The 144,179-nt window shown below is 36.3% G+C and overlaps 4 protein-coding genes and 3 long non-coding RNA genes across 11 annotated transcripts; 3 read left to right on the plus strand and 4 right to left on the minus strand.

Moving 5' to 3' along the window:
* Positions 1-11,094: 11,094 nt before the first annotated feature.
* Positions 11,095-13,337, plus strand: LOC135074825 (uncharacterized). Its single transcript, XM_063969206.1, has 4 exons — positions 11,095-11,793; positions 11,952-12,026; positions 12,360-12,516; positions 13,168-13,337. Exons 1-4 carry the CDS (start codon positions 11,095-11,097, stop codon positions 13,335-13,337), a joined length of 1,101 nt encoding a protein of 366 aa, XP_063825276.1.
* Positions 13,338-37,418: 24,081 nt separating this feature from the next.
* Positions 37,419-38,400, minus strand: LOC135074945 (uncharacterized). Its single transcript, XR_010257925.1, has 2 exons — positions 37,837-38,400; positions 37,419-37,666 (listed from the first exon to the last, which is right to left on the minus strand). It is a non-coding gene; the product is annotated as an uncharacterized LOC135074945 (long non-coding RNA).
* Positions 38,401-40,154: 1,754 nt separating this feature from the next.
* LOC135074946 (uncharacterized) lies at positions 40,155-40,711 on the minus strand. The gene is made up of 2 exons (XR_010257926.1): positions 40,573-40,711; positions 40,155-40,402 (listed from the first exon to the last, which is right to left on the minus strand). It is a non-coding gene; the product is annotated as an uncharacterized LOC135074946 (long non-coding RNA).
* Positions 40,712-43,552: 2,841 nt separating this feature from the next.
* LOC135074947 (uncharacterized) lies at positions 43,553-94,359 on the minus strand. Its single transcript, XM_063969311.1, has 40 exons — positions 94,122-94,359; positions 93,885-93,988; positions 92,146-92,321; positions 91,255-91,324; positions 90,993-91,124; positions 87,136-87,277; positions 86,479-86,621; positions 83,714-83,887; positions 83,169-83,396; positions 81,756-81,857; positions 80,913-81,074; positions 77,009-77,110; positions 76,333-76,424; positions 75,895-76,012; positions 75,257-75,376; positions 75,014-75,112; positions 74,554-74,661; positions 72,843-72,938; positions 68,432-68,517; positions 67,444-67,567; positions 64,961-65,155; positions 64,786-64,845; positions 64,429-64,657; positions 63,796-63,849; positions 62,964-63,115; positions 62,317-62,436; positions 61,056-61,271; positions 59,288-59,362; positions 57,579-57,771; positions 55,588-55,665; positions 54,514-54,638; positions 53,559-53,711; positions 52,804-52,937; positions 48,802-48,919; positions 47,331-47,455; positions 46,722-46,987; positions 46,316-46,380; positions 45,555-45,714; positions 44,003-44,199; positions 43,553-43,715 (listed from the first exon to the last, which is right to left on the minus strand). The coding sequence occupies exons 1-40, from the start codon at positions 94,354-94,356 to the stop codon at positions 43,605-43,607; spliced, it is 5,439 nt and encodes a 1,812-aa protein (XP_063825381.1). The 5' UTR covers positions 94,357-94,359; the 3' UTR covers positions 43,553-43,604.
* Positions 94,360-108,039: 13,680 nt separating this feature from the next.
* Positions 108,040-109,502, plus strand: LOC135074948 (uncharacterized). Its single transcript, XR_010257927.1, has 2 exons — positions 108,040-108,391; positions 108,603-109,502. It is a non-coding gene; the product is annotated as an uncharacterized LOC135074948 (long non-coding RNA).
* An 8,663-nt stretch (positions 109,503-118,165) lies between these two features.
* LOC135074949 (ubiquitin carboxyl-terminal hydrolase 7-like) lies at positions 118,166-130,569 on the plus strand. 5 transcript variants are annotated; one of them, XM_063969314.1, is made up of 12 exons: positions 118,166-118,268; positions 118,638-118,714; positions 119,002-119,336; positions 120,703-120,866; positions 121,375-121,634; positions 122,175-122,349; positions 123,643-123,835; positions 125,310-125,463; positions 128,346-128,479; positions 129,233-129,339; positions 130,234-130,249; positions 130,341-130,569. In XM_063969314.1, exons 2-12 carry the CDS (start codon positions 118,655-118,657, stop codon positions 130,345-130,347), a joined length of 1,605 nt encoding a protein of 534 aa, XP_063825384.1. In that variant the 5' UTR covers positions 118,166-118,268; positions 118,638-118,654; the 3' UTR covers positions 130,348-130,569. The 5 variants fall into 5 exon arrangements, with proteins under 5 accessions (XP_063825384.1, XP_063825386.1, XP_063825382.1 ...); XM_063969316.1 differs by having other exon boundaries at positions 129,233-129,329; XM_063969312.1 differs by having other exon boundaries at positions 130,234-130,569.
* Positions 130,570-137,396: 6,827 nt separating this feature from the next.
* Positions 137,397-140,076, minus strand: LOC135074950 (kunitz-type U19-barytoxin-Tl1a-like). Its single transcript, XM_063969317.1, has 5 exons — positions 139,684-140,076; positions 139,364-139,442; positions 139,174-139,283; positions 138,927-139,017; positions 137,397-137,553 (listed from the first exon to the last, which is right to left on the minus strand). The coding sequence occupies exons 1-5, from the start codon at positions 139,895-139,897 to the stop codon at positions 137,433-137,435; spliced, it is 615 nt and encodes a 204-aa protein (XP_063825387.1). The 5' UTR covers positions 139,898-140,076; the 3' UTR covers positions 137,397-137,432.
* Positions 140,077-144,179: the final 4,103 nt, after the last annotated feature.

Consider the following 144,179-nt stretch of genomic DNA (forward strand, 5'->3'; position numbering starts at 1 on the left):
GTTGTAATAAAGGCACTACTTTACAACAAAATGTAAAACATAACTAGTTTGATGAACAGTCACCTTATAAGGGTTTAAAAAGTTAACCCTTAACCAGGCAGAGATGGAATAGAGACCAAATTAATTTGAACTTTATGAGGTAAAGATACGGCATTTTTTATATTTTTAATGAATATCTTCAGAATCTTATACCTAAACTAAACTGTAACACTGATTCATATAAAAGGTTCCCATTGTGCAGTCAATTAGGGAGTTGAACTCACTTCACTTAGATATTCTCGTTTCGATTCCGCTACACTTAGGTTTAGTAACTCAAATAAAATACAAATACAAATAATTTATTGAATTTAAAACATACATTAACATTTACACTTGTATACCTTAACTAACTCAGCAAGTCTTAAGTCTGTATTACTGTGGACGTATCAACTAACTGTATAACTAGCTTCGTATTACAATAGTTGGAAAGCAAGTTTCATCGAGAATCGGACGAAAATAAACTCCGTTTCAATCTTAGCTTGTACATAGTTCTTAGAACTCACGAAGGCGAGTGAGCTTTACTTTTGTGTGTACGTGTACTACATGCACATAACGATAAATTCAAATTATTTATTACTCCATGTTGGTATACAATGCAATGTAATGTAAGGTAATGTCTGTCAAAACTATTGAAAAACGAACAGTAGCGAGCCACCACACATGTAAAGCTCACTCCCCTTCGTGAATTGCAACAACCATAATCGAATCGAGTGACTTGTGCTTTCTGAAAATAATACGTGTCAATAAACATTTGTTATTTATTTTATAACAATGCGGCCGTTTCAATTTAAAATTATACGTCCTTCATGAGCCCGACCAATTCAAAAACACAATGTTCATTAGCGAACATCATTATCTGCTTTATTGGTGCATGTAGGGTAATTAATTAGAAGCTGCCATGCGTAATAATAATCGCGGTATCCGACTTACTGCAGAGCTTATGCTCGATTCTGCCAAAGTCAGGGAAAATCAGGCAGTTTGTTTAGGTACTTTATTATATTAACTTTTTTAAAGTTAATATTTGTATTGCACAAATTACTAAATAGTCCCGTTAACCACTAGTGGTAAGCTAAATGTTTGTGTTACGATTGGGTTTACCACAATAGTCCAGTGCGGCGGTTTTCGAACCCGCGTTCCTCGGATCTCGAGTCGGTCAGTCCGATACCCTCAAAGTTAGGCTACCGTTATCGTGGCATAAAAATATTTATAGTGTGTTAATGTGTTGTCATAAAATATTCAAAACATACTCACTCGTAGTTTAAACTAAATCGGTTATGAAGTTAAAATATATTTTAGTTTTAGTAAAAAAAGGTATCCTACGTTCCAGCAACCCTACCAATGATAGAAAGTTTTAATATTAAGATACAAGATATCCGAGTTAGAAGTAATATGAAAGCTCAGCAGACCTTGTTAAAATATGGCACGAATCAAATCGGTAGGACGAGCCCGACTGAATTTTATCTGTTCAATTTGAGCTGTGGTAAAATTTCGAGTTATAGTAGCCTGTTTTTCCTCTTCAATTTGAAATACAATATTAAAATTATTATTTAACTGTAAAGCTATCCTGAAATTATTGTTTCTTCTCATCTCGGTTTTGGTTACTTTGGTGCTTTAAGGGCGCTTTGGTGCTTTATCTTATTTATTGTTCACCTCTTGTTATACCCACATAGTATAGTTACCTTCACATTTATTGCATTTAGAATACATTTTGCACGTCAATAAATCGTCAGTCATGTATGATACCTACCATACTACCTACTTATCTAAGGTTTTTTGTTTTCTGCACCAACATTGAAGCATTTTTAATTACATTCCCATCCCATCTTCAAAGAACTTCCAGCCCGATGTCCCGGACTCCAGATTCTTAGCGAAAAAAACCGTTAAGTTCTATTTCATTTAATCAAAAAAAGAATGCGCCGCATTGTTCTGGGCGTAATTCGTCACAATCGGAATTGTGACAATTCCCTCGGGAAGGCTTTGAGAAAAATTGTCGCTAACGAGCTTGTTCTCCCTCCCACACCCCCTACTTTTAATCCATCCCCTCCTCTTCCCGTTATCCGTAGCACTTTAAAACCCTTTTGCGATTTTCCGCACGGAGGATTTATCAAGAAAAAGTGAAGGGAACGCTTACTCATTGTCTACCTTTTTAATTGTGAGCTACTATTAATATTAAGCTCAAATTTCTATTAGGGAAGTTAACAACTGATCTTTGTCATTAAGTTACATGAAAATTAATATCTTTGTTAAGTGCACTTTTAATTTACCTGAAAATAAAATACGTGTTGAGTACCTTTTGTGTGCAATAAGGTCTACGTAATTTTTTTGTAATATTAACTGTTATTTGTTTGAATTAATAAAATAAAAAATAAAACCTAACTAAAGCTACTTGTATCATTGAATTAACTACGTTTGATTTATCTTTGTTGGACACTGGCCAGCATAGCAGCCTCCTTAAGTTTAGAAGATTTGCTTTGATTTTATTTTTCTTTACTTAGGTAGTTGTCACTTTTCTATGCTACGGGTATTATACGGTTCTTCTGATTAACTCTAGTTTACAACAGCTCCGACTCTTTATACCTACACGTCGTAACAATCTTTTTAAGATCAATCACGAAGTAGCCATTTTATTCGATGCTCCATTTTATTAAAAAAGTAAATGACCTAATTGGACACAATCACGGTCCGCTATTTGCCATTGTTATTAAATCAGGTTGATGAAGTGTAAAATGGGAAAGAAAAATGTTCGGGTGACGGTTCGAAATAGGCAAATTTGTTCTACGAGTATGTCCTCATTAGCGATTTTGCACTCGAACGAGCCGCGAAAAGACGGGAACTCTTATTCTTATAATAAATATCGTGAAATGTCGAATTTACGGAACACAGTCATTTCTGGCTCGTTCACTTGGAAAATTACTGTCGTTTGTTTGAAAGAAACTGTTATTACAATACGCCCAATAAAGTACCTACCCCGGCCGTTCAGGGAAATGTTTCAATTGATTTCACTCATATTACTATGAGTACCATTTTGGGGATCGATTGTTTAATCTTTACGGATATATCGATAGTTTTTACAAACAAATGAACAATTAGATTGTATAATATACATATTGGGTATATGCGATTGAATGCCTCTATATTTTCAGTGTAAATACCTAATATGCGGTTCAAACGTTCAAATAAACATTCTAATTAGTCCAGTCAAATTAGACATGAACCCTGCATTAATTCGCATACAGCTGAAAATTGGTACGAATGTTCGGAGCACCATTATGAATTAACTGTGAAAAGTCCCCATCGATCCGACATGTGCTAAAAAAAAAATTCAAGGTCAAACTTAAAAAATACAGGTTTTTGAGATTTTCAGCCAAACGGTAAGTTTTATCACAAAAATATGTATGACAAGGTTTAAGACCATACAATTATCTATCAAAATTGTCTATACACTTTCTCCTAAGAGTCAGCGTTTCTGAGATTCGATGATCCGAAGAGTCAAAAAAGTGTTTTCTTCATAACGGTCTTACACATAAATCCAATGTGATATCGCCTCGTGCCTCGACTCAGCATTGTATCATGATGTGTTGTCGACGTCGAATATAAAATGATCAACCTCAATGTCGTCTGTTATCTTTAATTATCGAAAAATTGGTGCGACTTTGACGAAGGACTGCACCGTGAGTTTCTAAGATACGAAGTTTTCGTGTCTATTAGGTTTAAGAGCTCTTATATGCACACGTCACTACTCTACTTGTAACTCTATGGTCACTCTTTTAGCCCGGTCAAGTCAGAAAATCCAGGTTATAATAATTCGCATAGAGCTGAAAATTTGTGTGAATGTTGAGAACACCATCCTTAATGAAATGTCAAAAGTCCCCAACGATCAGTCATTTGAAATAAAAATTTACGAAGTCCAAGTTTTTTGCAATTTTCCGCCAAACAGTAAACTTATCATAAGAAATGATAAGAAATAGTAGTAGATCATAAAATTATCTATTAAAAGTGTCTTTGCCCCTTTTTCCTAAGAGTCCCCGTTTATGTGGTAACGATGCAAAAAGTTGAAGAATTCGCATTCTGTTAACTACTCCACAAGTCCACAACTTCAACTCTATTGAAATAGTTTTTAATTGAACAGGATAAAAGATACATCTTAAAAAAGGCCTACTGGGGAAACCTGGTGAAAAAAAATGCGCCAAATAACCATCATAGGTGTTGTGGAAACATGTGCATATAACGAGAACATCTTAACTAACTTTTTGATTCGTTCTACCTCATAATCGGTGACTCTTAGGAAAAAGGGGTAAAGATAATTTTAATAGATAATTTTATGATCTACTATTATTTTTTATCTATTTTTATGATAAGTTTACTACTTGGCCAAAAAATGCAAAAAACTTGGGACTTCGAAAACTTTTTTTTTAAATGACGGATCGTCGGGGACTTTTGACATTTCATTTAAGATGGTGTTCTCAACATTCACACAAATTTTTAGCTCTATGCGAATTATTATAACCTGGACTGTCTAACTTGGTCGGGCTAAAAGAGTGACCATAGAGTTACAAGTAGAGTAGTGACGTGTGCATATAAGAGCTCTTAAACCTAATAGACACGAAAACTTCGTATCTTAGAAACTCACGGTGCAGTCCTTCGTCAAAGTTGCACCAATTTTTCGATAATTAAAGATGACAGACGACATTGAGGTTGATCATTTTATATTCGACGTCGACAACACATCATGATACAATGCTGAGTCGAGGCACGAGGCGATATCACATTGGATTTATGTGTAAGACCGTTATGAAGAAAACACTTTTTTGACTCTTCGGATCATCGAATCTCAGAAACGCTGACTCTTAGGAGAAAGTGTATAGACAATTTTGATAGATAATTGTATGGTCTTAAACCTTGTCATACATATTTTTGTGATAAAACTTACCGTTTAGCTGAAAATCTCAAAAACCCGTATTTTTTAAGTGTAACCTTGAATTTTTTTTTAGCACATGTCGGATCGATGGGGACTTTTCACAGTTAATTCATAATGGTGCTCCGAACATTCGTACCAATTTTCAGCTGTATGCGAATTAATGCAGGGTTCATGTCTAATTTGACTGGACTAAATAGGCGCGATGTTGATTGTAGATCCGGAAAATTCACGTGAACATTCCCTTTGCCTTTTTGATCTTCATGATGTGGAATCAAAGGGTAGAATCAAAACATCCTGTCAATAGGGCCCACGCTCTGATGCACAGCATTCCTTTTAACATATCTAAATTGATGTAGGCTAGCATTTATATATTACTAACAAATTGACATTCTTGTGATAAAACAGATTATAAACATAATTTCTTGTTAGAAGTAAGTTTATCTTGCAAGATCGCTGACGAAATTTCTTATTGAAACATACTCGTTTTGTTTTTTATTTTTATATTACATCAAGATATTATTTTAAATATTAAGTTTTCACAGTGATGCATTTGCAGCACCTCTGACGAGTTAACTTTATGGTAAGTACTTCGTCATAATTATTGTTTATCATCATAATTATTTCAGCTACAAGGACGTCCACTGCTGAACATAGGCCTCCCCCAATAATTTCCAGATTGACCGGTTGGTAGCGGCCTGCATCCAGTTTATACGATATTTTTTCAGCTGCATACATGCTAATCTACGTATTACTTTGCATAGCCGTGCAATGACACCACTGAAAGGAGGCTGTAAATCTCTGACGACCCGCCTTTGCCTTTAATCCGCTCTTTAATGGTAATACCCGTAATACCCTGAGTTACACTGGCGGGAATTGGGTCAGATTTTTAACGGAGCCATGAGAGTCCTCGCCATCAGAGGGATTAATACGAGCTTCTGTGTGGACGTTCCTTGATCTGTAGCAGTCGAGTAGGGACGCTGGTACCTTTTTGAAATGAGCAATTTTTGAGGTTGGACGATCAATGAAATGATTCGACAATATGAGTGTCTGATTGAATAAAAACTGTCCCTATTAGTTTCACAATTCAAGGCTGAGTTGCACCAACTTACTTTAACCATAACTATAACAATAGCCAGATTCTAAATGGGAAATTATATTAAAAATATCTACAAACTTAGTTCAAACTAAACAAAGCTACGAAACTGAAGAAAACGAACACATTTTTAACATCAATCCTGTTAATCTATACTTCTATACTAATATTATATCTCTTTTACGCCTAAACCACTGAACCGATTTTGATGAAATTTGGCATAGAGATAGTTTGAGTCCCGGGAAAGGACATAGGATAGTTTTTATCCCGGTTTTTGAAACAGGGACGCATAAAGTTTTTTTGTGACAGACAAAATTCCACGCGGGCGAAGCCGCGGGCGGAAAGCTAGTCATGTTCATAATTAACATAATTATAACATGGCAAAGCACAGCAGCCTAAACAACGCACAATAAGCTTGCTGACCTCTTGTTGGTGTTTCCATCAATGCGCATAGACATTCCCATAATACCGGCTCGCTTTGTTGTTCCCGTGCATTTCTCGCTAATTAATAAGTACTCATGGGCCGGCTAACAACGTCCTGGCTTGTACGCTTAAACAATAAACTAAATGAACGACCGGTGCTTAGTGAAGTACAAAACAAATTAGGTTTCGAGCATTAGTTAGAATATGCAGTCGCTGCTGTCGTCTTACGGGTAACCTCTTAGTTTTGATGTAATTAAATTGCAAACTTAATTGGTCTTAACTTATTTTGATGGATTTTATCTTACTAGAGAAACGTCGTTAGATTCGTTTCAAAAAAAGTGACACTGGGTTATCAACATTATTTTTCAGTAGGTAGGTAGGTACTAGGTACTTAGTCATTCATTACCTTTGATTTTAAGTTTTCATTTTTCAGATTACGCAATCGGTTTTTTTTTAAAATAATTATGCACGCATTATCGCTGAATCTTGCTGGCTGTGTAAACGAATTTACAAAATTCGCGGCGTCGTAGCATTTTTATGTTTAACACTAACAGCCCTTACTCTTGCCAGTTTTGTAGCAGCACAAAACTATGCATACAGTCGTGAGTTATTCGACCAAACTAAACAGTCCTCTGCGGTTCAAACTGTGCAGTGTGCACGTAAATACTGCTGACGCGCGGACGCGTACATTATGCGGCGGCAGGCTCATTTGATTGCTCTAATGTGATGAGCGAGCGTTACACGCTACTGAAACGAGTAAACACGCAAGGCGAGGTTGTTTGTGCCATAACGTACACATTTTGTTCAACTTGATTCGGATGGTTTGCTAAGAGCCAAAGCACACGAAACGTTGCGGCGCCGCAAATATTTCGCCGTATCGCTACAAATATTTCTATGGAAGACGACGCAACGACACCGCTCCGGTGTCGCACTGCCGCGATGTCGCCGCAACGCATCATGTGCTTTTTTGACTCTGAAACCATGCGTCTTGCGATTTCGGAATTGCAAGAATTGAGTTCTGCCAGGAACTTCAACTACGTATTGTGACCGTTTATTTGACACTTTTATAGAATCTATTTTCTGTAATCTATTTTCTTGCAAAATCGCACAAACAACTATAAAATGCCAGTTTTTCACATACTGTGCTGTCATCGTCCAGAAAAGAGTTAATTCATTTTTTACAAGGCACCATTTTAATCTACTCAAACATTATTTATAACCGTTTTAAAAACATCTAAAGTAACATGGCTTCAAAAATAAGAAGACTCATAACCTGCTACGATTTGCGGCTACGATCTACGAAAGCGGAACCCTTGCTACGGCCGCTACGAACGTTACCTTCGCTACGAGGCGCGACGCACAGATGGTAGTCGTAGCGATATGAAACTGTGCGTGCCTAAATCTTGCTAAATGTAGGATCAGACGGGTCATTCGTATGAATGTTCACTCGGGTGAAAATGACTAATCTATATCGGATTAGAAATATTATTGAGTTCACAGAAATCTGAATTTGATTTATAGTATTTTTATGAGACCAATTCATATCTCCCCGTGACCATGCGGTCAATGTTTATATTTAAGCTCTTCATAAGTCTAATACCAGATTTAAAAAAAAATACTTTAGCAAAACAGGACTGGAATTTGCTATTATTAATAAGACCCGAAGGTATCAGATACAACCTATTTTATGACTATTTACGGACTACCTAAAAAGTATTTTTTTAGATGAAAGCAATTCGTTGGAACTCGACTAGCAACGGGCATATACAAATAACAAGCAGCACATTTGCCTCAATTCAATAGTACCCTTTGAATGTACAACCCATGTGTATAAATAAATACACAGTGGTTCTGCTGGCGTTTGTCTGGCCCGGATATGAAGCCGGTCACTGGCGGGCTATGGGTCCTATGAGATTACTATTTACTTCTATTTATAGCGATATATAGTGTACGTGACACGAACATAGCAAATATTCACACCACGCCAAAACATTTTTCTCATCACATATAAAAAAACAAATACTGGCTAGTTTCTGTTCGCGCATTTACCTATGATAGTTTCGCTCTGCGATTACTCGTACTATCAAAAACACACTTGTTCCTTACTTAAAGCATATGCATTTTCATATTTTATATCCTAAACACGAAGAACCTTCATTCTTTATGCTCAATACAATCTTGAAGATTTTTATTCGTTCATTCATTATGGTGAAGAGACAAACAGAGAAGCATGGCAAGCTCTAGCAAATAAAAAAAAACTTATTTTTAACGCAAGACATTTTAAGTAATCATTAAATAATTCTGCGCAAGCAACCTGAAAACCAAATGACCTCCAATTTTAGATTTAAAGAAAGAAAAAAGAAATAAATCTTCTTAAAGAGAAAAGTCTCCTAAGAGAATAAAAAAGCAAAAAAGTTTTATGGGAATATTTGAGAGTATTTCGTCATTTTTGAAGCCACAAATAAGAAATTCAAAGGCATATAATATTCCATGGGGATTCTGCTTGGAAATGGAATTTGAACTTTTTATAGGAAAATTGAGGAAAATGTCACATGCCACTTCTGGTTTTTTACAAAATAAGGAGATGTTTTTGATCTATTAAAAATGAACGATAACTCTTTATAACTCTTAATGATAAAGTCGTTGGGTTTATGATAAATTTATGATAAGATATTATAGCCTTCCTTATGTAGCTACTAGTGTTATATATAGTATTAAAAATTGTTCGTTCGTTTCTGCCTAATTCCGTCGACAAAGGCCCTCCACGGATTTCCTAAACGACCGATCCCGCGCTGCCGTATCGTATTACCTACATACCAGTATATTACATACTATAATTCAATTTATTTCAATATTAAGGTGTAATGGTGGACCGACGACATCATAGAGAGGTAGCAGGAAGGCCCTGGTCGCAGGCCGCTACCAATCGATCAACATGGAAATCATTTGGGGAGGCCTATGTTCAGCAGTGGACGTCTTATGGCTGAAAATTAAATGATGATTTAGTTGTAGTACCTACATAAAAATTCAAAATAATATTGACAGAGATAATTCAGTGAAAGTTCAAAGTACTTGGCCATTACCCGCGCCCTAATGGAGGGTAAGTGGGTGATTACAATTAGAGCCCGAGTGGTTGGTGGCCTTTATGGCACGCCCGTAATCCCGGGCCGCAGGACGTTAAAACATATTCAAGCTCACTACGTTATCTTTGTGATGGATTCGCGGTTTAGAAAAATTACGCAATACTGGGACAGCGAACTGAAAGTCACAATATTTATGATAAAGGACCCTAATGAGGCAATCACATGTAACAAATTAAGTGCGGCCTTTAATCTTGAGTCCTCTTAATTAAAATATTCAAGCTTACGACTCAAGCATTACAAAGGGTATGTTATTCACAAAAATAACACAATATTGGGCGGAGAGAATCCATTGCAACTCCTAAGTATTGACTGGTAAAGCGCGCTAATGCTCTGAACTGTTTTTTTTTTTTGGGATTTGGACTAAATAATTTTTTTCTTTCTTTCTGTCTGTCTTACATTAGACAGATTAAAATAGTGAATAGCCCAAGTCTTGTGCGGCCTAATAAAGCTTAAGTTGTAATGATTAAATGACATAGTACTAGAATATTTCTCATTTCCTTGTATTGCGAGTATGCTAGTATCTAGAAAAACTACATCGTAGTAACAAAATGCAAAAACAACAAAATGGAAAAGGAAAACAGTGTTAAACAAAAAGTAGCGTGGCAAGACACTTCAATATCCATTACCGCAGCACGGCCGATGTTGCAGTGCAGTGCAAACAGCCGCGCCGGCACATCGTCAGCTGGGCGACGCGTCCAAAGTAGAAGCTGAAGCGATTTTAATCACATGCTAAATCGATTTCAATGTTAATTTCAAGTCAGCGATATTTCCTTGAGAATAGAATATTGTCTTTGAAAAATATTGCGAGAATTTATTATACAGATAGACAACGCATCAGCACTGTCATTTTGCTATTGCAGATATTTATGCAGTTGTAGAAAATAAATGTTTTTATTATATGTTTATCATTTTATTTCAAAATCTACTGCTTAACTTGAAGGAGACCGCTCTTTCATCTTTGTATCATCATGATAAATCTGCGATTTGTCTTTATCAAACAATTATAATTAACAGTTTCCTTCGTTAGTTTTTGTTCCCTAGAAATCTATTCCAATGATCCGTTGTGTTTTTCCATTCACATTTTGAATGCATTTGTATTTATAAAATAATGTTTTACCAATTTTCTCTCATGACTTGAGACATCGCCTGGAATCTGATGAGCTCTCCAACTAGCTCTGTTAAAATAATTAATAATGTCCCGATCGCGGTTTTTATTTCATGACTCAACAAATTCGGAGGCATTTTTTGTTTCAGAGTTTTTTCATGAAACATTTTATTAATTGCAATTAAGATACATGCGAAAAGGGGTTAAAAGTAATTTAATAAACCGTTAATGTAATTAGTTTTGCCACCATATAAGTTATTCAGTGTGATGTTTCAATTCATTAAGCAATGGATTACATTTCGAAGCTGTTAGGAAATGTGTTGCACTATTTTAATTACACTCCTGTAATCCAGACGTGTTTCGCGTTTCAAATATGGGGATACGCATCCTAAAATTTACCAACTTCATAGAAAATGCACTGTGCATTTACCGGAACGTTTGCTTGTATAGTGTGTGGATGCAAGCTCTGATTTCATTGCGGGTGGTCACTGAGCTGGTGTTTATATTCGCTCATATCGTTACCCGCACTCAGTTCTTTTATTCACACCCGCAATGTAATTCTGACATCATGTATTTCTACTTGACGAGCGTCAATTCCATCGTGATCATTGTATTCGGTTTTTGTTACACCAAGAGCTATAGACATCTCATAATCCATTTGAATTCCGGTTGCAAATTCTTCGACAACGATAAGAATTATCTAAATAGTCTTAGAGCGAAGCATCTTATAGTGGTGGGCTGCGTGTTCGGGTTTTGTTTGATAAAAGTTGTGGTATTCGCTTATGCTCATTCCACTTGGGTGCTGATCCCCGATCTGCATCTAATTTGGTATCGGCTATTTCAAATTAACATGCTGATGTCTGATTTTCGGTATATATTCGAGTATTTGGTCCTGTACTGTGTTCTCCACGTGATAGCTGAACAGCTGAAGTCCGTCACTCGGTCCATTAACTGTGATAGTGAAACAGGCAATGATAGCAACACTTTGATCACGGAGGTCGACAGATGGTCTGTCATCTATAAGCACGCGAGAGAAAGTGCTAAACTGTTTAATTACATATTTGGTATACAGGTAATCATAATAATTTACTTCTCTATATTTTGGTACCTATTATTATGAACCAATTATGTTCTATTGTAGAGCGTGAAGAGTACAAGACTCCGGTTTCATTCTACTTACTTTTATCATTACAAAAAAAGTTGCAATAATTGTACATTTTCTATTTTCAGTTGACTATAATGTTGGCCACTGCGATGTTCTACTACATCATCTTTTTGTACACAATGGCATCGCAAAGTGTTGCTGTAAGTTTTTTTTTTTTGCTAAAGCTTATAGTCAAAAAAATATCGCACTTATCTTAATCGTTTTCCTAGCGTATCTACTCGGTAACTGTCTCGGATTTTTTACTCATGTGGTATCAACTGCTCGGATACAATATCAAAATTTTACAGCGTGGCCTGCATACTTAGAACACTTACAACTTTCTGAATTTGGGAACTATTTCATTGATAGTGTTTTATAAATTCCTTCGTAATGCATAATGTAGTCGTCTTTCTTCTACTATCTTCCTAGCAGGCAAAACGGACTCGCTACTAGCATTTACTAGTATGTTTTCAATAACCTTTTTGGTTTCCAAGGGCCGCTCTACACTAAAGGACACGATTGTGTACCTCACCACCCTGGCTCTGATGCTGTGCATACTGTACATGCTGTCCCGCGCTGCGCAACGCATGGAGAACAGCGCTGACGTGCTGCGGCGACGGCTGTGCAAACTGCTTGTACTGTCGCAGCCAAGTTAGTATAATTTACTCGTTGAATACCACGTGATACAGCGGTAACCACAGATCTTCATCATCATCAGTTCTTACTCGTTGAACATTGCTTAGGTGGAGACCACAGACAGGTCATTTGAGTTGCACCACCTAACTTTGACCGTAACTATAGGTAACGTTAACCGGTGTTTTTTGTATGGAGTTTGACAGATTTTTGACGTTTGTCAAAGTTAAAGGTGCAACCCAGACTTAGTCTCCACTGCAGCAGCAATTTATTAATTAACCAGAGGTAAATTGCCCTTTGACCTGTACTTCCCTGTCAGGTCAGAGAGGCCTGATGCTCGCATATTTTCACACACACCACAGATCACCCCTCTCAGTTACCTGGGGTAGAATAATTTTCTTCCATGTTTAAATTCTTGATTAGACTAAAGACTCACAAACATTACTATGAGTTCTCACAGTGCGCGTGGACGCACAAGGTGACCCACAGAGCTCTTTTCAACGCTGTGCGTTTGATTTGCTGCTTTACTTAAGCAAGCACCGTTTATGAATACGGGCGGAATTCATCGAGAGCATCGTGGAATGTCTTGGCATAGTCTTGGCTGCACAATGCACATCATCCATTGATTTCCCCTCAGCTAAATGATTGAAATTTGGTGTTTATTTTCAGGTGACGACTACCACAAGGCCACGAAGGATCTCCTGCGCATGATGTCCACGCGACCGATCCGCGCGCGCGCATTCGGCTGCATCAACGTTGACATGACTCTGCTACCCGCATGCGTGTCTTTCTTCACCTCGTATACTGTCATTGCTTTGCAGTTTAACAATGTTGTGTAGACTATTTTAATCTAAATACTCAAAGTATTTCTGTATACTTATTAGGTCAGCACAATGTTGTTTTTCCATGCAAGTCACACATGCACATATTTGTTCTGGTAACACCGGTGCTAGGCCATGGTCTATGGATGCAGCCTAGCAACGGTGTTAGCCATCTTGTTTTTGCTATACTGTTACCTGGCTTTATAAATATGATCTAGAATATAGTTTTATTTAAACTCGTCACATTTTCCATTTCTGTAGCTAACAGTTTGCTTAGCACGTATACAAATAAATCATTTCCATGGTATGCATAACTATTTTTTCTTACAATTGTCCATTAAAAGGCTATTGCAACCATAGTTGCAGAAATTAGTTTGCAGTTTAACAAGTGCATGAAATATCACTACTCGTACCTACCCAAATTAATCTGGCTAGGCTCAACTATCTACACTGAAATCTGAGAAATCTATTGAATGTTGCTAGGTAACCAAAGTTTTAAGCTTCGATAATATATACAGGGTGGAAACGTTAAGTGATCTCACTCAATTATTTCTAAACTATACAAGATATTGAAAAACTGGTAACTGATCCTGAAAGTGCTTCATGAGCTCTTTCAAACGGTACCAATAATAGGGTAAAGAATAAACTGGATCTATCTCAAAATTCAATGTTTCCAGCTTTCATACTAAATGTATGCCAGCCACACAATATTAGAAGTGTATTTTTTTTATTTAATAATAAACTCTTAAAATAAACTCCTAAATTGTATTCTTATTTAAAATTATTCATGGAAAACATTGGTTTTAGGCTTTACTTGCAATAATATTGTCAAGAGATGAGTGTCATGGCTGTGGTAGTACTAAATGTATGGAAGAAGGAAACATTGAATTTTTGGATAGATCCAGTTTATTCTGTAACCTATTATTGATACCATTTGATAGAGCTTGTGAAGCACTTTTAGGATCAGTAATCAGTTTTACGATATCATTTGTAGTTTTTAAAATAATGTGACTTTGCCAAATGTATGGAAGCTGGAAACATTGAATTTTCGGATAGATCCAGGTTTTTCTGTAACCTATTATTAATACCGTTTGATAGAGCTCATGAAGCACTTTCAGGATCAGTAACTAGTTTATTGATATCTTGTATAGTTTAGAAATAATCGAGTGAGATCACTTATCGTTTCCACCCTGTATACGAACCCCGATTCCACATCTTCAATTCTTCGCAAGGTTTCTTTCCAGTGAGATCATTAGTAAGTAAACATCTCAAACAGTTGCCGCCTCTAAAAATACCCTGAGAGCTAAAACTGTAAGAATGTGTCAACAATTGGTTCCGCAGAAACGTCCAAATCCCCGTCTCAGTTCAGTCGACAAATACGGGCAGTCTCTATAGGGTTGCCCTAAAACGAATTAGAATACTTCAGGGAAATGTATGTTGTACATAAACATAGATGTGGTTGACTAATTTTAATATAGACGTCTAAAGCTTTTATTTAAATCAAATTATGGTTATAAAGGTAAAATTTACGTGTACACACTTTGATGTGAATAAAAAAGTAGCGGAATGAGGTTATTTACTAGTGAGACGAATAAACCTTATTGCTATAACTGTAACTGAAATCATAACCCTTCTTTTGACTTCGCCGTAGTCGGGTAAAAAGGTTCAACCCTGTTCCTCGCTGAGCATTTCGCTCATCTTGTTCAACGCGTCAGCACTCCACGATCCCTATTATTTTTCCACCCATATTTTCTGAATCGATAACTTCGATCATCCAACGTTGAAGAAAATGACATTGTTAAGATTCCCCGAGGTGTTTTTGCTTCGAATATTTGAATAATTTTCGAAGAAAAGTGTGCCGTATATCATCTAGGCATCATATGGCTGAGATAATGTGTTTTCTGTGCGGGCTTAGTTTCGTTACACAGAAAAAAAGCAGAAAATTCTGTATTCATAGTTGACACAACGATCGATACTACGAGTATTTACCCCGCTATATAAACCGATAAACTAGGCCCAATAAATAAACCTTTAATATAAACTAAGCAGAGGCGCCTAAATGTGGTGTCTATATTATAGACTAGACCACTAGGATGTAACTAGTGGTAGGTACGCAAACTACCAGTCTGACGACCGAAAAATAAAAGAAGCAATGTTGACGAGGATTCGCCGACGCGCGACATTCGTATCCAGATTCAGCATTAAAATGAGAAACCTCATGATGGGCCGCAAAAGAAAAACTTTAAGTAGAAGCTAAGGGGTGAGGCGACGATAAAATGAAAATGAGCGGGTGGGGCCTCGTTAGCGAGCGGTCTTCTCGCGCGATTGTCGCCAGCTCAATATTTACAATTACCACACCAACAAAATGAGCTTTAAGCTGTGCACGGTAAGGTCAAATGTGCACCAGCAGTGTACTCATAAAAATGCCGACGGAACAAAGAACGCATAAAATTCTGCAATACAAAGGATTTTCAGAAATGTTACAGACGTAATGTCTAATTAGATGATTCGTTCCGTGCTTTCGGAACGGGATCGGAACATCACAAAGCACCTTCCAAGCTGGTACTCGTCTATCAGTCATAAATAATATGCCATTTGCCTTTGTTGCTTTTTGCCTGATGTGAACGAACCTTTACTAATTGGTGAAGAACAATAATCAAATTGATTACCAAGAATAATATTCCCGTATCTTGTGTAGGAAAATATTAAAATTTCTTTATTTTCCATTCATAATAATAAATATCTATGCTTTTTTATTTTACTTTTTATTATAAGCTCCTTCATATCTTTAGGCACAGCACTTTGAAAAGTAAGCAATTTATTTAAATCACGCCATATAAATAATTTTTGATGTTGGTAGAGTCAGTCAGTAACAAATCAAAACTTTGGTTCTATTAAAAATAAGCTTAATTAATCGATCTATAGAAAGAGCTTAATAAATAAATAGATATAATTATTGCCATTACCTGCATCTAAAAGGGTGTTTCTGCATTCCCTTTTGATAAATCGTCATTCATTCACACTTCACCAAACCACTGCCCTAACCACCTGAATGTGCAGCCAGCTATCTAATGTTTGGAATCTCCCTTTCACCGCATATCAAAGCGAGGCATATCTACAAACAGTCATTAAAGTCCCAGCTGTGGACTTAGTAAGGGTAAAAGTCCACTAAAACTGTGCGATGTAGGTACTTCCTATGCGTGGCTATTTGGAAAAGTAATGTATCAACGAAGTCTATCTTTATTTAAACAAACACACGTTTAACTTTTCTTCATCACCTTCATGTGGTCATTTAGCATTGTGATCTAAATAACTCAATAATATGTAATAACCGTCTCTCAATACAGTTTAGGTACTTAATAAAAGTAGTTGCAAAAAGAACGAAGATATCAATTTAGGATCAATTATTAAGTCAGCAAAAGAACTGGGACTAGAATAGACCAAAACAAATATGCAACTTTATTTTATTTGTGCGGGATTGATCATCATCATCAATTACCAGACAAGTAAATAGACAAGGCCAGCACAGGACTGGTTGTGGAAATCCTTAGGGAATGCTTTTGTCCAGCCGTGGACGTCATATGACTAAAACAAACTTACCATACAACTATTATTTATTCTGTGCCATAAGGTGAGATACAGGCCAAGAGCTTCCTCGTTGTGGATAAAAAAAACGAAAAGAGGATTAATAAAACGACGCATTTTTATCGCACAGTATCCGTAGAGAACTAACCTTAGGGGTGAATCTCTGCAATTGAATCGCGCGAACGACGCTATCTCTATGCTATCTGAAGTGAAAGCAGCAAGCGGCGGCGAGGTGTCGCGCACTCACACACACCACTGCGCCTATCAACATGCGTACGTGAAACTACGAAAATCATGAAGATTTCAAACTTTTCAAATGGTTTTATGCTTTTTTACGGTAGGTATACATAACGTCACAACTTTTAAGACGTGGTTCAGATAGATTTTTTTCTGCTTAGACCGAAGGTAAACTGCCAGAGAATGTCTTAATGGCATTAATTTACCCTTATGTACCAAAAAAAATGGCATTAAAGTTTATATCAATAATTTAGACGTCAGTTAAAACGTCAAGTGGACTGCTACAATGCTACGAAATTCGTAGCCATTTCGTAGCAATCACGCGTTGAAGCTGTAAGTAGCTGCTTAGGGGTCATCCATAAAGTACGTCACACGTAAAGAGGGGGGGAGGGGGTTGACAAAGTGTGACATAGTGTGACAAGGGGTGGGAGGGGTCCTAAGTTTCGTGACATCACATTTCAATTGTTTCAAATATTTGATATAATGTTGATTTCATAAAAAAAAGTACTTAAGTAATTTAAATGGAATTAAAAGTAATTTCGGAACTGCTGTTAATTTAATAATTTTTCGATGTGAAATTGCAAAACATGTGACGTCACACTAGGGAGGGGGGGGGGGGGTCTCAGAAATGTGACCACCTGTGACAAGGACGGAGGGGGGGTCAAAAAATCATGAAATTCGTGTGACGTACTTTATGGATGGCCCCTTATTTATGAGACACAGTTACGGCAAAAGCTAGTAAATAATTTTAAGCACTTTTTACTTATCGACCGACACAGCTCTGCTCTGACCTCTGACTATGCCTCTGAGCACCGTTGACATTGGTAAACACGTAGACTAATATAAATTTTACGCTGTATGCCTGCATCGTTTCATAAATGCAAGGTAGGTTTAATTTTATATTCTTACAGCAATTTGTTACATTTGTAACAACTTGTTACATTTGTAATATTTGTTACATTTGTAATATTTATTAAACACCCAATTCAGATTTAATGAAGGCTACTGACAACGCCATTTTTGTGGCGGAGTTTTGGGCCGACGCTGTGTAGGTTTGTTGTCGACACGACAAGAAGAAAGTATTTTGCATTAGTAAAATTAATATTAATAACTATTGTATGATTACCACTATACCCGGCTAAAGTATGAAAGTTGCATTATTTATCGGAATGCCTGTCGAACCCAACTTAATTTGTCAATGCTATGAAGATTTGATTAGTTCAGTCGTCGGCCGGACCGCTCGGAAGTACCAACTGTAATTTAGACGTCAATTAAGGCGATTAGAGTCCTCAATCCGCGTCAAATGGTCATTTTGTAAAGCCTACTCCTCTTTTACTGCTGGACAGAAATAGTTGAAAAAAATATATGTTATACAACAGTTCAAGGACTACATTTGTGACGTTTGAATTTTTGCTACGTCTCTTTGTTTTGGATTAAAAAAATAAATACGGGACATCGATTTTTTACTTAAATTCCCTACTCCTCCGAAACGGCTATGTTAATTTAAAAGATTTTTGCACGAATAGATTAGGAATTCTTTAATCTTTAAATGACACGTTGCGTTTTTCAATCGAACATTACTTTAATTCATAAATTTTACTTTTGATAAATTCCGAACGTTTTGCTGTTGAGGGGGCCTTCGCGGGGTGCGGGCGGCAGTCGGCCGCTGGCCTTCAGACGGGGAGGTTGTGTCACTCGCTGCAAACTGACATTAGCGATCAAAATGAATTTTTTCTTTGACTGAGTTGCACCACCTGACGTGACCTAACTTTGACCGTAGCTTTGGCGATAACCGGTGTTTTTTTGTATGGAGTTTGACAGATTTTTGACTTTTGTCAAATTTAAAATAAGATGGTGCAACCTAGTCTTTGTTTGACAATAGTTTTTATGTCAGAGTTGTTCATAGAGCACATTCAGTCAGACGATACGATTGAATTAAGGCATGCTCGGACGCTATTATCTACCTAAATAGAATCTATTAGTGTAAAAAAATCGACTCCAAAAAAAACGGCACTAGATAAGTAAAAGTTGAAAATATTTTCCGTTATTTATTTACTAGGCCTTTGCAATCAGTATCCAAATTAGGAGCGAGTCAGAATCAGTAACTTAATCGATTTACGTGAAGAAAACAATATCATTTTCATACTTAGGCTCGTTGCAAATGGGCCATTTAGAATTAGATTTTCAATAATGTTTCTTCGCGAAAATATCACAGTTAAAAAAAAATAAGATAAAGTGGTATTGATAAATTGTTCTATAGAGCTTATTAAGAAATGTGGGTACTGATTACAAATGCCCGTATATCATGATTGATATTTTCGGAGTCGGTGACAGCCTACCTTTTGGTGATTCGTTTTGGAGTTGGTTTTAATTTTTGGTGAAAATTAATTTATTTCATGCCTTTAGTAGACTATAGGTACTTAATAGACCTTGTTATTGCCACTGAAGGTGCATAGGTACACAGTACATTGATACCATATTTTTCATGTTAAGTGCAAATAAACTTCCCTAAATTACCTAACCATGAAACGTACCTATAGGCTATAATAATTAAAAAGTTTCGTCGATAAAAACTGAAATCCTCTTATAAGATGATGAATTTTGGGAGCATGTCATGAAACTAAAATTATTAGCATACAAAAACTTGTTTTAAAAAAAAAGGTTTTTTCTTTTAATTTTTTTTTTATTTATAATGCGGAATTTGCTGCGGTGTAGTAGCAAAGATTTTTTCGTTATGTAGCTCGTAATAATTTCGAAGAATAGGGATGTTTCCTGGGTAAAGCAAGAGTTTGAATTAGTCCGACGGTCAACTTACCAAAAAAATACTTTAAATGTATTTTTCACTTTTTTAAACTTATGAAAATTTAAAGAGATAAAGCGCGCCAAAGTTCAGAAGAGGTCCATGACGTTAAGGCGTGCTTAAAATTGTTGCGATTTGTGACGTCACGCGGAATTTCATCGCATCATAACTTCGTAATTACTTGTTTGTTGACAAATAAAAATATCCAGTGTCCAATATTTTTTGATAGTGTAATTGACGGACAAAGTGTTTCTTTAAGAAACTAGCCTATTCCTACGGCCACATTCCAGCTCCATCATCAGACCCTGTTTGCCTTTGAGAATTGAAGTAGGTAGGTAGATACTCGTTATTTTTAAAGTAGCTTACTTACATAATATTACTTACTTATATTTATATAAATAAATAAATACAAATCAAACAAGCCTAAACTCGATGGAATCGTTTAATCCCGGTGTTGCTATGGGGCCACTGGCATTCCAGCTCTATCATCAGATCGACTCCATGTCATCACAATATTGCATTGTCATCCGAATTACATGTATATCCAAAATTTTAACTCAATCAGTTGTTGAAGGATTTCTAATAAAAAGACGAGATTAAACACATTTTCAGTTCATTCTTCATAAGTGACACAAAGGGAATGACAATAGACAAAGGAAGAAACATTTGCTTTTTTAAACCATAGACAATACTACTATGTGTTCCAATACCTACAGTAGGCTAGTTTCCTAAAAAAATGTATTTAGTCCGTCATGTTTAATATCAAAAAATATTGGACACATAATATTTTTATTTGTCAATCTAACAAATAATTACATAGTTATGGTGCGTTGAAGTTCCGCACGACGTCACAACGTGCGGCACTTTTATGCACGCATTGACGTCACGGGCCTCTTCTTATGAACTTTGGCGCGCTTTATCTCTTTAAATTTTCATTAGTTTGTAAAAGTGAAAAATACGTGTAGAGTATTTCTTGATAAGTTAACTGACGGACTAATTAAAACTCTTGCTTTTTGACCCAGGAAACATCCCTGTTGTCGTCAGGAAGTTGGTCTAACAAATTCAGCTTGCAAGATTCCACCCGAAGTTAAATGACACCGACATCAAGGTTCATCAATTCAAGTTTAAAATAATATAGGCAGTAATGTCATGAAAAAAGAGCTTCTATTCTGTATCTACCTATGCCCGTGTAATTTTGATCGGTGTCAAATCGGAGTTTTCGTGCGGGGTGCGCGGGTGTTTCGCGCGGCGTGAAGGTCAAACGCCCAAGGTCATTGAGGACTCTAATCGCCTTAAGTTCGCTACCGTCGGAAGTAAGGTATATAAATGTTGCTTCATCGTCTTTTGTTTGTTCCGAAGAAAACGTCGTGATATTTTTTTCTTTTAATAGTGGAAACGTTTTAGTTATTACTTTTTGTAACGGCAAGGTGCTTTTCAACATTTAATTCATTAATGATTTGGCTTTAATTTTTTCGTTCTATTCATATTTTTTATGAACAAACGAAAGTTTAAAATTCTATAAATGATCTGGTCGCGTTTATTCACGGTTTATTCACTAATACCAACTCCCAAAACGTTCAAATATTACGATTAATAGCTGTACCTAACTAACAGCACAAAATAAGTAATAGCTAACAGTTAGCAACTTAACATTTTCGTATATCCTTGTTGCATGTCACACACGGTCAATAAAAGAGGTCTAGGCAGGCAAACGTTGGACGTTTCATAACTGCTGCATTTTGGAATGAAAAACAACAACTACATAGTTTGTAGCTTCGTCGCTACATAGCTATCTACTCGTAGCTTGTAGTAATGTTTGACCTACTTATGAGGCTTGATCAACATTTCAAGATGTTTTTTCAGAGCTATTAATATAGGTCACTGGTAAAATTGACCTTTTCCCATCTTCTTTCATTCCTAGTATTCCAAATAAGCGACTTTTATAATATTTTACATTCTTACACAGTACTTGCACACCCATCGACTTTCGATAATGATGACTTATACGAATAGAATAGAATAGAATAGGTTTATTGATATACGAGTATGATACAGGGTGGCCCAGAAGAAAGTTCACTTTTGAAAATTCAAGGAAACGAAAACTGTACGTTTTTATAGAACTTTAACTATTGCAATTCAAAGGAAATTTAATGCAATTTATTTTTAAATTTACCTTTATTAAATTACATCGCCCAGGAGATTTCCTTGGCGCTTACAACATTCGATCAACATACATCAAAATCTTGAAATGCGTTCGTTAGAATTACCTCGAAACCTATTTTCAATTTTTTGCCGAATGTTCAGCTTTAGTTGCTGCATGGTTGTTGGATTATAAAAGTATACTCTATTCTTAATGTAACACCACAAAAAGAATTTTCTGGAGTGAGATCAGGGCTTCCTGGTGGCCAGGAGATGTCACCCCTGTCTGAAAAAATTTTTTTGTGGGAACATGTCTCTTACCATCTAAATGCTCTCATTTGAAGTGTGACACGTAGCCCCATCTTGATGAAACCAAGTGCTCCGGTCATAGCCTTGCGAATTTTGCAGAATTGATATCAAAAAGCTTTTCAGCCTACCAGTATAGCGCTCTCAAAAATTAATCATCCTTTCAATGCAACAAACCAATTAAGCAGGGGTGAAATCTCACTGCCTCTAAGAAGCGCTAATCTCATTCCAGCAGACTTCTCTTTGTGGAGTTACCTTATGAGCAGAGCTTTACTCTCATAATCCAAAAACTCTGCAGCATTCATTCATCCTGAATCCATTTCGAGGTAACTCTAACGAAAGTTTTCCAAAATTTTTATGTAGGTATGTTGACCGAATGTTGTAAACGTCAAGGGAATCACATGTACGATAAAATTTATAAAAGAAAGTAAATTTAAAAAAATTGCACAAAATTTCCTTTATATTGCAATAGTTAAAGTTCTACAAAAATTTACAGTTTTCGTTTCCTTGAATTTTCAAAAGTGAATTTTCTTCTGGGCCAACCTGTACATTAGCTAAGAAAGTAATGAAGGTCTTATTTCAACCAGTACTAGAATCTGCAGTTAGTTTTTACTCTTAAAACTATCCAACAGTTCCAATTAACTACTAAAATGTAAAAGTGAAAATCCTTGTAAAACTCCACCATTCCCTTACCTAATTTAGAGGTCGACTGTGCAAATTACCTCTTGCCCCTATATTCAAAGGGGTGGTCAAAAAGTCTACGATAATAGATTACCTCTGTAAGTGAATGAAATCGCCTGTCCGCTTTATTGAAATACCTACTCGATTTCACACTACTTAAGTATTCTATTGCATGATCATATAGATTTTTTAGGTATTAAACTTGGGTAGATACCGTTTTCGGAAATATACAAAAGCTTAAACATATGTTTTAATCAGACATTGCAACATGGCATGAAACATGTGACGTACGATACCAAGTTGCTGCACTTAAAAATAAATTTTCGTAACAACATCCAGCCAAAGACAACATTACAACATCTAGTCAGCTCATCCAATTGGCTTTCAAACGTCACCTTAACTCCGAGTTACATCTATGTATAACTCCTGCGTATGACGAGTGCGGGCGACATAAGGCATTACTTTCTATGTTACTGCACATAAAAATAAATTCGCGTAGTACAACGTCCAACCAAAGATAACATTATTATCAAGTCAGCTCACCCAATTGGCTTTAAAGCTCTGAGTTACATCTCTGAATCATCATAATCATCATCATTATTTCAGCCATAGGACGTCCACTACTAAACATATGCCATTTCCATATCACCCGGTTGGTAGCGGCCTGCATCCAGCGCCTTCCTTTATGAGGTCGTCGTCCCACGCTGCGTTTTCTGATACCTGGAATCCACTCCAGAACTTTCCTGCCCCATCGGCCATCTCTCAGTAACTCCTGCGTATGACGAGTGGGCGACATAACGCGTTACTTTATAGGTTTTAATTTGGGCGTTTTATGTCGCGATAACATCTGCGGCATAATGGCGCCGCCAGCCGCTGGTTTACGGCGCTCTTTATGGCCAGTGCGTCGCTCGTTACCGGAACTATGTTGATTTTTTAAAAATGTATTTCGGATTTTATTATTATGAAAATAAGAATTCATTTCGGTTGTTATTTAGTTATATGCTAATGGGCGTAATGGACCGTATCTTATGTGAAAAAAAGTCAACACAGTACACGTTTCACTTGGATTTGGATTAAGTAAGAAGTGTGATACGTCTACGTTGACACTAAACGAATTATACATAGGTACCATAGAACTCAATTGAAAACTTTACAATATTTATTATAAATATTAATAAAACGGAGAAGTGATTACAAAACCACGTATCCTGCATTATTCAGACAAAGTTATAAATTGTAGTTTACATATCGCAACCTGACCTAATTTAAAAGTTTGCAAACCAAAACAACTAGCTTTAGTTTAGGCGGGTAGACGTGGAATATTTCATCAAAATGCAAACCACCCGCGCCGCGCGCGTGCTACAGAAAGAAGAGTTAACTGGACTCGATAATTTGATCTACATAACTGGAACTGACTACATTCGCTATGACGGGTTAATTCATCTGAGAAATGCAGTAGTAAGTAGTTGGAATTTTTGCATTCCTAGTGCTCAACACAGCAATCTGGCACGCTGTTAATGTTTGTGTTATTCATAACCCTGTGGTCTTAGTGATAAGACAATTTATCTCAGACTTAGAAGGCCCGGTTTCGATTCCTACTCATAGTGCGGGCAAAATGTTGTGCTTGTTTTAGCTGATTTTAGGATTTCTTCTAAGTCTAACTTTATAGCTACCACCATCTTATCTAAATATGTTACCTACTATCAATCTATTTATCCAAGATGTTTGAGATTTATTAAAATTACCGTTTTAGGTATGTCATATTCTTTTTCAACACTATTTATTGGAAGAACTCAAGCCATTTGTTCTGAAAACGATACTGATTGTATTGATGACTCTGCAATTAATATCGGTCTCCAATTAGCGGCTAGCGGGAAATGTCCACTGCCGATAGCTATTCAGTCACAAATAACATGGCGGCGCCGATTGAGCTCTATCTTGTTCCTCAAAATACATTCTACTATTAAATTAATAGGGATTTTCTATGTTAATAAAATATCGTTTGACCAATAATCATAGTAAAATTGGAAAGCCGTGTACACATTGACCATTTGAGGAAATTATTGAGGAAAGTCGTACAGACAATTTTCTTTTAACAACAACTTTCAATTAATTGTATAATTTGATTTTTATCACAGTTTTATACACTGCTGATTTACTATTTTTTAAAGCGAATTGATAGATAATGTATAAATTAACTACTTACATAAAAAATTTAAAATAATTTTGGATATTCGTAATGATAAAGGAAACTTAAATGATTTATTTCTGCCAGTTGACTTTTGCACCATGAGAAAAATATTTTGCGGCTGGCTGAATGTGACTACTAGACTTTTTGTACCAGCAAAAGTTATACACAAGCTGAGAAATCGCCGGAAAAAAATCGCTAGTAGGTATGAAAAAGCTCTAAAAGCACAGTTAATAAAAATGTCTAACGTAGAGTCGCATCTCAGTGAAAACTACATTTTTCATATTATTTTAAAAAATCTAAAAGCATACAGATAAAATTCGTGATTCGTAAATTATTTATGACGATTTTTTCATAAATAATTCATGTATTGTGTCGTCAAAGATGAAAATCGGATAAAGGTCAAAGAGAAGTGGCCGTTGGGCGGCAGATAACTCGATCTGCATAACTGGCGCGCGCTAACCTAATTTCCCCTGACGGGTTAACACGACTGAAAAATACTTGTTTGTTGTTTTTTCGCACCAATTAATCCGAAAGCTGGGCCTTTCGACGCAAATATTATAACAAAACAAGTGTTAAGCAAATAAACATTTTTGTTTGCGATTGGGACGAGTATTAACTGTTGCTTTTCCGGGTTTGTATTTTAAATAATCTTTGAAATGTTCAACGTTATTTCTTTGTTTTCTTTTGATTGGCCTCCCGTTGTACGTTTGTTTATACTTACATTTGTAAATATTGTCAATAGCGCTCAACGGTAATTAAAAAGTACACAGTGGGGCGTTCAAGCAGTCTAATACAGGAATAAGTAGGATGGATCTTGTATTAGTCCGTCAATATTCGTCGAGAAAATACAGTATTGTACAGAATAGAGTAATAAAAGTAAAATCCGATAGTATCCATTGAAATGATCGCGCTGAAAGTGGGACTCTACTCTTCAGAGCGATTTCCATTTTATCGTCTCTCTGTCTCCCTCAGCAATAAAATGAGCGAAAGAGACGTATAGAGCTGAAATAGTCGACTGGAGTATTTGGGTTCACGTTCAAATCCGCATTATCCAAATAAGCGGTTTATAGCGAGCTGCTAATTTCACAGAGTGCACGCGCTCGAATCTTTTCCCCGAAATGTGGGATTTAACCAGAAGTATCGGGTTGTTTATACAGGGTGTTTCTTGTAAGGTGTCAAGCCGAAGGCAGGTGATAGGTGAGGGCTAGACCTATCGATTTCACCCCCATGTATGTTCTACGATTTTTTGTAGTTTAGAAGTTATCGTTAATTTTGTGATTTTTTCAAATTTTATGACCAAGTAGGCTTTCAATTTTTTTATCTTTTTTTTGGGTTGACTTTTCTCAGATTTCTTTTTTTTGACAGATTCCCTATTAATTGCAAATGTTTGAAAAAAATAATCACCTTCCTATCCTTGATGCAAGATACAAAATTTTTGCTAGAAACATAAAAAATATGCTTTTAGCAGAACATTCTAAAATTTTCAACTTAAAAGTTTGAAAAAAAAAAGAACTTCCATAGGTCCAAAATAATTTTAAAAACTGCGCAGTTTTCTGAACTTTCATAATAACACAAAAAAACATGTACTTAATAGGCCATTTTTTTCTGTAATCGCTCTACTAAAGTGGTAAGTCGGAAATTCCGTTACATGGTTTTGTTTTTCTTAGGACTAACTGATGTTTGCAATCCCTAAGTTTACGTTATGTAGAACACATTTAGAGACAATAACTGAACAGAACATTTTTTTATCCACAACGAGGAAGCTCTTGCCCTTCATCTGACCTGATGGAAACTGATGGATGATAGCGAGCTTCACCCGGAATCTTAAGCCACAGAGGAATTGGCTGTCCTAAATAGGTGGCCTTACCACTAGACCACAGTGGTGATTGTTACTTTACGATTAAATTTGATATACCTACCTATTAAAGTGTGAGAGAAAGGGAAAGAGTTTGTGTGTGTGTGTGTGTGTGTTGTCCGCCGTTGACCTGAATGCACATTCGACAACGACGCAAAAAAATTCTTCGTAAATTTACAAAAGCTTCTTCTTGCATTCTAATGTGGTTTTGTGCTTCAGTCAGCTTTGTCCGCAGTTCATCAATATTTTCATATTCCCTGTTGTATACCAAATGAAGGGCAAGAGCTTCCTCGTTTTGGATAAAAAAATGTTCTTTTCAGTTATTGTCTCTAAATGTGTTCTACATAACGTAAACTTAGGGATTGCAAACATCAGTTAGTCCTAAGAAAAACAAAACCATGTAACGGAATCTCCGACTTACCACTTTAGTGGAGCGATTACAGAAAATAATGGCCTATTAAGTACATGTTTTTTTGTGTTATTATGAAAGTTCAGAAAACTGCGCAGTTTTTAAAATTATTTTGGACCTATGGAAGTTCTTTTTTTTTCAAACTTTTAAGTTGAAAATTTTAGAATGTTCTGCTAAAAGCATATTTTTTATGTTTCTAGCAAAAATTATGTATCTTGCATCAAAGATGAGAAGGTGATTATTTTTTTCAAACATCTGCAATTACTAGGGAATCTGTCAAAAAAAAGAAATCTGAGAAAAGTCAACCCAAAAAAAAGAAAAAAAAATTTAAAGCCTACTTGGTCATAAAATTTGAAAAAATCACAAAATTAACGATAACTTCTAAACTACGAAAAATCGTAGAACATACATGGGGGTGAAATCGATAGGTCTAGCCCTCACCTATCACCTGCCTTCGGCTTGACACCTTACAAGAAACACCCTGTATAAATTTAGAAATGTTTTACTTAAATCTACTATTTTGTCGAAAAGTTTTATGTGTAAAACTATGTTTAATTTATTTATTTACTTTTTCTAAAGTTACACAAGAATGAAATACTAATGTGTTCCATCTAAAGCAGTTAACCTCTGGGCAAAACTGAAAATAATAATAGGCATGATTGCATAGCGCATTTTATTAATTACTTTTAAAGTACTAATAACAATTATACCTATCCAAAGTCTTGAAATTTAGCTTAAAAGTAAAAACAGAATTTTTATTTTTGTTCAAAGTAATTACAGTATTTTTTGCTTAACTTCAATTTACTTTTTGGCCATTTGAATTAGTAAGCAAGAAAAGTTTCCATTTCACTAATAGGCGGTTTGGATTAAAACTGCTAATTTCACTAAGTGAAACCGAGTCCGAGTGCCCGATTGCGAAACTTCTCCCGCAAAGACAGCTTTAGCGGAGAAACTCCCAAGTTGCTGGAAACATTAGAAAAAAACGAACTAAAAATGTACAGTTTATATCTCAGTAACGGAAAGAAATCTTCTAGGTATCCATTAGTCATTAATATTTGACATGAAAACCACTTAAAAACAATGTTTTCAGTTTAAAGTTATCATAGTTTTTTTATGCATAAGTGCCTTTTGTACTTACTTACTTAATGATAAGACTAATGTTATAAATGCGATTTGAGTAATTGTTTACATCACATCATGCCTAAACTAATGCATCTTTGAATAATAGACAAACCAAATCTCTCTTATTTGGTACGCCGTGGCTGGATAAGAAAAACAATTTTGCCATTAGCAAAAAATACATTGTGTTTATAAATGCGATATTATACTTTTGGTGACTGAAATCCACGAGGGCAATATCGCGAACAAAAACTACTTTAATAACATGTGTTGAACCTTCGAAACCCATCTCCCTAATGTGTGTTGTTGAACTGAATTTCACCTCACATTTCCCAAGCGGGACCCAAAAATAGAACACTTCATAACTTTTATCAAGTGTGATATTATGAAAATTTTCACACCCATTTTAATAAATATGACGAACTTAGCGTAGCGAGCTGAGTATTAAAAATTCATAGTTCCACGCAAACGCGCCAGAGAGCGCGTTAGCTAACTTTCGGACTTACCAAATAGAATTTTAAACAAAATCGCAAAAACAATGCCCGTATATGAATAGCCTATTTAATTAATGTACAAAAGGCTTTATAATGTGTGAATTATTTAAACGTAGCTGTTGAAAATGTGCGAAGCTTTTTATCGAGATGCTTTATATTTTAATGGACGTGTTTGAATAAACCTTTTGTAAAGGTAGCTTTATTTTAAGTAAATAAGCCTGTAATAAATAGAATACGTGACTTTACGTTACGGCTTGCCAACAAAATACATCAAATTATTTATTTGTAACATACAAATTGTTACATAAAATCAGCAAATTTTGAGAACATTCCAGCCTTCATATATGAAACAGAACGTTCTTAGTGCCTGAATACAAGTAAACATCTAAGAAATAAATGACAATAAGATTTAATTTAATTACTTATTAATGAAAAAAAAAATAAGCTACTCTTAATAAGTACTTATTTAAAAATACCATTCACTTGATTTTACGATTGTTACAATTTTTTCTAAATTTTTTCAAACTTAGAATCTTTAAAAAGTTTCTAATTCTTTATAAGTGCCAGTATTCATAAAATGTATTCTTTAAAAAGTGGGCAGCCATGACGGCGTTGAAGCACATTTCCAGCGGTCGCAGCGCTCGGCCGCGTGAAGCGCTGAATAGTTGATGGCAGCGAACGAAGCACGCGGGACATTTCATAAATGTCCAATGTTCCCATCTGCCAATTTCAGTGGGAATTTTCCGTGGCAGTAGAACTTTAAATTTTTCGCTCATAAATGGTTATTCTTTATTGTGAATTATGGAAAAAATGATCCTTTGGATTTCACATAAGGAAGTGGAAAGGAAAATTACTAAAACCACTTCAATTTTAAGGTATTCTAAGCCCATTTTTGAAGATTAACGGCATCAAGACATGTATTGTTCATATCCATTTCCCTCATCAACACGAATTTCGTAATGGTATTCCTTAAAAATAATAATTTACTAAGTAATTAAGTACCCTTATTATAAATGAGAAACTGATTTTAATTTTTCACTATACCAATCTTATAACCACTAATTCTGCTTATAAAAATATACAGTAGAGAAACTAAATTTCCAAAAATCCAGGAAAACTTTTTCTATAATAAATCCAAAAGTTTTCTCCATACTTTAATATACTGACGTTTTGACAACAACATAGTAAGTTTCTAAGTATAAACGTCCGCAAACTTGGTGTGGCACACACCAACCGCCTTCCTTCGAGCCACCAGAGTTCGAAAACTTGTCTTGTCACTGCCGTCTTAACTCAAGTGGGCAACTAACAACTTATTAGATGGGGTCATGCCGTAGCATGGAGCACTTCGACTGTAGTTATATGTATACGAGTAGGTACAAAATATTAAATAAACAACTTGAAAAAGTTTGAGAAGCGACTCTTATCGCTAAGAAATGTTAATGACGAGTAGTTACAAACTTACATAATTAAATCTTAAAAACACCTCCTATGCTTTTTACATATCAAGGGAAAGCCTTTCCCAAACGTTACACGCTCCTTCTTATTATTTCAAGACAATAATTTTCAATTTTATAAATTAAAGAGTTACTTATACATTCTTCTTATGTCTAAACCTTCCTTTAGTCACCTTCATTCGTCAATTTTCCATAATTATATTTCTTCTTTGTATGTGTAATAAATAATAAATTTTCGTTAGCTTAACTTCATATTGCGCTAAGTAAGCCAATATAGCGTTGGTAATTTTACCCTTCTGAACTGGGTTCGTCATTATGGGGCATTCGCCCGATAAAATGGGTAAATTGAGCCACCCAGCGGGCAAATTCCTACGTATGTACACTAATCTGCCCACCCAATAACATACAGTGGGCCAGCCCTCATTAGGAAACCTCGCAGCCGTAAGAGAATTGGATTGTTGCTAAATGCTCAATACATGTACATGTAGGTATGCTGTTGCGGAAAGTCGAATCCTTTACTAATTCTGTAAATAAGATTTAATTGTAGCACAATGACTTAACAACATAGGCTGGGTTGCACCATATTACTACGGTTAGGTACTTATAGTTCAAGTTACAATTAAAGTGGTGCAACTCAGCCTTAACGTAGCTTCTTTTCTCTGTTTTATATTTTTATTTTTTGTACCTTTATAAAGTCGTATTAATGCCGTAACCACATTAAGACCTAGCAATCGAATAATCTAAGTAACAATATCTTGGTAAGGTCTGAAAATATGTTCAAAGTTTTATAACTTTAGCGTCAACTATTTTTCCAATATCCAATCCAATTCATTTATTAAATCTAAACAACAATATGATTTTGAGTCGCAGTCCGATATTCCTTTTATATCACGCTGGCCATAACTCGCCAACACATCTTGGAGAGACATAAACCACGTGATTTTATGGGGTGTTCTGTAATGTAACTGTTCATTTCATTAGTGCTTTTACGACTTAGTTTGTTGTGTCAACTACATATTTGCAATACTATGCTATTACTATTAACAGCCAAGTACTCGTATATTTCATAAATTCGGCCGGCTCATCTCCATTAGCACCTACTATCAGTTTATTACATAAAAAAATTTATATCAGAAAATGGGTGCCGATTTTACTATAAAAACAATTGTTTTATTTGTTATTTCATTTGCTTTAAGAACCTGCAATCCTATTACTCACCTCTGATGCATTTTAAGGTACTATTTTTGTTGTGGAAATTGTTTATTTGCATTGGGAAATGTTTAATATTAAATGTAAAATCTATTTAACGCTTACGGGAAAAAATATTCGCACTCTTTTCAAAAATATTTATCGTGTAAACTGAAAACGTTTTATTTGATACTCCTGCCATGAATAAATAGAAACGTGAAATAAAATTGTTTTAGTTTTGATTTCAAACATTTGTAGGTGTCTGTTTTGTCGTTTCTTTGTCTACGTTGATTTTGCTATCTTGTATGGACTGATATTGTATTTTTAGGTTCAGTTAAACTTATTACGAGTATAATATGACTTTTGATGGCTCGTCTGCAGTCAGCGTCAAATAGTTCGCAACGTCGTCGTTGTTACCGTTGCGGTTTGCGGGTTCAAATCATATGGGACACGAATATTAATGAGCTGAGCACTAGTATTTACATTTAATTACTCATTTCACAATATTTACTAATGATTTAATTTTGTGTGTTTGCAAACTTCCAATTCTTATTGACAGAAGCTGACTTTTACGTCAGTCACAGAGCGTGAGATAAATGAAGTTCTTATTTTCTGTCTATTCCTTTTACACCATTTGGCACCTATTACAAAACCGTCAGTCAGTGTTCGTAATATTTTCGGGCAATATTCGTGATATCTGACGACTTCTGACGATTTTTCACTCCCGCTTAGCAAGTTATTTCAATCCAGCCTAAATTAATTTTCATCTACCGCCACAGCCCGAAGGGCACAGAATATAAGCCTCAAATTCCCTTTAGATTTTATTGATACTTAACTTATGACGACTGGATTTGGATATTGGGAAAGTTATCAGAATTATTGGACTGGTGTGTTAAAAGTTTAATAGATTGGGAGAGAAGAATTTAACTTTTTTCGTCTGTGTGTATAACTATGTGTAACTTAGTACATACTAATAGGTACATACCTATTACACATATTATTAATAGTATGATTGAAAATGACTGTAAAGCATCGCAAAGTCACATAGTAGGTACTTAAAAGGTAATACTGAACAATTAAAGCAAAAGTTATGGAAACGTCGCAGTTATGTGCCAGTTGCCTTTTTGTTGTCTTCATAATTCAAAAGACAAGGTTTGGTAAAAAATAACTCAAGCTAGCTTTAGTCAAAATGTTAATTTTGTAGACAACTCATCAGGTTTTTATGTTCAGCGATCTCAACAACTCTCTTTTATATGTGTTACGGGCACATTTCATCAACATATATCGCACGTCCTCTTATAAGAAACTTCACAGTTGAGCATTTAACTTGAGCTTGCGGTATGCAAAGTTGAGTGGCACGTGTCCAGAAAGCAACCGATATTTGCAACGAAGAACAAATAGTGGTTAAAACTTCAAGGAAACCTCTGGAATATGAAGTACTTTTTTCATACACTTGAGTTCCAAAACTCTATGTATAAGAAGTATTTTTGACCTTGTTATGTTTTAGTTAGATGCTTCCTATCTACCTTCCTTAAAATAATATCAATTTACTAATAGCATGTAAACCCACCCATAATGTAATTGAAATACTTAGTTAGGTACTCCTGCAAACATTAAGAACATCAAATTAACGCTGGCAAATAACTTCACATCGCAAATGCATCGCTGGCACGAATTAAAATTTTCCACAAAGCAATTTGCGCTGGCTGACTAATGAGTGGCGATTGCAATGAGCTACTTGAATGAACGTTGATTTAATTTCACCGGAGAGCTGGCGTCGCGAGCTTGATATAATGCTCAACTAAATAACGCGGACATCTACACCCCACCCCCCTCCGTCTCGCCTTACCCCCTCCCCAGCCATTCTCCCCCCAGAATTAATCTTCCACATGCCTCAATGTCATCTACCGTTGCAAATGACGCAAAAAATAATGATAAATATAGCGGAAATGCGAAATTCTCAGTTTGAAAAATCCTCTCATTACCAAGGGAGTCTTTTTGGCTTTTGGTGGCGGTTTTACTTACTTTCTCTGAATGAGCAATGACTTACTTCTTTAATATGATACACCTGTAATTTATTTTTGCGCCTCCAGGCTTTAAAAAGAAAATATTTGCTTTAATTTTAAAATGAATAAGCTTTCATCGCTCCAAAATTATTATGAAATCTCAGACTGTTGACTGTTTACCTTTTTAAATTGAACTTTACAGCGTTAGCATAGTAATAAAGTAAATAAGTTAGTTAAAGGACATTGTCAGAAACCGCCTTAGATTCCTGGGCACAGCAGTAAAGTATCAAAATTAATCTCTTACTTTTTGAATACTTAAATATTAATTAGATTGTAACGGACACTTGAGGATTAAAAAATGAAATAATAAAAGTATTTTATATGTATTCCATAATACTATGACGACATCCGGACATTTTAGGGCGTGGCCTGCTCCATATCCTATGAAGTTCCATAATTTGTGTCGATAAAATCTATGTAAAATCGGCACAAGGCAATGCCGTACTTCATTGTTAGGAATCCATGTAATAGTGATGTTGACTGCGGTCATCATAGACAATAAGATACCGATCTTGTAAATAAAATAAATCGTCCAAATTGCTACAGTATGACTAGATTTTAATTAAAAGTTAAAAATATATTGCACGATACTACAAGAAGCTATCTAATGTGTCCAACTGGTCGAAGGTCATGAATAAAATAAAAAGAATTGTGATCATAACACTGATAATATAGACAATGACAACAATATGGGATCATCTTTAATATATCTGTTACAGTTTCAAAATTCGATGAAAAATCCAATGCCGCTTAAAGTGAGAGAAATGTCTAAAGTTCTAATAGAATTGAAAGTTTTATTCGCTCAAAATGCTTATAACAATAATTGGTAATACATTTCAAATATTAAGTACCTTTATAATGTATCGATAGAACCAAAATGATATCCTCTCAGCTTGGAAAGGGAAAACCCAGGATTGGGGGAGCGCTCCAGGCAATTTTTAGAACATTTCATAGGTGGTAGTAAATAATATTTATTTTATTATTAAAATTGAATATTTTGATATTGATAAAATTGAATATATCTTTCGATTCAAATACCGAATATTTTTCAATCGATAATAATTATCGAGAATTGTTAATAATATTCAATTAAAAGTTGTTCAATCCCTAGTCATGCATAGACTAAGACGGTAACCATGGAGATAGTTAGTTTGGTAAGTCACGTGTTAAATGTCAAAAGTGGAAAGTAAACATAGGATTCATGTTATTTATTTACGTGCAAAATGTAAGTAAGTAAATCATAAAAGTGGAACGCCGAGCTATTTCCAAAACCCGTCCAATATTATAATACAATTTGGCTGCGACAACTACAATACAGAACATCTCCCAAATCGATGTGCATAAAATAATATAATACAATACTAGTAAGTAAGAGGTTATGATAACAATATTGCTATCAATAAGTTTATAGAATTGGTCCGCCAGGAATAATTGTTCTTACATAAAGATTTGTGTCATTTAGAACCTAGAAAGTATTATTTCGGCACTGTTGATCTAACGGCGAACAATGTATGGAGAACGAACATTGTCCTTTGAACTTAAATAGAATACATAAATGCATAAATTGGATAAGTTTGAATATTTTTATGAATGTTTTTAGGGTTCCGTACCTCAAAAGGAAAAAACGGAACCCTTATAGGATCACTTTGTTGTCCGTCTGTCCGTCCGTCTGTCAAGACCCTTTATCTCAAGAACGCGTGAACGTATCAAGCTGAAATTCACATAAAATACTCAGGTCTATTGTCCCTTTAAGCTGTGAAAATATCAAACTTCTAAGCCAAGCCAATCAAAAGATACAGCCGATTATGTCGATATTTTCAACAAATTTTCGACACTCGCAAAGGAATCAAAACCTACAGGATACTTCCCGTAAACTCGGAATCTTGAAATTTGGCATAAAGCATTGTCATATAATGCAAATATAGGAAAAATTGCGAAAATTTCATTTTTTTAGTTATATAATATAATAAAAATATTTTAATAAAATGAAACTTACTACCTTATTTCTCACGAACGAATAAAGGTATCAAATTGAAATTTATACCAAATACCTAGATCTATTGTCCCTTTAAGAAGTAAAAAAATGAAACTTCTAAGTTAACGCGATCAAAAGATACAGCAGTTTATACCGACACCTTAGACGAATTTCCGTCACACGCTAGGGAATCAAAACCTACAAGGTACTTCCTGTGAACTCAGAATCTTGAAATTCGGCACGAAGCAACGTTATATAGTACAGATAAAGGAAAAATTGCGAAAATGATAAATTTGAAGTTATATAAAATTTAAAATATTATTTTTGCTTACATGACATAAAATATTTTTTTAATAATTATAAACTTACTACCTACCCTTTTTCACATGAACGCGTAGAGATATTAAAGTTGAAATTCATATCAAACACTTCTTAAATCTAATTGCCTCTAAACTGTGAGAGAAATTCTAAATGAACGCAAAAATTCAAAACGCTGAGGTAGGTACCTACCTATAATGCAAATATATGAAAAATAAATAAATAAAAAATAATCATACCGCATATTTTGAAATTCGCCACTACTCGCAACGGAATCAAGTAAGTAATTTGATTTAATACGTCATAAATTGTAAACCGCTACGTTTGTACGGCGGAACCCTCGGTGTGCGAGCCCGACTCGCACTTGGCCGGTTTTTTTCCAACTGACTCAATTGACTAATGGATTTAAATCAACATAAAATCGAATTTTTCATTTACTTGCAAATAAACTGGAAACTAATTCAGTTTTCAGGGCTTAATGACGTGTTCTTCCTGAAATACCTATAACTTCCAAATCAAAACATTGCTTCGTCTAATACCGAACACCTTGGTGGCCAATAAGACCAAAATCATCCAGCCAATAACGAAACCTCGCCCGAGCGGAATCGAAATGAATGTAAGCTATTTTGTTCGGGGAATTAAGCCGCTGGATATTCCAGTCGCTGCGATTTGAGTCGACGCCACCATATCCAGTGGAGCGACAAATCAGCACACCGATATTGCCTCGATTTGGGCACCCACCTCAATATACGGAAAATAAGATTTTTCATTGCCCCTGCAAATGGTACGGCTCTGTGCATAGGTGGCGGAGATTGGGCGAATCGAATTGCTGAAATGGTTTAGCTAATGCCTTGCTAGTTAAGGGAAAGTTGGTTTTAAACCTACTTACTAGCCTTTATTTAATGATGATCACATTTTTTTTTGCAAAATCTCTACTATTATTAACGACATAAGAGGCTACCGTGTTAAGCTTGATGTGCCGTCGTCTCTACCTATACGAAGACAGCGCAGCGATCCCAAACCAATTAGGTACTCGAACAGTTCTAACTTTTTAATAGATCATTTATCGAGTTACTGGCGACACCGAAAGACTTATCGATTCCCAATTAGTGATATTATGATGTTGTAATTGTTATTGAAATAATATTATTAAGAGAGTTTTGGTAAATCGTACAAATCGTATCTCGTAAATTGAGTCTAGGGCCTAGAATATACGCATTTGTTGTGACATCCGGCTAGCCAGTCACTATCACAGAAGTAGGTCGTGAGTAAAAAGAGTGTATAAGATTACAAGATGTTTATTCTGTCTTATTCCTGGCACATAGCTGACCGAGAGATAGTCTAATGTGAGGGAGGACACTGGCCTGAGGATGATCCGCGAAGCTTCCGAGGGTCACAGCAGAGATACTATGTCGGGTAGTGTCTGAGGGTAGTTCTTGACAGCAGGGGTAGGTAGGTAACACGTTACTTCCCGTAGGTCTTCAGTCTTCTGAACTGGTAACGGTTGGGGTCAATCAGGTAGCTCTGATCCTGGAATCCGTAAGACAAGCGTTAGCGAGCTTGACTTGACATCTGCCTTGGCGAGCCCTAGGCCACGTCCAATACCTCACAACTATTACAATTTACGCGAAGCAGGTTTCGGTTAGGCAGCACTAAAAACTATAAAAACACTACAAATAAGCATGGTAATAAGAACTCACCCTAGCGGGATCCAAAAGTTATATAGATTATAGTGTTTAACTTCCAACGTATTTAAACGAGACGCGGAGTGCGCGTACGTAACGGTTTCGCTTAGGAGAACGGCACAGGTGTTGCGTAGTATAGCAAATTGCGGTCTGGCGCGGAGAAAACCGAGCGACTGCCAGTTCGTGTGATCGGCTGTTGTCGGAACCCATCGGCTCGTCGCGCGGGTTAGACACTCCCACCTTAGGGATGCGTGTGCGCTCCGCGCAGATTTAAAAACCAATTATGTGTGAGATTAAATTTAGGGTTCATTATATTAGTTAATTTAATTCTCTTGTAGCATTAAGATTTAGTTTTAAGTAAATTAGTATTAAGAGTTATTGTTAAGTTTTATATTATTAAATTAAGTATATTTTTAATTTATTACGTAGTTTTATTTTATTATGCTAATTTTATTTCTAATTTAAGATTAACGTTAGGACACGTCTCTGCGTAGTCCATAACGTTACAATACTCCGCCGCAAACGGTAGGATTTTGCGTATCTGACGAAAAATCCGTCTACTAAATCTAAACTAAGGTTGGTCTTAATCTGTTTCATTAACTAACTATTGTGCATAATTTATCAACTTTAAGTCTTTTATGTGCCAACATCCTATATTATTACCCACTTCATCAGACAGTTCATAGACGAGGGGGGATCTTTTACTAATAACTTTACATTTTATAAATTTTGGTGCTAGTTTCTTACTAAATCGTTTGTCTTTATCACTTTGATAAAACGTCCTCTTCCATACTACATCCCCTACATTAAACTCAGCAGGCAATCGTCGTAAATTATATGTTGTACTATTTCTGGAATGTGCCTGCAATAACAGAGACTGGACTTTGTTAAATATCCCCGAGAGGCAACCCAAATTTTCTGCGTAAGAATCGCGCGGCTGAAAAACTATATCGTCGCACTCGGCGTCAATGTAGTGTGACCCGCATGTGACTAGTTCACGCCCGTGCACGAGGAATGAAGGAGTGTAACCGGTTACTTCGTTCACCGAACTATTTATTGCGAATTGAATTTGGGGTATCAACTGATCCCAACTACGATGGTCATTGTTTTCAACAAACGTTGATACAGCAGTCATAATAGTTTTATTGTATCGTTCTACAGTGTTGACGTGAGGTGAATATTTTGGAGTAAAATGTAAGTTAGGTATATTATATTTATTAAGCATGTTTTTAAGAGTAACACTAACAAATTGTTTGCCATTATCTGAAATAACGGTAGACGGAATTCCGTGGACTAAAAATACACGTTCTTCTAGTAACTTAGTGACGATTTCAGCTGAAGCGCGTCTAATAGGAAATATTAGGCAGTACTTGCTAAAACAGCATGTCACCACAAATATGTGAGTGTTTTGCATTCTTGTAGGAGACAAGGGTCCAACGAGGTCAATACTTATGGTTTGAAATGGTCTAGAACATACCTTAGGTCTACCCATTTCTCCTAAAGTGGCATGATTTTGATGCTTATGTGAAATACAGGTGTCGCAAGACGAAACATACTTAACGACATCCGAATGCATCCCTGGCCAAAAGTATCGTAGTGTTAGTCGTTTGTAAGTTTTATATATTCCTAAATGACCTGCTATTGGCTCAGCATGATTTTTGTCAATCACTAAGAGTCTATCTTCTTCCGGAACTACTTCCTTCCACTCAAATTCTTTACGAAGGGAGCATTTGCTTTTCATTAGTCTATAAAGGGTGTTATTTTTTATAGTATAATTTGGAAATGATGAAGGAGACGTTTGGCAATTTTTGTAAATGTTGAGATACCATTCATCAGTTGTATTTAGGGGATTGGTAACGTTAGAGTTGTTACCAATTGCAGAAATCAGACAAGCCCTAGATAATGCATCAGGAACTACATTATCCTTACCACGGCGATGTTTAATTTCGAAGTTGTAGCCTGATAGACGGACACCCCAACGAGCTAGACGTCCGGTAGGATTATTTAAATTCAAAAACCACTTTAAGGCAGAGTGATCTGTATGGACAGTGAACTTAAGGCCGTTGTCTAAGTAGCATCGCCAATGCTCGATAGCGACCAAAACAGCTAAAGCTTCTCTCTCCGTTATACTATAATTTCTTTCAGCTGCAGACAAGGACTTACTCATGTACGCTATAGGACGTTCAACACTATCAACGGTTTGAGTGAGCAGGGCTCCTATACCATAGTCACTCGCATCAGTGTGAACCTCAAATGGCTTTCACGACCTACTACTGTGACATCCGGCTAGCCAGTCACTATCACAGAAGTAGGTCGTGAGTAAAAAGAGTGTATAAGATTACAAGATGTTTATTCTGTCTTATTCCTGGCACATAGCTGACCGAGAGATAGTCTAATGTGAGGGAGGACACTGGCCTGAGGATGATCCGCGAAGCTTCCGAGGGTCACAGCAGAGATACTATGTCGGGTAGTGTCTGAGGGTAGTTCTTGACAGCAGGGGTAGGTAGGTAACACGTTACTTCCCGTAGGTCTTCAGTCTTCTGAACTGGTAACGGTTGGGGTCAATCAGGTAGCTCTGATCCTGGAATCCGTAAGACAAGCGTTAGCGAGCTTGACTTGACATCTGCCTTGGCGAGCCCTAGGCCACGTCCAATACCTCACAACTATTACAATTTACGCGAAGCAGGTTTCGGTTAGGCAGCACTAAAAACTATAAAAACACTACAAATAAGCATGGTAATAAGAACTCACCCTAGCGGGATCCAAAAGTTATATAGATTATAGTGTTTAACTTCCAACGTATTTAAACGAGACGCGGAGTGCGCGTACGTAACGGTTTCGCTTAGGAGAACGGCACAGGTGTTGCGTAGTATAGCAAATTGCGGTCTGGCGCGGAGTGGCGCGGAGAAAACCGAGCGACTGCCAGTTCGTGTGATCGGCTGTTGTCGGAACCCATCGGCTCGTCGCGCGGGTTAGACACTCCCACCTTAGGGATGCGTGTGCGCTCCGCGCAGATTTAAAAACCAATTATGTGTGAGATTAAATTTAGGGTTCATTATATTAGTTAATTTAATTCTCTTGTAGCATTAAGATTTAGTTTTAAGTAAATTAGTATTAAGAGTTATTGTTAAGTTTTATATTATTAAATTAAGTATATTTTTAATTTATTACGTAGTTTTATTTTATTATGCTAATTTTATTTCTAATTTAAGATTAACGTTAGGACACGTCTCTGCGTAGTCCATAACGTTACATTGTATTTCTAATGCCCCAAATACGCGTATACAGTGTTATTCTCACCTGTTTGTATGCTCACACATGATACACATAAAGCACAATATACACAGTGTATGTTGAGATCAGCCGAGGAGAATTCCGATGTAGTGTATCCGCCTTTGTCTTGTCATACTGTGATTACAACATCCAGTTGAGGTGAAATTAACCTTTAACCGACGACGTGATTTTTTTGTCACGCCGTCTGCGACGTGCGGTCTGTGGGACCGCTATACTGTTTACTCAAAAAGTAATATTTTTTTTTATAAAAGTATATTGGTTTTATATTTTGTGAGAACATTATAGTATTACAAATAAACATACGTATAATTTGCGAGGAATTAATGTATATTTTTTATTTAAATATCGCTAAAACTTTTTTGACCCTTAATTTCATTGAAATTACACTAGAGCTCAATAATACCTATATAACTTGTAAATTTTAATCAAAGCAAGAAAAACTATACTCCTTTCTAAATATAGTAAACATAATGAATAAATGACAAGTACATTACATGCACAAAAAAATTTGACATAGGGTAAACATCAGGCAAAATCAGGACATTTTTTTTACTGCATGCCAAGCATTTTCGGAATGCATAGGTAACACCTGTAAGATAATTTCGTTTTGAATTTAGATGTACTAAAATGTACGTCTTTTTTGCAGCTGGTGCAATGACATCAGGCTGATTTGGCATGTCAGAGCTTAGAATACAGTCACTGTTTGCTTTACCACCCGTTTCGCGGTATTTTTTTACAGACTACCATCTTTTACATAATATTATGTTCAAATATCAATATATCATTAGGAAATGTCTTTTCCTAGGTTGTAGTTGCCCAGGATCCATCATTTTTACGAAAAATTAGTCGTCTAAAACAAAAACGCCATTTTCAGTATGGTACAAAAATGTCACGTAGTCTGCGACGTGCGGTCCCACAGACCGCTGTTGAACTTTAAATCGAATTATCTTATTAAAACTGCCTTCGTCGATGTAACCACTACCTGTAATGGCGTTTGGGCAACTAAACTCGAAGGTACTGAGACGCTCGGAACTCGGGAGTAAGTAGAACATTGCAATCCAGAAATTTCAAAAACCGGAGCGGTCTGTGAGAACGCACCTCGTCGGTTAAAGGTTAATATTATGCTAGTAAACTACACAGTGATGGAATATTGTCAACATTAATTTGAAAATAATGGGAGATCCATAGTGTTTTGACTAACTTAGAATCAGGTTATACGAGTATGTGTGCATTCATATTTTTTTATGAATGCACAAATAGGACACTTTGTACTTAGTAAAAATGTGTACGTGATGATGTTTCAAGCTCCAGAATAATGAAAAACCATTTAAATTTTCGCTGCGCGGAAAATCCATGATTTTAAAAGAAAATTTTAGTATAATAAGATACATAGATTGCATTTCCTGTGTACCTATGTTAAAATAGATTACAATACATATAAATAAATAAGCATACCTTATTCCAAAAGCAACAAAACATCAAAAAAATTGTACCATATTACCTAAATAGATATATGAATAATTTTCTTTGTAAAGTTTTACAAAAAGCTTGTATAAAAAAACAAAATCGAAAGTACCTACCTATCGTTTTTGTTTGTTTTAATATTCATTATCTAATCACTTAACAAATTGCTTACTCACTTCATTATAATCACACCCCATCGCCTAGGATTACTGTAGTACAGGTCCGTATCTCGCACGGCGCGTCTATGCAGCGATTCGGTTCCATCCGATTGCCTCATCAAGCAGAACACGAATATCGAAACTGTCATAAGCGGCTTAAAGTGGCTTCCAATCCAGAGTGAAGTGCTATTGATTGGGACCTGTATGCGACTATACCGCTATAGGGACCGATATGCGACTGTTATACAGCTCTAGGAACGCTAGGATTCGATGTAGGACTGAACACGTGCTCAAATTTCAATTATAGTAGATATGATCGTAGAGTTCAATATATTGAATTGAGAACTGTACTGGATGGATAATATCCACTGGATATTCATTACTCATTTATGTGGGTATAACGTGGTTTTAAAATACATAATAATATGTGCCACTGCCACCGACAGGTATAACGTCGTATATCAAATTCCTTGTGTGCGATATTGCATCTGTGTCCAAGACATTGCATCTCATATTAAATTAGTTAACCCCCAGGCTACCTCAGGCAAATGGCTGTTGTCAGTCTCCATTTGAGAACTTTACGGTAAACGATAGAATATGGCTAATTCAACATAGGCTAATTACTACTCCCACCTACTAATCCAATGTGTGTATATTAATTATGTTAATTAAATTACAATTACCTTCAATATAGTTTATATCACCATTGATGTGGTGGTGGGGTCAGCTATAATGGGACGTTTAAAGTGCCCTGAAAAGGGCTAACATACTAAAAATAATTTGAACTTAAAAACTACTACAAGTAAAAGAGTGTGTGCTTATAAGTTATTTTTATTAATAGCTAAGTTAAAATGTATCTTATGAGTGTTAAATCTGAGCAAACAAAACCTCAGACCGATCCATGATAGACTTTTTAGATTCCGGGAAAAACTGTATAATGTTTAACCACGTATCCAGGCTGAGCGTGAGTATACTGACCTGAAACGAAATGAAATGATATTTACCTACTCATAACCTAAATAGATTGCACGCACAAATTAGTGTTCGATTTGAAAGAATTATTTTTTTATTTATACATATCTAGAGGCTGTCCGTTTAGCCCCCCGGATAAACTAAGTTTACCTACTGAAATGACTGCAATAAAATAATTGACAGTTTCGTACAAAAATTGTTTTTGTTGCGAAATATCGTTATCGTCTAAAAATTTTTGTGTTTTAAATCTAAAACATGAATATCGAACTACATAAATGAATATTAAAATGTACCTTTGTTTCAGCCCTGTATGAGAAACAATGAGCGACTCCTTTATTCATTCCCTGCAGGATCCCAAAGACGTCTCCAGGACCGAGCAGCTCGTGGGTCGTCTCAGTCAAGTCCGGACGCACGGACACCACGGAAACCACCCCGGACACCACCCAGTACATACTGGCGTTACAGTCACCGGCTACGACTATGTAGTTACCTAAAATAAATAATAATAAATATGCTTAGACATTTCACACTGCGCTATCCAGTCCCAAACTAAGCAAAGCTTATACTATGGTCACCAGGATAGGACTGGAAAAGGTATTTTCCAAGTATTTCCACAGCGACCAGACAACAGAGATTTGGAGTGTTGTTCATAGCCAATAAAACTTTCATTTGTCTAATAAGTTCTTAAGAAGGATAAATGGTATACAGGGTGTTAGGTAAATGGGTATATGAGCCGACACCAGCCCATGTTAACATGGTCATATAAATGGTATGGTGAAGTCAGAAATTTGATATTATCATTTTATTTATTTTTTATTTTCATACAAAATAAATTTTATAAAATCCGATTTGTATGAAAATTAAAATAATTAAAATGAAGATATCAATTTTCTGACTTCACCATACCATTTATATGACCATGTTAACATGGGCTAGTGTCGGCTCATATACCCATTTACCTAACACCCTGTATAAATCAAAGACATCTGCTTGCATACCACTGATGATGAATAGTGTTTCATTAAAATTACAAAGGACATCATCCACGTTTCATATATTTTTGGTCCAAAATCAAAAGTGCCGGCCAACAAAAAAAAGTGCTGTATTCTGACAGAATACGTCTGCCTTAGCATTTGTTACTATGGCACCAAAGTCGTAGCTCCACTGTGCGTCGAGCATTTGAGATCTAAAAGTCATCGATTATTCATACATTTTTTGTTCAAAATCAAAAGTGTCGGCCAATAAAAAAAAAAGTGCTGTGTTCTGATAGAATACGTCCGCCTTAGCATTTGTTACTATGGCACCAAAGCTGTAGCACCACTATGCGTCGAGTATTTGAGATCTAAAATTCATCGACGATTCATACATTTTTTGTTCAAAATCAAAAGTGTCGGCCAATAACAAAAAGTGCTGTCTTCTGACAGAATACGTCCGCCTTAGCATTTGTTACTATGGCACCAAAGCTGTAGCACCACTGTGCGTCGAGTATTTGAGATCTAAAATTCATCGACGATTCATACATTTTTTGTTCAAAATCAAAAATGTCGGCCAATTAAAAAAAAAGTGCTGTATTCTGACAGAATACGTCCGCCTTAGTATTTGTTACTATGACACCAAAGCTGTAGCACCACTGTGCATCGTAGTATTTGAGATCAAAGTCAGTCGTTTCATATATTTTTAGAGCTCAAATACTACGATGCACAGTGGTGCTACAGCTTTGGTGCCATAGTAATAAATGCTAAGGCGGATGTATTCTATCAGAATACAGCACTTTTATTTTTTGGCCGGCACTTTTGATTTTGGACCAAAATGGATGATGTCCTTTTTGTAAGCTATGTGACTTACCGGGAAAGAATACAGTGTAGTTTAGTACACCAGCCAGTTGTCGCAAGAACTGCTCTCCAGTATCTTGGAAGATGTAGCAGTTCCTCAGATGGTGTCCAAACATAGCTGACATCAGGTCACAGCGCCTGACGTAGGGCGTTTGTTCCAGAAGTACTGGCAGCTGGTAAATATTAATTGAAATAAATCACTTTTAAAAATGCTAACTTTAAACGAGTATTATTGACTGAATGACTACTAATTAACATGTAACAGTACCTACTTATTTAGTAGGTAGTTAGATTCAAGTGCAAAAATGATCATTTTTAAAAAGGAATGTTCGACTTTTGGCTGCAATATTGACAGTTTCTATTGGCACAGACTATAATTATGTTGGTAGGTAGCTAAAGTGGTCATTAAAGTAAAAGTTCTCGAATGAAATCAGCTAAATAATTTGCAGTGATGCCATGCTGTTACAATTTTAATCGTTACAACACTGCATAATATAAGTCACTATCCATTGTTATGACTATTAAACTTCAGTACGACGATAAAATAAAAATAAACAAAAATACAGTGTTCTTGCCAAAACTGCCATGCCATTGCCACGCATATCTGAACCATTAATAATAGTGGGAATGGAGCAGAAATGTACAACTACATTCATGTAATGTTTCCATCTATCAAAATCTGAGTTCAGACAGAATCATCGTGTTGCCATATAGGAATTTCACATTTAGAGCTTTTTACGAAAAAACGTTAGAATGTAACTTAGTCGTATTTACCTGACGGCCGCGTTCGGTCACCCAAAGCTGTTTTATGTATTGCCAGAACTTTTTCAACTGGTACCCTAAAAATGTTATACAGTATTATAAAATTGTAAGTGTAATAAATTCTGAGACTAAAAGGATACGTGCACGTGCAAGATAAGTATTGCCACAATTGGTAAACGATAAGTCGCATTAAACATCGTTTAAGGAATTTGGCCATCGATTTTGCATTAGGGCTTACCGATAAATCTTTACCAAGTTAAAATTACCTTTGTATAAAGATACTAAAACATAATATAACATACTTAACAAACTTTGTTGAGATTTTGCGGAAAAAGAAATGCATCACTCACTGCAAACAGATTTCCATACAGGTAGTGTATAATAAAGTGCCTTATTTACTTCACAAAAACGTATTTACTTGACAATCCCTGGTTCTTCAGCATATCAATGAGCTCCCGAGTGGCGACCTCGTAAGCCGTCAGGGCATACTTCGAGGAGTACGCGACCTGGATAGCCGTAGCCACCACCGTTCCAGCCAGCATTTTGCCGCAGAGCAAGCAGATGGACATTATTGCTATTGGCAGAAAATCGTCCACCACAAACTCATCTCCACCAGTCATGGTCAGCTGGGAGATTATCACGTATATGGACGTGACGTAGTCCCAGTTCCGTTGAGGCGTTTCTCTATAAGGATACATGTTATTAATAATGGAATTTTGTATGCATTTAAGTTTCTGTCTTCTTCAAATAACAAATTGGACCCGGTATACCTACATATAGAGAGCACCCTAGGGTTCCAGAAATTTTTAACGTCTAGGCAGCGCCCACTTCCACCGGTTTTGTCAGTATTTAATAAGACTCATGAAGACCACGTCTCGGGAATTATAATGTGCGAGTAGGACGCCATTACTCGATAGGCCGACGACCTCAAGTAATTGGTAGCAGCTAGATAAAAATAAAACCGAAAAACGTGCTCTCTGATGATGATGACTGGAAACTCCAAAATTAATACAATTTTGAGACTTACTCATCAATGAGATGCATCTTGAGCGTGCGTATGATGCACACCGGTGACGTTGCGATCAGAGTCAGCAACCAAATGCATGTGAACGTATGGATGAGCAAGACTACCACTATGGCCGTCATAGCTACCTAAACATGAAAGAGTTATTTTATTGTTTTAATTACACAGGTTTTAGGCCTTATTATAATTAAATAATTCATTGTCAATAAATCAGCTAAGGGATAACTACTTTCACCAAGTAGGTACAGACCGCTAGTTGATCTAGAACTTTAGGTTTCTTTGGATTGTGAGGTAAAAATCAATGAAGTTTGATGAAAATTATTTGTGGGAGGTTAATCGTACTGATATAATATGATCTTCAGATTTTATCTCGAACCAGTGTGCTTACCATGAGTTTACGTTAGGTGAGCTCGCTAGCGAATACGTCAAAAAATTCTATGAACATTTTATTTCTTGAAAGTAGCCGCTAGGGGCGCTGCACAATATGTCATACATTTAAATGACATTTTTTTACGCAGTCGCTAGCGAGCACACCTAACGTAAACTCATGGTAAGCACACAGGAATTCAGCTTGGAAACTGTAATAACACGTACAGTTGTACCAAGGTTACAGAACATAGCAGGCTTGAATCAATCCGATCCGTTCATTTTGATAAGATGTGACTTGTTGTTACAGGCTTTCTCGAACTCCCCAAAATAAGGAAGAATGTTGCAATATTTTAAACTTAAAGTAACCCTTAGGCATGTATATTCCTTAGGAGGTTATAAAAGAAACTAGGTCTCCCTAAAGCCTTTAGTCCTAAAACTCCATACAAAAGCTAACTCCCTATTTTTCTGGTGTAACAACTCCACTGAGCAAATCCAATCTCCGAGCTCATCAGAAATCGTTTATCCCAAGAAAATAAAGTATCTGTCCTTAAATATTGCTTTTATTGTACAGTCGATAGCACATCAGACAACATTTTTGTTACATAATCGCTTTTATCACAACTACACAGATGACACAGTGTTTATCTTGATGCGCGTCGGCTGTACGCGTATCATCAATACTTATTATCATAAGAGCTGTTACATCAGGAACGCTACGTTATTATTTAACGGTTATAGAAAGAAAAGCTGGCCAAAAATTTACAATAACTTCCAGGTATAACTCGCGGTTGAACTCAAACTTAAGTCAATTTCCCAGAAATTGAATCCGAACGTATTCATTCCTACTTCTTTAAACTCTTCAATAACAATATTGTACTGCTTCCATTGAACGATACTTTATTTTCAGTTTGGCCCTAAGGTTGACTGGCAGAAAATGTCCGAAAGGCATTAAGTCCGCCTTATGTACACCGTTCTATGTGCATATAAGTTTTAAATAAATAATAAATAAACGATTTATATTCAGTTTTGCTTTGTTTATTGGTTCTACATTTTTAAATTACAAACATAGGTAATGTACCTAATGTAAAATATCAGCAGTACTTACTTGCAGTGTTGTTAAATTGTTCGTAAGTTCGGCAGATGTTTTCCGGTAAAACTCTATTAGATATTTCAGCCTGAACAGCTTGTTGGCTCGAAAGTAATGCATTGCTGACAACTTGTATCTACAATAATAATTTTACAGTCCATAAAATAAATAATAATAAATAATAATAATAATAAATATCCGCCCCGCAGGGCAGCTTTGTGGCGAGCTGTTGGTGAGTAGCGACACCACGGGGCCAGTTGTTAATCCGAGTGCTCCCGAGAGTCGGTCAAGACCCTCGTCTTCGGCTTGCCGAAGTGGAATCCGAGAGGGTCTGCAGGACTTTCACCTCTGGCTTGCCTTAACCGGCCGGCCAGAGTGGAGTCGCTAGAGCTATATGCTCCAGGGGTGGAAGTGTTAAAGGGCATAACGCCGCGAGTAACTTCGGAGAAAGCGCAGCACACCTCTCTACACCCCTGAGCTGGCAGACGCCAATGTTGCCCCTCAGTCCGGTCTATACGACCCATGACGCCAGGAGGGGCCCATTTAGTCGCTGGCTAGTCACCGCCTGCCATTTTTTCAGTCCGAGACTATGAACCAGGCAGGTGTCCCGTAGTCTCCATCCATAGCCCAGTAACCAGTCCATCCATCCTTCATCCATAACCCTAGTCCATTCTCCAATAACTGCAATAGCTCCTGTGCACAGGCTGGGGATGGTCTCTGGCTACATCCCATGATATAGTCAGAGACTAGATCCAGCATGTGCACCACTTTCACTTTTGTCGATTATTTTGCGCTTAGAACGGCCTCTACGTGTTGGATCTGTATCCCCACGCAAGCCTTATAAAGGACCGGGCCACTTTTGACCCGTGAGCTCCAAAGCGTACAAACATAAATATCCTTAGACATATCACACTGAGCTTCTAGTCCCAAACTAATAAAAAATAGTAACCCTTTAGTCCGTTATACAGGTTGACATTGAGGTCGATGGAATCCTTTTAAATTAAGACTCTAGGGGAGACTGGGGCTGGTTTTAACAGGGGTAAATACTTACAGCGTAATTACATAGAACCTATTCGACTTACCACGCTAATTCCAACGCACTTTGTGCCTACGAATAAGCGCGAACGTGTCTCGACCTGTCAGTTGCCGGCCAAGCATCACGGGAGCAGGTTGCGTCAGACGCCTCCAATTTCACAGGAAAATGAACTTTTTTACGTGTTTAATTTTTTGCATTACTCTTTAAATATGTATCGTAGAAAATTGGCTTTGGTATTGCATAAATCCGAATTTATTGTATTTTTCATTAATTTCAAAGTTTTAATCGAAAATATAACCGGTAAAAGAAAAACAATAATTTTGTGCAAAATGAGGTCGTGGGGTTGGTTTTAACAAAATGCACGGGGTAGGTTCTAACGCGTTAATATTTGCCTCGAACATTGAGTAAGACTGACTTTTATAACCAAAGTTGTATGTTGATTTATTAGAGGAGTATTTTTTTTGTTATTTTATTTGATAAAGATAGATTTAGTAAGTTTTAAGTTTATTACACATGTTTAAACGGTAAGGAGCCGAATTTCAATGATCATATTTTGATGATCAAAAATTATTTTTTGTTCTTTGATTTGAGTAATGCTGATTGAGTGAGTCAGTTTATTTAACTAATAAAATTTAAGTTTTCTGTTTATTTTATGAACGGTAAGGAACCGCATTTAATTTTATTAGTGTTTCTAATAAACATTGATTTATTATTTTGTTGTTTATCTTAGCCAAAATCCCATTCCCAACTATAAATCATTTCTTACCCCCGCTGTTAAAACTTTCCCCAGCGATGTTAAAACCAACCCCAAACCGGGGGTAAGATCTAAAAAGTGACTTGTTTGGCAAAACTCGATTTTTCTCAGATATGGTAATTATTATACAGGCTGTTAGGTAAATGGGTATATGAGCCGACACTAGCCCATGTTAACATGGTCATATAAATGGTATGGTGAAGTCAGAAATTTGATATCATCATTTTATTTTTTTTAATTTTCATACAAAATAAATGTTATAAAATCCGATTTGTATGAAAATTAAAATAATTAAAATGAAGATATCAATTTTCTGACTTCACCATACCATTTATATGCCCATGTTAACATGGACTAGTGTCGGCTCATATACCCATTTACCTAACACCCTGTATACATTTTGTTGTACTTTACGTAAAGCTCATTAAATTTGACATCACGTACCAAAAAACCATGTTTCTTGCTAAAGCAGTTTAGAAAATATTACGCTCAAATCAAAATTTGTTAGGACCAGCCCCAGTCTCCCCTACTCATAATACATAGTACCTACATTCCCTGAATATGAGACAAATCCAATGAGTTTTTTGTCATAATTTTACTATTTACTTGTATTAGTGTGCTCTTAAAAAGAGTTCAAAACGATTTACAGCATATCAGACTACACATTTTTGTTGCAGAATAACACCTAGGTACTACATCGAAATAAGATGCCGCAGTGTTAAGTTTGATGTGCTGTCGTCTGTACAAGTTTTAATTTGGACTTATTGGATTTGTCTCATATTCAGGGAATGTACTATGTACCATTAGTAGAGTCTTAGTTTAAAAGGATGCCAACGATTTAAAAGTCACCCTGTATACAATCGAAGTAACTGACTGTTTATCTTATATGTAGTTTCATTTAAAATAACGATAGACTACAAATAGTAGCCCTTATGAAACCATATCTGCTGTGCTCACTGAATGCGCATGACTGATAACATTATTCTGATGATGTCTGCTCGGGGCTACCAAAACATGGCTAGTGTTGTCATAGCAAATGGAAACGTCGATAATTCACTATCGATATAATGTGCGGAAATATCAGACATCTTTAGAGATACTACGGTTGATGGTAAACGTTTCAAAACAATACAATATTGTTTAACCGTCTTAGACTGCATCTCACTTAACATTGTGATTGCGGTCAATTACCTGCTTTTGGCTACGTAAAAATAAGAATGAATAATAACCCAGTGGGTTTTTGGAGATCTTTTATACAATATTATCTTTCGTCAATATTAATATAACTATTGTAGGAAAAAAGATGTCGGATCTTTCCTTCTTCCCTCTTTGGATTGACTGATTTATTGTAACCAATCATTGCAAATTCTTCTTGGTAGCCATATCATCGATATCAGTTCGTCGATAGTCGACTCGTCACAACACTAAATTCATCGTATTCCACCCCGTATTGTGAAATTAGAAAATGACAAATTGAATTTGGATGTAATGAGTGTTGACGTGATAATATGTGTTCGGTTACGCTTCTATTTCTGTGGTAACGGAATGCACTGTGGAAGCCATTAATATAATTAAAACGTAATTATAAAGCGCCAACGGTGATAAAACGCCACATATGGAATGAGGGTAAAAAAAACTAAAAAAACTCATTTATTTATCTCAAAATTTAATATAGCTTGCTCTTATTCATCACTTCGGGACAACATATTATTGTAGACTGGTGCTGAGAAGAAGTGGCGAAAGAAATTCAGTCGCTTTTGTCAACCTCTTTTTCAATTAATACTTAGTTACAGAAAATACATCAAACAAGATAAGTAAAAGGTAACCGGTCACCTTATTTATCTGTTAAACGTCTCTATCTGAGACCTGTGAAATCTAAAGCTTTAGTTTAGACTATCAGGAACTATATCAGGTGGTTAACCAAGCCCTTAATTAAGCTATTCATGGCGTCTCTATTTATAAATCACGTGGCTTCTGCCATAGTCAGAAAATGGAAATGTTATTAAATCTACTAACTGTGTATTATGTAAGCTTTAATTCGGTTCTCGTTAATACCAAGATGTTCATAAAATTAGTATTTTTTTTAAACTTTAGAATTTTGCAAAACTTTGTAAGTGAGTTGGATTAATAAAGTTCGTTAACAATGTTTAGAAATACTTTTCAGTAATACACATTGGGAAAATATAAATAATTTAGGTATAAATATAGGTAATCAAGAATATTTTCCTACCGAAAACAAAATCCGAATAGCTCTAGAGGAAAATTGACGAATATATCCGACCAGACCCACACTTTATGCTTGAAATATCGTTTCCTGCACTTCGAGGCGTTGACGATAAGGTCTCCATGCTTGTTGACGAAACCCTAAAAGTAAATTTAAATTGCAATGATCAATGACTTATACTGGGATCATCTAATCTCCAATGCAAAAGCATGACTCTGTAATTAATCAGAGGAAAATGGAGGATTTAGCTTACAACCCCACGCTGATACATCAGAGATGTAATGGATTTTTTTCCGAAGTGTGTTAATTGTATTTAACCCAAGAGCTAAGTAAGGTACTGAGTACAGTACAGTACAAATTCTATACTAAACCTAAGTACATTAAATATATTATTTGTATTTTAGGAACAATACAAACAAAAACAAACGAGGTTTCGTTTAAATTAACATGATGCTAATATAATAATTGTAATCTTTACACAACAACACAAAGGCGTTGTTTTATCAAAGTAAATTTACACTGAGTAACTCAAATATTACGCCTAAACATATTACTTCTTATCTTTCAATATTAAACAGACGTCTGTCTCATAACTTCTAACAAGAATGGCTTAAGACAAAGCCCTCGTGATTAATATCATAAAGCTGAAATGAAAAAATAAATTTGCGAACATTTTTATGAACTAATCCTATTACTTTGAGAAATACAGTTTCACTTTTCACTTGGATTATTAATTCTCTTTAAAATTATTTGATACTGACCTGATGCATCGTTAGAAAGACTTTAACATAAAAGAATACGTCGAAAATGGACTGCAGCCAAAATATAACGTAACAATCGTTCAGAGTGGTCAATTCGTAAAGTGCTATCACATAGTCTATTGTCGCCATCAGGCATGTGAAGTAGCCGAATAACTGAAAATTAAAACAATATTTTTAAAATACCTAATGCAATTTCTTGATAAAATTTCAAGAACTTCCACAATTTTTCCGAGTATGAAAATACCTGTATCTAATGTTAAAGGTAGCATGTCAAGGCAGTTCTGAACAGAAAGGTCACGCGTGTAATTAGATCCGTCCAGGAACGAGAAGGTAATCGTATAGAGAGTAGAGACTGCCCACTGGTGATGTTCACTCGTAACAGTAATTTGTACCAACCAGACAATTACATTACAGACCGCTCGCCTTACACAGCGACCGCGTTTCTGGTAAATCTAATACGTAATCGAGGTGACGTCACCTGATTCTCAAATCAGGACTAATCCTTAGGGGCAGATGCACTCTTCCATGATACGTAGTGTAAAGCTAGTTTGTATATTTTGTTCCCAATTTGACGGGGATAAACTTACGTCATGTTCGGTTGATTCAGGCATGCTGATTGTACGAAAAAAATGATTTTGCATCTCGAAAGGACCTATAAGCCGTTGATTGGTCTAATTAAGCTACGACAGCTCAAAAATCTGCCCACAAAATTTGACCGAACTGATTGTAACCTTAATGTTACAACGAATACCTTAAAAGATTATGGTCTATTAGCGCTAAACATTATTTAACTTATTACGGCTGCATTACTATAATCAATGAGGGCTGGACGAACACATCCCGTTCCCTTACTCCTTGTAATTCCCTCGCACAATCCCATGTAGGTAAGTTTTCATCTTATTATTGAGTAACACTAATACCTCCACATCTTCCTCGTTATAGGTATTTATCTTACCTGAAATATCCATGTGCCAGGACGCTGCAAATTACTGATACTCGCGTAGCTATGGTACGTCATCACGCTGGTGGTTGACTTGGCCTGGCTGATGTTTGACTGCGACACACGGGCATTGAGGTTACCTGCGTTAAAGAAATCACATGAGCATAGCTACTCCATGCTAATTAACCGATCAGCTCAGACCAGATTAATGAAGTTTTCGAAGTTGGATCCCATATCAAAATAATGTCAAAAACCAGAAATTAACGCCTTCATGGAATACTCGTTAAATAGTTAAGCTTTTACAATCGAAACTTCTGGGTTCGTTTACCAGATGATAATAAATAGAGTAAAATCACTTCATGCAACTTTTAGTGAAGTTATAGAAAACTGAAATGTCGAAAGTAATATGATTTCAGGCACAAGCACTAGCATCAAGAACACTATAGATAGTTTCTGATTTCGTATATTGTCTGCAGCATTTCTATCGACGTGGACCACACAAAGTCCTACATCTGACCTAAGTACGAAACTAAACGAGCCCAGAACTCGGTAGTTGGATTACAGCCTTCTGTAGTAACGAGTTAGTTAGCGGTGGCAACTCATTTTATCGAGTTACCAACACGTCCGACGCGCTTCAAAGTCAACACATGAACTTGGTCATTTATTTCTTTGTATAAACTTGTGTTATTTCATTTTCTCAGAGTTTTTGTTGTTGTGCGAAATTGTATTAGCAAAAGAAATGTTGATCAGTTCTGACTTAAGTGTACAAAAAATAGTAAAGACCTGACCGAAATGGATAAAGACCTGTACAATATTGGACCTCGACTTATAGGTTTACATACACTTCGCGATATTCGCTGAGACTGTGCTCAAATAAGTACCACTAGTGAAACAAAACAAACTTAAGTGCTGCATAAGCTGCACTCTACTATTTATTCTATGGCTGCACTTAGATTGAAACCTGTTCTAAGTATAACAAAAGTAACTACTAAACTATAGAATACAATAAAGATCAGATTTTGTGCTTTAGTATTTCTAGTCAAAATACTTTTTACAAAGAAAAGGGCTTTAAACAATCATATTACATACCTGGAACTTCGAATCTACTGTCACCGCTTCTCGAATCCACACCTGACTCCAGGGACATTAGGTCTACTTCAGAGTCTTCTGTAAATAAGACAACAATTTAACGTTTGTTTTTATTTGTATAGAGAACAATAGCGTCTAGACAAACCTAAAGAGGATTTAGGACGCTATTTGGATCAAATATGTAATTGCTCAATAATGAATAATAAATAAAAAATAAAAAAAATTAAATATATGTACATTATGTGATATGGTGGTCATCACATTATAATATTAAGTAGGTATAACGTCTCAATAAGTAAACGCATTCATGGTATGAAAATTGTAGCTGACACAGAAATTAAATCAACTGTTAACTGTTCTACAACATACAATAAAATTCCAGCGAAAACTTTAAATACGAGTATAGTCACCCTGTCTCACTGCAGTTAACTATCTTTTTAATTTGAACACAGACTCTTACAAAAGAATTCCATGATTAAACTAGTGACGACTATTGAATTCCTGTTAAACGGATCGGAAACGCTAATTCTACAATTGGGTCACATGCAAATTCGTTCACAACGAACTAGAAATTGATGGGGTAAAGCGAATAGAGATCCTTTTTACTAAACTGTTGCATTTTAGGTACAATAAAAACAAAGTGCTTTTTAGAACAGAAATACTTTTAAATATCTCTTTTATGCATTTTTTTCCAGAATGGTTTCCCGAATAAGCCCATTTGAATAAAATACCAACATATAGTTTTGTTATCAGAGGACAATACTAGTTTTTCACTATAAATTGAACCTATTAAAATCGATCGAAACACGCTTTTGGAGTCCATGCAAATAAAATAGCCATCCATTTGGCTACACAATCGAAGTAAAGTTTTTCCCACACACTTTCCAACACTAACACAACTAAAGCTGAATATTCAGATTCATGCATTTTAATGTTTGTTACGTCTTCATGCTGAACACATTTTTTTTCTTTTCTATTTTAAAACCGATTTAACGATGCAAGATAACTTTTTGTTCCCAAAAACAAGTAATAGTGATCATATAATTTAACGTGCTCTAGTAGGTATGGCTTTGTATTTTATGTTCAATAAAGATTTTCCAGTGTTTTCTTTTTCAATATTATGCAAAAGCACTTGAAAGTATAAAATATCGATTGTAAGATGAAGCTCATCCACTTTTCGGTTCCCGGGATACTTAAATATAACTAAAACATATTTTCCCGAATCGAAGCCGTAGCTACTTGTTGTCCCATAGGCAAAAGATTTATTGATTTCATAAATCAAAAAGAAGGTTATCCCAAGAAACCTTTTAAAGTTTAATATTTTATGATTACGAAATTCCCAAGCTTCTTTCGTGCATTTATAAAGCTCAAGGGCTAATATCAGGAAGAATGAATTAATACCCCAACAATGACAGCTCGCCAATATCGTAAGAGTCTGAGCCTCTTTGTCGGATTAAGAGCTTAGCTTTTGCCAATTAATCCACCTTTATTGTCACGAGGTTCAGACCACTAGTAGTACTAATAGATGCCGCGTGAGGCCATTCGACCCTGAAGTCAAGAAGAAGCGTACGAGTATAACGGTCTTCCACTGAAGTCAAAGCAAAGCATAACGGACTTCGCCAACTTATTTCTTTAAATTCATATCGAGGAAATAACGTTACAAATAACAAGGGATAAAAACATTCTGAAATATGTTTTGGTACAGAATCCAATGTGTGCTTTTCTTATATTCCACAGAATACTTCTGGATGACTTCATTTTTTTTACACTACTACATGGATGACCTAAATTTTTTTGCACACAAATGTTTGTGATGAGTGTGATTGGGTAAATGACTGAGTCATCAAACACTCTTTTAAATTTATTTAAATTGGAAAAGGTGAGTAAACGCGACAGGGTTTCTGCTTCATAGTTCATAAGTAACAGGGGAGTTTGATTATTTCAAAATGGACAGCGGTATCTATTCAATGGTATTATCTACGCCAGCTTACCTGAAGAGGTGTCGTCGGCAATATCCATAGTTATAGGCATGATATAATCTTTGGACACTTCAAAGGCTTTGTACAACGGGTCCTGGATTTTGGGATAGTATTTAACGAGGTTGAAGAACGTTTGACTAGGTATCACCAGGAGATCTAGACTCCGGCTGGCGTATATCGCTACTGCTGAGCAAGATACTGGTTGCTAAAAGTGAAATTAACAGAAATGTATTAAATTGTACATTAGGACAGTCGTCAAAATATACACCTGATCTAAAATAACGTGAACGTCAGAATGGCGGGTGTATGGTCACAGAATTGAATAATATAAAAATGAATTTTTAATACCTGAGATGTACCTTGGTGTACCTTTAGTTATTAATTTTGTACCTCCCTAAAACGGGAACAATTACAATTACAAAATGAGCCGCCAACCTGATATCAGGTTGGCGGGTGTATGCTGAAATTGGACGAAACAGGTAAGTTATGGTTTTCTTATATTTATCATTATTTAGTACCTCAGATGTACCTCACAAATATATTATTATAAACCAAATGCGACGAATAATTACCGAGAAAATTGATACGAAAAATTTGATGTCCACCATTTTTTTGATGGCCACCATTTCTTATAACAAGTTAGAAAGTTGATACTGACACAGATAATACATACCGTAGTATTTTTTAAGTCTGTTTTTTATGGCACGCACACTTTTGAAAAGAAGAAAACAATAATAATAGAAGAAGAAGACTATGTCCCGATTATTAGTTCCGATTGTTGCCACGTTGGACAACCTTATTTATGACATTTACAGGAGGGCGCCTCTCTATCAATACTAACTTTTTGATTTTAGCAAATTAATGGCGTTGGCAAATGCAAAAGTGTGCGTGCCATAAAAACAGACTTTAAAAATACTACGGTATGTATTAACTGTGTCGGTATCAACTTTCTAACTTCTTATAAAAAATGGTGGCCATCAAAAAAAAGGTGGACATCAAATTTTTCGTATCGATTTTCTCCTTAATTATTCGTCGCATTTGGTTCATATTTATTATTTGTGAGGTACATCTCAGGTACTAAATAATGATCAATATTAGAAAACCATAACTTACCTGTTTCGTCCAATTTCAGCATACACCCGCCAACCTGATATCAGGTTGGCGGCTCATTTTGCAATCGTAATTGCTCCCATCTTAGAGAAGTACAAAATAAATAACTAAAGGTACATCAAGGTACACCTCAGGTATTAATTAATCGTATTTATTTTGTTAATTTCTATGATCATACACCCGCCATTCTGACGTTCACAAAATAACAGATTTCCTTTATTAATTCTGAACCTTGTTCTAAAGGTATACAGTTCAAAATCTAATGTGGAAAGTCATAGTGTGGTGGTCAACTTTATCTGTGAAAGATTAATTGGATGTTTTGGACGCACTAAGTATAATTTCTGCTCGGGTATATACTCTGTAGCAAACCTCGCATAGTTGAGCAAAGTTATAATATTTTAAGTAATTTAAGACCCTTAGAGAATTCTTACAAATCAGTTCGTTGCGTAGGTACTTTATTTTGCTTAAACAAATGACCTTTCGTTATGGCATCGTTTTTATTTTGACCACATCCATCGGTGCAGGGATTAATGATATTTTATTTTAAAACGAGATTCATGAGAAACATAAAACAATGTGACAATTTATTCATACGTTGCAATAACACTCACGCCGGTGAAATTGCCGAACATTCCGCCCGGGCCCATGCACGTTATCATTTCATTGTACGAGGTCAGCACATCCACCTAAAATTAAATATTTATCAAATACATTAACCTATTAAACTTTAAAATATTATACAGATTCATAACTGAAAAACGGGTAGTATTTAAACGAGTGACTGGAAATTTATGTTGTAAGTGTCAAAAATAATTAATGTGGGCTAAAGAATTACTAAGTGAGCGACTGAGTGCGAGTGACGAAAAATCAAAAGAATAGCAACTTACAAAAAAAAATTGAGTTCATTAAAATACAAAATGAGAAGCTTCATAATATTTGAGAGACCTAATATTTGATTGAGTGTCAACGTTAGGTCCTGCATTTTTTTCAGTATTTGGCAAATGCTTTTTTTATACTGAGCGGTATTTTGAACTTTAATGAAGTGTTTCGAATGCAAAAACTACTTTGAAAAATACTATTATGAGCAGCGTATTATGAGCTCACATTTAAATAAAATATGATCTTATGAAATAAATATTTGACGGAACACTATTCTAGTAGCGAAAAAAATAAATCATTAAAATTTAAGGGTAGGTAATCAAATGAAACAATGTATTACGAAAAATGAAATAAATTTGTATTTTCTTAAATCGAATCAATAATCGAATAAAATAAGTCGCTTCTGTCGACCCAAAAAAAAGTAATCTTATTAATAAGGTTCATTGGTACCTATGAGGATTGAGGAGCTCTACCTACTCATCGTCACTGTATGATAAGTGCTGGCTTGGACTTAGCGGGCCGGCCTCGTTTTCTTTTTTGTCCAATAGGTATCAGTTTTGCTTCCAGTGGCGGTGTTGTTAGTTTGAGCCGAATTGCTAGACCCAAAACGTGTTTGCATACATATTTTGTTAAAAATTCGGGACAGTCGCCCCGCCCCCATTCGAATTCGCGCGCTGTAACAATCTGTAGTTTTCATTAATAAAGCGTATCAAAATAAAAAACATAAGACCTCAAATATAATATCAGTAACCAATAATCATTAATAAAGCAGCTCACAAAACTTTGCTTAGAATTAACTTTTTTGTAGTTCGTTCAGTAAAACCTCAATTAGAAAAATCTAATGTATCTTCATATTAAAGTTGCCCTCTCTGTATTTCTAGTCGCTCACTTAGTAATTTAGTCGCCCGGATAGTATTTTTATGTCTGAAATGTAATAATCAAAACCCACATTTTGTAAGCTCGTTCTCACATTCGTCGTTAGTTTGGTAAATTTTTCGCTTACTCAAATTCATACCGCTCAAGGTATTAAAACAGTATGCCATCATCAGTCGCAAAGTTTTTTTTTAGTCGCTCGTTTTATAATTCCCCCTGAAAAACTGCTACGAAAGTTCGTAGTCTCGTAGCGTTCATAACAAATAGCAGGGTGAAAACTACAAGTCCACCGAAAACATCATATTTATAACATCAAAGTAAACAAGCACAAAAGGAGCTCTTAATTTAATAACCAGAAACGAAAATGTTCTACTCATGAATGACAACAATAAAATATTATTTAACAGCTACGAATCGTAGTCTCGTAGCGTTCGTAGCAAATAGGATTTCGTATTGCAGTGTAAGAACTAAGAACCGCATACTCCTAACTAACCAACGGGTTTTATTAGCTAAAAATAATTATACGAAATATTGTAGATTCGTAATATCATGTGCATATGCAATTGAAAGTTACCTCAATTTTTTTACTTGCTTAAATATAGGAGAAAAATAAAAAACATACTATACCTTGCCTCGGTAAATAATATAAATATAGGGCTGCACGTCTCTGCACTGTATCACCGTCTCGCCCTTCAGGAAGTACATCTCGTGGAGGTGCTGTGTGATGACCCTGATGAAGGACCTCTCGACCTTCCCGAAGAGGGGCACTTCTCGAAGGGCTCTCTCGTACATGAATACTAAGGTGTCTTCCATTAGCGCTGTGTTGAGGCACCGGCATATTTCCTAAGAAACACCCAAATAAATAATAAATAATAATAAATAAATATCCTTGGACATTTTACACTGCGCTTCTAGTCCCAAACTAAGCAAAGCTTGTACTATGGGTACTAGACAACGGATATAAACATACTTAAATACTTTTTTTCTGTAAATACTACTTATACATAGAAAACACCCAGTCCAATACAAATAAATATGTTCATGCACACAAATGTTTGTACTGTGCGGGAATCGAACCCGCTACCTCCGGAATAGTAGTCCGTTTCGAACCACTACACCAAACGGCCGAAATACAACTAAGTAACTACTTACAGAAGGTTTATTTTCGGACTATGCATTGTCATATAAATCCATAAAAATACACCTCCGTGTCATTTACAGGCCAGGCCAATCACTAAATAAAATAATCGCCAAAGAGAGTTGTTTGTTTTGTCATTGTTTGTTGTTACAAAATTAATTTAAAATACTCATTCACTCGTCTAACAAAAGTAAACCCTTAAGTCTTTAATAAAGTCATCCCAAGGGCCTGATAAACCTATTTTGTTCTTTACTATTCTAACCCTCCATTGTAAAGTTAGAACCGAACCCGACAACAAAAATTCCAAACAATGGCTACCTTATTAAAAGTTGGGCGATACCAGCAGGTGGAAAGTATTCAAAAGGGAATGCCGGCAACTTTCTGACCGCAGATTCCATAATGGCTTAAATATGAAATGGGAACAAAGACAACCTAGCTTTGTAGATACCGGTCAGTTTTCAGTTTTTTAGTAGTGACACTTTTTTCCATTATTACTTAAGATGTCAGCTGTCTACTTCTACGAGGTTGTTAGTGTTTTACAAATAACCCTGTATAAATAGGGTGATGAGGTATGTGGTTATTGCATGACACACTACTGCTTCTCTATCTAAAAAGTTTCTCATTACTAGTCCATGACATGTCAGGTGAAGTCGTGTGACGTCACCAGATATCTTAACCTCTAGCTAGACAATAAAATTTATTACGGATGCGATTTCTATAACTTTAAATGGTCTTTTAGTGAAAACAAACTTGAGGGTTGCTCCCGTTGGTCCGCTTCCAGACATACTCAAAATACTTCACCGTTTTCGCAGTGAGCATCAGATCGACGTTCTCTTGATATAGAAAGTTGGCCAGGTCCCTTGTTTTTTCCTGAAACGTATGGAAGTTCTCATTAAAACTAATCTAATTACAAAGCTGGTAATATTTTTAATGGTTAAAGTTTCTCCATTAACCGCACAGGTGTTACGGACGTTAGTTATTATTTAGCATACTTTTATAAATTAGCGGAAAACTGGCTTGTGCTGTGCTGTTTTTGGTTTTAAATAAAAAGTATAAAAAGTGTCATCATAAATGACATTTTCCGAGCACCTTTGCTTATAACACGACTATGGTGATCGCACACCTGTGCGCATTAATCGAACCGATTTAATCCTTTAATAAATTAATTACCTAATTAATGCGATGCGCATTCTCTAAGTTTGCATCACTAATATGATGAACACCTAGTTGCGTTAACTTTAATTAGAAAATTTTATTTGAAGCTAGTCAGCTATTCATTTCGGATTTTTCCGACTTTAGTTAGTATATCGATGAGTTTCTTTCAAATAAGCCTACATTTTCCTAAAAACTGCACTGGTATACTGACAAGCTAAAATAGAACTACAGAACAAACTCACATTATGTTCGAGCAAAGCATGCGTTTCCGTAGACCTTGACGCAGCGACGTAGCCAAACATAAAAGCGAAGTAGAGGAAGCCGGTGATCTTTAGAGCCATGTTCAACCACACGTCTACAATGTTCGACACGCCCGCTGGAGTGCAGCCGCACCCTAAAGCGAGAAGATTTTGAAATAGTTATCATTCTAAGGCCCAGAACAGACGGTGAAACGCAACTGCAACGAAACTGCAACTGCTAGTTACTTTTGAGTTGCATCTAAGTTTCTGCCATAGCGTCCGATGAAAGACCACACATGACGCGATCAGTTTGAAACTATCAGATTCAGTTTCATTCATCAGAATCATCCGAAAGTTGCAGTTTCGTTGCATTTGCGATTCACCGTCTGTTCTGGGCCTAACCCTCCATTTTAAAGTTGGAATATCATGATGGTCAATGGGATCCCCATTGTGAAAAAGTTGTCAGATCTCACGTAGAGCAAAGCTTCTAACTCTGCTCTGTACCTACGCCCCAACTCTACAAGCCTTCTATAAATGTTCTAGTTGCATGTCAAACCAAACAGCTTGAAGTTTGTCTTATGTTACCAAAATATAAAAAAGTTATAATTATAAATGACTAAAGATACACAATATACAGTTTAGCTTAATATGCCGCCCGTCTATCCAACCTATAAGCCACATTTATAGGAATTCCGTATTTGTCGATAAATCCTATTATCCTGTACTATTAAAGCCTTTACTATAATAATAAAATTAACTAATGTAGCTGTTCAATAAGCTAATGTTATTATTACTTCCACTAATAGAGTATTGGATAACAAAACACAATATTTACCCACAAATATTTCGAAAACCCAGTAAAATGTGTTCGCGTATTCAGAAGCCGCATCTGTAATCGTATATGAGTGGTAAATGTGTTTCTATGGCAACAAAGCGTATAAAGATTATATTTTGGTAAAATGCTGTATAGAGCTATAGTCCTGAGCCCTTAATAAAAAAGGCAAGGAATTACGTAATGCCGTAATACCATTATTAATATTACAGTGGATGGGAATACATTTTTTTTAGATAGGCTAAAGAAAAAATAAGATGCTTATAATAAATATGCCTGTCAACCATGAAATATGAAGCAATTTTATAATAATCGACATGAATTGTTCTTGGGACATTTTCTGAGCACAGTTCGATTTTATGCCAACAAAACTTGGATAATATGTTTACTATTTCGCTCCAAAGGTTCTGGGTTTGATTCCCGGTAATCACTACACATTTGCACTAAAGCATTCTCGCCCAGTTTTACCTTTGGGTTGAATTATCAGTTTTTGTATGAAATTGTTTCCAGTAGATCTTTGATTTTGTTACATTATTAAGCTGATGTCCACGAAATTTGACACTAGTGTAATAGAAACCGGTTTTAAATAACGAAAAAATTCAATGAAATAAAATTATGGTACTTCTGGATACTTACACTTAATATCCACTTTATTAGTAGTCACAGTCAGGGCTCTGGTACAGTTGACCAAAATATAGTATGTGTCGGGGGGCAGATACGGCGTGCAGGTGTTGATGAAAATGACAGTCGAGGCGAAGTTCACGATAGTGACTGTCACAGGCAAGTATTTGAGAAGCACGATGATCGGGTTCACTTGCATTATGTCACTCTCCCAATATGAAAAGGATTGCATTACTCTACTGACCTGCAATAATATTCTATAGTAAATTAAGATTTAATTTGTTTTTAAAACCGTCCAAAGAGAGTCGAAAGCTCTTAAAAAACTTAAACTCCATTAGAGAATCTAAATAAAAATTAGGTAATCGCACTTACTAAAAGCATCCGATTCATCCGATAAAAATCCATGTCTGTATTGTCGTTGACAATTCGTAACTGAAAAACACGAGTGTGATTAAGTTAAAAATAATTTCACCATATGAATAAATAAACTCTTTTGACAATAATATCTTTTGAAAAGTAGGCTTAATACCAAATCGTTACTCCTTACCACTTGTTCAATCGGAAATACAGAGATAGCATCGATGAAAAATGATGTTTTCAAATATCTTGACACAGACAACAAGGGATGGGTGACCAGCAGCGACCTCTCGTTATAGTACGCTACGTATGCCATGACCACTATGTCCACGTACAGTAGAATGTCTGTCCAGGGATACGCGCCCATATGTCTGTGTTGCTTAGTCTGAAAATAAATTAATAAGTCTGAAGAAAAAATAATTTAATGAATGCAGTCCTCCTCTCAGGACATCATTCCATTCTGACAACGTTAATACAGAGACAAGCGACTGAGACAAGAGATCGAAACAGGATCGCAAGTCTTGTTCGCATTAAGTTTCAACCACCAACGCGTGCAGTGTACCTAACATGAGTTTACGTTAGGTGTGCTCGCTAGCGAAAACGTCAAAAATCTCTATGGAGATTTTGTTTCTTGAAAGTAGCCGCTAGGGGCGCTGCACAATATGTCATACAATTAATGTCATTTTTTTACGCAGTCGCTAGCGAGCACACGTAACGTAAACTCATGGTAAGCACACTGATCGCCATCGCGCGATCAAAGGCCGATGACAGGTCGCGCGACCTATGACAGTTCACGCGACCTGTCATGGGCCTTTGATCGCGCCGTGATCGCGCCGGGGATGGCGATCTGCACGCGTTGGTGTGGTTGATGCATTAGTCGAGTAATTTAGTAGGGCCTTTGGACAATAAAGCATCAGTTCGCGAGCGAGGTTGGTCGACCTGTCAGGTTACGATTTCGGTCTCCCGTCTCGGTCTCTTGTCTCGGTCACTTGACCCAATAGCGGCGACAACTGCCATCTTACGATAATTTTTTGAAAATACATACGGGTGTGTTTTTTCGATCGCCTGTGCGGCTGAACACGTCTTAATGCGTTTTCTTGATTTTCGATACAACCGTACGGGCTCACACGTAAAGCGCCTGTTGCCTATTGTATCGCCTATGCGGATTCACCAGTAAAGCTCAACCTGCTATTATTTACTTGTTATATTTGTCTTCCGTCTGATAATAAATGTTAATAAGCTGAAGGAGTGGAAACCGCGTCTTGGCAAGTACAGCGTTGGCTCCCAGACAAATTAGCGACAATATTATTATACTCAAGATGGCTGGTGGAGAGCGTTTAGAAGTGGTTAGATTAGTAAGAGCGGTTTCGTAACTGTGCATTGTGATGTCACATTGTAATAAATGTTTCTGTAATATTATATAATGTATAACAAATTGTATAATATTTATTTAAGGAAAACCTATCCAATATAGCCAAATAACACTCACATTACCATGGTTCCTAAAACTGCTCTTTTGTAATACGTATAATACATGGTAGTGAATAGTAATATTACCAATGAAAGACCCGGTTACCAAGGAGAAGAGGAAAATGATTTTATTAAGACTCTTTAATCCGATAAGTAACTTTGTATCAACAATACAATGTGAGCACTATTCACTTCGATACTCTCATTCGAAGAGTTTTTATATTCATAAAAATGTAACCAATACTTTTAGAAAAGCAGTATAGGTAATAGCATATGTCCTAGAATGCTTTTTTAGATTCGAGAAACAATATTACCATCATAGCGAATTGCCAATAATGAGACTATTATGTTTACATAAAACGGAATTTAAAACATAGCAATATCGGTAATGTGACATTTACAACACATACCTAATTTTTTATTTAGCTCTTAAGACTAGCTATTTTCAGCAAATGCTGTGAAAGCTCACTGTACAAATGAGACTAGAAAGGGACACACGATCTAACGGAATAACTAAACAGCATCATGATGCTGTACATGTACAGCGCTTTGTTCTGATTCCGAAGACACGTTAATGGAATTACTTTGAACATATAAATACATACATATTTTATTTAAATACTTTTATCTCGCAATCTTTGTATACGTTAATTATATTGCAGTTGTTTATCTTTTGATTAAAAATTTGGCATCTTAACTTAAAGGATAGATGTTATTTCCCATAATATGCACATTTTCTCTCTTTCATTTTACATTTTCTACATCTAAAGGTAGGTATTTAAACAATTAAAGCTTCATAGTCGCGATTACTTACCATCCGTGACAGTTAATTGTAATAAGCATGAAGTTTGAAACAACACATAGTACTAATTCAAAAAACAGTTTTGAACTGGAGTTGAACTCTTATGAATTTAAATTAAGTTCGTTTCTTTTGTTCTTCAAAACATTGTAGCCAACGATTTGAAGCAGTTAAGTTATAGTGCTTTTTTTTTACTAACATTAAAGTAGCAGAGACCTTTTAACAAGGAACAAAGGAATGAAAAGATGCGTCTGAAATCTAGACTGCAGTATCAAAGAACGGAATCTTAAACCTGATCCTTTTTTATACATAACCATTTCCAAGTTGTCATCATTATTGAACCATAACAAAAGGCAGTAAGATTCAAAATGATGGGAAGTATATTCCCATTAAATTATACTTACAGCAATATTGTAAGGGATCATCATAATGTAATACAAAGCCAACACGAATCGCACGCCGCACCAGAACTTCAAAAATATGCCATGAGGAGTAATGCAGCCTGGCAAGAACAGGTAACGAATATATCTGGAAAAAAAACCATATTTAATAATAATTTTAACGAATGTAACTTTAACCCTTACATAAAACGAAATATAAACTGCTAGCTTTTATCCCACAGTTTCAACCGCATGGAATTCGATCTTTCGAGCGTCCTGCATCTAAAATTTAAATCATTACCAGTACTTTCGGAGACTATTCCCTCCAAACAAACAATTAAATCTTTCCTCTTTATAATATTGGTATAGACAAGTATATTTATAAATGTTGTATCATGAATTTCCACATTGTTCATCTAACTTAATTATTTCGTTTTGAATTGATATTGAAATGGTAATGAACTGAATAAAGAAATATCTTTAGAAAAATTACATTCATTATTTAGCATTGTATGAATACAATACATCACGATTAAACAAATTAGGGCTCCAAATGAATACGTAATGCCAAGATCCAACTTTTTCTTTTGTTTTTAATATTATACCTACATAATTCCCGGCATACAGGGTGGACAGATTTGCAAAAAGTTCAACAGTGGATATAGAACATGTTTCATGTTCTTTTTTTTCAATTCTGTTTGATTTATGTAGTAGACTATCATGACGTACTAGGAAGGTACCCCATAATATACACCATAATCAGTCTAAAATAAACATTATTTAACTTGTTAATCTAAATATCTAATGTAGGTATCCAGGCTCTGCAAAAACAAATCTCTGAAATCTCGTCTCGAAAAAAAAGAGTAATGACATACTTAGGTAAATTAGCTTTCTTGACATAAACTTAAACGGTTTATATTTATTTTTTGTGTAACCAGTGACAAAGTTAAGTAGGCGTTAAACATTTTTGGATAATAAGTTTCAACAGTTTCCTGAAACAACTGACACTCACCTCATAACGCCCAACTTGTCGAAAGTCTTCACATACTCAACTCTGTTGCGGCCTGTGAGCACCACGAAACTCTCCTTTATTTCTTGCTGCAATAAAACAGTTTTTCGATTAGCAAATAATATATCAAGAGTTTATAATACCTGTTGGTATTATGTTCATATTTTCCAAAAATAAACTCGGATATTGGATTAATTTAATTACAACTAAAAATATTGTTAAAACCAACATAGTAATGTTCAGTGATGAGTTAGGCAAAAATATGGGCCAATTGATTAATAGTTACTTGGGACAAAGTGTAATCAACCATTGTTTACCGGGTGCTTCCTATTTAGAAATTATGAGAAAAATAACTAATTATTCGTTCGCAATAAATACCACATTAGTAATTTTAATGGGAAATAGGGGCAATGTAGGCAAAAAAGACCTACCAAACATTTTTGATAGCTTATGTTTACTTAATGTAGATAAAATAATTTTGTTCACATTCCCCTACAGTAGAAGCTTGCCACAGGAGGAAAATAATTTAAGATATAAATTGAATTTGACATTGAATACACTGACATATAATCAATGCAAATTCCATGTAATTGACATTAACAATTATTTAAAAAATAAAGGTTTACTGACAATAGATAAATATAATTATCTAAATAAATATTGCAAAAGACAAATAGCGAACTCGCTAGCATATTTTATTAAATATATAGCCATTAATTTGGCTAGCCAAACTGCTTTTATTGAGCAGAACATGGATGTTCGACCCTTGGAATCTGTTCCAAATCATAATTTAAATTACATCACAAGACAATAGAGGACAACTCTGGCATACAAAATTCGGGTGCAAAGAAATTTAACGGTTTTAATTTAGTGCATCAAAATGTACAAGGCTTCTCCGGGAAAGACTTGGAAATTGAGTTATTTATCCAAGAATTGAATATTCATGTCTTATGTTTAACGGAACATTGGCTCAGGCAATATGAATTAATGCTGAGCATTAATAGTTATAAGCTCATTAGTTCATTCACTAGAGAGTTAGCTATTCGTGGAGGGTCACTAATATTAATCAATGATAAATTAAAATGTAAAGAGCGTAAAGATATTGTATCTCTCTCTGTCGAGCGAACTATTGAGCTGTCATGTGCAGAACTGGACGACTATGTTATTGTATGTGTATATAGACCCCCATCTAGTAACTATGAGTTATTTGAAACCACAATGGAAGAGGTACTTAGAAGAGTTTGTAATAGTTCAATGAAAGTAGTTGTATGTGGAGACTTTAATATTAATATAATAGAAGATTCCTCTCTTTCAATACGGTTTTTAAATTTATTCAAATCTTTTAACTTGTTAAATCTTTTCTCTGAACCAACTAGGGTGACTCCAACATCAGCTACTTGCTTAGACAATATATTTTGTAACTGCTTAGTGCTAGAGAAATCAATGATAGATTTTGTTAATTCTGATCATTGCGGTCAAATAGCGTCATTTCAACACCATTTTGTGCCATCGAGCAAGGAAATAGAATATAGACCAGTCACTGCATCCCAGAAAGACAAATTTAAATCTCAAATATCTTATAAGGTCCCACTTTTGCATTCTTTTAACTGTAGTATTAATATTTTATATGAGCAATTATTTGAATTAATCAAAAATGAGTTCAACAAAACATTTCCTAAGAAAAAAATTAGTATTAAAAACAATAAAACTAAATTCAGTGACTGGGCTACAGTAGGTATTTATATTAGTAGGAAAAAAATGTTTGAATTATATGGTAGAAAAGCCTATAGTAGTGACCCGGACTTTATAGAATATGTAAAAAGATACTCAAAAGTTTTTAAACAAGTTTGTACTATGGCAAAATCTATTTACATACGTGACAAAATCAAAAACTCTGGCAACAAAATTAAAGCTACTTGGAATTGTATTAATAAAGAAACTTGTAGAATTATATCTCGGGATGATACATTCGCATTAAAAATTGATAACAAGTATATTAAATGCAAAGATAAGGTAGCAAGCGCATTCGAAAGTTACTTCTCAAATGTACCAATCATAACAACAAGCAATCTTAATTCATGTTCATATCATGCAATGTCTCTTCTCGAAGGTTGTGTTGATGTTTGCAATAGCCCATTAAAATTTAGACAAATAGACCCCATAGTTATTATAAAAACTTTCAAAGAACTAAATATAAAAAAAACAGAGGATATATGGGGCATATCAACAGACATAATAAAACCCATCATTCCTCTTATAGCTCCCCATTTAGCTCATATCTTTAATGAATGTATTAACGAAGGTCAGTTCCCCACCCTGATGAAACATAGTAAAATTATACCATTATTTAAAGCAGGAGACAAAAGTGACCCATCCAACTTTAGACCTATATCGATACTACCTGCGCTCAGTAAAATATTCGAAAAAAATATTTTCAATCAACTACTGTCTCATTTTAACTTAAATAAACTGTTTCATGAAAAACAATATGGGTTCACAAAAGGGAAAAGTAGGACCGATGCAGGGGTTGCTCTTATCAAACACATTTTCGATGCTTGGCAGGAGAAAAAAGATGCTATTGGTGTATTTTGTGACTTATCGAAGGCGTTTGACTGTGTTGATCATCAAACTCTGTTATTTAAGCTAGAGCATTATGGCATATCAGGCAAAGCCTTAAGCCTATTACACTCTTACCTCTCAGACAGATTACAAAAAGTAAATATTCACGGAACTAACTCTTCAGGCGCCCCTCTAAAAATGGGAGTGCCCCAAGGCTCAATACTGGGACCATTGCTCTTTCTGATTTATATAAATGATCTACCTTTTTATTCAAAGGACCTTTGTGAGATAGTATTATTTGCTGATGACACTTCTTTAATTTTTAAAACTAACAGGCGTCAGGAAATATTTGACGACGTGAATAATGCTCTTTCCAAAGTATTAGACTGGTTTACAACTAATAATTTGCTATTAAACGCAAAAAAAAACTAAATGTTTAAAATTCACTATGCCTAATGTCAAACAAGTTAACACAAATATTACAGTAAATAATGAACGTATTGAACTGATAAACTCTACTGTTTTTCTAGGTATTACTCTAGATTGTAAATTACAATGGGGCCCCCATATTGCTGCCTTGGCGGGAAGACTTAGTTCAGCTGCCTTTGCGGTGAGAAAGATCAGAAACTTGACTGATGTTGAAACAGCAAGGCTTGTATATTTTAGTTATTTTCATAGTATTATGTCTTATGGTCTTTTACTGTGGGGCTCAGCAGCAGACATAGAATCAATTTTCATTTTACAGAAAAGAGCTGTTCGGGCAATATACGGTCTTAAATCACGTGACTCGCTTAGAGAAGTTTTTAAAGAAATCAATATATTGACTGTGGCTTCGCAATATATATTTGATAACATTATGTATGTCCGTAAACATCTACATTTATTTACTAAGAAAAGCGACGTCCACTCATTTAACACGAGACATAAGAATAAACTTGCTGTTCCATCTTTTAGGTTGCATAAAATAGGTAATTCATTCTTGGGGAAATGTATTACCATATTTAACAAAATACCACACAACCTTGTCGAATTACCAATAAACAAATTTAAGATACATATAAAAAATACCCTTATGTCCAAAGGGTACTACAAGGTTCGAGACTATATTGATGACAAGGATGCGTGGTCAGTTCAGTCTGCACATATTTGATGTACTCCAATTTGGTTATTCTTAGCGTTAGATATTTCCCGGCAATTAGTGGTGACTGAGTTTGTTCCGGCGTTTCTTCTCAGCACTTGCCATATGTTTGTCTCGAAGCGCTGGTAGGGCCCAAAAGATAAGGAGACATGTAAAGTGCCCATAAGGGCTAACTTTTCTTTTTTATTATTTTCTATAATAATTTTGACGTTCATAAGTGCCACTTGTGGTCTAAACTGAATAAATACTTTTGATTTTGATTTTGATTTTGATTTTTACACGTTAGCGTTACGTTACATAATTATATATTATTATCACAGAACAATAAGTAGGTAGTCTACGAAAATATTTATTAGTATGTAACGAGTTGCACGATTCCTCTATTGTCATGCCAGGAAACAAATCAAATCAAATCGACGTCCACTGGTGGAAATCTTTGAGGGAGGCCCTTTCCCTCCAAGATTTCCATAAGGACCGGTGTACTTCCTGCGACCTTCACCAGATCGTCAGTCCACCTGCCCACGCTACGTCTCCCGGACCGTGGACACGTTTTAAACTCGTATTAGGTACCTACTAACATACTAGTAACTGGTAATAGTTCGATGTCAATTTTAGTCAAGTTTTTTTTGTTTTATAAATACCATTGTCTTGACATGGAATAACAGACTCGTGGTTAGTCCGTCTATCATAAAATTAAAACTTGATCTCGTTTCTTACCGCTATCCTGTTAGTTTTCGCGTCCAATCGACCTGTCAACGGCTTCGCTTCTTCATAAAATTTCGCCTTGTTTCTAAGCTCGGGGTCGTCCAAAGCCTATTATCATAATTTTAAAGTTATCTACTTATTTACACAGCAAAACTACTTTGAAGTTTTTTACAAAGCCCTGTATAACAGCTCTAGATAATAATATGAAGGGATTAAGAAACTCTAAAGTAAATAATTTTGGTTAGATAGAAAGCAAGACAGACAGAGTTACTTTCGCATTTTTAATAATAGTATTAGTATAGTAAATACAAGTATTGCAATTATCTATTTATGTATAAAGTTTTTATTTGGAAATTTAAATAAGAAAAAAAAACAAGTTTGATATGAATAAATCCGAAAGTAACTTTATTTGAATAGTTCTAAGATGAATAGTTAATTGACGAAGTATCGATTTAGTGAATTGTTCTTAGGCGAAATATCTAATGACGAACTGTGCTGTCGACGAATCGTACGCTGGTGAAAGGTTCAGTACCTCTAGTACGAAAAACTTTCGAGTTCGTTTCGTTGCGTATTCAAAGTGTCATCGAAAAATTTTGTATGAAAAATTAAACAGCGCCCCCTAGGGCGGCTATAATATAGGGGGCGCTGTTTAATTTTTCATACAAAATTTTTCGATGACACTTTGAAAACGCAACGAAACGAACTCGAAAGTTTTTCGTACTAGAGGTACTGTTGGCGAAGCGGCGACATACGAAATGTTGAGTCGGCGGGCAGTCATGTGAAGAAACGAATGTCGGCGACCAGTTCCAGACTCATAGATAAAAGGTTTATTTACAAACAGGTTACTAGCAACTACAATAACAAAGTATTTACTATCCTCATAAAGTTTGCGAGCTTTATTGATATTTTGTACGCAGACAATAGAAAATCAATCGCTTGAATAAAATACTCGTAACATTGTGTAATGTAGAACATTATACAATGTACGAGTATTTTATTACAAAATTTGTATGCTCGAGTTACTGCCACCGGTTTATTAAATTGAACGCTAAAATAGAAAATAGCTGCTATGCTGTTCCGAGCGTCATGTTACTTTGATAAATTTATTGTTACTACAATTTTGTTTGAATAACAAGGAAATATTAGTAATGCATTTGTTTACGAACTTTCTACATCACAAAATAAGCGTAATTTTTTATGGAATTAAAAGAAAAGATTACACAGAACTCGGAAGTGTACAAAGTAATTGTGAACTATCTTAGCTGATTTTTGTTTCAGATTCGCACGTCACGCTCACAGCTAGGGTGACGTCCAGATAAGGCTCTCTTTTGCAATGTAATCTGTGTCCAAATAAATAAATTCTAATAATAAATAAACTAAATAAATGAATTCCATTCTAATTTAATTAATAAATAATTATTTTAGTATGAGCTACACTGAACATTGACAGGGGGCGTCCCGTCAACACCGGATCGCTGGTTCCGATTTTTGCCACTTTGGACAACCATATTACCGCAGCTGCGGAGGGCGCTAATATCAATACTGGGTTTGGTTTTTTATTTTTTCTTGAAACGTCAAGCGTTTCAGAATTGTGGGACTATACGTCAGCGCACGCCCGCTATATGTCACAAATGTCACACAACAGGACAATATACGTAACAGCTAGACTCCCTACTCGACTTTGAACTGGTCACCCTACTCGCAGATATAATGCATGAATCACCGTGATAATGGGGTGACTGATGTCCGGGAACGTGCCCCAGCTCTGCACGAGTGACGTGTATTCCACGTGCAGCAGGATGCAGTTTGTTGACGTCAGCACCGTGTACACCTGGGGGGTGATTAGGGGGTGTTAAAGGAGAATGAGCCTTATTGCATCCAGACATAAAGGTATGAAAATTAGCGCTGTTTTGGTAGCAATTTTCACAGGTAAGCCCTTTCACACACATTCTTTACATGCAAAACCATTTAGTAGGTAAGATACTAATACTAATAAAATAAGTAAGTACTTAAGTTACCGCATAACTTACTAATCTAAAGATTCGAAGATTACATAATTCACCGAGACAAAGTAAATAGGTATTTAGATGTGGTGCCAAGTACGTAAGCGCAAACTTAATTTTATTTAATTTACTTAATCAATCCATAAAAGTTATAAAACTGATTGAATAAGTTAAACTAACCTTTGGCAATCCAAAGAGCATTTCCACAACTCCAAAATGGTTGCTGGGTCCGATAGATTTATCTATTTTACCGTGATGATTCAGTAGATTACAATGACCCTGTAATAGACCTAAATAATTTAAAAGAAATAAAATTTCGCTATGAGAACTGTGCGCAAAAAGCTTTTATTATTGATAATCTAATTTCAACCTTTTATACTAACAGTTATGAGTTAAGATTTAAAATTACTATCTAGCTCTGACCTTTTGTATGATGTACATATCGCGGCCGATGTCACCCCCATGCTGGACTATCTCGTTGTCCGGCAGAACAATGGTCCTGCTGTTGGCAGCTACCGTCTGCAGAAAGTCGCGATTGCAGCCCTGGAGACGAAAATAGTCTTAGTTGTTTTAGGTCTAAATGTGGTGTTACATTCTGCTTCGAAGTTTGCGGGTGCCAGTCGCATAGTCGCGACAGCAATAATATAATTACGCGCGAGCGATAAGGATGGGCAGCTAGGGGTCATTGGACAAAATTCTACGTGCGCACAGACCGGGCTTAGATAATTTAGGTACACAATAATTATTTACAAAATAGAGACGTGGAAATTGTATTGCGTGAAAATTCGAGAGCCTAGAGCGCGAAAAAGAAAACAAAAGAATATTAATATTGGTCGTCGAAGAAGAATGTAGTTTTTTTAGTGGCCAGTGTGCGTGAAAATTCGTGAGATGAGAGCGAAAAAAAACAAAAGAGTAACAATATTGTTCGTCGAAGAAGAATGTAGTTTTCTTAGTGGCCAGTGTCGCGCGACCAAGGAGGTGATCGTGTGCGGCCGCAACACTTGTAAAACGTCGTTTCAATATGTAACCAATGTTTACTAAATAAAAGCACCATGTCCTACCTGAAATATGGGACAATGTATAAGAGTTTCCACCATTTCTATTGCCAGAACTTCTTGTTGGATGTTTGTGGACATATCTCTGAAAATTTCCTCCGTTGATACAGCATTGTTGTAATACCTAAAAATAATGTTATAAGTAGGTTCATTTTACTAAACAGCGGCGTAAAGAATTGACTCCAATTTTAATAGCGCTAAATAACTAGAAAAGACTGATAAATTATACCGAAATCAGGTTTCGGTCCTACAATTATTCTAAAACAACAAACAAGCATATTAATATTCAACCAGAAAGATATTTTCCTTCGAACCACTTAATTAAGTATTATTAGTGTTCGATGAAACAAGAAACTAAGTTAATATAACCAACAACTCCGCATCAATTAATCGGTATAAGATTATCGGATAATATTTTCCTTGTTTTGGAGGAACAAACTTTACCATTGGACGGAGAAAAACTTCTTCACGCGCGCTTTGATCTTGCCGCTTACGTGATTCACCGTCAGGAAGTAGAATAGTTCCCGCATCGATTCCTGGCCACAAAATAAACTTTTGCACAAAGGGTAAGTTTAAGTATCCATTACTATCCATCCGCAGTATCCATACTAATCCTTACTTACTTTATATCTACTTAATACAATGTCATTCGAGGAACTCTAGCCCGAACGATACACATTCGTAAAGAATGTACTTGACAGAAACTCCCAAAAAAACAAAAAACGGTCATCCACTCCAAATATCATTCCAAAGCTACATAGAACCCTCAGCGCTCCTGCACACGACGCCGCTACCGCGTCGCCGCCGCGCCGTCGTAGCGCCTTTGCACTGTTCAGTGTTCATAGTTTCATACGCACCGAGTAAAACCGCAGTAAACCGGCGCGGCGGCGGCGTGGTAGCGGCGTCGTGTGCAGGAGCGCTATTACATGAAACAGTATTGGATTATTTTAATATTATGATCAGAAATGACATCTATGTATATACTTTGGAACATTGGACCCCGATGGTAAGCCGCAACAGAAAATCATTGGGTTACAACCGCAAATCACGACCGCATGCACTATTATCTGCAATTTTAGCTTCGATGTAGGTATATTTGTGGGTTGATACGATTACACACCTTAAATTTAAGCTTCCTTTGTGTACTTAACAGGAACCAGCTGCAAATCTTCGCTGTGTACAAGCAGCTGACATACGAGCCCAATACAATTATTAGCATTACCTGCAAAATTAATTACGTATTTAAGTATACAGTATATAAGCCTTTGTAGCCTATCGAACATGAGGTCCTGCCATCAGGAAGTCAAAAGTAATTTATTTTTGAGCTTAAAATAATTTCAACCTGGACAAAATAACAAATCATCATGATTATCATTGGGTCTTTGAGACTAATCTCAATGCAGAAAAAAGATCGTCTCTAATTAACCAGAGGCAAAGGGTATTTTTACCACCACCAAACAATTCTGTACCCCCAGTGAAAAGGGATCTAACTCGACTTAGATCAAAATCGACTTTATAACATAATGTGAATCTCTGAAAAATTAGCTATTTTTGTATCTAATCGGTATGTTTCTACGACGTATAGAAAAGAAAATAATTTTGTGCCAAATGATACAAGTAAGGCTTTGTGAACTTTTCTTTCGTGTATATTGATACATGTCTACTTTTAACAAAGTGTACCGGAGGCTTCTTTCACTTTTTTGTTGTGTCAAGAGGTATGACTCGTGTTACTACTTTTTACACGATTGAAGTTGTGCAGATTGAATTTGTGATTAACAATATAAGATGACGTGTAAAATGTTGTAAGTTACTTAGATCAAAAACATTTGAAAATCGCAACTAATAATTTGGTTAATTATTTGGTGTAAAATGATACAACTTAGCCCAAACGTCAGATTAAAGGAAAAAATAATGTCGTAGTTTATAAATCAAAGAACTTTAGTTAATAGTTTTAATAAATCTACTAGTAAAACATATAATTGAATTCATAGTGCCTAACGTTGTCAATAAAAGTACTTAATAAGTGCATTATCGAATTTACAAGAGCTCCAACTACCAGAAATCTTTATAAACAAAACTCATCACCTTTGACAACAAATTGAACTGGGCGAGTCATGTCGAGAACAAAATAAAAATGGCCTGTATAGCATTCCATCAGTGCAAGAGACTCATTGTATGGCCCTCTGACACATATTATTATGGATCACTTGTGTGGTGGCACAGAACACAACTATCCACAGCAAGATCAAAACTCCAAAACCTGCAACGCCTAGTAAGCATAGCGGGCACTAGTTGTATGAGAACCACTCTATCGACATCACTTGAGTACCTTCTGAATCTTAGATCTTTAGACCTCTTTATTCAGGAGGAAGCGCAAGCAGCCGCCCTAAGACTTAAAGGTAAGAACGGCATATAAAAGCAAAACAAGGAGACAGGACATTCCACGATCCTGCACAAAACCCTAATAAAAGAAATATCTCTCACCGAGGCACCTATCGACAGAATTCCCTGTGTTCACATCTTCGACTGGAGATAATAATATAATATCCAGCTTACAACGGAAACGCAAGATTGCTCTGGAATCAATGAAGTTAGGATATACACTGACGGCTCCAAAACCCAAAAAAGTACGGGAGCTGGTGTCTTCTCGAATTACCTAAATATACTAAGAATATCTACAACACTAGATACATACAATACAATTTTCCAAGCAGAATGCAATCAGAGCAGCACAGGCGATTGCAACCATAGACATCCGAGGTCTGAATATAAAAATAATCTCAGATAGTGCAAGCAATACAAAGCAACCTAATATACTACATTATAATACTTATATTGGAATGCCATGACGCACTCCTAAGTTATTGCAGACGCAAATGGCGTTACCGTGCACTCCTGAAGTGGATCAAAGGGCACAGTAACTCCTTGAGCAACGACGCAGCAGATGAACTGGCCAGAAGGGGATCGTACAGGACGGTATTTGGTCCGGAACAATTATAATGCCGATACCATAAGCACAGATCAAGACCTGGCTGCGCTCCAAAATAGAAAAATAACACCACACAGAATGGAAAGATTGTGAAAGATGCAGGCAAACAAAAGATGCAGATATATCGAAAAAGTTTTCCCGCAGCCTCATAAAACTAAACATGGACAACATCCGCAAGGTCCTAAGTGTAATAACAGGTATGTTAAACAAACACCTACACAATATAGCTGTTACAGACAGCCTACTGTGCAGAAGATGCATGGAGGCAGAAGAAAAACCGCAGCACGTGCACAAGGAGTGCACAAGCGTAGCAATCAACAGGCTCAAATTCTCCAATCACCAGGGTTGCTGCAGAAGGCCTGTAGCGACCTAGATAGGCTGCTGCTACCTGGAGGGATCTGGAGCGGTTGGAATAGGAAGATAAACTACAAATAGCGCACAATGGTCTAATCAAGAGGCTAAGTGCAATATTCGATTGCCCTGAAAAACTAACTACGAAAGTCCTTATGAATGGATACTATGTATAAAGTAAATAATTATGTAAATGGCATGTGTTGCTGGACTTTATCTGCTTAGTTCGCAAGTATAACATGTCTTGTTAATTCATGACTCTATTGATTTAAGAAGATTCCCGCCGTAGGCAGTTCGATATTTTCAAGTTATTTATGATTTAAGAATAGGCTGACAAGGGTGGCTAAATTTAAACAATTGTAGGGTTCAAGTTATACTAGGACGTGTTAAAGGGCTTTTTAAAAGCCTCTTTGTTGAAAACAAATGCATTTTATGACTTTACTTTTATATTATCCTTCTGTAGCCAAAAGGCAATCAATATTGCTTGACATCACCATCTCTGGTCCAGGGTTTGATTCTTATTAGGGTAATTGTAGAAAACAAACTTTTCTCTGTCTCCTGTCTAATTAGTTGATGTGAAACCATTGTTGTTTCTGGTCTTTACTACACAATTGCTTCAGCTATACTTACTTTAAAATAGGAGATAATGTATGTGATTTAGGCCGATATCATTCATGGTATATGGTGTAATAATTAATAAAATAGTAGTTTCAGATCAGAATAAACATTTAAGGAGTAAATAATTAGAATTCAGTCTCAAATTCTAGCCTTATTCCTTTACAGTCGCCACTTATATCACTTTACACAAAATTATTAGGATACTTAGATCGCTATTATGTAAGTTAGATCAGTTTACACATTTTATTTCTCACCACAAAATTGGTGTTTATTGATATAAGTAATTTTTTTTGGACTATTTACCCTAAATGACCTGAAATAATGATTCCTCATAGTGTAATTACTTATGTTTGTTTTACAACTTTTTCTAAAATTGAAGAAACAAAAAAATATCAACAGAAATGGCGTAAAATGTATCACTTTACACTTGTTAGCGAGTGGTCAATTCAGTGTGGTGTAAAATGATTTATGTTTCATTATATCACTTTACACGAATGTAAAGTTGTCGTGCATGGTGATATAACTAGGTTTTTATTTAATTACGAAAAAACCACATGCTATATGTCCCAAACTGGCACACTGCCTAATCATATCTAATATTACCTTTCACCTAAAAAATATTTCACCCAGTTATCTCTAATAGCGACGAAGCAGGATTTTTTTTAACTTCAAATGCGATTTCCCAAAAATCACCATTTTCGACTTAGCTCCCTTTTCACTGGGGGTACAGAATTGACGTACTTTTTGAAACAGTCAAAACGAGACTCTCACATAGATTTTGTTCCTATGGCAATAATAACCAGTGACGTCACTATTTTGTCAACTCAAATTACTTTTTTCAATTGCAATGCAACCAAAAGTCTTAATTTACAGATAAATTAAAATTAATTAAGTTTTTAAAATTACAATGAAGTGCCTTTTTAAAAAAGTTGTGCTTTAGAATTATTCGGGAGCGGTGCGTACAATCCCTACTCTGGCCAGTCAACTTGGGAACACTAGATGTTCACATATTAATTTGTCACCTTCGTAATAGTGATTCGCCTTCTACAAGATTAATACAACTTACTACAAATAAGTCTCCAGGTCCAGGTCCCATGTCAGAAGTGCCAGTGCCAGTGAAGGCCGAAGTGCCAAACAGCAGCGAGGACACAAGCGGCTTCTCGTGCTTGGCTTCGTTGGTCATGAACACCTTCGTCTCCCAGTAGATGAGCTGAGCCATCCAGGAGTTCTGGAGGTTTAATTTGACTACGTGAATCATCATCAGCATCATCATTTAGATGGCCACTGCTGAACATAGGCCTCCCCCAATGATTTCCATATCGCCCGGTTTGTAGCGGCCTGCATCCAACGCCTTCCTGCTACCTCAACGTGACTAATAAATTAATAAAAATGTTTTAGCGTATTCTTCACTCATAATATTATGATGTCATAAAAAAAGTTACTTTAAATTTCATTTCATAAAACGGGTTCAGCTCATAAAATATGAAATTACTTCCTATGACACAAACCGAAATAAAATTTTCATTTAAAAGTCAACATACTGATGTGAGCCGACATAACGTTAAAAATGAATAAAAGATGCTACTTTACAGTTTTAGGGACTGCGCACATTACGAAAAGGTATTTTGGGATTTTTGGGTGACGAATGAGAATTTATCTTTATACCTATATGTCAAAATCCCTTGCTGTGCCCGCGATAATGTGCGCACTGCGCAGTTCCTTATACGTCTAGAAAATATTTTTTTTTTTAATTCAGTTTAGACCACAAGTGGCACTTATGAACGTCAATAGAAAATAATAAAAAAAGAAAAGGTAGCCCTTATGGGGCACTTTACATGTCTCCTTATCTTTTGGGCCCTACCAGCGCTTCGAGACAAACATATATCACTGAAAGGTAGAATTAATTTACCTCACGGCACAGTTTCCTAGGACACGCGAACAGGTAAAGGAAGCAGCCTGACCAATAGCAGACAATGATGACGAGAATAGTGTACTTGATAAGGCACAGCAGCTGAAAACAATACAGTTCAATAAAACATACATTTATTATTGACGTGATCCATTGAGGTTATCATGATCAGGTCATTTAGTCTACACTGCAGGAGCACAATCCTCTCTATTAATTTACCAGAGGCAAATGGAGGATTTGGCCTGTAGCCTTATTCACGTAACAAAACTTGAACGACAACAAAACACTGAGTTGCGGTAATCGTTCTATCAAAATGACCCTTGTGAAAACCTGCGTATTTAGAACAGTTTTTCAATGGGACGACTTCTGAACGTCAGCGAGATCTTGACTGTCAAAATACGTGAATTAGGCCACTGCTCTCCCCACGCTGACCAGACGGGTTTGTTAGGCTTAAGTTCGCATATTTGTTCCTCAGTCGCCTTTTACAAGAAGAGTGGAGACCACCTAACTTTGACCGTAACTATAACGTTAACCGGTGTTTTTTGTATGGATTTTGACAGATTTTTAACGTTTGTCAAAGTTAAAGTAAGATTGTGCAACCCAGCCTAAGAGATAAATATTGTCCTGGGAGAGTGGGAGTGATCCTATTCTATCTGCCTATTTGTTAGGAACAAAATCCGCGCAACTAATTTAAAATTACGAATAATGGTAATATAGACTGTTATTGCGGGAAAATGGTACCTATTAATTAATCAAAAGCATTAATTAATAATCAACAATTTAATAGCACGAATTAAATATAAAATTAACTATCAAATAAAACTCGGATCAAAATTAAATTATTCGTCAGAATATTAACAGTTCTGAGAACAGACTCGAATTAATTAAACTTACGTTTCATCGCTATTAAATGTTTAAGTAAATACTTTATACAGAATTGTTCAACAATTAATTTCTCTGAATCTCTCTTTACACATATTTTTGTAAGAGTAATATTCATTCAATACCGTATCTCCGTATTAAATACTCTTTTGATTACCTACTTTAGGTAGGTACTGAATGTAGGTAGATGAATTTAAATAGCTTTTCTATTGGTGTACCTACTTCGTAATTGCTAAATACACGTTGGATGGGTACTTAGGTAGGTACCTACACACCGGTTTATTGTCATGCTATCATAAGGTTACATTTAAAAAAGTTATAAGCAAGTTAAAGTTTACATTTTAATAGGTAGGTATATTTTATTTGTTAAGTTATCTCAGCCCATAGAAATCCACTGGATTTAATGTAGCTAAATGCAATAAACACATTTTGACTTTGTATATCGCGATCTCTTGTTTCATCCAGCCATTTCTTTAACTAAAATTCTTTTATAAATCATAATAAACCTACATTACGACTGATGTCAATTACCTTAGCATTACTATTGAAGCTCAATTTCCACTTGTCAATATATTCCCACAAATGCCACACTTGCAAAATCGGGAGCAGTTTGACCACCTGTCCAGCAATCGACTCCCCGTGAGGATCCAGGGTGTCAGTGAATATGTACACGGGAAACACAGAGAGAATATCTAGGTAGAAACCTACAGTCGCCATTTTCACTTCTGCTATCTCTTTCACTGTTTCTTTTCGAATATTCTGGAAAAAAACACGTAATTTGTGAAGAGTCCTTACAAGTACGATTGGATCGATCGATGGAATTTGTGGAATTTTCCGTGCTTAAGTTATGTATTTACTTATCTATGTATTTATAGATAGATGCCTACTTATCATATCCATATTTTAACAGCTTGCAAACACCTCTGCCGCTTTTTGTCTAAAGTAATACAGGCGGTTAAACAAAGAAAGTGGTTAACGCAAATAATAAATGAGCTGAAATAGGTCCGTATTTCGCCTCTACATTTACGAGAAGTGCGTTATAACTAATTCACATTATTATAATTTACAGACATTACCTTTTCCACAATGGCCGTAGTTAGTTGTATGTAAATGTTGAGTAAGAGCCCGGCGGTAACAATGGTTGTGAAAATTAACTCCAAATCGGTCTGCTCGGTTTGTATAGCGTAATGTGGGGACATCACACATAGGTACAGGACCATTGCGAAGTGGCCCATGTCGAACATGTGAGTCTGAGGAGAAAAGAGAGGTCAAAAATATTCAAATTTGTAAAATTTTTAGTTGTTTTTGACATAAAGCTTAAAGAAAAGATATTTAATAAGTAGTTACGAACGTTGTAAAGCAAAGTTTTAAGCTTTAAGCGCCTTCATCCGAACTTTCGTAAAATGCCCCGTATTGAGCATGCGGGCCTGCAAAGTGATGGGCAAACATAGCACTCGGATTGTAAATATTCTGCTGCCGGAACGATTGGTAGGCGTATAGAAATAGTTTTTACCAAAATACGGGTCCGGCATCTGGATAGATTTGATGAAAAATTGAACTGAGGTATGCAACTTTTATTATTATTTTGGACTAAGCCGAACAAAGTTTTAGGACGACTTTCAAAATATTATTTCATAAAGGACGCCCACTGTGTCTTTATATCGGGAAAATTCTGTAAATTCCTTTCATACAATACAGCTTTAATAAAAAAATATTAATTAATTTCAATATTACAATAATATTTTGTAATGCCAACTAGTTAATTAATTTCTTAATTCAATTCATACAAAAAGACACGCACTTAAAACAAGATTACGAGTGAAATCCAAAATCAATTTGCGCATGAAATATGTAATTTAATGACGCTCTGTTGCACTTTAATAGAAAATTGATTGGACGCCATAATTAATTGCAGAGCTACAATGAATGATTACGCCAATTTACATAATATGGCTGCTAAATTATATTTATTACTTGTTGCAGGACACTCGGGTCAATGGCTATTCGAGAATTCGAAAGATTTAAAAGGATTAGACTCTGAGTGCATTGGGGAGGCCTATGTCACCTATGTTCAGGAGTGGACGTCCTATGGATGAGAAAATGATTAAGAGACTCTGATTGCAAAAAGATAGGAACATCTGAAAATTGTATTTTCTGACCTGCGGGAAAATAATTTCAGAAGCCTTATGCCCTCTTACTACTACCTACTAACCTTAATGTTTAAGCCAGAACGCATTTCAATACGGGAACAAAGCAGACAATTTACATACATACATAAATGAATACCGATCTTTATAACTTTTTTGCTTGAGGGACTTACTCAAGATCCCCTGCTTTTTTCATTCAGCCAATCCAGACAAGACGTGAACTGTGGGCCTACTCGCCTACTAACTCGTGAACTAATCGTAGTAACTAATCGTGTAAATGTAACTACATCGGCATCCTAGGCTATTACCCCCTAATTCATAGAAAATTCAACAAAGTAACTGTAGCTACAAGAACTTCCTCGTCTATTAAAGTAGTTAGCTAATACGGATTAAACTAAAGGACACTAAATACTGTTTCCCCGTTCGCTAGAAATCCCTTAACACTTTGAAGGATTGATGGCTTTAGTTCGAGAAAAACAAGACTTACGTTCCGTTCTGGAGAAGTAAAATAAAATAATGGCACTCTACTTAGCTTTAAGCTGGGCTTTTGCAAGTGTGTTTGTTCTATAAAATAGAAATATCTACTGAAAACCTAAACACGCAAAATAAACTTCCTTTTGCTTTTCTTCGTAACACTTCAGAATAACAAAACTTTACACGTTATCTACAGAAAAAACTCCAATAAATAAAAACATCAGACCGCACCAGTTCAAAAAATATTTTTAAGCTATCAAAAAATTTAAGCATCAAAACTGAAAAATAAAGCATAAAGCGCCCACCTACACTTTCAAGCGTGTAATAGAACTCGGGTTTCAAAATTCATCAAATCGGTCCAGCTGTTGAAGAAAAAAATATACAGGGTGAACTTGAAATCATTGGCATGCATCCTTTTAAAATAAGACTATTCATAATTAGATTCCTCAAATATGAGACAAATCAGATGTTTTACTACAGAGTTACTTTCTTAAATTGTATATTATACAGTCGTATACACTCCGCCTTTGTAGCTTACAGTCAATTAATGGACGGTGAGGGATCTTCCCTAATAGTTCCCCGCTAAATATCTGGAGGATGGGCCCGAATTAACGAAGTAGAAGAGGCGTATCAAGGTCGAGTCAATCTGCTAAGCCCTATAGCTATTATCGATGTGTGGACGACTTAGATAATGGAATCGACAAACAAGCTTTTGCCCGTGACTTCATCTGCCTAGATTTCAATAAAACTCACTTATATGCAATTATGTGATAATTACATTGCAAGACCTCATCATAACGCCAATCCTCCGCTCCAGTAGTTTGCCTCCTACGTGAAGTAGTAAATAACAGAAACATCCAGCCATCGGACTTTTTTTTTAATTTATTTTCTTCCAAAATACAAAATGACGCGTCCCTATTGTGTACCCAATTGCAAAATAATATAATGTTGGGACCTTTCACAGCGACAGCCCAATACGTTTCAGTCTCTCAGTACAGTTCGTTCTTCGTTTCAGCCAAGTGATGTCTACTGCTGGACAAAGGCCTCCCCTAAAGATTTCCTGCACTGCCCGCATCCAGATACTTCCCGCGACTTTCACCAGATCGTCTGTCCACCTAGTGCTGCACCTCAGTACAGTTACCTTATATCATTTCCAAATTATGTAACGAAGAAGCAAGTATTACTTGTCATATTGTATCTAAAATACATATTAAACATACGAAATCAGTGTTCGGCTCCAGTATCCAAGGGAAACTGGCCCTCAGACAGACCCGCGGGGCATCTATAGTCGTCACGTTGGTCGATATCTGATACAATTCCAAGTACTCTGGCGTAAACCTCGCCTGCCGAACATTGTTGACGTCTGCAACAAGTTATTTGACACTTTAGCTCACCCTGTATTTTACACGCCCTATTGTTTTACTAGAGTGTGTCATATTTTGTGGACTTTGAATGTGTTAAGGCCCTGTTGCACACAACATTTTTTCAGGCGACGTTAACGCGCATTTTATGATCCTTCTTAATTGAGCTGCTAAGCCTGTAAATGAAGTGTATGGCTCCTAAACGTCACTCAGAGTCTCAGAATGTAGGCCAAAGATTTTGCACAAAGTACGAAATACCTACCAATATACCCAATTCTACTATAGCGCGTAGGTAAGTGTTACCTTTTTTGTTCCTTTGCTGTAATTGTGTCAACCTTTTGAATTGGCATTCAGTTCCGAGAATATTCCGGAAAAAAAGTTACAAAGAAATTAGGTCCAGTTGCTCTAGAAATTACCCTCCTTACACATTATTATCGATTTCTCAACACTAGTAAAAGAGTAAAATAGTTCGTCCACTATTAAAGCAATAATTTATACAAATTCACACTCTATCACCTTTGTAATACATGTGAGAATCGTCCACGAATGTTGGGTCGTCCTCCTCTACGCCGGATAAATTGTCTTTGAGCACTTTCATAGGTCGGTAACGAGTTCGAATTAGTCTGGAATCGCCTTTGTCGTATTGAGTTATCGCTTCCTGAAATGAACAATGGCTCTTTGAAACATTTAGAGCGACATTCATCAAATAAGCAAAGTTTCATTCTATTGCTATGTCCTAGATAATGTTATAATTTATTAATAGGTACTTATTTGAATTAATAGACAAACCTGATATTACAGCTGATAATTATGATTGTGGCATGGCATGGTATGGATGACATGGCATGGCATAGCAAGGCGTGGTATGTCGTTGTATGGCGTAGACAATGGTTTTATTCAAAGACTTAACGTCAGGTAGGCCTAGGATGCGCATCACGATAAACTTTGTCAAAGATTCAAAGATTATTATTTATTCGCGGCACTTTATCGATTTTACACGATAAGCCCATACATTTGTCGCCTGAAATCATCGATAAGATCTTGTAACGGCGCGCATCCTAGCCTGGCTGATCACTATAGTGGAGGTTTTCTTCACAACATCAGAAAAATCCAAGCAGATTTCTTGACAAATAGCTTCGATTTCCAAGCGAATATTCTAAGGTGCAGTAATCTAAATATGAAACTAGTGCTTTAAATAACCTGTCTCTCCCTGGTCGACCGCAGCCTGGTCCCTATTTTGTCCCGAATGTGCTGCAGCATGGAGGGATGCTCGGATATCACTCGCATGAAATCCGTGCGCCGTAATACCTGTTCCAGATAACAGCTGTTACAGCCATTTAGCTGTTGCACTATTGATGATATTTCAGAGTAGACGTACGTACTCTACATTCACATTTTGTGTTATAATACCGTGCAGCTCAAACTTTTCTCTCTAATTATGTTTTTAAAGTTACATAAATAAGTTTAAAACATTTATTGATACTGCAGTCAAACTGCGGGTGCAAATCTCTTTTTTTTATTACACAGTAGTACCTACTTATATTTTACTTTTAAATAATAAGATAGGACAGCTATCTTATAACGTAAAAATAATATAACATCATTCCCTCCAAAAGTACGAGTATCATTTCAATAATTATGAACTTCCGTTGCCTTAAGTGTCACATAAACTAATACTCTTATGACAAATATTACTCTAATATCGGAATTTAATACACCTAATAAACTTGCCTGAAGTTCCACGTAAGTAGCCGCCTTGACGGTGACTTTGGCTGGGATTGAATAAAATAAACTCAGCTCCCCTAATACCTGGAAAAAAGTTTCATCTTAATCTTGATTTGTTGGAGAGCTTTTATATGGAGCGCTTATTTTCTGAAATCAACTTGGACATTTACAAATTAAGCCTGAAGTCTTTTGAATCGCTTTACATGCAATGCCTTTGATTCTGAGTCTTAAAATATAAACAAGTAGAGCGATTTCCAGCAATTGATATGATCTAAACATAAAGCATGCGTTTACAGAAATAGAAGAAGAAAATTATGGATCTGAAAGGTCTTAAATTTAAATCTTTAGAGATTCAACACTTGGATTCAACATGATAAAAGAACCATGTGAATCTTGCCCATGAGTTTATTCATAGCAAAAATACTCGATTTTTATTTGGATTTCTTTGATATTACCAAAAATCATAAATAACTAAATCCTACCGTTTTTTCAAACTACTTACTGTTCCTTCCTTGAAAGCTATCATCGGGCTCTCATCATCTTCATCAGACAGCATCTCCACGACGCCTCTCTTGATGCAGATCATGCCGTTCTTCACCACTCCTTGGCTCCAAATGTGCTGGCCAGCGAGGTACAGCTCATGCTTCATCAGTAAGGAGATTTGACGCATGAAGGCTTCATCTATTAAAAAAAGCATCAGCTAGTGGGAAAGACGTTTAAAAATAAATAAAGTAGCTGTTTAGAGATAAACATCAGGTAAAATCATTTTTTATTTTAGCTAATTTACGATGTAGAGTCGCATTAGAAAGAGCTTTAGACTGAGGTGTCTCCGATAATTTGGCACTCAGGGCAATTGTCCTACTTTGCCCGCAACTGATGTCGACCCTGGTAATGGAAAAGAGTGGAGCTGTAAAAGCAAGTGCTTCTAATAAAGTAGGGCAATCGCACACCCGGGAAAGAGCGACTGCTATGTTGCATTATAATATCGATGATGCAGCGGTACTACGTCACGTGACTTACTGCACTACTGGATATTTTGTCTCGACTGCTCTCTACTATGAAAGTACGAGTAAATACATCATAACCACACTAATATATCACGTATCTCATTATTTTAACCTACACACACTGTTAACTGTTACTGTTTTCTTCATCATCATCATTTCTGCCACAGGATGTCCACTGCTGAACATAGGCCTCCGCCAATAAATCATATCGCCCCGTTGACCCATCAACAAAAGCTGTATTTTCCAAACCTGTATCTCTAAACAGCAAAGAGTTGTGGAAGTGTCCCACATTAACATCAAATATCAGCTCCATTTGTAAAGGCAGCGGTAGCTTCTGCAGCTGGCTCGAGGATAGGATGCCATCCTTCATCTGCCACACCTGCTGCTTGTATTTGGCCGCTTGCTCCATCAGCCAGGAGGGGGCGCCACGGAACTTCAAGTAACTTACCATGTGGTGGTACTGAAAGTAATGGTACAAAATAGGGGGTCAAAATGATCACAGAGACCTCAAGGATGCACGTCACAGATGCTTGCTCAATCAGACAGCCATATTAAACACTAGCGGCCGCCTGCGACTTCGTACGCGTGGATCCCGTTTTACCCCCTTAGGTGTGGAGTTTCGTAAAATTCTTAGTGACCACCTACGTTCTAAAAGGAACCCTCATGCAAAATTAGAGACTCCTAGCACTTGTAGTTTCTGAAATTTCGTGATGAGTGAGTCAGTCAATCAGTGACCTTTCGCTTTTATAGATATAGATTTATTTACTAACATATTATAATAAGTATTAATAAGTAACTAGCTGACCCGGCGAACTCTGTTCCGCCTTAAAGGCAATAAATAAGCCATCGCAATTTTTCCTTATTTGCTCACCGTTTAAACCTACCCTGGACTACGACAAACATTTTAAAACCAAAATCAGCTCAATCGGCCCAGCCGTTCTCGAGTTTTAATCAGACTAACGAACAGCAATTCATTTTTATTTATATAGATAGATAGATTACACGAAAAGATAACATCGTGTCATTCAACGTTCATGCAAGCCGTCTCGTGAACTCTCGTGGGTCTTTGAAGGTGCTCTGAGAAAGAAATACCTAAAATTGACTAATTTCATTTATATTCCTGAAATTCTGACGTTAAACACTTTCCCTGCACTCACTTCAGTTACCTATAACGATGCTTCAAAGAAAACATTTATTTCCAAAACTTACTTACTGCAGCTTCTACGCAGTCACTGTGCCGTTCCCACTCACTTAAATGGAAGCATCCTTTGTTCTTTAAGAGAATTTACTAGGTATTATACTCCTAACGTTCGCGGAACTACTTTTAAGACTATGTTTATATTAGCTCAGTAATGTGATAGATTTTTTTACAGTAAAGGTGCTTAGATTAATCAAGGACTCACAAAGTCTGTCATCTAACACTATAAAAACATAGTCGAATATTATTTTAATCCATATTTTATTATGCCTAACTACCCCCTTTATGGACTAGCTGTTGACCGATTTAAGAGGACTAATCTTATTTAATGTATTTTAGATTTGTTTCATATAGATACTTATACCTAGTTGTAATAATAAAATCTGTCTTCTCAATTTCCAAAAGCATATATTATATATGATTTTTAATATCGATTAACTTACCCGATCAATAAACATAGCTCGTCGCGCGTTCTCGAGAACCAACTCCCACGTGAGGAGTCCGACGAACTGGTAACGGAAGAACACATAGCCTATTAACATCAGCAATGACGTCAACCACTTTTCCAAGACTCGCTGTAAAGAGAAAAAGAGAATAATATTTTCAAAGGATCCAAGACCTACGTTAGACGTTTAATCTGTTGGTTTGTCTTTTGTTCTCACAAAGTTCAAAATCAAACTACGATTGTTAACTGAAATCACATACCAAAGGAAAAACATCGCCAAATATAACATTGCAGAACCGGCAAGCACAATAATACCAGCAGGATATGTAGCTGGAAAACAAAAGAATTGATCAATTGATTTTCAATTGTCTTTCCACGAATGCTGAAGGACCTATTGCTACAGCTTCACAATACGGCAAATATCGATGATCGTAATTCATTTGTTTTACAAGTTGAATAAAAATGAACTAGGTAATATTTTTTTGTAAATGAAACGTTTTACCTCCTATTCTTTATTATACTCGTATGGTATTATTTATTTTAATTAGAGAATTTATGGCTTGTGGCTAACCACCAACGACATATTTTAAATACATTTTCAAAAGCATTCAGTATAATATTACTGCTTGTAATATTACTGCTTCACCTTCATATTAGAGAGAGCCTTGGTACCCATAACACAAGTTAAATCTTAGCTTGGGTGCCAGGATTCACTCAACATACTGTTTTGTGTACCTATCTGGATTGTCGTAATCTACATTAATTACTGTGTTGTATGTTTTAGTGTAACACTTTATGTCAATAAAGAATTTATTATTATTATTATTCATTTTATTTCTTATTTTTAATATTTTTTTTACAATGTAAATTATAAAAAAAACTAAAAATACATTATAAAAAAAAACTTAAAAATAGTTAATCCGCTGGTAGCGGAGCAGGGCCCAAGCTACCGGTGGTCAGGGTCATTATTATTATTATTATTAATGTGGTACACAGACAATACAGACATCCTGAAAATACTGAACATTTTACGTGATGTACGATTTCATCAATTATTTGTTATTTCGATGCCTCAATTAATCAAAACTGCTGTTCAATAAATTTTTGAAAGTTGTTAATACTTAATCGAGGACTTCTATTATGACCCTTACTTGTCAAACTTCAGTTTCCACGAGTTGACGTGCGGTGGGTATCCCAGGTTGTACCATTTCTTGCTTACGGTCGGCAAGCGATGCAAGGCGTACCAAAGACAAGTACTGGCGTGAAGAATTAGCATACCAAAAACTACGTGCTCGGTTATGTAGAATGCCTTGCGAGATTTGTGGATCTGGAATATTAGATTCAGATTATGCTATTGTTATATTGGAGGTTATATTGAAATGCGACTGTTAAAAGAAACTGCATCCATGCAAGTCATCTGAGTATCTACCAGATCTTCTAATCTTTATGTCATCATGCTGCTGCAGACTAAGTAGCAACAGTAAAAAGCTTTTAACGGTTTCAAATTTGAATCCCGCCAGAGACAAGCACCATTTAAAGTTCTCTAGCATTTATAACAGAACTCCCGGAGTCATTCATTCAAAATAGTCATTACAATAACATTAATGACTATATTATAATACAGTGTGAGTCACGTTAAAGTGTACATATGAAAATAGATGAAACTGGACCTATTTTTATCGACAAAAAAGAGATCAAAAAATTTTTGAGATTTTTTTTAAATTTTTTATAGAATTTTTTTTCTTCCATTTACTTATTGTAAAGGAAACGTAATAACTTTTAAACTAAGCGGTATATCCTGATAAAATAAAAACAGTAATAATATTAAATAACAGGCGATACTAAAAAATACATAAAATACACAAAAAATGCCAACAAATAATAAAAAATGATACTTTTTGAAAAAAATCTGCTTATAAATTTCTATTTTTTTTGTTATTTGATAAATTTCTCCAAAAAATGCCCCTATAACAAAAGGTTTTTATTACGTTTTATTATTCTCTATCGTATTATCTTTGTTTAACCAAAAATAAAATTGCATGTCTCTATCCTTATCACAACATTTGCTATGATCGTTTGAACAAAGGCCTGCCACAACATTATTCTCCGCTTCAGGTAGAGACAATTTTAATTTTAACTAAAATGCTTATTTCACTTCGAAATCTTTTGTTTTTATTTGAAATCTAACTTGTCTTTATCAAAATTACAAATCTAGAGCCATTTTCAGTTTCGTTGTTATCGAAGCGTTGAATGGCGCGCCCGGAGAGGCTTAGTTCAAACGATCATTGCAAACGTTGTGATAGGGATGGAGACATGCGATTTTTGGTTTTACAAAGGTAATACGATAGAGAATAATACAAAGTAATAAAAACCACCGGTTATAGGGGCATTTTTTGGAGAAATTTATCAAATAACCAAAAAAACACGAATTTCAAAGCAGATTTATTTTCAAAAAGTATCTTTTTTTATTATTTGTTGGCCTTTTTCGTGTATTTTATGTATTTTTTTAGTATTGCCTGTTATTTAGCATTATTACTGTTTTTATTCTATCAGGATATACCGCTTAGTTTAAAAGTTATTACGTTTTCTTTACAATAAGTAATTAGAAGAAAAAAAAATTCTATAAAAAATTAAAAAAAAAACTCAAAAATGTGTTGACCTCTTTTTTGTCGATAAAAAATAGGTCTAGTTTCATCTATTTTCATATGTACACTTTAACGTGACTCACAAACCATTGAGTTATTCCCGCCTAACGAGAGTAAAGGTTGGTCACATTCAGGGAGGCACATTCCCTTTTGATGAAGTCAAGAACATAAAAGGTTACGTCATTTGTTACAATACAAAAAACAAAACTATTTTTAAGAATACTAGTAGATATAGGTATACACACAGATTCATTAACGCTCCGGAAAAACGTGAACAGTCTATAGATGCGGCCAATTCCTAACCATCGGCCAACCAATACGATATCCCGGCTATCTGCTCGGTTGCTAACTGAAATTAAGAAGAATGACCATCAAATAAAATAATTAACTCTTGTTTTATATTAAAAAACAGTCAGGAACAACTATTGATTCCGCTAAAACCAAAATAGACAAAACTAAGTTCCAATTAAAAGTATACTTACAAATCATAGTTAATGGCACCAGGCTGATAATATCATAAGCTAGGAAGAGATAATTTCTTCTGAGAGTTCTTATTTGCAGTCGAACTATGGGCCAGAAGGTATGCAGCAAGTGAACTATTATGTCCGCTAGGAAGAACACTTCTCCGAGGGCCAGGGTCATGTCCAGGAAGAACCAGGATTTGTCCAGGTAATACCCAAGGAGCAGATGGATAATAAACTTGTAGAGAATGGTCATCAAGACGAGAGACTGCAACATTTTTTTGAAAATTAACATTAGGTTATTTAGTCTCTCCACAGGAGCACGACCCTCTAATTTTACCAGAGGAGTGGAGGATTTGGAATACACTCCCCACACTGGTAGAACGAATTTTTTAAATAAGATGATAAGATATATCCACTTTCTCTTTACTGGGCCCACTTTTTATGCTTGCATCTTCAAACTGTGCAAAGAAAATTTTCGGCAGCCTAAATATGCGACCGACATAAAAACTTTAGTGATTGTAGTAAAAAATATGCGGGATAAAAAACCACTATGCTAAGTAGGTAAGAAACTTTTCCTGGAAGAATCTTGACCGACAACATACAGGATCGAAGAAAGTAAAGTTTTATTTTAATATCGGATTCAAAGGCTCGAAATAAATTAGAAAGTTATATTACGGTTATTAACGAATAATTGGCTTCAACACTGGACCGCAAACGAAAAGGGTCGGTTAGAAAATCTTCAGTATCTTCAAAAGTACCTGATCTAGCTTTATGAAATAAAACATGTGGAAAAACTACGCATTTTTATTTTTTGCATTAATTTATCAAAATTAAAAACCTTTAATTACTCTAATCGTTATTTCATAAAGCTAGATCAGGTACTTTTGAAAATACTGAAGATTTTCAACCGACACTTTTTCTGTCCAGTGTATCTTCTATTGTCGTCATTCTTTACCTGAAACCACAAATTCCACGGGGTGAGCATGACGGCCATGGTGATCTTCCTCAAGCGGCCTTCCCACAGGAACCTCCCTCGCTGCTGGACCCGGGTGGCGAGCTTCAGATTCATCTGGCTCACGCAACTCGTCGCCGTCGTGGCTATTGTCCTGGAGGAAGCTAATACCATGAATACGTAGTAATATGTAACTTCTAACTTGAGTGTTAAGTCCCATTTAAACAGTAACTATAATTCTTAAACTTTCTCATCACCAGCCAAAACTATGTGATCCAACGCTACGAGAGTGAGACTCTCTCGACTTGGAGGTTCGGGTTCGGTTCTCAGGTGGGGAAATCTATGGTGGAAATTCACTTCGCGCATTTGTTTAAAGTTTCTTTAGGATATTGCAGGCTTAAATCAAGTTGTTTTTTTTTTTCTAAAAAAGATAATCTCAAGATTTATATAAGATAAATTGTAGTCGACAAACTAACACTCTTTCAGATAATGAGACCAATAGAAATAGTTGACATTATTTAGATACGTGCACATTTTGTTTGACGTGGTTTCAATTTATGTTCACACCCACGCTACTCGTATGCTACAATTTATATTCACAACAGCCTCTCTAATACTCGTAGTAGTAGGTATATCGTACTTACAAACTAAGTCTTTGAATAACTCATACTAATAAACAGACCGAAAACTAATTGATCAAAGGTGTTCAGAAACTAATCAAAATTATTATACCCGGTTCCAACGGTTCCTATAGAAGGTTCACTGTAACTCCGCATTATGAAGGAAGATTATTATCAACGTAGTCTTACGATCTTCTGAATGTTAATTGTAATTTTTTGTTAGCATAGCCTACTTGATTACCATAATCAAACATTTACCAACGTAAAAAAACAATAATAACTATTTTGTATGTATAGTAGGTACCAACGGTGTGCTGAAATCAATACTAAAACCACAACTTACATGAATATCATTATTTAAAGCTGATTCTCATTAACCATGTACATTTTAAACAAGCCATATGACGAAATGATGATGCAAAACGAAGTCCATATCTCTGAAACATAAATTTAACCAAACGAGATTTTAATCTCAAACTCAATTTACAAAATGTAATCCCTTTTTTGTGTCTGAATAAAAACACAACCCTTTATAAAAACGAATACTACGGCTTAATTCATTCTTATTTGTTTGTGACGAATTTTTGATATCAAAGTGGTACAAGTAATAGACTAGCTAAATTGAAAAATATTTTGTATCATGCAAAACAAAGGTAGGCTTTGAATCGGTATAATTCGATCCTTTACAATTCGAATAAGCCCTTCGGACCGTTTAACCAAAGTGAAACCGTTTATTTCGGTATTCGAACAGAAGATTTGAAATTGAAATATCTACCTAATTTGCTAATAATGGCAAATCCCGTTATACAACGAAAAGTTGAGTAATAATTTTCTGCGCGCGGCAGCAGATGTGTACACAAAAGTTGGGCGCTCACAAATAGTACAGTTGCGTAACTTTTTTATTCCCCATTTAAGTAAGCGGGTGAAGTGCAGTGCCATATTTTTAGGAATATTGAAAATTTTACAACCGGGTCCTCGGCTGCGGTCGTAAAGTGGAGGAAGCGGAAACGAGAGCGGGAGCGGGGGCGGGAGCGCGATGATACACATAAAATGAGACCCGCACTCCGAACACACTGAAACTTTAGCACTCTGAATAATTAATGAGCTGTCGACCAAATATTTTTACAGCTAAGTGTACGGCTGTCAGCTGTATAATGCTCAGGGAAATAGCTGAGTAAACTTTTTATCGCTATTTGAACTCGCCTAATTTAATATTCACATCATATTTTCTTTCTCCAAAGTAGGTAAATTCAAATTGCACAAAAGCCTCAGCTAAACCTCTATGAATAACTTTTGAAAGAGCACATAAAAAAACTGCCAAAAGGCATCCGCGGTACTGCAAAAGTGCTTACCCGGCGAAATGGGCACGTACACCGTAGGGCACTCATATAAAATGTAAATATGCGTCCAAACTGTAGCTACGAAAGAATAATTCATATTCAGGAGGGGCGCGGGAGGGACGGCCATCCATTTTGCATGGTTATTTTGGCTGAATCCCGTGTATTCCGCTCTCATGTAATTAAGAGATTAAAAGATCAGCGAGCAGTGGTGCGGACTCGCCGGGGTTTTTATGAATACATTTTTCTTCGCAGCAATACAGTGATTCTACAGAGTATACAGACAGAGTGACTGTAAAATTTTAAGATTCTTTAAGAAATTTAAAAAAAACTTTACGAGATCTACATCAGAATTAAGTAAAGATATGCAAAGGCTTAAATAATCATATCTTTTTTTGTGAAGGAAGATTTCCTTTTCCTTCGCGATGTGGCTTTTCAAGATGCACGTAACATTGCCGTTTAATCATAGATTAAGAACGAAGGAAGGAAGGAAAGATATACAAATCAACAGGTTGATTTGCACAGGAGAAACCCTGACCTTCAGGTGTCTGGAGACGCCTCCTAGTTCACCCGTAATTACGACGCAAAACTTTACTTCGTATTTTGATGAACGTCGTATTATTTATGTAACATAGCAATATTTACTCACAAAATTAGATTCAAGTCTCGATTTGAAAACAAGTTTCAGCTTACACCTCGACGTTTCATGACTGTGTCTGACAAGACTAGATATTTAAACTCTTCGATGCGAGGATTTATCCGCCTAGTTTAAAATTACGATGATCAATTTACAATCATCATAATTATAATGTATATCGAACATCACACACATTATGTACAAGCAGTAATGCAGCCTCACTACCGTCATTCATAATGTACCTCTATAAGAATAGTTTAGAATAGGTTGGGCGTAATAAAGAAACTGCCTACGCGAATTACTTAGGTACTGCTTGTTCAGCCGCCATTTTTTCCTTCTGATTATCCCCCGTGGAAATCCTAGGCCAGCTCTCTTTGCCCTGACTTTCATTAAGAGCTGCAATATTTTTTTATTATATCCACAATTCCTTTTGTATAATAATAAGAAGCTGCCGCAGAAATTAACGAAACCTTTGAAGTACCTATCTTTTGGGAGATTCATGACGAATAAACAAAATATTTCGCTTTATTATGTAAAATTAATCGATACATTTGTTGAGAACCAAAGATGCCAGTACAGGGCAAACACACTGACACACAAGGTGCTTTTTGTAGAAAGACACGTGAAACTTATCATTATCACACCTCTATTATCGCGTTTTCAGGAGTATCAGAGGGCTGAGTGTGAGTTTTTTTCAAACGCGCTCACTAGTGAGCGCGTCAAAAAATGACATTAAATGTATGACGGATTGTACAGCGCCCCTAGCGGGAAACTATGAAAAACTAAAAATTTCATACAATTTTTAAACGCGCTCACTATTGACCGCGTTTGATGTAAACTCACACTCAGCCCACTGAATACATTATTTCACTACGGTCCTTTTGCATTGCCCAAAAATTATCACACCTCTATTTATTTCTATTATTTATCGAGTTTTTCAGAAGTCTCAAAATACATTATTTCACACCGAGCCTTTTGCGTTAAGAACCGTAACGCGTAGTACTAAAGGGCGCTATTAATATCTACGAGCTCGCTAACTTCACCTTTGCAAAACTGCAGCAAGGGAAAAATTTCAGTTGATAGCCGACAAGAAATACCGATCACAAAGAAGTTTATTACCGGGAACATTGTGTTCAGTGCCAGAGTTAATAGGTGCACGTGGAAAAGGCCACCTATATGGAAATGAGCGGGTAACGAAGTGCGCGCGGCTACACACGGGTCGGGTGTTCGAGTTATGTTCTAACGTAAATTCTGAAGCCATTGTAAGCAAGCCTACTTTAGAATTTAGTTTTGTATTCCTCTTTAATCTGCTGTAGGCAGGGGCGTAGCTACTAAGGGGCAAAGCAGGGCAGTGCCCCGGGGCCCCCAAGCTTAGGGGGCCCCCGATCCTTACCAGAAAATCTAATTGAACTGAACTTTTAAAAATTTCTCTCATTTTCAAAATAAATAGAGATATTCGAAAGTTATACCTAGTGAATTCCCATAAATTCTTTCTGTGGGTTGGCAGTGTTGTAAATAGCAATATGTGCGTTTTATTATGAAGACAAGAGAACGGTTAAAAAAATTAATGCTGAATCAGGCTTAAGCTTGATGTCAATTTTGATAAAACATAACTAGTTTAGATTGCAGTGGGGCCCCTTTTTTATTTGCCCCAGGGCCTATGGTTACCTAGCTACGTCACTGGCTGTAGGTATCTGTTGTCCTTGCTCATAGTTCCTTGCCTCCTTCTACAGTTAAGTATTTAAACCAGAAAATACAGAAATTTATTATCACTATTAAATAGGACAACTTCGCACTAAGATTTACTATTGGAGAAAATGTATGGCAGACTTACATATGGCTTGCGCAAGTTAAACTCACACAGACAAATGTAGTTATTCTCATTTTAATAATTAAGAAGTGTAACTGAACTACATCCTATGTTATACCCTTCTGCTAAACTTACGAAGCTTAAATAAGATGATCAAAAAATTGAATTTACCTTACCAGCCCAGTGCCCGTGTCTCCACTTATCAAGTGCGAACAAAAAAGGTGAAAAACGCAGTCGTTGCTCGGCTGCAGCGGAGAACGTTGCAAAGAGCAGTGCAGTGGGAGTGCGAGTTGCAACTTTGTGCGGCGCTGCAACTCCTTGCTTCTAATTAGCTACGTGTTTGCGGCTCAAAACTCACATTTTGTTACGAAATTATTTCTCTTTCACCATGGAGCTAAATATGATCTTAACTGCTGTGTGTCCACATAACAAGCGCGAACAAAAAAGGTGAAAAACGCAGGCGTTGCTCGGCTGCAGCGGAGAACGTTGCAAAGAGCAGCGCAGTGGGAGTGCGAGTTGCAGCTTTGTGCGGCGCTGCAACTCCTTGCTTCTAATTAGCTACGTGTTTGCGGCTTAAAAATACGATCTTAACTGCCGTGTGTCCACAGAACAAGCGCGAACAAAAAAGGTGAAAAACGCAGGCGTCGCACGGCTGCAACGGAGAATGATGCAAAGAGCAGCGCAGTGGGAGTGCGAGTTGCAACTTTGTGCGGCGCTGCAACTCCTTGCTTCTAATTAGCTACGTGTTTGCGGCTCAAAACTCACTGGTAACGTAATTATTTGCTGTTAGTCGTGCGGAATGAGCGGTCTGGAGTTAGTTTCGTGAGATTATTTGAATCATGCCTTATGTGCCGGTATGCACAATACTTAATCTCTTCATATCTTATCTTGATCACGTTCACAGTGTCAGCACATTTATCACGTATAGTGCTGATGCTGTGACGTCATTTACCTTTGATCTATATCGTATAAATAGTCACGCAGTTCACATTAATAAACAGATTAATATCAGAGACTAACTACAACCCGTGTATCATTTATACGGTCCCCCAACATGGCACAAATTGGTGACCCCGACGAAGAAGATGAACCTGACGGAGATGGCACAAATTGCTGACCCCAACGAAGTCGAAGAAGCCGACGGAGCCGACGATGAACCCAACGACGAAGCCGACGTACGCCGACGAAGAAGATGAACCAAACGAAGATTACACAAAAGAACCCGACAAAGGTGAACCTGATGATCCCGACGTGAAGAAGATTAATCTGGCGATCCCGACGAAGTTGACACAAATTGGTGACGACGAAGATAAACGTACCAAGCCAACGTGATGTGAGACGTAACCTCCATCACCCACCACCATCTTCAGCATCAGCCTCCGCCAGCTTTCATCTGACATGGAATCAAATTGGCTACTCCGATTGAGCAGAGCAAATCCGTGACGTCACTTCAACATCAATCATCGTCATCATGTCAACTCCGTGCAAGTCGTGCAACTCAACACTACGAGAAGTCGCTGCCAGTACCCCTGTCACATCCGTATTCCCAATTTCTAAAAGGACCAACCTCGTCTGTGTAGCTGGAATCAGTCTTGGAACTTCAAAAGAATCAAATCGCTAATAAAAATTAGAGAATGCAAAAATAATGAAGTCTCAGCAGTTCAACAGTCAACTACAACATCAGCAAAATTCAAGACCAAACAATGGAAAATGTGCTAACACAGCTATAACATGTGCAATTGAAATAATGATTGTGCCATGACCGTGAAAATTTGCGACGCAGCAGTTACAGGCCAAGGTCGCCTAGTCAAGTAAGAAGATTTTGTTATTATAATATGTATCAACGTATGCAGAAAAATGTGAAAAATGTAAAAAATCATGTGATTGGAAACAAACGAAACAAGGAAACTAAAAATCGCACAGCCAGCATGGCCTTTGTGCTATCTACCCGTCTAACCGCCTTATTTTTACCGACTGAAAAAGTGGTATGAGGTTTTTAATCGTTACGGGAGCAACATATCAGTGATAATAATCAACAATGCCAAATGAGCAATATGTTATATACCACGAATGGTTCAAAGATAAACACTTATGATGAGAAAACGCTGACTCTTAACTTGGGATTTCAATCATTAAGAAAAATGTGAGTCCCTCCAGAGCGAATAATTTCTTAGGTTATCCGATAACGAGCCAAGGAATCGCCCAACAGAGCAGAAATACAAAGCAATTAATGAATTGAAACACAGTCAAGGAATTGAGAAAATTACGCAGCCGCGTATCGAAGTTGAATACTTTGAATATTTCAAGAATGATAATTCGCCTATCCTTTGGTCTTCAGAAGCCGATAACGCTTATGAAATGTGCAAGGACACAAGGCATGAACGCTGTGACTACAGCGCACCCATCGCGTAAAGCCGAGCTTGCGCGAGGGCAACCCACGACTGTGAAAACGCCAGCTAAGGAAGAAGCCAGTGGTTATGTTTTGTTATAATCTAATTTTTATAAACGTTTCCCCATTTTTCACCACATGATTTGTATAACGTAGATAGTTATTGTAATTTGTATTATGTAATTAGCACATTATTTTTATTTCTTGTATGTAAGTATGTAGAGATTGAACATTGAACCTGTATTAACGTAGATAATTTATGTATGTTATTGTAATTAGCGCATTATTTTATTTTTTCTTATTTAAAGGGGGGGAGTACTGTGCCGGTATGCACAATACTTAATCTCTTCATATCTTATCTTGATCACGTTCACAGTGTCAGCACATTTATCACGTATAGTGCTGATGCTGTGACGTCATTTACCTTTGATCTATATCGTATAAATAGTCACGCAGTTCACATTAATAAACAGATTAATATCAGAGACTAACTACAACCCGTGTATCATTTATACGGTCCCCCAACATGGCACACCTTACATCTATTGTATTTCTATATGTCATAGTCAAAGGTCGATATGCAGTCTCTTCGCGGAATGACTGGTCTATCCTAGGTTTGACCAAAGCCTTCGGGCCAACCCCGAAGTGAATTCTTATTTCGGCCTTTGACTAAGTCAAACCTAGAAGTGCCTAAACTGTTCAGTCAAACGTCGAAACTAAAATAATATGTTTCGGGCTTTGCCTAGTCAATCCTAGAAACGACTGGCAGACTCGGTCAAAAGTAGACGCAGCGTTACAGAGGCCGGCAGCAATTATAGAAAACTGACCAAGTTCGAATCGGATTCACGTACGAAGGGTTCCGTACGACTCTTTTATTGTATGGCGAATGGGGATGATTTTTAAAGTGACTATAAAACTAAATATTTTGGGAAAGGCATGAGATACAGCCTGGTGACAGACAAACAGCGAAGTCATAGTAATAGGGTTCCGTTTTTACCCTTAATCCTTTAAGGTACAGAACCCTAAAAATAATAATTTCAAGATCGGTTTAGAAACACTGATAAACTACCGCAGTAAACAAGTTTAGTTATTCGTACTCGTACCTTCACCTAAAGAAAGAACCGGTCGGTAAAGTCTATGTAATAATTTCAATATCAAAATGAAGTGTAGTTTAGTTTAAAGTTATAATTGAGGTTTGACTAGTCAAACCCCGATTTCATTAAATTCAGTTTCGACGTTTGACTGACCAAATTAGTCTATCCTAGGTTTGACTAACATTCTTTAGTCAAAGGCCGAAATGTTTGGGCTTTGACTAAGACTTCTAGTCAGACCTGAGGATTGACTAGTCAAACCTAGGAGCGCCTGAGCTTCGAGGTTTGACTATAACATATATATGATAGATAAGCCATTTCAATTCAAACCCCAGGGAAAAGTTTAGTAATATTCACTACATATTCCAATTTCCAATAGCTGGTTTGACTCTAGTAGTATCTTTTACACGTAGGTACCTACCTACTAAACATTCGTATTAGAGTGGAAATAGACCTAATAGGTACTTTACCTGTAGTTAATTGTACCTACCTCAATTACGCGGTAAATCTAAAAATAAATGAAAAATTTTTTTAGACATTTTGGACTAATTTATTTATTATGACACCTCTGATAATATTTTTTGAAGTAGGTACCTACTATAATAAAACATATTGCCTTAGAAACGAGAGTCTATATTACTCGGGCTCATAATTCCCACCTTTAATCCGGCGAACGGGGAATATTCCTAGTTTTATTATCAACTTGACGGGAATTAATTTCCTCTGAGAATTCAGTGGGAGTGTGAAGTGTCTTATCGAACGTCTTGTATCGGCTGTAGGAGCGAGCTCCGTGCTTTCGGAACAAACAATGACAAATGGTTGAATATCTTGTTACATACGCCAACTTGTATTATACAGAGTGATATTTCAATGGTTGACTTTGTCGTAGTGCTATTTCATAGTTTCGGATTTTCCAGTTGGAAAATCCAAGTGGTCTGATTTTCAGTCTTAGACCAGTTTGCCCCATAATCATACGGGACAAACCTCTCATACCATAATTTGACATTCATCATCATCATCATCTCAGCCATAGGACGTCCACTGCTGAACATAGGCCTCCCCCGATGGTAGCGGATGGTACCCGGTTGGTAGCGGCCTGCGTCCAGCGCTTTCCTGCTACCTTTAATTTAATTTGACATTATCGCCATATTTTAAGTAAAGGGGTGAAAGATACCGGGTGTACGGATCCGAGACCTGATTTTCGAATATTTAACCCCTAGTCGCTTACGACATCCACGGAGAGATAATCAAATTGCATTCTAATTCAAATTCAAATTCAAAACGTTTATTTGCTAAAAACACAGTAATACAGGGTGACAATATTAAAATAGGATCATGTGTTTAGTCTGATAGCAGACGTGCAAAAATTATAGTATTCAGTAATATAAATGTCAAATGATTAAAAAAAAAGTCAATGTAAAATTAAATTAAATTAATAGTACCTATCAATGTCGCCAATTAAAATATTCCTTACAAAAATTATCAAATCAAATCAAATATGTCATCTATATAAATAAAAAATTAATTGTTGTTCGTTAATCTGATTAAAATTCTATTGTTCGTCGAGTTATTTCCTGACTGAATAATAGCATGTCTTTTAAAAGACAGCAAAGGTAGATCTTTGAACTTATCAGGTAATTTATTATAAATTTTTATAGCCATACAATGAGGACTGCGTTTGAAAAACGTCAGTTTAATATTAGGCAACAAGATCCTACCTTGATGTCTCGTTGGCTTATTTTTAAATTCACCCCTTGTCAAAAAATAATGTGGGTTCTGTTTTACGAAAATACACGCCTGCTTTATGTATAAGCATGGAACAGGTAATATTGAAAGCTTTTCGAATAAAGGTTTACATGATTCAAGAAAATGCGCTTTGCAAATAGCCCTTATACACTTTTTTTGTGCAATGAATACCCTTGTCACATCGACCGAGTTACCCCACAACAGCGTGCCGTAGCTAAGCAGCGACGATACATAGCCATGATACGCGGCTAAAGCGGTTTCAATGGATGAAATGTTACTAAGGCGTCTTAAAGCATATACGAATCTATCAATGTTCATACACATCGCCTCTATGTGTGCTTTCCAATTACAATGTTTGTCCAAAGTGAAGCCTAAGAATTTTACAGTATCTACTATCTCGACAGTACTACCATTATATGTGACTACCACATCCACTGGTTTGGCCTTGTGAGTAGAAAATTGCACAGCCTTAGTCTTCTGTACATTAACTTTAAGGTTATTTCTATCTAGCCACTTTATAACACTTTCTAGCGTTTTGTTGATTTCGTCGTTAAATCCGTTTCGGTCATGACATTTAATCACTACTGTGGTATCGTCGGCAAACATAAAACACCTGTGTTGCGTTACACATGGAAGGTCGTTAATGAACAATAAAAATAGAAGTGGGCCTAGAATGCTGCCTTGTGGCAAATGAATCCAATTCTATTCTGCCGTAAGTACTTAACCACACACCTTAAATTAAAGGCGTGAAGAAAACGTAACAAAAAAGCAGCCAGAGATACTTCGCATTATAATGGTATAGATGATTCGAGTAACGCGAGCATCACTCGTGGATCAAATGAAACGTCAGATGCAGAGATGATTCGCTGAAAAGAGGCCACAATAAAATTGCGGTGCTATATTTGAAGGCACTTAGAGCGACTGCCATCGAAACCTTGTTCATTTCTTCTGAATGAGTTTCATTGGACGTCACGAGCAGAATTCAAGGAAATACAGCGGTTGGAAGCCGCATCAATGAGTTGATATTTCTACGAGAAGAGAATGTTTCTTAAAAGGGAACGAATAAAAAACACTTCGGGCTTTCTGTATTTATTTGGGAAGAATGTATGGGATATGAGCACGAGCAGGCTATTCTAACAGCCTTGTTTTGTTTCGGCCATCTTCGTCTATTGTTAGACAAAAATGAACCAAAGAAAAATATAGCTCATTTCTCAAAAGATAATAAAATACCAGGTAGTAGGTAGTCTTGAAGTTCTTTTTCCCAAAGCCCTGTCTTATGATCCCATCCGGCCTAGACAAAGACCCTCATTACAATCCAACTCACCAAATGCGTTAATATGATAATTATAATCTAAGTCTGTGTCGTGTATTACCTAATTTTGTGAGATTATTCGTAGGTTAAAACTTGGTAACGCAAAGTCAATAAGTATTTTCATTCAGGCACGCAGCTAAGGCCTACCTATGTTCAAATCCCTGCAAATAAGTTCAAACTTTGAAGGGGGTGGTTTAAATAACAACAGTGAATGGACTTAATTAGCTTATTTCTCACTTCTAATTAATAACACACAACAACAGTTTCCTGTAAGTATAATTTAATCTAAGCTTCTAAGTAAGTAGGTAATAAAAGACTTATATATAAATGACTATACCTGATGCCCGTTTTCACCATCAAACCTTAATTTTAAGTGATGGTAACACATAAAGCCTGGTCCGTGAGCGAGAAAATTAGGGGTTGATGGTGAAAATGGGCAAGAGTTTCTTAACTTTCTTATTGTCAATTGTTTTTATTAATTTTCGAATATTGTTTCATCTAGAACGCATAATGTCAATGGCCAGTAACTCAATCTTCTGAAAATGGGTGTCCCGGCCTGTATTGCGTTACACAGGCGACGGCGGATGCTATCCCTTGGACTCTTTTAGGTTGCTTTTCCACAAAAGATGCGCGAAGAAAATGAACGGTGCGAGCTTTTACTCATAAATGGTGCGAGGATGCATAGTGTGGCGAAGCTGTGAAACGTTATCCAGATGAAAAGTTTTTGTGACATCTTATGAGCGCGAAGGATGCATGTAAGTTCTTTTTAAATACAAAATATCTGTTGTTAGCCAGACCGTAGAATATCAGTCGCATCCCTTGCAATTTGCGAGTGAGTTAAATAAAACCTTTGAGTCAAGCAGAAATTAGCGTAGGCAGTATCTAATCAAATGTTTCTTATTCATCATTATTGACATGTTTTATAAGTACCTAGGTACAAAAATCTCTCAACGCTAAGTCGTTTCCTCTAGTCTTATTTAGTGGTTTAGAGCTGCTGCTAGGTAAAAAAGTGATTCCATTGGTGTTTGACAAAAATACTTACTTAGCTTAGCACATCCTTCATTGGAAAGGCAGCCTTATGCGGTTAACTCAATCACCGCCCTGGATTTTTCCCCTTCACTAATTCGTCAGTTCAGGTCAGGTCTGCTGTCGCGAAGGCGATGGAAACTAACAAGGGTAGAGGATGTCATTCTGACAAGCATTTAAAGTGTTAAATAATATAGGTATACCTACCCAAAAATTATTGTTTTACTAGCTTTTGCCCGCGGCTTCACCCGCGTGAAATTTAGTTTGTCACAGATCATCCTCTTCGGTCCGCCCCTGTATTTCCTTACCTTACCTAGTTACTTAAAAATGCGTATTTTGTGGAACAAGATCAATTCGCTTATTTTTATGTTTATCCTACGCCCGCGTCACCTATGACCTACCTACATAAGTTTTTTTTTAATAATAATAATAAAAAATCGTTTATTGCTTGCTTTACAAAAAAGAAATTTTATTTTTATTTTATTTTAATAGGCATGGTAGACATTTAGGCTTTAACGGAATTGGTTCATTTTGCATAGGTAATTACTTGCTTAAAAACCTAGTCTTACTGGTCCTACTCTTGTCTAGAAATGAAAAGAAAAAAGAATCTGCAACTTACTTTCCTATTAAGTACTACCTACTCTCTAATAATATTACTTACGTTTCTTTATTTTACTTATTTAACAATTAAATTAACAGTAACATTATGCGTTTATTATGTTTACATTTTTATTATTCACACACACTGCGCTTGAAATAATAACACGCAGACAGCTGCCGGCCGAATCACTACACTACTACCACAACAAACAATACACACTACAACAGAGACACAACAACGTCATACGTTCAGTAAAAACAGCAACGAATGAAACGCTTGCGATCCTTTTTGCACTTATCGCTTAGTAAGCCATTCCTGTCTCGCTCGCACGAGCTTCAAACGACGCGACGGCGCCGGCGCGGCGACCGAACAACGCATATTATACCGATTCACAGTTCATTCACTCGCCGCTCATGGTAGCATTCACTCACTTGTTTTTATTATCACAGATTATTGGTATTTGTGTAGCGACGGCCGTCGCTTGGTGTCAGTAATCAGTTCAAAACAATCTGTTTTACGTTTAATAATTGTGTTGTGAAAATGAATCCTGAGATTTATGTTAAAGGACAAATTGAATATTTCGATTATGAAAAATGTAAAGCAGCGTTTAAGAAGATTCAATATAATTACATCAAAAGGAATAGTGAAGGTATAGTCGCAGGCAAAGTAAGTTTTTGGACACGCGAGAAAGTAGAGATTTACATTGACATAATACTGGATTATAAAAAGAAGAAAGAATCGTACAGCCATGACGAAGATGTTTCCAGGTACGATGCCATAAAAAAAAATGGGGTGTACATACTTGTGTTAAAAGGGAAGACATTTCGTGGTAACCACATCGAAGTAGTGCCATTTGAGGATTGTTTCGATAAAATTGTGTATGTTCATAGAAATTTTGGGCATAATAAGAGATTAATCAAAACAATGTATAAAACATTAACTCGGAAATATGTTATAGACAAGATATGGGTGTTTCAGATACATCGCGCTTGTAACGTCTGCAACAGTTCCGCGCCATTAGAAGTAAGTGAACTAAAAACCGACAAAGTCACGAATCAGAACAAGTTCAATAAAATTTATCAAGCCACAGTTATAAACATGAAAGAAACGGACAACGAACCTAAATATTCAGCGTTACTGGTACTAAGTGATAAATATACAAATTTCGTATTTATGCGACCACTACCGAAGATACATGAAGACTTTATTGCTATCGAGCTTGTCAAATTATTCGCTGACTATGGACATCCTTGTATAATAGAGACTACACTAAAAGCGATATTTAGCCCAGTAATAAAATTGCTTCCGAATTTCGGTAATGCATTTACGATTAATATAATACAATCGCCTTTTACGGATAATTCGTGGCACCAGCGAGCCTTGGTGTACCTGCAGGAGTGGATGAGCATCAATGAGACTGAGAACTGGGTCAGCGGGTGCCCTATTGTCCAGTGGCAACTAAACAATTTGCGCCGCCGCGACAACACCACTCCTTACAAACAAGTTTTTGGTGTAGATCCCGTGAGAGATTTAATCACCTCATACACGAAGCTATAAATACTACTTAGATGAAAATACCTTAATTGTAATACGAAGTACCTACCTACTAAGGCTGGAGATGTTACTATCGCGCCAAGTAGCATTTTCAGCAGGGCTAGGATGCGCGCCGTGATAACTTATCTACTAATTTAGACGATTAATGTTTGGGCTCATTATGCAAAATCGATAAAATGCCTCGATAAAAGTTTGTCGCGACGCGACGCGCATTCTAGACCTACTGGACTAAGCTGTTTATTGTGGCATAGCAGTGATAAAATTTGAAATTTAATAACATTAAAAGCAATAACTATAGATTTTAATGTAATAAAGAGTATAATTGGTCTTCCTAATATAAATAAATAAATAAATAAATAAATAATTTTACAGACGAATTTTATTTAATTAACAACTTCCTTGATCCTTGTGTCAGATAAATAGTTACGTTCCTTTGAAAATAAAAATATCATAGATGTCATAATGACTCAGTTAGGTAGGTACCTACCTACCTATTCTAAACAATAAGGCTGAGTTGCACCACCTAACTTTGACAGTAAATTGACGATAACCGGTGCTTTTTGTATGGATTTTGACAGATTTTTGACGTTTGTCAAAGATAAAGTAACATGGTGCAACCCAGCCTTAGTTTCTTACCTACCTAGTTATGGTCTCTTCTGGAATAAGAATAATGCAATAGGTACCTACTTCATTTCATTTCATCATCAATGATCATGCATCGATGATCTTTTGTTTTAATTTCTATAGGTAAGTAATCGTTGTTAATTATTCCGAATAATATTAAGATAATAATAAGAAATCAACGTGAAAAAATTTTAAGTTAATACAATGATAAGTTCTTGCTTGAGTTAGGTAGGTAGGTACTCGTAATTTTTTAAATGTGTTTGCGGAGTGAACCTTCTGTCTGTTGTTACTGTTACGTTATTCTGTGATGACGCCATGTCTCCCTCCCGCTCCCCTGCGCTAAAGCGCGCGCTTCTATCTTTTATCTCTTTCGCTCGAGTGTTAATCACAACGTCTCTCTCTTTCGCTCGGGTGTGTTGAGGCTTGAGATGAGGAGCGGGAGGCGGTGAAAGCGACGCACTGCGAACCGATCGGCGGGCCAATCCCCCTCAGTCCGGTATTGCGTCGTGCTGAGTTCAGTGTTATTAATGTAACGTTCACATCAACTGACACAAAATGGCGTCATCTTTCAACGACACAGTGTCAGTTCTATATTTTAATTATGAAGATACCAAAAAAGCATTCAATCTCATGCAAAGTAGATACATAGAGAAAAACAAACTAACACCACAAATTAGTAAAATGTGGACGCGCCAAAAAGTGGACAGTTTAATTAAGGAAATCAAAAGAACTGGTCATAAATCTACTACTCTAGAAGAAAATAACCACTACTACGATATCATCGATCTGGAAGGTGAAGGTGATTATAAACTTGTATTAAGATCTGTAAAAGATTCCTCGAAATATCGAAGAATCGTACCGTACGAAGACAGTTTTGAAATAGTTGTACATATGCATAGGCTGTTTGGACACAGAGACATATGCAAAAGTACCTATGATTATATTTCGAAGAGGTATGTTTTGGATATAATATGGCTATATTTCATAGCAAGGGCTTGCAACTTCTGCGACAGCTGTCGCCGTACGGAAGTTAGTGAGGTTAGTAAGGGCTTAAGCGAATTTAAACAATGCTACAGAATTTTTACCATTCTCATGAATAACGAATCGGTAGTTAGTCCATACACATATCTATTATTAATAGTTGATAAGTACACAAGCTTCGTGTATTTAAGGCCCTTAACGATGTGCGATGAGAATAATATAGCCATAGAATTATTTAAGATTTTTACTGATTATGGAATACCGAAGTTGCTGGAAACTTTGAGCGTAGAATTTTACATGAGAGTATGTGATATTATTGGCAAATTTATACCTGAGCTCAAAGTGAGTGTTAATTCTATGCCGATCCATTATACCAACTGGCCCGCTCGAGTGACAGCATATTTGCAAGACTGGATGGACATCAACGACAGCAAAAATTGGGTGATCGGGAGCCAATCGGTCCAATGGCATATGAACCACATTGTCCGCGACAAAAAGACACCGTTTCTAGATGTGTTCAAGATGGGACCTTTCCGAGATTTATACATTGAATAAGTCTACATACAACGCCCTAGAAGTAGGGGCATATAGTCCGAAACGACTTAAAAATGCACTCCAGTAACAAATACTGCTTTAAATACTTCATAGTCACTTGGATTTAAAATCATACAAAATAGTAGGTACGTAAGAACTTTTAAATAAAGATCTCAAAACAAATTTAACTTATGTTTCTTTTATCCCTGAATCCCATAATTTATTTACACTGCCTGATAATAATCATCTTTTTTATACTTGAAAGTTGGTCCTACATAATGGTTACCCTAGCTACTTAACTATTGTATTTAAACCACTAGCTTTTAGACTAGGCGCAGACGCGCAGACCACAGATTTTTAGTTGGCCGATAGTTGTGCCCGATTTTAAATTGTATGAAGAATCGGCCAAATCAAATCGGTGTAATGCAATTCCATACATTACATGCCCATACTGATCAACTGCCCGACTAAACTATTGGCCGACGAAAATTCGATGGTCTGCGCCTAGGCTTACTTGCAACCAATATGTTATAGTAGTTAGGCATAACTGGGCACCGTTAATCAAATAGTTAACTTCGTTAATCGTTATACCGTTAATAAAAAAATTAACTTCGTTAAACGTTAAAACGTTACATTTCGCAAGATTTAACGCAAGTTAACGTTAATCCGTTAACACATGATAAAACGAAAAAAAAAATTGTATAATTGCAAGGTTCAAATAATTACTACCAAAATAAAAAATAAAGCCATATTTTCTAGTAGATTCAAATTTATCCTACTATACATAATTGTTTTAAGGGTTGTGAGGATAGATGGATGTTTTGTTACTTTATCACACAAAAACTACTAAACGGGTTTTGATTAACTAATTAGCTTAGATTAATAAAACCTAGATGGATAGTCTTCATACAAACGCTTCGTCAAGAGTGAGGCAAAAATCTTATGTCATTAGTGTCAATTTTGTTGGGGAGTGTAGACAGTGAAGGCGATTTTCCCGAAAGTAGGGAAATTTTTAATACGTTTTTAATTATTTTATAACTAACAAAAACAAAACGCATCATGTACTTACTTATTTATTGAATTCAAAGTACCTACCTAATTACAATAAGATAAATCGACTGAAGTCTCGATTTCATAAAAAAGGAAGTGTATTTGTACGGCGAACAATTGGGAAATAAATTTTCTTGTTACTGGTATCATTCCCGTATTTAATTTTTGAAAGCCAAATTCAAGCAAAATACGCGTCGAATCGTAGTACTTACTTATGAAATGTAACACTGGTCACTTTCTTTAGTTTTTCTGATGTATTTAGACACCCTTTCACAGCACAAACCGTCTTAATTAATTAAAAGTCGTCGGACGTGTTTACCAATTTTTCACTTTGACAGTTCATGTGACGTTTACGAGTAAGCCATTCTGGCTTACTAAAATCTGCCTCACCTTTCGTGCACTGACTATCTATCTAGGTTTTATTAATCTAAGCTTATTAGCTTTTTCACATTACCCTTAACCTGTAGTCGATTTTCACATTAACTTATAATCTAGTAATCTACTTACTATTCTATTACTACTACGTGTGTGCTCGTTAGCGACTACGTTAAAAAAATCTATGATTAGTTCTTGAAAGTAGCCACTAGGGGCGCTGTACAATGTGTCATTCATTTAATGATTTTAATGTCATTTTTTACGTATGTAGTCGCTAGCTAGCACCCCTAACGTAAACTCATGGTAAGCACACAGTATATTGATTAGGGTTTTTTAAGATTTAGGTTATAGGTAAATAAATAAATTTGCATAATAATATTAATAACTAAGTATACCTACTGGCGAACTTAAATATAATACATACGACACCCTGGAGATTAGTAACTTCGCGATATTAGCTCCCAACTAATCCGTGAACAAAGTCGCAAGCCATTAAGCGGCGAAAGCTAAACTTTCGTATAGCAGAATCAGGCACGTATTTGGAGCGAGGAAAATTGAAAGATGGACTATTTTAAACTAAATGAAGGACATATTTTGTCATAATTAAAAGTGGATACGAACGAGAGGTCGTATATTCCTTGTGTTATACCTATTTCAGAACAAACAAAATTAGTTAAATTACCCAAATGATTAGGTTATAATTTATGATTTTAAAGAATGTAATCGTAAAATTATGGATAGCAAAACATAACCATGATGATGATTGACAAATTCATTCCCCCTTACAACCCGGTCGGGCTAACTGCGCACCTGGCAGCAGTGACATCACATCGACGCTCAGGTACGACGGGGCGAACGCGGGGAGGTGTTGTTGAACACTTGTTTAAAGTGACGTTTAGTATAGAAATATCATTTTAAACCACTGTTCAACTGGTGTGTAACCTTTTAATAAAAAGATGACTTCAATATTCTTTGCTTTTATTTTATCATGTCATGCATAAATACTCTAGGGAGGCGTAACTGCCCACACTAGCGCCAAACTATATGCTTTACGCATTTCAACAGTCCCAAGTCCGGCCCTGGCAAAAGTTGAGCCAATTAACGATTCAGTTGAACTTCATTAGCTGCGAGTATGCGCCATTATACTGACGTGACGTCACGTTGGATGTTCCGGAGCAAGCAACGTCAAAGGCATGTAACGGAACAATCGCTTAGATTTTAGATAGTGTAGGGTGTATTATGGTTAATTAAGCTAAGGTCATAATTGAATTGACTAAAATCTGGATTAAAACATAGGCGTAATTAACCACAAGCAAGACAGATGGAACGGAGACGCGAGGCGCATTTTAGGCAACTAGGCAGAACTACTACGTAAGTCGTTAATGATATTTTTTACATTTCATAGATACCTACTTACGTTTAATTTCATAATAATAACTATAGCTGCCAATTTGTATTAACGCTTTACGTAATAGTTGTTTAGCAAACAGCGTTTGCCAAACGCGTTAAAACTACAACTCGACCCTTAACCGCTTCCCAGATCACTGCTTCGTATTTCAACAAAAATCTTCCATCAGCCAATTGCAATAAATGAGCGAATCTGATTGGAATCCGACGGGATGGGATTTTTTGCCCATCGGGACGTCAATCGCTCAGATACCGCGGGGCAATTTGCCGCCGTCGGGGCCATCACGATCCCTTATTTGTGCGGTTGTTGTTATAGTTATTGTTATTACGCAACCGGTGCCGTTATTTTTTCTTACTGGTAACATTTGAGACCTACCATTATAGTACCTCCCTGTTTATACCTACGTACTTTGGGCTAGAGGTTAATAAATGGCGGCTTCACCAAGTCTGCCAAAAAAGAAAAATCACTTAGATACCAAACTCCAAAGAATTATAAATAACTGAATCTTGATTACATACAGATATAGAAAAACTAAATAATTGATAACATCACCATCGTTTATTATAATTATAATAAATCTAAAACAATATTACACCCAAAAAATAAAAGAGAAGACTAAAAATCGATGCGAATTTTCCCATAAACCCTCAATAATTATAATCTCTTTGTAATAATTTAGACAACGAGGGACATCGGCCGCCATCGAGGTGGATTACCGAGGACTCCGTAATTAATGGAGTCAAACAAGACCCTGTGATGAGATTCAATTAACATTATCGATCTGTGACCTATTATTATGAGATGAAATTCGCTGAAAATGCCCCGCGATTTAAAATACTTTATTAGAAGATTAATTAAAAGCTGGTCTGGAGTTTGCTTTATTATGATTTTATTAATAGATACCTACTACGCACCCAAAGGAACATTTATTAGCTTCTGCATAATTTGTCCTTAAAAATACTTGTACAAGGTTACAATCATGCAATTACCAAAATATATTATGATACCTTAGAACTCCATACAGAACCAAGGTGGCGTAAAAATGGTTGGACCACTATTTGCGCCACTAGGGTAAACCTTAACTTATTATACCCGTACCATTACTATGTACTACATATTAGGCAATCTCTTCAAAACAATTTTTTGACCTTAAAACCTAGAAATTCGATATCGCGAGAAACTCGAGAATCATTTCCTTATAGGCACTTCGGATATATTGGAGTAATTTGGTAGACAAACGACATTAATTTCGGGGAATCCCATGTACAAAGTGTAATGTATAAAACGTTGGCAGTGCCGTTATAGGTACATTCTAGTTACACCACAACCAATCTTTTTTGTTTTATTAGTTCGTACATACAAAATAGTTAGGTGGATTAGGTAGCAAATGGCAAAATGAAAGTTGCGAAGGAGTAAATTAATTTGTGTGTGTGTAGGAGCCACGGGGTCTAATCACCTATTACACGCGTGATTTACTCTATTAGCCCTAATGGAATCCAGCGAAATCATTAGTGGCAAAGGCATATAGAAAATATACTACTTACCTATATGTATGTATTACCTATAACATCATTAGTTCAGAAATTAATTCCGTCTAGTGTTGGATAAAACAAGGAAAAAAAGGTTAAAAGCTTTTTAACTTCAGCCTACGTAAAGTAGCTAGGTACATCTATACATAGTTCATTTTTATGCTTACCCAAGTGTTAATTGTAAAAAAAGATGTTAAGTAGATAGATACGTCTTACTTCGATCTTCATAATGGCGCACTTAGCGGAATCAATCTTTGATTAATTACTCCTTAATTCCTCGGTCTAAATCGCCATTCTTATCCCAAGCTTCGAACGATTCCAATGGAATACGAACGAACCCCCACTTGTAAAGTTAAACACGAGAGATTCTTATAAAGGTTCCACTTTCGCCGAATAAAAAGTCTTGGAAGCGAGGCCATTAGATGGGCATAACACCGACAACTTACCTGGTAAGATCCCTTAATGGGCTTTCAATTTAAAAAGTTCCTAATAGTCTCCGAGGCCCATTTATCGAAAACAGACAAAGTTGTACCGTTCCAGAGTTTTACGTCACGACGTCACCTGCTTGAGGGATAACGATGGTCTTTACCTTTGGATATTTTGATCGGCTATTACAATCGAAATTTTGTTACACAACGTTCGTCTTTGTGGACATACATACAATACAATTACGAGGAATACTTACTTGCCGTGTTGATGCAATTTTTGTACAATAAGTAGACAACAACAGTAGTAAGTATGCAAGTGGATGATGTACCTAAGTTTTGGATTCAGGCCTGCTTATTCTGTAAGGAAAGCAATAATTATTTAGATTAGTACAACACGCATTAATATTTATTATTTACTAGCGGCCCGCCCGCGACTTCGTACGCGTGGATCCCATTTTACCCCCTTCATCTATCTTACGCGGTTTAGATTTTTTCATACAAATGTTTTTTCCCGCTAACTCCCGTTCCCGTTGGAATTTTACAATATCCTGTTGTAACTAAGCTTTAAGTTTACTAAGAGACCTTCATGCCAAATTTCAAGCGTCTAACTTATGCGGTTTAGATTTTTCATACAAAAGGATTTTCCCGGTAATTCCTGTTCCTGTGGGAATTTCGGGAATTCTTTTCTTAGTGCACCTCTACGGTACCTAAGCTACGTCCCTTATAAATTTCAAGTGCCTACGTTTAGCCGTTTAGGCTGTGCGTGGGTATGTCAGTGAGTCAGTCATACAAAAGGAATTTCCCGCTAATTCCAGTTCCCGTGGGAATTTTGCAATATCCTGTTGTAACTAAGCTTTAAGTTTACTAAGGTACCTGCATGCCAAATTTTAAGCGTCTAACTTACGCGGTTTAGATATTTTCATACAAATGTTTTTTCCCGCTAACTCCCGTTCCCGTGAGAATTTTGCAATATCCTGTTGTAACTAAGCTTTAAATTTACTAAGGTACCTGCATGCCAAATTTCAAGCGTCTATGTTACGTGGCTTAGATTTTTTCATTCAAATGTTTTTTCTCGCTAATTCCCGTTCCCGTAGGAATTTTGCAATATCCTGTTATAACTAAGCTTTAAGTTTACTAAGGTACCTGCTTGCCAAATTTCAAGCGTCTAACTTAAGCGGTTTAGATTTTTCATACAAAAGGATTTTCCCGCTAATGCCCGTTCCCGTGGGAATTCCTAAGTATCCTATAACCTGCCCAGGAGTATGAAGAATAATTGTACCAAGTTTCGTTAAAATCCGTCGAGTAATTTTTGTTTCTATAAGGAACATACAGACAGACAGACAGACAAAAATTTTACTGATTGCATTTTTGGCATCAGTATCGATCACTAATCACCCCCTGATAGTTATTTTGAAAATATATTTCATGTACAGAATTGACCTCTCTACAGATTTATTATAAGTATAGATAGAGTTTTAAAAATTATGTTGTAAGCTCAGTAATAAACATTAATGTTGGCTTGGGTTAAATACAGTTTTCAAAAAGTGCACAATATTCCTTGACAAAATAAAATCCACTTTTAGCGTAGACATCTACAAGGCTATAAATTTTAAATAAACAGATACATCTGCCTGTTAATTTTAATTAAAACAGACACCAAAGCTGTCAATCGGCTGGAGATTGAATAACCTCACAAGATGGCTAACGGATTTAATTAATTTCTGTAGGTACTATTGCTGTCAACTATGGCGCCTCGGGTGAGGGCACTGAGAGGGATGGGGGAGTCATTAATTAACCAGTTTAGAAGGTAAGAAAGTAATGTAAAACAATAATAATTAATTGTGTAAATTACTTACAAAAACGAGCTTTTAGTCCTTAATGTTAAAGCTCTCATCAAGACAAAACTAAAGAGTTGCTGTAAGTTACTATCTTTTGAGTCTTTAAATAAAGAGAGATATTCTAAAATTCTCGTTTAACTCAAATCGATTTGGCATTAAACCTTTTTCCTCCTTGGATATTAACAATACTGGCTTAATTTGAATTTAGAACAGTCAAAAATGACAAACAAAAATCAAAAGGTGACGCATGTCATCGGCACAAAAATACAAAATTAGTTTTTATATTTTGATAACCACCACTATGTATTTTATTTTGAAATAAGGTAAGTAAATATGTTACAATTATGTTTATTATCTGCTAATATCGGTTCTAATAACTAAAATGACAAAGAAAGTAAAAATGCTTTACATTTTATTTCTGACCATCAGTTGAGTGGTAGAAAAATTTTGTAACGTTACATTTGTGAAGAATTATGTACCTATTATCTCCCTCCATCCGCAGTAGACTTAAGCTAATGACAGTATGGCAAAGAAAGCCAAAGAACCTTACCTAGGTTCACCAAGTCCTACCTGCGAGGTCAATTTATGAGGATGAGTGAATATCACTTACCTACCCTACACCTACTCCACCACAAATTCAGTAATCGGAAAGGAAGCATTTATTGTTGCTATGCTTTGCATCTCTTTTTTAGTTTTATGCTGCTGAAACATGATAGAAGCAAGCAGCACGGATAATGCTACAGTCACTACAGCGCCCACTCCAACTCCGGTTAGTATCTTCAATCTACACTACTATGAAGTGTGATATTGTCTAAATTGAGAAAAAAATCTTCAGTGCACTAAATAAATTGAGAAAAAAAAACTTCACATTATTACTAGGTACACACACATTACATAAGTATGAAATAAATAATTATGAATACTAGAGACATACATAATACATACCCATTGAAATATGTGTTTTATTTACAAGATGCCACCTTCCACTCTTCCTGATGTTTCTGCCCAGAAACCTGTAACAGTTAATCACGATTATACTCTTTGTCTTTCCCATAGGATAAACCATTGCAGGATGGTCCAAAAGAAGAAGACGACGTCGCCCGAGCCGAAGCCACATTCCGCTACACCGTTCAGAACATAAGCCAGTTGAAGGAGCAAGTGCTCTCTCCCCCATGCTACGTTCGGTGTCTTCCATGGAAGATCCTGATCCTCATCCGGCACACGACGACCCCTGACAGGCAGCAGCAGAAGGCTTTAGGAGTATTCTTGCAGTGCAACGGGGATTACGACACTCCAGGGTGGTCTTGCTATGGGTTGGGAGAGCTGAAACTGATGTCCCATAAGCCTGATGGCGCGCATCTGTGTAGGAAACTTCATCACATGTACCACTGGTAAGTCCAGAATTAGCGAGTTGCTACGTTTGTAATCCCAGTTGTCGTCAGATTTTTGTGCCACCGCATGTTCTCTGAAGTCCCTGTAAATTATCAGGTTAATTCAAGCCTACAAAAGATTGACAATATGTCATTTGTACATATGAAGCATCATTATGACATCGTATTGTAGCGATCGTAGAGAAAAACTTTTAAAGCTGACTAACTTGTACTTTGCCATGCTAAATCCTTTTCAATGCAAAATAGACTATAAATAATGAGACTGTTTTGCTATTCCCTGTTGGACATGTTTTAATTTATCCAAGAATCTCAGAGTACCTAGTACCTACGTATTACGGTCCGAAAATATTCAGTTTGAAGAATTAATCGTTCACTAAGTTTGCAAATAAGAGATGAAAATTTATGCTCGGTTCGTTTATCAGAGATTTTGCGAACTTTGCTTGAATTAATTTGTAATTAAATTAGGGTTTAGACTTTATTCCACTCGTTTCATAGAACCATTTGTTTGTTCAGAACTTCAAAGTCAAAGTCAAAGTCAAAATTTCTTTATTTGTTTAGACTAATAAATAGTTCTTACAAATCGTCATTTTGCTCTTAAGGAGCCTCTACATGTCTCATAATGTTTTTACCCTACCAACTTAATAATGCCATGACATTGAGAAATATATTTTCAAAATTGAATTTTATGTACAAAAGGTTTTAATTAAATGTTTAAATTAAAGCGAAGTTATGAGAGAGAAATCAATGATTAAATCTACAGAAGCTGATCATTTTTGTTGTAAAATTAAACTACACTGAACATCAAATAAACCGCACCTTCCGCGACGCGAACTTTATAGATTTTCTTCTGACACAATCATGGTACCCCAACAACATTGGTGTTATTTAAAAGCCCAATAAATATCCTTTAAGAAAAATACATTTAATTTCTAAATAAATGATTAACATATATAATAAATGTGACTTGAAAATAGACCTCACTTTGGGCTCACCTCTGGGATCAATTAGACCAATTTTTATGGTTATAAAACCAAATAAAGATCTCACGTGTCCTCTTTAACAGATGGATAGCGATTAATCCCAACTTAACAGTTTTATAGTCATAAAAAATGGCTATAGCGTAACTACCTATTTTTTGAAGAAGTGACTCTGGATCCTTGTAAAGACACATTTTTGGGGTAAAAACCTTTCCTTTAATGAAATGAAGTTTAGAACTAGGCTTTCAAATGGTACCAATGTTGGTGGGAAGTGGGGATGCATACGTTTGATAAGTGCTTGTCGCGGGAGGTGCGATTTATTTGATGCCGAGTGTATTATAACTATAGTGATGCAAGATCTTCCATCTTATGGTTCTGATAAATTACAGCAAAGAAGATGATTGGGGGTTCGCCCACTTTATATCCTGGGATGATCTGATGGACCCCAACAATGGCTTTGTAAAAGACGACTCCATAACTGTGGAGGCCCATGTTGTAGCTGAGGCACCCCGCGGCATTTCATGGGACTCGAAAAAACACACAGGATATGTCGGTAAGATCTACAAAATACATAAAAGATTTAAATAGTAAACCACCTAATTACTAGTATAATTATCAAACAAAATATGATTGTTATTCTAGTATTATCTTAAAACATTATCACTGAGTTAGTCCTCTCTCGTTTCGTATATAGCCCATTATATTAAATGGATGACCTGTTACAAACTGGGAGAATTTAGGTTTATTTGAAAATTCCTTAGGTTAGAAGAATGAGGGCACTACATAACAAGTACGAAGATTAATGTTACAAAATTACATTTACTACCTTGCTGATAGATAACATTTTATATTGAGGCAATTTTAGTAGACTTCTTTACTAAAATGGTTTTCTCCTGAGAAAATAGGAGCAGATCCCATATTTAACATCCTGCAGGCTAACAATGTCCCATATTCTAGAATGTCTAATAATGCACCCGCTGTTCTATTACATCCAGTCTCCTAGAATAACAAGTCTTGATCTCTCTCACTCACTCGTCAAACAATTGCTCTTTATTTCTCAGGGCTCAAAAATCAAGGTGCGACCTGCTACATGAACTCGCTTCTCCAGACTCTGTTCTTCACCAATGTGCTCCGTAAAGCAGTTTACAAGATACCCACAGTGGGCGACGACAGCTCAAGATCGGTCGCGTTCGCGTTGCAACGAGTCTTCTACGACCTCCAGTTTGCTGACAAGCCTGTGGCCACGAAGAAACTGACGAAGAGCTTCGGCTGGGAGACGCTAGACTCGTTTATGCAACATGACGTGCAGGAGTTTCTTAGAGTAAGTTCAGTAACTTGGAGGTTTCGCTACCAAAGAGAAGGCATTTTGACGCGGCGCCTCTTCTATGTAGAATGAATTTAAATCAGTCCCAGGTCAACGTTCACTGTTAGCATTTTTTTAACGTTATGCGTCATCCCTGTACAAATTGTATTAGTGCTTTTAACCGATTTAAACAGTCAATCAATTTGACTGTTAATTTTGTTTGGTAAATCACACTCGTTGTCGTTGATTTAAACTCAAACGTACACAGTTCTATTAAATTTTACGCCTCTCGGCATGTCCAAATTGTGAAATTGAAAAATCAACAGCTACGAAGTATTTTAACGAATGCAATATAAAAATGTTTGCTTTTTTTAAATTTCAGATTTTCATCGTACAATTTTAAATATGAAACTGGTTATTTTTACGGCTTTGTTATCAAAGGATTTCGAGCAAACTTCATTTAAACAAAATCAATCTTTAAAAACCAGAACCCTATTTTATTTATTAAATTCTAAACTTATCCCCCTTAGAAATTTAGATCATTATCGCAATCAACAGGTACTCCTGGACAAGTTAGAGAACAAAATGAAAGGCACCGTGGTGGAAGGAACCGTTCCCAAGCTGTTCGAAGGCAAGATGACGTCATTCATCAAGTGCAAGAACGTGAACTGCACCAGCACTCGACTGGAAACCTTCTACGATATCCAGCTTAGCGTCAAGGGAAAGAACAACAGTGAGTCAATCCTCAAATTGCTTTTTTCTAATTACATAATGACGTTTGGGCCTTGTTAGGCTTGATTAATCCTGTAGCCTAAGTAAGTAAAATGGAATAGAACTAAATAAGAGTATGTATACAGGCTACAAGCCCTCAACGTATTTATTGAAGTTTTTTCGCAATTTTGAAGAATTTTGAATGGCTTTAACTTATCAACGACATTACTTTATTGAAAAAAAAAATGCTTTTGTTTTATTTACGGTCTTTGTCGAAAGTTGCCACTTCGTAGTCAAAGCCTTATTTATGAAAAGTAAAATAATAAACCTAACTCCTTTGTTTATAAAATAATCTACCGGCTGGCAACTTTGATTACTTTGGTATATTGCAAGTTACTGCGGCAGTAGAGTTTCGGACGAGCTTAGGAAGTATTAGGCCGTTCCATTGCGATTAGTTTCACCAACTTATTGCTGATTTATTGGGGAAAGTATTCAATTAATTCGAACTTGTGTTGCCACCTAAAGAAATATGTAGTAAGTTTCGGTATTAATAACAATAGTATTATCGTTACGTAATTCATATCTACTCTATTAAGATTTTTTTTATTTAAGACTGCAGCAATGACAATGTTTCATACAAATTATATCCGTTGTCTAGTACCTACCCAATTACCCATAGTACAAGTTTTGCTTATTTTTATGTTTAGTACCTAGTCAAATGTCTACCTTTTTATAAGTGCTCTACTTTAACTTCAAAGTTACACTTACATGCAAACTGAGACGCAAACTTTCTGCGAAGCAAAAGAAAATCTAGCTATCGCACCTTTAAATGTACCTACTTTGAGTCAGCATTTCGATCAACGCAAATGCCCAAGTTACCCGGCGTTACCTACCTACTTCGGACTCCCAAGACTAATTCAATGACTCTGACTGAAATTGGTCGAAAAGATATTATGTCGGGTGGAATCGACCAACGAAATTAAAGGGCATCCCAAAAATATTCCATAGAAACTTACGTCGTCTCATACGTAATGAAATCGGAAAGCATTCTGTATCACAGTTTTCTTTTAGGAAAGAATTATAAGTATTACTAGTACTTAAATTATGTCTGCATTAAACTGCACGTTAATGACCCCAATCTTGCTCTTAAGCTTCAACCACACCAACGCCATGCAACGCAATGACAGGTCGCGCAGACTGTCATGGGTCGCGCGACCTGTCATTGGCCTATGATCGCGCTGGTGGCAATCTGCACGCATTGGTGTGGTTGAAGCTTTATGGCCTACCTCCTCCACTCTACTCCTCTTTTCCACAGTATACGAGTCGTTCAAAGACTACATAAGCACAGAGCTGTTGGACGGCGAGAACAAGTATGACGCGGGCGAGCATGGTCTGCAGGAGGCAGAGAAAGGCGTAAGATTCGACGAGTTTCCACCGGTGCTGCATCTGCACCTCATGAGGTTTCAGTACGATCCGCAGAGCGACGCCTCTATCAAGTTCAATGATAGGTGAGAGCGTAATAAATAATGACATGATGATCTCCCAATTTCACAAACGATGCTTGCTTAAGTGAAGCAGAAAGTCGAACGCACAGCGTTAAATAGAGCTCTGTGATTGGTTCGTATGTCACTATATTATGTGTCCACGCGCACTGTGAAACCTTATGAGGTTACATTACTATGGTAATGTTTGTGAATACGGGCGGATGTCTAATACATAGATGCTTCTAAACTATTTTGGCCACCTTTAAAAATTTAAACTGTCAGAAGTCTGCAACTTTTAATGACTTCATGACAATAGCCGTCTCAAATTCAATGGTATCGGGGCGTGCGGAGAAAAGGCTAAGGGCCGGTTTCAATAGCCAGTTGAAATGTCAATTAATAATCTGCCCAATAACTTTAACTGAGACTTTATCGATCTAATAGAGTTTTAAATTTTCAAAGTTCAGTTAACATCCAGTTAGCTATCTGTAATCGACTATAATAATTAATTAAACGAACCGTTGATGTTTTCATAGCATAACAAAGAATTACGTCATAGACTAAAAAAATAATACACAAAGGCCCACTTTAATCTGGCGGTCTATACTTAATCTCCAAGTATTTGATTCACCGTCTGAAGCCCACGTTCTGACGATCGCCCCCCTGAGACGCTAATTGCAGCGCGAGCGCTATACAATAATAATCAAGTCGGTCTGTTGTGCTCAACGTTCCCGTAATCAAGCCTTGGATATTAACTGCCGCGGTACGGAGCTAGGTGTTCGTTTGCGGTAATAAAATGATGTATGCGTCTGTGAAATGATAAATGTGTTTGGCTTTTAATCTCATTTGCGTGTTACGACTGATGTTGGTAATTGAAGGGTATTTTATGATATCTGTGCTATTGGTTATCTATATATATAAAAGAAAGTCGTGTTAGTTACTCCACTTATAACTCAAGAACGGCTGAACCGATTTAGCTGAAAGTTGTCAGGGAGGTAGTTTAGAGCCAGGAGAAGGACATAGGATACTTTTTATCCCGTTCGAAATTTAAAAAAAAAAGTCTGCTTATTTATTGCCATTAAGGCGGAACAAAGTTCGCCGGGTCAGCTAGTTATCTATATATATAAAAGAAAGTCGTGTTAGTTACACCACTTATAACTCAAGAACGGCTGAACCGATTTAGCTGAAAATTGTCAGGGAGGTAGTTTAGAGCCAGGAGAAGGACATAGGATACTTTTTATCCCGTTCGAAATAAAAAAAAGTCTGCTTATTTATTGCCATTAAGGCGGAACAAAGTTCGCCGGGTCAGCTAGTTTCACATAAAATGACTCGTCTTTTAAACTCAATGTCATTATTACTGATCCAAAACCAAGACCTAGGTGCAACTTAAAGCTTCACCTTAGTATTTTTGTGCAATAGTTATTTTTACTTTTAAAAGATTACAATAAACTAATGTTAATGTTATCCTGCCTGCCTTATAAGGTAAATTCTTTCTTCACAGGTTTGAGTTCTACGAAGAAATAAACCTAGACCCGTACCTGCAAGAGATCCCGCCCACTCCTGCGCACTACACGCTACACGCGGTGTTAGTACACTCGGGAGACAACCACGGCGGCCACTATGTAGTGTTTATCAACCCCAAAGGAGATGGCAAGGTAAACCCAACTCTATACGCTCAGCATTAGGGTACAATATAAATGTGTTAGCGATCCAAAGTCACTGGTCAATACAGAAATGGTTTATTTTCATTAGTCGATATGTTACGGCTAAAGATAGTTGTGAACATAAACTTAAGTTTAGCCGGCTAAACTTAAGTTTATCTTCGAGAAGCAGCTAAAGTTCGATAGCATGTTAGTTTGCGTCGTGATATTCCATCTTTAGCCGGCTAATGTGCACATTAGCCAAAACGAAACGGCTAAAAATGTATTCGATGGGCGCGCCAGGCCGGCGGAGGGCTTGAGGGGGCGGTGGGGAGACAACGCGCGCGCAGTTTTATTTTGTTTTATTTTGTAATTTTAATTTTTTTTTTTAAATTTATTTAACAACTTAAAGACAGTTACATTGAGACAATTACATTTAGATAGCTTTAAAAACCACTAGGGTTTGATGTAAAGCTAACGAGTTTGCAGTGGGTACATTCACAACACAATTCAAATACCTACAGAAGATTCAATTGTAATGACCAAATTTATTATTTTATTTTAATGATTAGGTAGGTAGATATTGTTTTAAGTGATTAATATTTTGTTATTGTAATAATTGTAATTTTGAATACCTACATAGGTACATAAAAGTATATGTAATGAAAGTGATTATTTTTTAACACGTTCCGCCGCGGTAACGGCACATACTGTAAAGGTGGAATTCATTCATATTATGGCAGTACGGGTCTCGCCGTTTTCACGAAAATCAATCTAAAAAACACTACGGCAACAACCGTCGATTTTACATCAGAGTTTCATAGAGAGCAGACTTGTTGTTGCAAAATATTGTGAACAACAGTACGGGTATAGGTGTATGAAACATTTATGTGAAGATTGTTAGTGTCATATTGGACTAGAGTAGGTACAGCGTCGGAACGTGTTAATAAAGTTTTCGTGTCAAAATATTAAACATGATTACATTGTTTCCTTTTCCATTTCCTTCTGCATTTTTAGCCAAGGGCCTGCGGTTACACTTAAGTTTAGCCGGCTAAAGATAGAAGAAACTAACATTAACACCTCGTCGAAGATAAACTTAAGTGTAGCCGGCTAATCTTAAGTTTATGTTCACACCTATCTTTAGCCGTAACAGATATACAGCGTGCAAGATAACTTCTTATCAAAGTCAATCTCTTAAAAAAAACTGACAGATAAAACGTGCGCTGAATGGTCTATCTATCATAAATACTGCGGTCGGTTCCAATCAACCAGCGAAAATTATCCCTCGAATACAGGCCCTAAATGACATGCGTTACAAAATTCTCTTCAACTCGTATAGCCAGTGAAAATGAGCCATTACATTAGGTATTGAATTGGATTTCCAGGTATGATAATTATGTGGTTTGGAGTTCGTACCAACGCATTATCGAATTCCGTGCCCAAAGCAATCTGATTATATGCGATAGATTTCAAGAATATATGATTTATAAATTACAATACGATTTTATTTTAAAAACTCGATATGGAGAGTAATTAATATTTTTAGGTTATCAATTTGCTGAATTTTAGTGCCCTTTAGTATTTACATCCTCAAAAGCCACTCAAACATATAAAACAAAAAATAGACAAATAATTAAAAAACAAAACACTCACCGGAGGAAGTGTCGCGTATGCACGTAGATCACGTAGCATGGCGTAGCGTCATGTAGCGTTGCGTAGCGTCAGGTAGCGTTGCGTATTACCACGTAGCATTGCGTCGCGCACTTTTCTCAAACGTCATGTAACGTTGCGTAGCGTCATATAGCGTTGCGTCGCGTATTTTTTCGCCGAAGATTATAAAACAAAAAACACTCACCGGAAGATCACGTAGCATGGCGTAGCGTCATGTAGCGTCATATAGCGTTGCGTTGCGTATTTTTTCGCCGAAGATTATAAAACAAAAAACACTCACCGGAAGATCACGTAGCATGGCGTAGCGTCATGTAGCGTTACGTAGCGTCATATAGCGTTGCGTCGCGTATTTTTTCGCCGAAATACAGTCAGCATGCACACCAGTTTTTATCTTTGTTCTACAGGGTGTTTGGCGCATCGTGTGCCAAAATGATTTGGCGGATAGAATGGGTCATTTCCTATATTTTCAACCCCCATAACACGTTCCATGCCAGGCGGCTACTTTTATATTAATTTTTAGTAATTTTACCAAAATACCCAAAACGCATCATTTAATTTCAATTTAAAAAAAAACTACTAGGCGTAGCCTCAAAGTAAATATTTTGTGAAGTTTTTACCTGCTTTGAACTTATTGTAAAGTAAAAAAAAAGGTTCAAAATTCAAAATTTGAATATCAGTCCGAGTAGAGTCAATGTACTAATTTAAGGAATTTGTGAAGTTGTTGTTATTATTTAAACAAGATTAGTATACCGTTTGAATGGGGAAAGACTAGAGAAGTTTTCATAAAATCCGAAGATCGCTATCTCTTTTAATTTTTTTATTATAGCCATGTAAACTTAATTGTTCAGTCCATTTTTAACTTTTCGGAAAACTTCAAAACTGAATTAAAAAAAAAACTAGATGATATTTGCCAGTAAATTTAGATTTGATGCAATCCTACATCAATGCACGTCAAAACAAAATATTTACTTTGAGGCTACGCCTAGTAGTTTTTTTTTTTAAATCGAAATTAAATGATGTGATTTGGGTATTTTGGTGAAATTACTAAAAAAAATCATATAAAAGTTGCCGCCTGGCATGGAACGTGTTATGGGGGCTGAAAATATAGGAAATGACCCATTCTATCCGCCAAATAATTTTGGCACACGATGCGCCAAACACCCTGTATAATCACACTTGTTAAAACTGCGTAAGGTCTAATGGGTTAACTTGCTCTTTGTGTGCAGTGGTGCAAGTTCGACGACGACGTGGTGTCCCGCTGCAGCAAGCAGGAGGCCATCGAATACAACTACGGAGGGAAGGAGGACGCGCCGCACCTCGCGAGGCGCGCCACTAGCGCGTACATGCTAATATACATACAGTAAGAAAAGATTACTTGTTTATTTACAGGTTGATTCATACTATGGTAGCCAAATTGTCATATTTATTTTTTTAACTAAGCTCGCGTGCTTCTTAATTTAATGAAATCTGGTTGTCTCGTAAGCGTTAAACGATCGGAAAACTAAATGTGCCACGAAAAAATTTTTGCCAAAAGGAAACTTTTTTATGTCTAATATAAGACATTCATAATCATGTCTGTGCTTATTGCTTAATGCCAGTTCATTGTGCGACACATTCATCCGTGTATTCAAGACCGATTTGGTTATCAGCAACTGCGATACGTTAGTCTGATTGATGTTCGAGTCTTACTTCCTTAGATATGCCTTTTCAGAAAACTTATTAGGCGGCTGAAAGTTGCGAGCGTACCTTTTCCAATCGCAATACAGCTGCATTGAGTTACATATCCCCATAATATTATCTAATACCGGGAAACCTACTATGCTGTTTTTATTTATTTTTAGATCGCGAATACAATAATAAATAAAAAGAAATATAGTGCTCAGCAGTTTCATGGACTCAGCGATGTACACTACCTAAGCTTTCAATCCTACATAACACTTCTTGCAAGAAAGTGTACCTAATGTACCTATGACGTGTTATAACAGAATATTTCCCTGACTGATCTTCGAACATTAAACTACACTTTACTATCGCTTACTGCCAAAAAACGCTTAAATCTCAAGCAAATCTAGACTCTAATCTAAATAAAGAAGATACCTTTCCCGGTGCACAGGACGTCGCAGCTCAAGTACGTCCTGCAGGACGTCAGCGAGAGCGACATCCCCAGCGACCTGTGCGAGCGCATCAACGAAGAGGTGCGATACGAGATGGTAAGGACATGTAAATATCGACTCCTGCACCACTTGGTTGGACCGCATGCTGTGACGCTTGGTTATTGGTGACAGGTGACGCGTGTAGTTCATAGCAAATTGAACAAGATTTTCTCGAGGCACCCACTTAATTACACCGGCCATTTTTCTTTCTGACATTGGCAGAATCACTTCGTGACGCTCTATACGCGGTTCAGCGAGACATGAAGTAGAGCGCGTTAATGACATTGATACCTACTGAGTGTCATACATTTATAAGCTGCACAGTAGTGCACAGTGCACATGATGTCATCATAGGCAATTATTTCATCTTCTCTATCTTATTAGACCGAATATTCTTCTCGAAACTGAGTTCCATACATAGGATGCTGTCATAATAAAGCAATTTCTTTACTCTATCTTTTTAGACCCCCGGCTTTCTGCTCCACAAAGTTCTGACATCTGTCCTGAGGCGATTAACCATTTTTTTCAAACCTAATGTTTCCCAAATAAATCAAGTGTTTAAAAAAAGTCAGGCTCCGTCACAAAAAGTTGCCAGAGCCGAGCCGAGAATATACATGGAAATAATTTTAACTTTGGTAGTCACACACTTTAGCCACAATAAAATTAGGTTTCATTATTTGAAGATTATGAAAATATTGAATCGCTATATTTATTTCCAAGGTTTTTAGTCGGTTGCCATAATGAGAATTAGAACCCTAATGCGCCTAAAGGTTCTTACCCACTCAATTCCAATACTTCGATATAAGCCAACTAGCAAACACATCGACAGTGATATCTATGCCACTCGAATACTTTGAACACCACCCAGCATCATACCAAGCGTCACAGCTCCGGTCAAACTGTACTACGGTTTATTTTTCCTTTTTGTACCGCATACCCAACGCCCTGTTACGTATTTCAGGCGGCAGAAAAATAAGGTGCAGGAAATATAAGTCTGACACGTCAGTCAGTTCAGCGAAGTACTACGCACGGATATTCAGCGCACTAAAACAGTTCTTCACTTTGCAGGCCCTAGCCGGCTCTAAGTATAAAGGAAGATAACTAAGTCTAACAACACTCGAAGCACGCAGTTTTTATACAGTTATACAATTATTTTGAAATAAAACTTTTGCCGATGGCGCTAATTTAATAAATTCGTCAGGTAGGTTAATAAGCCATATCAATGCATTATTTTTTCTTTGTGTATATTTTGTTGTAATTATTTATGTACCGTAATAAAATTTGTTGCGAATTAATACACTGTTGTGTTTTAATTAAGTTAGGTACTGCCGCTGCTTATGATCTATGTTAATTATTTAAAATTATTCACGATTCAGGTAGCTTGATTACAAACTTAATATTTTGTCACGTTAAATAATGGACCTTATTCTAAATTCCGTTTTATTCGCAGGTCAGATACTAAAACATATCTTCGTTCTCATTATTCCTTTGGTCGTTGCATCGTTATTTTCGTGCAAACAAGGAATCGCAGTAACCGACCAAAAAGACTGAATTTATGACGTAAAACAACAGCATTTCCGCAATGAACAACAGCGACATGAATCTGTAAAAATATTCAACATGCACTGGTCTTGCAGTCTACAGTCTCCGTTCACTAATATCTAGTCCATAGTCCCCCCACATAAAAGAAAACGTGATATCCACCAATGGCTGAATATGTGCCCTGAAAAACGTTTTCAAGTTTTCGTTGTCCTTCATGGTTTTGTTTCATAGTTTCCGCAGAAATATTTGTATCTGTGGAAAATTTCCCTTCAAACTCACGCACGGTACCCCTGACGATATCGGCAGCGAAAGGGCTCCGGGACTTAACGGAACCCAGAACCAATAAAGCGCCATAATAGTGCCCTGAAAACTTTCCCTATCTATGCACACATTTCTAGATGCCTCACTACGGCACTACCGCTGCAAATTAAATAATCTCTCGCGGATGCACTTCTTGGTAACTGGTAGACACTGATGCGATGCTTGCGAGGCGGCGCGCCAACAACCGGGCAAATCGAGTTAGTGTGGATATGAGACGCCGTGTTTAGTAAAACCTATAAACTTACTGTAAAGGCGTTGTGGTTGAGATAATTACGGAAGCAGATAAGCTACAAATGGGACAAGCTGTTGCAACGATATGGTAGATCTTGTTTTGTTTTATTTGATGAGACACTTTGATTCCACATTGCGAATTAAAACTTTCCCCTGAATAGTGACATGAGCTTGTGTTGGAGTTATTTAAACTTTTCACTATCCGTTACGTTCACAAGCCAGTCGGCAATTGCTATAAAATATGTGTTTAATAAATTCGATATGAAAGCGACGAGCTGCGAATTGATTGCGTGATAGTTTTACCATCAATCAACAATTAAGTTACAAAATAGAAGATCTAAGCTATTTTATCAAATTACAATTTTGAACTAGTATTTATTTATTATGAATAGCTTGCGAGTTGCGATACGACGTTACGTATTACTTCGCACGGTATTCGATGATAGACATTTTTATTTGGCCACGTCGAGGCGGTGGACGCGACGCTAATTTATCGCCGACGGGATTTATGGCCGCGCTCCGGGCGAGCGACGATTTTTTAAACACTCGAATAACTAACAAGAACACGCGAGTAAAAGAAAATACGGTATGTTTTTGTGCCTTAGAAATGTTTTGGGCAACCCCAGAGGTGCTCTATCTCCTAAAATTCCCCCTTCGTATTTGTATATTCACCACCTTATCAGCAAACAACAAAACATATTTGCCATAATCCCCACAATGGTGCAAAATATTAACTAATCCAAATAGCAACATAAAAGCACCCACATTATGCCTACGCAGCGTCAATTAACTTTTTAGTGGCTATAAACAATATTTGCGTTCCGACTTAGGCTAAGAACAGACTCACGGCGCGATTTTCAACCGCGCCCGCGGCGGTTGTGGAATTGCGGTTTTATTTCAAAACTCACGGGAGCGGTTATTTGCGCGGTTATTCTACGAACTCACGGCACGATTTTAAATTACGCCGCGTGCTTATTCAAGTCACTGTGGTCACTGGTACAAAATGGTCACCCAACGATCGGGCGGATTTCGCGCGGGCGAAAACCGCCGAGCGGGACCCGATTACAACCGCGCCCGCTGCCGGCAAAACCCACGTCATGAGTTTGTGCATTAGTTTTTACATAAGTATCAGCATTCTACAGAAGCTGTGGGCCCGCACAGCGAACTCATGGCGCGGGTGAAAATCGCGCCATGAGTTCTTAACTTCTTAGCCTTAATCAAGCAAATGGGGGTAAATAAATTACACCAGTAAATAACGGAATTGTCTCGGCTATCAAAGGACAAGAACGAATATATTTCCCGATCGGCTTTGTCCTAGAACCGGCGCGCATCAATCACGCTGACGGATGGACAACGGAAATAATTATACCGCAATTTCCTATTCTATCACTTCAATTAATATTATTCACTTCGATGATTAATATTCCAAGTTACCCGAATATTTGTTATTTAGATGACTTTTATTATTTCGTGTTCCCATATTTCGCGTGCTTCTAGAGCTTATAGAAACTTATGCTAGTGGCGGTAAAGTTTTGCTAGTAACGACTCTTCATATTTAATTACCTACTACAGGTGCTTAGATTTATGGCTCTTGGTTTATAGTTGAGTGATGAAATTCAAATAATGAGAGGCAGAGAACTGGAGTAGGCTTGGAGTTTGAAATGCAGGCCGTCAAAGACGGCAAGTTCACAGTTGCAACTATTAAAGAGTACTTATGAGGTTAGCGGGCCTTTTTAGGGTCTCTAACTACAACACTGGGTTTGGAAAAATCATTTTCTAGTAAAATATCGATTCCTACGATTTAAAAACCTCTTAAAGTCAAATTTAATGATGAAAATATTCACATTTATTTATGGGAACCTCTACCTTTAAGTCTTTAAGAACTAGGCTCCCATCGGAAGTGCTATTTTTTTTTTGTTCGACTGTTCTCGCCGTGCTACAATGACGGCAGATCTTCGCTAATTAATCCAGACTCCACTATTAAGAGCGTTGTAGCAAAAAGTTGGCGTTCGAATTTTAGGTTTTTATTGCTTGACGTCGCGTAGTGAGTGCGCAAACTGCATTTATCTGTACAATTTCAACGCTGCGTCGACTAAACGATCTTAATCCGTAGTTGTATCGTACCTAAGACAGTCATCATACATAATAATAAAGAAATAATGTATAATGTATAATAATAATAATATAATTTATTTATTCAAGTAACATGACTCATTATTTGTTAGTTATAAAGGATTTAACCTATGTTAGTAATAATTATAGTTGAAACATCTAAACTATTCATTAATGTTATTATTTTTTTTGCACAACTCCTGCGGATGTAGTGCAGCAGTAATTAATATAACGGCAGTCCAGTCTACTCGCTATCATAGACAGGATGCTGTTGGGGCTTCCCCGAACCCTGCGCACCAGGGAGGCGCACCTCTTCCGCATGGTCGCGTAAAAACAATCTACTCGCACCTCTGCAAACATGCCCGATGCGCTGCAGTATCTGGGCAACCTATTTGATTTTTTCTCAGATCAGACTTTTAGCAAAATCAAGTTACGTAATTAATGTATTTTTACACTAGTAAATCCCGCGACAAGTTTTTAATCTTTAAATTGAGTAAAGTAATAAGTTGATGGGTTTAAAAGAATTTATGTTTTATTTTATTCTTTTTATAGCATCAAAAGCTTGTTTATGAAAAATATTTACTATTTAAATTTTACTTTTGACTTTTGACTTTTTAGTTTTTATGATGCGGGATGGAAAAATTAAAATTTATTCTGATTTTGTGACGTTTCCGCACATAAATATGGATAGGTTAAATAAATAGAATGAAATGTATGAAAACGAGCGTGCCATTTTTTAAACGTTATCTATAATATCTGTGTCCATCAAAGAGCTCGTAACTAAACATCGTAAGCGCCATTCAAATTATTATCTAAAAGTTAATAATAAATATTTAGTTTTTGTAAATCTAAACAAGTCAGGAAATCAAATAGGTAAATACTGATATCATTGTGATTTTATAGAATTTATTATTATAAACCACGGTCGTATAATGCTAAAAAATCAGAGGTAACTTTAAGATTTTTATCCGTAGAGCAAAATTTATCTAATCGTGTTTTTAAACAGTTATCCCATTAGGTACACATGCGTTGTGTAATACAAACCCATCAAAAACAATACTTGTCAAAAACCAAGTCTCACTACTCAGTTGTTCTACGGTAAAAAGTTGTGAGATCCATGTTATACCAAGTCCAGTCCAGGAAATCATTAACGTTTTACATAAATATATTGACTTGGCCATCGCATGAAAACACGTGTAAATTAAATTATTTAGTGCGAAATGAAACGAAATTTTGCATGCCTGTGTAGACAGGCAAAATTTCAGCTCAATGGGAAAACGGGAAGTAAGTAAATTTTAAGTTGCAAGATTTTACAACTCCAGATGTCAAAGAAAATAAAAGCTTGTAGATAGCTTTACAAAGAAAAGAAAGATTTATGAAGAAAATAAAAAGTACTGTCTACGATACATTTGTTAGGCCGTGTTACTTTAACATTGACATCAAAATTTTGGATGTCAAAAATCTGTCTAACATAAAACACCGGTTATTGTCAGTTAGGGTCAAAGTTAGGTGGTGCATCTCAGCCTTAGTGTATTTTAATTAAATTTAATACAAATAAGGATGACGAAAATAATCGATAAGTGATCTCACTCGAATATTTCTTATAGTAGGTATACAAGATGTCGAACAAATGGTTACTTACTGAAAAAGTGCTTCATGAGACCTAGCAAACGGCATCAATAATATGTTTAAGAACGAACTGAATCTATTCAAAAAACCTATATTTCCAGCTTTCATACATTTAATTTCTGAGAATTCTGAGTGCCTTAATGCCGTCCCCTTTATCTATTTATTTAGTATTTATTAATTAGTATCTCTTGATGATATTGTAGCAAGTTAAACCTAAAATCATGTTTTCCGTAAATAATTTAAATAAGAATGCAATTTACGAGTTTGTTGTTTGATTATTATATATTACTCAATTAAAAATTTAAATTTAAAAAATTAACACTTCTAATATGGTAGGTATGGCTGGCGGCATACATTTAGTATGAAATTCGGAAACATTGAATTTTCGCATAGATCCAGTTTATTCTTTGACCTATTTATTGTTATTGTTTTAAAGAGCTCATGAAGCACTTACAGGAACAGTAAACAGTTTCTCGATATCTTGTATAATTAAAAATCAAGTGAAATCACTTATCGTTTCCACCCTGTACCTATAGTTTTAAAAATAAACTCATTTTATACGTTCATTTGTATAAGTATCTACAATACAAATACCTAACCAACTTAGTTGACGTTTTATAAAACTATTTGTCTAAGTGTCATCGAGCGACCGCTGGTGGATTTGCCATTTACCTGACCTACCCCTTTATTACTAAACGTTTAATATCAGATGAATAGTTACGCACCAATTTCTTTCATTCAGTCGTCAGTAATTGAACTTTCGGAAAAACATGACGAAGCATTGTGTGACCAAACAGACGCTATTCAACTTTTATTAGTAAGGAAGAGTATATTTTATGTTGGTAGAAACACAATAGCATAGACTAATGTTTTGACACCCTGTTAAATTTTTTATTAGTCATTTATTTTTTCGTGACCAAACAGATACCATAATAATATCTTTTGTCTATTCTACCCATATTCTGTAAGTCAAATAATAAAAAGTTTGAAAAGAAAGAAATTACAAGTCCGATTTACCTAAACAAATAAATTAAAAATACTTGCGGATCAAAAGTACTCAATCATACTACAATTTACGAAAAAATCACGCGTGACGCATATACGTCAGTGGGCAGTCAACTGACATAGACCCGGCGTCTACGAGTGCCAAAGCACGACTGATTTATGCCATTTGATGCACCCGATTTTATAGTATTTTCAAATTAATTTTTCATTTGAAGATTGAAGATAGATATTTTTTCTTTTTCACACAATAATAGTACTATGTTTCTTCTTAAGTATAAAGTAGTTTATGTTGCCAAATGACTTTTAGATTATGAGATGTGACCTGTTTTCTTGCAGTAATTTTCTCGAATTTTGACTATCTTAGACATGATAAAAATGCATTTTAATGAATTAAACATCAAAATTTTCTCAATACACTTTCTTCTTCAGGGTATGCTTATTCTAATGAATACATTATATCTTCTTACTTTGAAATAAATTTGTTGTAATATTAGTTCAAAGTTGTGCCTTCGCGAGTTACCTGGAAATCGGGCTTTCTAAATTCGCTGTTTTCGTCGGCAAAAATCCAATTTAAACGATATTTTGTCAATAGACAATCCGTAAAAACGTATGATAATTACGATGATATAAGTCAAAAGAAGCTATAACAATAAATTATATGACTAAAATCATTTCGAAATCTGCCAAATTCTCGATTTCTGCATGAAAAATGTGACAACGCTCTTAATTAGGCGAGTTTTTCTTCGTCACGGCGCGGATTAAACTGACGACTCCCTTAATTGCTTGCTTGGAACTTAACCGTTTTTCATTTGAAGAGCGCGTGCAGCTGGCTTTTACATTACTGTTTATATTTCCTAAAACTCAATGGCAATCTGCTATTTACCACGTGGTTGGGTTTTTAAGCTGTATCCTGGCGACACAGGAGTTGCATCGGTGGGAATATTCCCCTATTTACCGCGTGATCCATTTTAAGATATTGTTTTTCTATATTTTTACAAGGAAAACCGAACAAAAACAAACAAACAACCACAGAGACGCGGAAATGAGATTAAAGTGATCCATCAGTGTTGACGGGACTCTCCCATAAGAAATGATATTAGATGCGATCGAGAAACATCCCAATAATGTATCATATTAAATACCAACATTTTCTTGTTTTAATTCAAACTTAAAATCCGCCTGACTAATCTTTAAAATACCTCAAGTTCGACTGCTTTTCACTAACTTGTTAGTATTGAATAAATAAACCAATTGAATAATTTCAAAAATATATTAGTGGGACCTTTTATAACCTAATAAATTACCGAAATCCGAAAGGTATTAAGCGTCCTGGTGGCATCTATTCATGCAGTAAGTTGCAGAGTCGAATCTGTTCTGGTTACCGCCACAGCCCCCGTAAATAAACCTCTTGCAGGTCGCATCGTTCACGTCGTAGTAGAACCTTGAAAATTAATTTCGTTAATCAGATATTGATGATGAATGAGACCCGATTCGATCGTTTCCATGAATCATCAAATAAGTCGTGGTTCTATCTCTATCTTTGCGCCATTCTTTCAATTAATCAAGATTTCTGATTGAAGAAGTAATAGGAATAATCTTTGAAGCTCACATGAGGGTCTATTCTGCAAACCACTATTGAGTTAAACTGATGGTGCAGTATATTGAAATGAATGTGCGAATATCGGTCTGGGATAGCGTTGTGGAGCTATCGATAGTTGCACTATCGATTGTTGACCATGAGCCCAAAAACATTCGGAATATCGGTGCTCTCGATAATGTCGCCATTTGCAATAGTATCGATAATTCGGTAGTATTGCAAAAACTTGGAACCTACTTTTTACCCTACTGCGCCAGAAAGAGGGTTATGTTTTTATGAAGTCGGTTCAAACTGACAGAAATAAATAACCAAAAAATATCCATAACGTTATCAAAAGTATTGCTCAAAATGCCCCTATCGGTGTACCATTGCACATGGCGATACTATCGATAGACTGTCGATAAGCAACACTAGTCCAGGGTGTGAAAGGCCCGTGTGCGAAGGTGACGCATCGGCCTGCTAACCCGCGCGGTTGCGGTTAACCTAATGGATTTCGGCTGTTGGGAGAGGCCGTAGATCATTGATAACCAATCCGACGCATTATTTGCGTGTTCCAAAATAGGCAACGAATTACGGTTTTTGGCTGTCATGGCGAATGGTATCTGATTGAAATTAAAAATCAATACAAGTGACGTTATTATGTAGACGGTCTGGCAAACGCTTGATGCTGATGAAAATTATGAGTTTTTCCGGTCGGATCCCTTTAGGTCAGGGTTCGAAAATATCCTTATGATATATATCCGATATATATCGGATATATATCTGATATTATGATATATATCCGATATATATCGGATATATATCATAAATATCGGATATATATCGGATATTTTCGAACCTAGGGTTCTACAGGAGTAGATTATTTTGGGCCAATACAAATAAGATTTTCACCAGGTAGAGGAGCCAAATCCTATAAGGGCTATGGATATTTTCGAACCCTGCTTTAGGTGGTGCCCTAATGGTGCCTTAATTCCTGTCTGAACCACTATAAACTTTGACATTTCAGTCTGATCCCCTTACTCTACCTTCTCTGACTCAAACTCTCCGCACGGTAGATCAGAGCAGAATAGAAAATATTATAAAATAAAACTGTACTCCCAGGGTAACAGACAGGGGTATCCGACCAGAACAACTCAATTGAAAGACTAAGAAAGGAACTCGCAATTCTACAAAATCAAACAATCAAGGATCTTAAGATATGAATTAAACTTACTTACTTGAAATACATAGCCATGCACAGCCCAGCGTTTGGTTGTAGTGAACAGAAAGATGGATTCGTAGTATCTTTGATCGACATGAAGGCTGCACCTGATGTAAAAAATATATTTTAAAATGTGTAAAATCATACATTTGCCTGCTTCTAATAGTTTCGGGGAGAAGAATGCTCTAAATAAGTAGTAAATAAGTAAGTATAAACAATAGTTAAAGACTTTTAGCAAGTAGTGAAGACATGGTCATACCAACCTTTACAATATCTTTCGCAATCGGTCACAGTGGCAAAATTGTTTTTGTTCCCATTGCATCCTGTGTAGGTGAATGTCACGCACTGGTCAATCTGTGCATCGTAATAAAACCTACAGGAACAAAATATTGCATTATCAAGTCACACATCAAAAACTAATATACCAAAAACAGAAATAAAAAAAAGCTTTACCTAATCATACTTTGCGAACAGTTGCCCATCTTCGGCTGAAGTTGGCACCAATAATCCCAGTTCCAAATGTCTATGCGAGCTGAAATCATTTTTAGCCTAGTTAAAATATTATTTCACGCATGGTTCTTCGTCTCTTCTGCGTAGACTATTCCAGCCACCTCCAACTTCATGAGCCGCCATAAGCCTAACATACCAGGTATCTCACGCATAATAACCAGACTAATCTCTGAATATTAAATCAACTATCATTCCCTAGATTTAGGGCCAGCCTAGCTGCAAATTAAAGAAAAAGGTCACTAATGCAAAATTAAACCACCTACTTCTTCTAAGTTCCTGAGCCCGCAGCCGAAAGAGGTCCAGAGGAGAGTGACTGATCTCCTCCACATTCTGGTCAATTTGTATCCTTCTGTGAATCAACGTTGGCTTTGGGGTGGTCTCATCTTTGACCACCGCAGTCGTCAGCGTAACATCCTCGTAACCACTCACACTCACACAAACCACGAACAATAGAACAAAATCCAATCCCTTTTTCATTTCAAAAACACAAAATGTCCCGTAAATATTCGCGGCCGTTATACTGACCGCAATAAACGATAAAAACAAAGGTGAACGAAATTTATATTGCCATAAAAAATATTATCGCGTATGCAAACATGTCCTAGGGATATTGTACTGGCGGTGTATAAAACAAAATACAGATTTGTTGTCCGTATGTTTAGTCTTTTAGATTGATATAAATGATACATAAGTAAAATTGTTCTCTATTTTACCTTTTGAAATGTTTGCGGTTTGGTTAATGTCTGTATTTCCTAAACTTTACAGCTATAAAATGTTGAAATAAGTTCTCTGGTGTTTTCTAAACATTCACAGTGAAATAAATAAACTTCAAACAAAATATGGGTTTCCACAATTTATCTAATACATTCATCGCAGAAACAAACTTATCAGTAGTAACCCAGTGTACGAACATGTTTTGTATTGACACTGATTGTAATTGATGTCAAGATCAATGAACAAGGTACACTCCAATGTGACGTAATTAATTTGTATCTATTGCATGTTAACATGCATAATGATGAGTTGGAGGATCAGTATACCGACTATACTTATTTAAACAAAAATAATTTAAAGAATTAACGACGACTTTATAAATATGTACCAACCAATACCTTGTATCACTCGTAATAATTTATCTACCAATCACCTAGGTACTTGATTATTACGGACAAAATCTTATTAGTGTCTCTTCCTTTCGGTCTTAAAATTAACATACTTTGAATATTCCGTGATCATATACATAAATAAATCAGACGTAACTAAACTGGATGCAACGCCGGACCAAGCCTAAAATTGGGAGCACTAATTAGTGGTTTTTAGCGGAACTGCCTGGAACAAGGAACGCGGCGTACTGTAACGTTTGTAGATGTTCCGAGTTTTATTATTCGTAGAGGTCTCGTATAAAGCAGTAGGAAGAGATTATCGAATAAATTCGATATCTCAGGTCTTCAGACATCGATTACTTGATTTCCCTGACTCCCGTCAAGCTTCGTTTAACTCCACAAAGCAAACTGCGTTCCCACAATTACTGCAGTGCCGTGATCGAAACGCGTAAATGATTTCAAAGCACAATACATCGTTTGGTGCAAGCAGATGTTTGCAGATCTAATGGCGATTTCAATTTGCATACAAATTCCTGGTTCGCATTGCCGACGCGAGCGGGATGCTGGACACGCCGGGCACTAGAAAGCAATAACACAATGCAGATTCCATCTCACAGTAAACCCAATCGCTATCAAGCGCGTGAAAATCAAGAGGAATTCTAGTGAGAACGGGTTTGATTCAGTGAGATCACTACAGCTCCAATGCAGTGCGAGGCAGTGAAATATGAAATATATAGCCTATATTTTTTACTTTTCTAAAGAATTTAAGAAACATGAAAAGTCGCCAATTACTACGCAACTACTTCGATCCACCTAACGCTCTATCACAAATTATGAGTGTAGTTAAAGTCTTAAGCCATATGCGTCATGAATCCCATGTAAAATTATGAAAATAGGTGGTATAATACACCCTTGGGAACCGATGCGATAAGTTATCGCGCCGCCCTCACCGCTTTCTGTGTGACGTTCCTTGTTCAGATTTGCTGACCGTAACACTGCGGTCGTGACGTAATCATAATAGAGCAGACACGAGCGGGCATTCTGCGCTATCCTATTCTGTAGCGATAGGGGATAGGCACCGAATCGGATTACCGCTAACGACTCGCCATTCTGTGCCCGGGCCGCATTCCCGGGCGAGAGAGGCACTGATCAACTGCTGTGCTAAGGCTGCGAACACAATATAAACTATATGCACTGCTCGCTGATGCAGCTATCATTTGGGCAATGGGAACTCGGGGTAGATAGAAAAGGCCGAGTCGGTTCACAACGGGATATAGCTTCTCATGATCTTGAACAAACAATGCTCTGCCTCAACATTCGGTCTGCTATTGTCTCAAATATCCAGCATAGAGTTCCAGGGAACCATGAAATCATTACTTACCTAGACATAGACTTGAACAGTCAATTATAACTGTTATATTAGGTACACCTAGACAAGCACAAACGATGCACTGTGGTTGCCCGAACCGAAACAGATTACCAAGCTCTAACGTTTTGTGCATTGCCTGCATAACGAATAGGGGAAGCCCGGGCAAACCGAATAACCCAGGTAAAGCGGATAAGCGATTTTTCTGGAACACAATAAGAGATGGCTTTACAAGTTGCGGCTGCGTAGGCGAGTGACCCCTCTGACTACGCCATGACAGTTGATTCAAAGCGACTGGTGCCTTTCGTTTATTTTTGTGACAAAAAAAATGTTTAGTGTATTTTTCTTACGATTTTCGATCAGTTTTGTTCTCATTTCATTTGTTTTTACTGTTAGCTAACCCAAGAATGATTTAGTTTTGCAGATTAACAATGTTTTCTAGTAATATTTGTGATATTAGTATTACATTAAACCAGTATTGAAATGTTAAGAAAAGGCATGTTTAGAAATACACGTTTTGGGCAAAGCGGATAGGGCAAAGCGGATAACTTATCCTTGTATGAGTAACTTGTATTTTATTTTTCTTTTCTTTTCTTTTCAGAATAGGGTTTAAGTATAAACGTAAAACAAACAAGTAACGTAAATGGTATTAACTTCTACACCAATTAAAAGCAAACAAGCAATAAAATACAAAAAAAAATGATAGTAAGGTTGATCCACTCATAGAGGACTGGATCCAATGCTCAGAGTGTCACCGTTGGGCACATTAAAATTGTACGTTATACAGGGTGTTACTTTGCATTCTTGCCATATTTACAGAGGTTACTATATTACTGATACTGAACACAAATCCGTAAAAAAATAATACCCGAATTTTTTTTTTAATCCTGAATATTTTGTTTTATCGACAATCTGTTAAACACACCACTAATTATCGTAACGCATGCACATCACTTGTTGGCGATGGCGATGGAGACTTTTTTACTTTTTATTGTATTTTTAAATATCTATTGCAATCTATTGTCTTTAAAATGTCTCTTTGACACTTGTAAAAAACTGAGAAATCCATCAATCACAAATCACGTTATAAATAATACAAAAGTGTATTCAAACTTGATTCAAACAACGAATAATTTAATCAAAATGGTGCTTGGAGTGTCTGCAAGACGTCTTAGACGAAATGCTTGATGACGTACCCTTAGCGTTACACCAAATGCTCTACTACCAGCAGGGTGCTGCTCCCCCACAATAAGGACGTCAAGTGCGCGAATAATACGTTTGGTGAACAGTGGATTGGACGAGGGGTCCAGTAGCTTGGCCACCACGATCCTCGGACCTGACACCAATGGATTTTTGGAGTGACTTGAAACGACTGGTACCTATGTGCAGAAGAGATAAACAGTGTAAACGCGTTACATGAAAGGATTGTTTTAGTGAAACTGTGAGACAAAACGTTTATGTGTAGCGAAAACTAAAGCGAAAAACCTACGCTTCGCCGTGCTAGACTGTGCCTTCATCAGAACGGAGGACACTTTGAACACTTGCTTCGCAGTACGTAAACTTTGTAAGTAGTAACTTATAAATAAATAATTATGTAATTGTGAATAAGGTGATTTCATTTCATACTTAATTTATTAATTTGTAAAAATAGGGTACAATGTTATAAATTAATTAAAACCTTAATAATTATTACGTATTTTTGACGGTCCTAAGCCCGTAAAGTAGAAAGGAAAATCTGAAATCAACTGAAGAGTATTTTAAAATAATTATTATGACTGGATAAAAAAGCTGGTACCCAGAGCCATAAAACATCAGATTATTAAGAACTAGGCCACGCCCACTAGGTTTATTCCACTTGCACTTGTAGAACGTGCGAGACAAAATTGGTTTATTCCAATTTGTACTGAAAAACCAAATTTACTAAAATCTATGTGTACTTTCTTTATGGGAGTCTCTTGTTTATCTTAATTAATAGGTATTGTTTCCTACTTTTATCTCTGTGAATATGGCAAGAATGCAAAGTAACACGGTGTATAATGGACTTGACAGTTATTTCTGCGATAACTGTCAGGAGTTACTGCCTAATCCGCTATACCCGACGTAGCTTATCCACTTTACCCGACCGGGTCGGGTAAAGCGGATAATGGAAGAGGTTTAGAAAAAGTAAAAGTTAAGTATGAAGATATTATATTTTTCTACTTTTAACTTTACAATTGCAATTGTGATTATATGTGCCATAAATGAAAAATAAAGGTTGTTCCTAAGTTAAGTATATCTGTGTTATTTTTTT

This window comes from Ostrinia nubilalis, chromosome 9, assembly GCF_963855985.1.
Source record: "Ostrinia nubilalis chromosome 9, ilOstNubi1.1, whole genome shotgun sequence".
Taxonomy (NCBI): domain Eukaryota; kingdom Metazoa; phylum Arthropoda; class Insecta; order Lepidoptera; family Crambidae; genus Ostrinia; species Ostrinia nubilalis.

What these genes read in the sequence shown, in the direction of transcription:
- LOC135074949 (XM_063969312.1), top strand. Translation starts at nt 118,655, where the DNA reads ATGATAGAAGCAAGCAGCACGGATAATGCTACAGTCACTACAGCGCCC. An exon ending in AAAACACACAGGATATGTCG is followed by an intron (nt 120,867 to 121,374) that starts GTAAGATCTACA and finishes TTTATTTCTCAG; the next exon opens with GGCTCAAAAATCAAGGTGCG. An exon ending in CGTCAAGGGAAAGAACAACA is followed by an intron (nt 122,350 to 123,642) that starts GTGAGTCAATCC and finishes TCTTTTCCACAG; the next exon opens with TATACGAGTCGTTCAAAGAC.
- LOC135074950 (XM_063969317.1), bottom strand. Translation starts at nt 139,897, where the DNA reads ATGAAAAAGGGATTGGATTTTGTTCTATTGTTCGTGGTTTGTGTGAGT. An exon ending in TTGCGAAAGATATTGTAAAG is followed by an intron (nt 139,018 to 139,173) that starts GTTGGTATGACC and finishes TTTTTACATCAG; the next exon opens with GTGCAGCCTTCATGTCGATC. An exon ending in TGCATGGCTATGTATTTCAA is followed by an intron (nt 137,554 to 138,926) that starts GTAAGTAAGTTT and finishes TTAATTTTCAAG; the next exon opens with GTTCTACTACGACGTGAACG.
- LOC135074947 (XM_063969311.1), bottom strand. Translation starts at nt 94,356, where the DNA reads ATGACCATTCTCTACAAGTTTATTATCCATCTGCTCCTTGGGTATTAC. An exon ending in CTAGGAAACTGTGCCGTGAG is followed by an intron (nt 81,075 to 81,755) that starts GTAAATTAATTC and finishes TTAAACCTCCAG; the next exon opens with AACTCCTGGATGGCTCAGCT. An exon ending in AAGTTTTTCTCCGTCCAATG is followed by an intron (nt 76,013 to 76,332) that starts GTAAAGTTTGTT and finishes CATTATTTTTAG; the next exon opens with GTATTACAACAATGCTGTAT.
- LOC135074825 (XM_063969206.1), top strand. Translation starts at nt 11,095, where the DNA reads ATGGGGATACGCATCCTAAAATTTACCAACTTCATAGAAAATGCACTG. An exon ending in TGGCATCGCAAAGTGTTGCT is followed by an intron (nt 12,027 to 12,359) that starts GTAAGTTTTTTT and finishes TTGGTTTCCAAG; the next exon opens with GGCCGCTCTACACTAAAGGA. An exon ending in GCTTGTACTGTCGCAGCCAA is followed by an intron (nt 12,517 to 13,167) that starts GTTAGTATAATT and finishes GTTTATTTTCAG; the next exon opens with GTGACGACTACCACAAGGCC.